This window comes from Rhinoderma darwinii, chromosome 3 (genome assembly GCF_050947455.1).
Source record: "Rhinoderma darwinii isolate aRhiDar2 chromosome 3, aRhiDar2.hap1, whole genome shotgun sequence".
NCBI lineage: Eukaryota > Metazoa > Chordata > Amphibia > Anura > Rhinodermatidae > Rhinoderma > Rhinoderma darwinii.
This window is the reverse complement of record NC_134689.1, coordinates 14,027,166-14,171,344: the sequence shown is the minus strand read 5'-3', so window position 1 is coordinate 14,171,344 and position 144,179 is coordinate 14,027,166. Positions and strand designations below refer to the sequence as shown.

The following is a 144,179-nucleotide window of genomic DNA, read 5'->3' as shown; positions in this document are numbered from 1 at the left end:
AGGGGCACTGTTACAGATTTTGCATTGGGGTCCAGAAGCTTCAAGTTAACCCTCTTAGCTCAGTTAAACTATTAGGGATGTGTCTGCCCTTACAGTATTGACAGAGCCAGGAGAATTTTGAATGCAGCTCTGGAAGTGAATGTTGTATAAAACCAGATCACTTAAGATGTGCACAAAATGAGTAAACCACAGCAGTTTTAAGTTATTAAATATTATAGGTGGCTATACTAGAAGGGTCTTATTACAATACTTGTCACAGTACCAATTTTTTTAATAACTTTTTTTTAAACATATTTTTATTGGAAAGAAAACTTCAATTCTTTTATCTTAAATAAAAACCAAAAAACAAAAAACTGGTGGCAATGAATATGGGGGACCCATTAAGAGGTCGCAGTATAAGGTTTCCAGCTTTATATCAGGGTGTTGAGTCCCTCAGACTTGACATGCAGTAAAAGGGTTATATGGAGGAATTAGTTGATGATCTCTCCAAAGGAAAAAAAAAATCAGTCTTCTGATTGGATTGTGGGCTGTTGTCCGCGCTGGCATTAGTGACGGGGGTCTCAGGTTTGTTTTTTTAAAGATTCCAACTTTTTTGCCTATGGTGCTGTTTAAACTCAGGGTAAACTTTCAGATAATAATAATAATAATAATCTTTATTTATATAGCGCCAACATATTACGCAGCACTTTACAATTTAGAGGGAACATGAAACAAACAATATCAGACATTACATAGTGACAAAGTTCATTTACAATTCAAACCTGGGGAGTAAGGACCCTGCTCGCAAGAGCTTACAATCTATGAGGACATAAGGGAGACACAAAGTGTAATAGTGTTTGTTCTGTACAATGGTCCGGCCATTTTTATACACATGCGGTGGTAACATAAAGCTGCATGAGCCGGTCACCAGCCAGTATCCGTGTATGACGGACATGAAGAGAAGGAGTGTGAGGGAATCTTATTCTGATGACTAATCTAAATGGAGGGCCATGGAAAGGAGTCAGATTAGGGAATGTTATAGGCCTGTCTAAATAGATGTGTTTTCAGGGCACGTTTAAAACTGTGGATATTGGGAATTAATCTGATTGTCTGGGGTAGCACATTCCAGAGGACGGGTGCAGCACGAGAGAAATCCTGGAGACGGTAGTGGGAGGTTCGGATAATGGAGGATTTTAATCTAAGGTCGTTGGCAGAACGTAGAGCCCGAGTAGGGTGGTAGACAGAGATGAGGGAGGAGATGTAAGGAGGTGCAGCACTGTGGAGAGCTTTGTGGGTGAGAGTAATAAGTTTGAATTTTATTCGGAAGGGGATGGGCAACCAGTGCAGTGACTGGCACAGATTAGAGGCGTTGGTGTAGCGGTTGGTCGTAAAGATGAGCCTGGCTGCTGCATTGAGGATAGATTGGAGAGGGGAGAGTTTAGTGAGGGGAAGACCGACTAGTAATGAGTTACAGTAGTCAAGACGAGAGTGAATCAGAGCAACAATGAGAGTTTTGGCAGTTTCCTCCGTAAGAAAAGAGCGGATTCTGGAGATGTTTTTGAGGTGAAAATGACAGGAGCGTGAAAGTGATTGTATGTGAGGAGTAAAGGAAAGATCTGAGTCAAAAATAACCCCGAGACAGCGGGCGTGCTGCTTAGGAGTTATGATAGTGCCACACACAGAGATGGAGACATCAGGTTTAGGGAGGTTAGTAGATGGTGGGAACACAAGGAGCTCAGTTTTAGAAAGATTCAGTTTCAGATAGAGAGAGGACATGATGTTAGAGACAGCGGACAGACAATCACTGGTGTTCTGTATTAGAGCAGGGGTGATGTCACGGGAAGAGGTATATAATTGGGTGTCATCAGCGTAGAGATGGTACTGGAAGCCAAGTCTGCTGATGGTTTGTCCAATAGGAGCTGTGTAGAGAGAAAAGAGGAGCGGACCTAGGACTGATCCCTGAGGAACCCCGATATCAAGGGGAAGAGGAGAAGAAGTGGAACCAGCAAATGACACACTGAATGAGCGGTCAGAGAGATAGGAGGAAAACCAAGAGAGAGCCGCGTCCTTGAGGCCAATAGAGTGGAGCATGTTAAGTAGGAGTTTGTGGTCTACAGTGTCAAAGGCTGCAGAGAGATCCAAAAGAATCAGGAGAGAGGATTTACCGTCCGATTTAGCCGCCAAGAGATCATTTGAGACTTTAGTAAGGGCAGTTTCTGTGGAGTGTAGAGTGCGGAAACCAGATTGTAAGAGGTCAAGAATGGAGTTAGCAGAGAGATAGCGGATAAGGCGAGAGTAGACCAAGCGTTCCAGGAGTTTGGAGATGAAGGGCAGATTAGAGACTGGTCGGTAGTTGGCAGCGCTGGATGGGTCAAGAGTTGGTTTTTTCAATAATGGGTTTATAATGGCATGTTTAAAAGCGGAGGGAAAGATACCAGAGGAAAGAGAGAGGTTAAATATTTTAGTCAGGTGACCAGTGACAGCTGGGGAGAGGGACTGGAGGAGGTGTGAGGGGACAGGATCACTAGGGCAGGTAGTAGGACGAGAAGAAGAGAGGAGCCTCGAGACTTCTTCTTCAGTTATTGGGTGAAATTCTGAGAGTGAAGAAGAGGGAGTGTGGGGGGGAAGGGGATCGATGTTACTAGGGGACTGGGAGATAATATCATGCCGGATGTTGTCAATTTTAACTTTAAAATAATTGGCCAGGTCTTCAGCACTGAGATCTGTGATTGGCGTCTGAACTTTAGGACTAAGGAGGGAGTGAAAAGTATCAAAGAGGCGTTTTGGATTATTAGATAGTGTGGAGATGAGAGAAGTGAAGTAGACTTGTTTGGCGCGGTGAAGGGCAGAGTTGTAAGTTTTGAGCATAAATTTGTAATGGAGGAAATCTGCATTTAAATGCGATTTTCTCCACAGTCGTTCGGCACATCTCAAGCACCGCTGAAGAAAGCGGGATTGAGGCGTGTGCCAGGGTTGTCGTCGTCTTTGTCGGGTGGTTCGGAGTGTAGTGGGGGCTGCTTCATCCAATGCATTTTTGAGAGTGTTATTATAAAGTTTGGCAGCCAGATTGGGACAGGAGAGGGAAGAGATAGTGGACAATGATGACTGTAGACTGTCTACGAGTTTCACAGTGTTAATGGCATGTAGATTTCTGTATGTCTGATACGTAGGGATGACCTGAGGAGGCAGAGAATATTTGATAGTAAAGCAGAGAAGATTGTGGTCAGAAAGCGGGAGAGGAGAGTTAATAAAGTCAGAAACTGAGCAGAGCCGGAAGAAGACCAGGTCAATTGAATGCCCGTCTTCATGTGTAGGAGAGTTAGTAAGTTGTGACAGACCGAGGGACGAGGTTAAAGATAGAAACTGGGAGGCAGATGAGGAGATTGGGTTATCAATGGGGATGTTGAAGTCACCCATGATGAGAGTGGGTGTTTCAGAGGATAGAAATTGTGGAAGCCAGGCAGCAAAATGATCCAGGAATTGGCGGGGTGAGCCCGGTGGGCGGTAGACAACTGCCACTCGGAGGGAAAAAGGGTGAAAGAGTCTGAGGGTGTGGACTTCAAAAGAGGGAAATGTGAGTGAGGGGACCGGGGGAATGACCTGGAAAGTGCAGTGTGGGGAAAGAAGTATACCTACTCCTCCACCCTGCCTGTTCTCAGGTCTGGGGGCATGAGAGAACTGGAGACCACCATAAGATAGAGCAGCAGGGGAAGCAGTGTCAGACAGGTGTAGCCATGTTTCTGTAAGAGCCAGAAGGTTGAGAGAGTTAGAAAGGAATAAGTCATGAATAAAGGTGAGTTTGTTGCACACGGACCGAGAGTTCCAGAGAGCACAGTTAAAAGAGACAGGAGAAGACATACAAGGAATGGTAAGAAGATTTGCAGGGTTACTATGTGTGGCAGGTAAGTGGTTGAGCTTGGCAGAAGAAAAGGGAGGCCCAGGGTTGGGAGAGATGTCCCCTGCAGCTAATAGCAGGAGAATGGAGAGAGACCGCAGATGGTTCTGTGATTTATGAGAGCGTTTTTTATGTTGGGCAGTGGGATGAGATGGGTTAAGTTGACTGAGGAAAGTGAATAGTGAATGGGAGCTGTACATGGGCGAGGCCAGGAGAGAAGGACTGATGTGGACTGTTTTTGAGCAAGTATTAAATGGGCGATAGGATTGAAAACCAAGAGCAGCTATAATGATGAGAGCGGTGGCAAACATGTCTGTTTATAGATAGTTAGAAATCTAATATTGAGAGCGTGGGCTAGTTTGTCTGGTTTGGTAATGCAGCTTACCTGTCACTGACCCTGTGCAACTGCCATGTATAACTGCCAGGACACTTTGACAGTATGACACTTAGACAGAGATGACTTCTGCCGTCGTGCCCCCCTGTGCTTTGATTCATGCACAGATTTAGCTTTGTCCTGTGGATTTGGCCGGGGTCCTTTATCTTGCTGTCTGATCTAATACATAAAAAAGACTCTGTATTTTTGAGATGACTCAGTTTCAGGCCCTAAGTCTCCATTTGCATCAGATTGTGAGAAAACCTGTTGACTACAGATGTTTGACAAAGAGGTTCCAAAATGTTAATTACATAGGAAGCACAGCGCCACGTTCTCTATTTCATAGACATCTGCTATTTGTTTAAAGGGGTTGTCTGGTTTAGAAAATCCTTTTTTAAACACTGTATTAGGTAAAGAGGGGGGGTTCTCTGGTTCAGGATCCTCAATTATTATCATGAATGGAGAAGGTTTCTTGACCTTGGAGGACCCAACTATGTAATACTTAATTACCCCTGTAGTGGTGCTGCAGGGGAAATCAAAACCTGTAGCTGGGTCCCACAGCTGATCATTAGGGGTCCCAGAAGCAGGACACCCTGTGATGAGTATGTTGTCAGGGTACCTCCCTAACAAAAATAGCTGTTTCCACTTGGTGTAGATGATGGCAGGTCCACCTTAAGAGACTAAACATGAAACACCATAACATTCAAAGCAACAAAACGTTATCAGTCTACTGATGATAAACACACTTTAAAATGAAATATTTTTGATAGAAAGCTCACACATCACCTCGGCATTGTCAATAGTTGTATAATGTATCTAAAGAAAAAGCAATCACAGTATCTGTACCTATCTCCTGGAGGCGAAATGCGCTCTTCATCTATCTCAAGGGACTGGTGTCAGAGGCATTAAATATTAAATATAGACGCTAAGTGAGATACAGGAGCAGTAGCCGCGTCGTTTTGTTCCCTCACAAGTCACTTAGATTATATTAGTCACCATAAAAATAGACATGTGAAGTACCTGTCCGAGTGATGAACCGACCTTATCATCCATTTCCAAGTAGAGGAGTTCAAGATACAATGTTCTTGTGTTTTGTCACTTATACTCTTGAAACAGTTCATATTATTCTGTCACCCTGGATAATCCGTAAAGTGTACAGTAAACTAAATAGCAATGCACACTAGCGGTAGTACTAGCAGTAGTAATGGGCTCACTTACCAGTAATAGTAATGGGCTCACATACCAGTAATAGTAATGGGCTCACAGACAAGTAATAGTAATGGGCTCACATACCAGTAATAGTAATGGGCTCACATACCAGTAATAGTAATGGGCTCACATACCAGTAATAGTAATGGGCTCACATACCAGTAATAGTAATGGGCTCACATACCAGTAATAGTAATGGGCTCACAATCCAGTAATAGGCTCACATACCGTAGAAGTAATGGGCTCACATACCAGTAATAGTAATGGGCTCACAATCCAGTAATAGTAATGGGCACACTTACCAGTTGTAGTAATGGGCTCACATACCAGAAATAGTAATGGGCTCACATACCAGTATTCGTAATGGTCTCACTTACCAGTATTAGTAATGGGCTCACATACCAGTAGTAGTAATGGACTCACATACCAGTATTAGTAATGGACTCACTTACCAGTAATAGTAATGGGCTCACATATCAGTAATAGGCTCACATACCAGTAGTAGTAATGGACTCACATACTAGTAATAGTAATGGGCTCACTTACCAGTTGTAGTAATGGGCTCACATACCAGTAATCGTAATGGGCTCACATACCAGTAGTAGTAATGGACTCACTTACCAGTAATAGTAATGGGCTCACATATCAGTAATAGTAATGGGCTCACATACCAGTAATAGTAATGGACTCACATACTAGTAATAGTAATGGGCTCACATATCTGTAATAGTAATGGACTTACTCAACAGCAATAGTAATGGGCTCACATACCAGTAATAGTAATGGGCTCACAATCCAGTAATCGTAATGGGCACACTTACCAGTTGTAGTAATGGGCTCACATACCAGTAATAGTAATGGTCTCACTTGCCAGTTGCAGTAATGGGCTCACATACCAGTAATACTAATGGGCTCACATACCAGTAGTAGTAATGGACTCACAATCCAGTAATAGTAATGGGCACACTTGCCAGTTGTAGTAATGGGCTCACATACCAGTAATAGTAATGGGCTCACTTACCAGTAGTAGTAATGGGCTCACACACCAGTAATAGTAATGGGCTCACACACCAGTAATACTAATGGGCTCACATACCAGTAATACTAATGGGCTCACATACCAGTAATAGTAATGGGCTCACATACCAGTAATAGTAATGGGCTCACATACCAGTAATAGTAATGGGCTCACAATCCAGTAATAGTAATGGGCTCACAATCCAGTAATAGTAATGGTCTCACATACCAGTAATAGTAATGGGCTCACATACCAGTAATAGTAATGGGCTCACATACCAGTAATTGTAATGGGCTCACAGACCAGTAATTGTAATGGGCTCACATACCAGTAATTGTAATGGGCTCACATACCAGTAATAGTAATGGTCTCACATATCAGTAATAGTAATGGGCTCACTTACCAGTAATAGTAATGGGCTCACATATCAGTAATAGTAACGGACTTACTCAACAGCAATAGTAATGGGCTCACATACCAGTAATAGTAATGGGCTCACTTACCAGTAATAGTAATGGGTTCATATACCAGTAATAGTAATGGGCTCACTTATCAGTAATAGTAATGGGCTCACTTACTAGCAATATAATGGAATCACTTACCATCAAGCTACAAATTCCTCCATAACAATGTGCTAATCAAAATCCACTATAGGTTCCAACCACTAATGCCCTGATAACATTAACCCCGAATGTGAGCTCCTAGTGTCAGGAAGCTGCCGCTAAAGCAGATCAAATGCTGACATATAGTGAAGTAATAAATATCTAGATGTATAAGATGAAAATATATATGTTTCTACATTTTATAAAACATTGTTAGACTGCATTTTGCATACAGGCTAACATTTTCTGCATAATACATTGTACATTTATATACAAATCCAAGTCACAATGTTTTCAAGGGTTACAGTGTCAGGCAAAAAAAGGCTTTTGAAGAATAAAAGATGCTTTTTCTTGGGCATAGAGTAGCTTATACATCTTAAGTGCTCACATAATCATCTTAGCCTTCTAAGCGGCATCCTGACATTTAAAGAATTAAACCTCTCCTCCACCTCCTCATCTCTATTCATTTCATTTTTTAATTTGCTCTACTACCTCTTAGGACAATCCTTGTAAATCCTTCCTTTACAGTGCGATCCTCCTTAACACTTTAATGCTTTTCAATCGCATTTTGCTTAAACATATGTATAATTTCTTCTTGATGAGGTCAATGGTCATTTACAAGGCAATGTGTAGATCGCCAGTGATGATGTCATCATGGTAAAAATCTATTCTATCGATCTATCTATCTATCTATCTAGTAACAGTGCAAAATATAATGAACACAATATTTTAAATGAATCATTTTTATTCAATAGAAGTTAAAAAACAATAAAAAACATACATATTTGATATTCTCAAATTCCTATTTTTTGAAAAAGAACGGATGCAAAAGAACTTAGGCCAAAAAGTGGCTGTTCATTCAAAGGGATAGTTGGCAGGTCTATAGCCACCAATCATCACACATATCACAGCAAGCAGGGTCAGGCCGGCCCACCAAAGTACCTTCAGTGGGCCCAGACTCAGACACTATCATGGGCCCCAAAGGTCCAGCAGAAGGCGACTAGAATCTATGTCTTCTGGGATGATCCACAAATAATCTATTAGACCCTAGTGATGATATGTCGTCTGTGTACAATGAGAACAACAATGTTTAAAGTGGACGGTATATGTTCTGTGTAGATGGAGGGTGATCCTCAGGATCAGGACCAAGGAACCTCCGTCCAATGCTGAGATCAAGGCGGGACTGAAGACACAAATGAAAGAGCTGACCTGGCTGCCACTACCCAACCTTTATAATTGAGTTGATATTGGTAATGGCGCTATGCGGGGGGATATGACTCCGTTTCTGAGAAGTAATTTCTTCTACACATGTGACGTTTCCCCCGTTGACTGCCCGTGGAGATCCTGCACCAGCTGCCTGTGAGTTTTAATAAATCTGAGAAAACACTGAGAAGAAGCCGTGGATGTCCTGGATATATTTTTAGTTCTCGACAAGGTAATTCTTCCAGAAGAAACCACCTGCAGCCCCCAGCACCAGTTCCTAATAACACCATACATTACTGTTTCTCCGGCTCCGCTGGTACAATGCGTTCTCATTTCCAATTCCGAGGCTAGATAAAAGGGGGGAGGTGGGAGGCGAAGTAGAACAATAGAAGGTACAGTCGTTGTTGTGAGATCCAGGTGTTCACATATTGAAGGTTCTCACAGCTGTGATCGGGGCTTCACTTTTTTCTTTCCATAGACTGGAGCAGAAAATGTAGGATTACGTTTAAATCAAAGAAGTTATACTATATGCAGAGATAAAATTGTATTTGTTCATAGGGAAATACCAAAAGTAAGGCAGGGCAGGTGATCCATAGGGGAACCGTCAAGCAGGCACTGCTCCCTGAGTCTAGCACTTAAAGGCGTATTCCAACCTTTAGCAATGCTGGATTGGTGGGGTCCGACTGCCGGAACCCCCACAGTATGCCAGAATTGGGGAGCGCTGTGGTCCCCTTAGATTTTGAACAGAGCAGCACGGTGCCTACTTGTCCTTTGCTTCATTCAAACTTCTCCTAGCCACCATCTTGCGACTGGGGGAAACGGTGGATCGGGGGTTCGGTGGGGATCCCAGCGGTCGAACCCCTACCGATCTAGCATTTTTTACCTTAAGGCTCAGCACTTTAGCCTGAAACTTAGCTCATTAGGTTGTGGTTAAGGCAGCATGATCTTGCTGACAGGTTCCCTTTAAGGAGTAATCTACCACTTATTGGAAATTATCATAGAATATTCTTAAAGGGTACGTTTAAAAAAAATGGAATTTAAAGGGATTATCCATTTTGGACAATCCCTACTTGTTAGAAGGGTCTTCTTACAATAAGCAGATCCCAATGTGTTTTCAAGGGATCAGCTGTAATCTATGAGGAAATCTTGGAGTAAGTGTTCAGTTTCCCTGCAGCGCCACCACAGGGGAAATGAAGTATTACACAGTGCCCATTCATATCAATGAATTGTTTGTGTAATGTAGGCCAGGACAGGTCCTCCAGAGACACTTTTGTAACTGCTCTCCGCACTGTCCGAGGGATGAGTGTCCTGAACAGAGGACCCCCCTCTATAAACCCAGAATTCCTTAATAGGGTGTAGGAAAGTGGGTTTCTAAACCGGACACCTTTAAAAAAAAATTCTTTCTGATTTCATTGCTGCAGACTGTGCAGGTGTGAACAGAGTCTAATTCTTCTGAGCATCAACTTGAAATGTGTTCTTATAAGTTGAGGTCACATGACAGGAAGTCCATGTACAGGAGTCTGTTAACGCCTTCATGGCAGCTCCTAAGCAAGAAAACTATTTACATTACTAGCAGTGAGGAGATCAGAGGAGGGGAAAAGCAGCACAAACTTTATACTAGAAAGTGTTGTTATTTTCAAAAAGTTTTTAAAACGTAAAGAACTCCTTTAAATCTCGTTGGGTATCTGTGATATAATATGGCTATGAAATTGCTTGGTACTCTTTCTGGCTAATAAAGGGGGGTCCTACTATCTTCTAAGAACTCCCCTATATGCCCTTATAGAACAACTACTTTATTACATGTCAATAGGATATCCCATAAATGTTCAATCTGTGGGGTTCAACCACTGGGTCACCCACCGATTCTGGGACTAAGGGTTCCGCATCCCCCATTTGAAGAAAATTGGGGACCACTCATTGCAGGAACTCTCCATTATTCTCCATGGTAGGTGAGCACGCTTGACCTCAGACCCCAATGATCAGGTATATACTATCTATAAATGTCAATGGTCTGAAATCTCCTTTGAGTTTGAAAGTTTTTTAAACAAACATTGAAAATTTCGTGAAGTTTTATGGTCCAAGTTTTCTGGACTGAAATTGAATATTGACTTGAGTTTCTCTTGTTAAGCCGCCTATGTACATAATCCCGTTTATTGTCATGTGGTAGAACACAGGTTCCCGCTGGAACAAATTTAATGTTTTTAGTGTCGTCATTTGGTTTATTGTGAGGTGGTCGTCTGGCCGATGCTCCGTAATAATGAACAAGCTGATTGCAGCCTTAATCCATAGTAAATAACGGACCGCGCAGCTTAGAGCCAGTCTATCTATGTAATCATACGTGTAATCACGTCTACACAGCGAGGTTTAGAAGAAAAGCTTATTATTTTGGGAACATTCCAGGTTCTGCTTTGAAGTAGAGTGCAGGCTTAAGAGGTAAAATAATAGAATATGATTAGTATGAATGGAGTTAAGTAATATTAAAAAATTCTACAAATTTATAGAGCTTTTTTTTTTCATGATCAGAACAAGTTAAAGAGAACGAAACCGTAAAAACCATGTCAAACCTTGAATACCAGTTTGTAAAGAGATTCAACAATCTATTCGGAGCTCCATTTTCTGAAACAGAGCTTCAAATGCTCTGCTAAGACATAAAGTTAAAGTTATGGCCACCTTCAGCCACCACTAGAGGGAGCGCAAGAGCTTACTGCATTCTGTTTATACATTGAACTCCATAATAAAACAGTATGTAGTTAGCTCCCCCTAGTGGTTGCTGCATGCAGCCAGAATTTCATAATTTATACCTGTGTTTATAGATTGGTTTGAAGCTCTGTAGAATAAAAACAGAGCTCCGATGTTGAAAAAGATATATTAAGAAATGAATCAGCACAGAATGTTGGACCTAAAAATGACATGGTATTAAAAGGTGGATAATTATTTTAAAGACCAATTACATTCGGATAAGCACATTCACATCCCACAGGGGGCAGTAATGAAGTAAGTTCATTCTTTTTCTATATTATAGTAGTTATATTCTTATACAGATGTAGGAGATGGAACTTTTGTGTTTGGGCTTTAACTTCAGTCCTTAGAAAACCACAGTGAACATATTCAAATGGCAAACTCGGCTCTACTTCATTAGGCTAACTCAGATCTGCTATGCCTGTACTTACCCCACTGTATCACGGAGGCTGACATTTTGATGGAATCCATCACTGTCTTGGTGATAATACAACCTATGATTTCTTAGAACCCACCAGCCTCTCGAAAACTTCCCAAATAGCCAGTTCAGCACGTTGAATTATGACCATCATTTTTGTCTGCTTAAAACCTTCCGCCGCAATGTATCATGTATGCCCTTGAGGCAAGTGAAACTTTTGTGAATCAATCACTTGAAAGGCTTCACAACAGGGTACCATGTATCTACGAGCACGTACAGCAAGACGACTACAAACATTGAGAGTGATAAAAGAAGAAAAGAGAAATGATTACTTCCAAAATGCTCCAATTCCATTTTTTTACGGCTCCCAACCTTGGGGACACGATGCTTTGCAGCAAATATAAGACCCACCCATGTTAGAAATGCTTTACTTCTATGTGGAGAAGGAAATCAGCTTCAATTCGGACTCAACAGAGGTCCGAATTGTTCTTCAAGAGTTTCTCCAGACATATTGAGTTCACTCAAGAACTTTGCTAATATTCATGCTCAGTATTGAACGGTCCTTACTATTTAATATGATAGTCCTCTTAGGACTGTTTCCACCAATTATATTCCCTGTAAAGACAATGTGTGGTCTGTGCTGCCCAATGCAAAATAATACATCTCCTCTACACTCTGTCCTATATGCAAGCATACGAGACGCAGCATCTTATAGTAGGCAGTGCTTCTTCCTTCATACAAATGTTTGCATGGGTTGAACCAAGGGTTTCAGAATGAAAGGGGTTATCCCATGACCAAAAGTCCCGAAATGCTGTTATTAGCTGCTTTTAAGTAATTTGCAGTGTCCTCCTTGGTGCTGCTGCTAATCTGTGCTGCTGAAGAGGGGTACTGAGCAAAATAAGTCTCCTTCCCCCTCTGGCAGTTAGAAATATAGTCCCTTCTTACTTTTCCTGCTGGAGGAGTCTCGTTAGCTATACTGCCATGCTACTACAGAGACTCTGCTCCTTTCCTGACAAGCAGGGCAGAAAGCTATTTCTATTGGCTGCTCTGCAGTTAACAGAGGATCACTCTGCTGAGATCTGGCTATGGGGAGATTGGCATGTGTGTCCAGTAGCACTCGGCTCATTAGGTGGATGTGCACATTATTAGACACTTTGCACACTAGGGGGCGCATTACTATGTAAGTAAATGTCATGACTGTTTACTGGATCATTTTTTTAACAGCATGTAAATGGAAAACATTGTTCATTATTCATGATCTATACAAAAAATATGATGTTTACTGGTGGGACAACCCCTTTTAAACAGTAAAGAGCTGTTTCATGTATAAATAATATCAATGTTCTTCAGTTAATACATTTTGGCTGTATAATGTATTTAAGGAAAATCCTTGACTACAATAGATGTTTTTATTTCTCGTTCTGGTCAAACTGAAACTAAGGCAAACGCTGAATTTTTGAAAGAGGGTTTCCAAACGCATTGATGCCTACAGTGGAAACGGCAGAATTTTACAGACGGTACAGGAATTTAAGTACAACTGGTTCCTTGAATGGGATGATGAAGGAGTTAATGAAAGCAGTCTAGGACAGGTAAAGGTACCTATAATTTAATTTTATTTACTCGACATAGGTCCAAAATTCTTGTTTTTACTGTACAGAGCTTTGAATCGCTACTTCCCTCCATACAGTCATAGTTACATGATAAAATTCTGTCTGCCGGCAACCACCACTAGGGGGAGCTCACTGCATAGAGATTTATACAGTTCTGTTTGACCTCTATGATAAATCCATGTGCAGTGAATTCCCTCTAGTGGTGTCAGAAACATTTTTTTTTCACTTCTCAGTAACAGCTCAGAGGGTTTTTTTACAGGTACTAGAAAATTTTATTTTAACTGCGCTCTTGTAGGTGGCATCTCAACTTTTATTCTGGCATCCGTGATTGCAAGAGGATCTTCCCATGGGCCCAGACACAATAATGGACCACTAATACAACATGGTCCCAAATGTTCAGAAGAAGACAACCATGTTTGGGGCTGACTTTGGGGCCAATCACTTCCCAACAGGGTACTTTTTTGGGGTTGATGCCGAAATAACCCATTACTGATGATATGCCCTGTGTCTACCATGTTAACAGCAAAGTTTCCAATGCAATTAAAAGTACGGCACATGTTCTGTATAGATGGGGGGTGGACCCGGAGAATCCCCGGTCCAGCCCATGGAAACCTAGTGTACTTACACTAATATGAACATAAAGGAGAGAGACTTTATGCCAACAAACAAAAAGTTACCACCGTACCATTGATGGATTGCCCCAACATACCCATATTGGGACAGCATGGGGAAAAGTGTATAGGACCAAACTGAAATGACGCCAACCGACTTCATGGGACTTATGACACCCTTGAAGAACAATACGTAATCTTGACCCTAAAAAGTTGCAAGTCTTGAGAACTGCACCCTACTATTTTATATGTCTCAATCCAACATGGTTCCTTCTTTTTTTCATCATGGGGTCATGATAAGTATCAAAATGAAGAAAAAAAAAATCTCTGCACCGGAACTGTGATAAAAAGGGAAATGTTTAGCGACAAAAACCTCCAAAAAATGTCAAAATGGCCAAAAACAAACCAGTGGCCCTATAAATGTTACCATTCCTAGTATCACACAAGGGAGATATTGCTTTTATTCACACAATGGACAATAATTGTTTTTTGATTAAAACTTTATTTGCGCAATTCCCAGCTGGCAGAGCCTCTGTATGTGGGCTTGGGTCAAGCTTTGGGCTTCATTCCCAGTCTAAGTTTCAGTGCCCACCATTATCCCGAGTAGTTCATGTTCTGAATAGTGGTCTCTTGAGTAAATTCCAGTCTTCCCATTTTTAAGATAATTGCATAAATTGCAAAGATATGGCAGCAAAATAAGAGAGGATTAAAAACACAAGAGAAACCCCAAATCTTGCTCCAAGCTCATCTCTCTATAGATGTATTATAGAAGTACCTCCGAGGTTAGTGTTATACCTACCATAAAGGCAGGGTACACGGTAGGTTTGGGACTAGAGGGAGGGGCAGTGCTGAACGCTTCCTTAAAGAGGCTCTGTCACCACATTATAAGTGCCCTGTCTCCTACATAATCTGATCGGCGCTGTAATGTAGATAACAGCAGTGGTTTTTATTTTGAAAAACGATCATTTTTGAGCAAGTTATGAGCAATTTTAGATTTAGTTTCTTAATGCCCAACTGGGCGTGTTTTTACTTTTGACCAAGTGGGTGTTGTAAAGAAGTGTATGAGGCTGACCAATCGGTGACCAATCAGTGACCTACACTTCTCATTGTTCCAGCCCAGCATGATCCACAGCACAGTGAGATTGTGCAGTGAAAGAAGCTGGGCTGGAACAATGAGAAGTGTATGACACTGATTGGTCACTGATTGGTCGCTGATTGGTCACTGATTAGTCACTGATTGGTCGCTGATTGGTTGCTGATTGGTCAGCCTCATACACTTCTTTACAACACCCACTTGGTCAAAAGTAAAAACACGCCCAGTTGGGCATTAAGAAACTAAATCTAAAATTGCTCATAACTTGCTCAAAAATGATCGTTTTTCAAAATAAAAACCACTGCTGTAATCTACATTCCAGCGCCGATCAGATTATGTAGGAGACAGGGCACTTATAATGTGGTGACAGAGCCTCTTTAAAGAGGCTCTGTCACCAGATTCTCAAATCCCTATCTCCTATTGCATGTGATCGGCGCTGCAATGTAGAGAACAGTAAAGTTTTGTTTTTTTTAAAAACGTTCATTTTTGGCCAAGTTATGAGCTATTTTATATATATGCAAATGAGGTTTGAAATGGACAACTGGGCGTGTTTTTTTTCGTATGTCCAACTGGGCGTGTATTGTGTTTTTAACTGGGCGTGTTTACGTGTATGACGCTGACCAATCAGTGACCAATCAGCATCATGCACTCCTCTCCATTCATTTACACAGCACATAGTGTTCTTACTAGAACGATGTGCAGCCACATACACAAGTGTCCTGATAATGAATACACATGACCTCCAGCCTGGACGTCATGTGTATTCACAATCCTGGCACTTCTGAATCTTTTCTGTGAGATTTCCAGCAAGGGAAACAAAATCTCGTTTACCTCGTAATCTCACGAGATTACGCGTGGCTTGCTGTAATCTCACAGAAAAGATTCAGAAGTGTCAAGTTTCTGAATACACATGACGTCCAGGCTGGAGGTCATGTGTATTCATTATCAGGACACTTGTGTATGTGGCTGCACATCTTTCTAGTAAGAACACTGTGCTGTGTAAATGAATGGAGAGGAGCTGACTGGTCACTGATTGGTCAGCGTCATACACGTAAACACGCCCAGTTGTCCATTTCAAACCTCATTTGCACATATATAAAATAGCTCATAACTTGGCCAAAAATGAAAGTTTTTAAAAAAACAACAAACATTACTGTTCTCTACATTGCAGTGCCGATCACATGCAATAGGAGATAGGGATTTGAGAATCTGATGACAGAGCCTCTTTAACTTGTGGTGACATTTTCATTATAGCTACCTGCAGGCACCACTAGGGGGAGCTCATTGCATTCATACTTGTACAGCTACCACTGAGTTTAGCCCCGTGACACTGCAGCCATTTTTGGGTTTTTCATTTTAGTTTTTTCCTCCCCTAAGCTATAACTTTTTTATTTTTACATCGATATAACCGTATAAGGGCTTGTTTTTTGCGGGACGAGTTGTAGTTTTTCTCGGCACCATTTATTGTACCATATAATGTACATGGAAACTGGAAAAAAATTCTTTGTGGGGTGGATATGGAAAAAAAGAGTGATTCCTCCATTGTTTTTTTGAGCTTTATTTTTATGGGGTGCTCACCGGTAAAAACGATATGTTAACTTTATTCTGCGGGTCAATACGATTACAGCGATACCAAATTTATATTGTTGTTTTTATATTTTACTACCTTTTGTAATGACAAAACTTTTTGTTACAAAAAAAATTGCATTGTGTTTCCATATTCTGGGAGCCATAACTTTTTTTATTTTTTTCCGTTGATTCAGCGGTATGAGGGTTGTGTTTTGCAGGATAAGCTGTAGTTTTTATTGGTACCATTTTGGGGTACATGTGACCTTTTTGATCACTTTTTTCCCATTTTTTTGTCAAAGACCCGGTGTCCAAAAGACAACAACTTTGGCTTTTTTTTAAATGTTTTTTTTACAGCGTTTCTTTGTGCAGGTTGAATGATGTTATGTTGTGATAGTTTGGACTTTTACGGATGCAGCGATACCAGTTGTGTTTATTTTTTTTTAACCTTAACTGTTCATTTACTTTTTTTTTAGTCAATAATCACTTGCATAACTGCACTCGCTTGCATAATATACTGCAATACTTATGTATTGCAGTATATTGTTTTTTTTTTTACTGGCTCTGGTAGTGCTTAATAAGAGCACATAAATGACAGAACAGAACAGAAGATGTCACTATTGACCATGGCATCTAAGTGGTTAAACAGCCGGGATCGGAGTTCCCTCCAAACCCGGCCATTGCAGTGAGCTGTCGGATGTATCATGCAGCCGACACCATCTGAGTATGGAGCCTGTGACGTGTTTCCCCTTTTCGGCTATGACGTAACTATACAAATGGGGTTAATACTACCTGTAAAAAAAAGTCTCTTGATAATTATTTCGGTTCTCTCGAATGGAACGGTATGACGTGAAGTGTCCCAAAAAAATGGCGTCCTGCTCTATTGGAGTTCCATGGGGGGTAGATAGACTTTCCTCCAGTTTGGGCAAAGATACCGTTATCTGCCCTACCGGTGTATCTAAATATGCAGGCCAAGGCTGAGTGGAGGTGTATTGCCGCACCCCTTACACCCAGCACATGTGGCACATGTGGCACAATCCGCCCTTTAGCTACACCCTTGCCATGTTTACGAGGCCTTAATTGGCATAAACTTTCCTTTTGCCTTTTATTATTCCAGCGATCCCCCGCACAGACCCCCGGAGCTCAGCATCCTGCGGGATAGATGTGGTATTAACCCTTTCTCTGCCAGAGAACATTGCAGTCTACAGCAGAACATTTTTTTCCCCCCCCTCAAACCTCACATTTAGCCATAACACGGTGAGAAATTAGCTGTGTTTTGTCTTCCAATAACCCTGTCATTTGAGAAAACTGAAATTCTGCAATACTGAGTGAGCGGAAGAAATATTATTTTCCAAAAATGAAAAAAAAAATTAAGATTTTTAACATATGAATCAGATTCAAAATAAGCAGCCAGACACTCCCAATCGAATCAGTCATTATGTGTTTATTTAATAGGAACACAAAGAAGCCAGACAGGGCCCTTTGATCAGACTCATGGCTCGTCTAATTTTGGGCTGACATTTTTCATAGAATATCTCCATTGCCCTATCACGCGATACATCTGAGGTACAGAACAGAGGAGTGAGGTCATTGAAAGAACAAGGCAGCAGAACAGTCCCAAGTAAATGAGGCTCGTAGCTGACCTGAACATTATATGTACGTATTTGGTTCGGACGGCGGATGAAGTGTTTTAGACATGACACAATTTGTGCCTTTAAAGTACATTTTAGTAGCTACATAAGTGTTTTGTGCTCCCAAAAGTGTATTTTAGGGCCAGTTCACACAGAGTTTTTGGCGCTGATTTTGACGCGGAAACTGCATCGGTATCAGCGCCAAAAAAATTTCTAAAACCGCCTCCCATTGATTTTAATAGGACGATGAGGCGTTTTTTCAGCAACGGCTTTTAGCCACTCGCGGGAAAAAAGCAGCATGTTCTCTCTTGCCTACCCTCAATGGCCGTGGATGACAAATGCAGAAAAAAACGCCACAAAAGCCTCTGCAAGTAAGCGCAGGCAGGTCATAATCTGCGGAGAATTTCTTCTGCCTGAAAAATTCCTCCATGTAAACAGGGCCTTATAGACACAAATAATTTTTTTTTTGTAAATTGCACATTTTGTTGTTTACAAAATACATTTTGTATTTACAAAATACATTTTGTATTTACAAAATACATTTTGTATTTACAAAATACATTTTGTCAAGACGAGATGGTGGCTCATATAGGAAAATCATAAAAACGCTGACTTTTGTAATAGCTGTGCTTTATAAATCCACTATTCGGCCGCTTGTACGGAATCTTGTAGGTAAAGCTGCATAAAATGATGTACAAAACTGGTGCAAACAAAAATATGGTTGTGTTTAGAGAGCGTTCACTCAGTGTCCTATCACTTATGTCATCTCAATAGTCTAGAATGTTATGGTCTTGCACAAATATAGCCACATTTCCGGGCGTAGACTCTTAGTTGGTAAGGTGGCCTAGGATATGCCATCACTTTATAATCAGGGGGGGGTTCAACGTCTGGGATCTGAGAATAAAGGGGCCGTAGCACTGATTTAGTGCTTAAGATTTTTATGCTGTGCAAGGCGAAACAGTGAAGGGGCCACAGTGCTAAAGCCCTAAAGTGCTATGGCCCCTTTATTCTGGTCACGATCTGTGGGTATGTGGACCCACTGGGCCGTACCGCCATAGCGAGATAGCAGCTGGTCAAACAGTGTACCAAGTAAAGTCTATAGTCCGATCAAGGGTACCTGGGGTAGTACAGACAGTAGCGATTACCAGGCTCAGCTGGAACATTGGCAGCAGACACCAGGTGTAACGCAAAACATGACTCCAACTCTATTAAGGCACAGGAACAAGGTAGCACGGGATACAGGAAGAAGGTAGCTGGAACGGGAACACTGGGAACAGGAAAACACTAAGGGACCATTTGCTAGACTGATACACAACAACGCTCAGGCAATGAGTGAAGGGGCAGGGCCCTTCTTATAGTCCAGGGTGATCATGGGTTGATTAGACAATTCTTAACATGTGTGCGCGCCGGCCCTTTAAGTCCGGGACAGAGTTCGCGCGCGCACCCTAGTGGTCACTGCAGGCCAGGACGGCCGCATGTGCTGGCATCTCCGGAGAGGAAGGCGTTGGCAGGATGAGAGGAGACTGTGGTCTGCGACCGCGGACGTTACAATTCTCAGGATCGTGGGGGTCCCCAGAGGTTGGACCCGCACCAATCATAAAGTGATGACATATCCTAGAGATATGAATTTCCTTTATAAGATTGAAATAAGCCTTTAATATAACTGCATTTTAGCACCATTATTATGGCGGCAGCACACGGACCCAGACGTTTCTACTGAACCGAACTTAGGTCAGCATTAGTGTTTTATGCAGGGCTGGATCAAGGTTGGTGGAGGCCCCTGGGTAAAAAAATGTGGTGGTGGTCCCTCCCCAGTAGCAGTATCATATAATGCGTGGCAACAGGATTCCTCGACAATCTAATGTGTATGAGGAAAGCCAACGTCTGTGTTGAGTGAAACAAGGATCGCCATATTGTATTTTTTTCTAATAAGCAATGTAGGCAGATGGGGTTTTAGAGTTCAGACCCATAGTAATACAAGCTGTATAAGAAGCTTATTATATATAGTTATCAACACCCTAATAACCTCTGTGTCTTGCTCCTGAGAGTGTCTGGTAAGAGCTGGAGGGACTGGGTGGTAGAGGCCCCTTCGGTCCACAAAGTGGTGGAGGCCGTGGAACAGATGCCCTTTTGTGCCCTCCCTATAATCCTGCGCTGGTTCTATGTACTCATGGCAATGAACTCAGTGTAAATGAATGGGCCACGTATCATATGTCATCTCCTACATACAAGCAGAAGTCGTCCTAAAGACTTAACCTTACCGGTCAACTACATAGGCTCAAATTTTAATGAATATTACGTCTATATAGCCTAAGCAGAAGATAATACTTAGAGCCATATTTCAACCAGTGAGGCCTTCTTCCGCTTACAAGCTCTTCGCTCTCCTTGCCATTTATCATTTGGCCTCATTTATATGAACCTACCATATTCTCAGTGGTATACATAGAGGCTATGAGGCCCCATAACAAAGATAAAAATTAGGCCCCCTTTCATGGAGCTGCTTGACGCTACCACACTCCTTACCACTTGGCAGGAGGTACTAATTAATACCTTTATCCAATTTTCATAACTCAGTATTTGTTGAGAGCACATGTGCAGGCTCTGACCACTCATTAAAATGGGAACCATATCAACCTGAAATGGACCCACTCTCTCCAGTGGCCCACATGGGCTGCTTCTATGGTACATACGCCCTTGGTTTTAATACAAAATTCTGCCCATGTTTATAGGTTTGTCTTTGACTGTGTAAGAATGTCTGGAAATTTGTTTAAAGAAGTTTACGAGTCAAAGTTTGGAACTTGTTATGACCTTAATATTTCTTTAACTTGGTCTGAACGAGTAACACAGAGCCAAATTTTACGTAAAATTCTAGATTTATTTTTTTTTTACCAGAAAAAAAATTCAAAACAAACATTGAGGTCTGCTACAACGTTTAGTACAAACTCAAAGCCGGTATCATTTTTCTGTTATCTGTCATCCAAGGGATTGACAAAACTTTTTTTTTTTCCCATCTGGAATAATAATCATCCATTCTTTTTATAATGATCACGTTGATTTTGTAGCCAATTTATCTTGCTCTCAACTTTTTTCAAAGACATTTCTAAAAACACGGAACAATTATAAATAAATGGAAAAGTATTAGACTTGAGAGAATGGCACATTTCGTCTTGTTTTATGGTTTCGTAATAAGACACTTGACAAGACCTAGGAAAAACATGGAGATATTTTTGAATTCTGTCTCGTCTTTTTTCTTTTCTCAAGACAAAGAGAACCATTTATCTGTGGTAGCTTTAGATGTATACAGCTGGCAGGGGGAACACATAGGGGGAGAAATTTTTCATGGTGCTGGTTCATTCCAGCAGACACCCTCATCCTTGAATAAGAGGTTTCGACCCTTGCTTGTTTACCTTCTCCCATCCATTGTTGGAAAAATGGTTGAGTGACCCTTGGAGTTGCCCCATCCTTGTTTCCTAGTTATGGCATATATGAAGAAGGGTCACTTTGAGCAGGGTCACACTGCTCACGCATGGAGAAGGGTTGGGGCCAAACTGAAATGTCCCCTTCCCCTTAACCTTCAATATGTCCCTTAACATGTTGCCCCTCTAGTACTTGGACATGGCAAGAAAAATATGACTCAGGGCTCAAGGGAAGACCTATTGTTGACCCAATGATGGAACACTTCTTCTTCTGTGTTTGGACTCATTGTAAGACACTTCAAAAGCTGTAATTTTGGACCGATAGAAATTCTACCACTACAATTTGGCCAATTTAGACCAATTTCAGATAATTAGAAGATGAATTAAAGGAATTTTACTGTATATATGCCTTAAGGGTACTGGACAAACAAGCTTTGAGAATGGAAGATTGTGGTAAAAATTCATACTTTAGTTTTGAAGTGCAAGAACACTCACCTCTAAATGTTCTTGAGTTGACCTCTTCTGTTCAGTCAGTGGTTAGAATTTGATCCAATATCACTTGCCGCTCCCCGCTCCATGGTCCTCTTCACTTCCAAGCACACATCGTCCTGATTCTGGCTGGTGTCAGGACACTATGCACGATGGCACCCAGAAGTGAAGAGGTCCCGCAAGCATGGAATGGTAAATAAATGAAAATGGTAAATTGTCTAGCGCCTGAATAAATGTTTTTTTGGTCTTGTCTAGGGTCCAAATAAATTTTGGTCTTTAGTCTGGATTAATTTACTGGTATGAGTCTGCGGTCTGAATTAACTTTGAAGTCTGATCAGGGGCCTGATATTATTTAGAGGTCTGGTCTGGGGTCTTGTCTGGCAAACACACATCTCTATGGGCAGTGGTGTAACTACCACTGTAGCAGCCATAGCGGCTGCTACGGGGCCCGCGGCATGAGGGCCCCCCATGGCCGGAGACACTGCTAGCAGCTGATATGGCTGCTACAGAGCGATGCCACTGAATGCTATGGCAGTGCAGGGAGGTATCTTCCCGCTCTACCATTAAAGGGGTTGTTCCTACAGAACGCATGTATCCCCTATCCACAGGATAGGGGATACATGTGTGATCGCTGGGGACCCCCAGCAATAAGGAGAACGGGGGACCGAAAGTCCCCCCGAAGTTCTCCATGAGTAACCTCGGACTTCAGGGGTCTGTGTCGGCAGCTCCGTAGAAATGAATGGAGCACCGATCGCACTTGTGCGCATGCGTGACCAGCGCTCCTTTTGTTTTTATTGAGCTGCCGGACGCAGACTCCGGTAGTCCGAGGTTTCTCATGGGGAATTTAGGGGGACTTTTGGTCCCCTGTTCTCCTTATCGCTCGGGGTCCTAGCGATCACACCTATCCCCTATCCTGCGGATAGGGGATACATGTGTGTTTGTGGGACAAACCATAGGCTACAGGCCATTTTTTTTTTGGGGGGGGGAGGGTGGGTGGTTGGGGCTGTATGGAGTTATCTACAGGGGGGGGGGGCTGTATGTTGCTTTATACAGGGGGGCTGTATGATGCTATATACAGGGGGGCTGTATGTTGCTATATACAGGGGGCTGTATGTTGCTATATATAAGGGGGCTGTATGTGCTATATACATGGGGCTGTATGTTGCTATATACAGGGGGGCTGTTTGTTGCCATATACAGGGGGGCTGTATGTTGCTATATACAGAGGAGCTGTATGTTGCTATATACAGGGGGGCTGTTTGTTGCTATATACAGGGGGGCTGTATGTTGCTATATACAGAGGGGCTGTATGGCGCTATATACAGGGGGGTTGTATGTTGCTATATACAGGGGGGCTGTATGGCGCTATATACAGGGGGGCTATATGGCGCTATCTACAGGGGGGTGCTGTGTGGCAGAATCTACAGGCAGGCACTATCTACAAGGGAGGTTTAGTACTAGAAAAAGCAAGGGGGAAATAGGGGGAGGAGGGATCCTCCAGATCACCAGCTCAGCGTCCTACCCTCAGAACTCGCCCGGATCTCCGCGATGGCACGCGGCAAATGGCATGAAGAAAACGAAGAAAGGATCCAGCGACGTGCAGTGAGTAAAGGAAAACGTAGATTCCACTTTATTGAACAGTCCGATACATATGTTACACACCGAAGGAAGAACGCACTGTAGGTGGTCTCTAGAAGGCAAGTGATGGAAGCCTACGCGTTTCGAATACAGGCGGTATTCTTAATCATGGCTGATAACAATGTCATGTCAAAAGTTTGCTATGGGGCCCAGTCTTTCCTAGTTACGCCCCTGTCTATGGGCATGTATAGTATGGCGGCACAGTATATCTATCGGTGCACGTGTATGGCACAGTATAACTCTGGCACACAGTAGTCATGATTATGATCAGTAGAACTTTTTTTTGTACTGAGAATTGGTTGGCAAGTGTGCCCTCAACATAACCTTTAATTGGAGCTGGTAAATGTTAGGGGGGGGGCATTTAAAAATGTTCTATGGAACCCAGCAATTTTTAGTTGTGTCCCTTATCTGCACCCCGCCTATAGCTATGCCCCTGACCAAGACAGCTCTCCCAGCTTCTCTAGAGTCCTGGTTGGCAAAACTAGGTCTAAACAGCAATATGGGACTAAAGAACGTGTCACTGCTCAACTAGGCCAAATTCGCCTTTCAGCAGTCATGAGAGTTGAGTGACAAACATCGGGGTACCTGTCATGGCGGCCATATTAGATGTCACCCAGTTTCCCTAAAACAGATAATACTAAGGACTGTCTGAATCGTATTTTTAACTACTTGACATATGAGGACGACTGAAGGACTATTTTCTCTGCTTAGGACGGAGACAATGCAGTCACGAAGCCTGATATAGAATATTACACACCCGTTATCTGACTATGCTGCCCTCACCTACTGCTGGTATAATCACATGAATGATACCTTTGATTTGTTTCCAGCCTTGCTTTAATGCTTATTGATGTGTTAGGTCTTTGTTTCTGTCAATTCCATTAAGACCGGACTAAGGACTCCGAGGAGAGTCGATAGAGCAGGACGGAGGAGTGATTACCTAGATTTAAGTGACTTCAGAAAGTAAAACAGTTTTCTCTCCTCAGTACCAGATGAACTTGGCGGCTGCTTATTGATCTGACTGAGCTTTTCCAATCCCTCGTAGCGGCCCTGCCAGATGTACTCATTTCTGTTAGACTTCTCTGCGAAATCCGGTTAAGTTAAAAAATCTTATCCAGACACCAACAGTGGCAGCCGAATATCAATATCTGAAGAAATGAACATGTAATGATAAGAACATGAGGCCCATTTGAGCTTTAATAGGTTATTGAGTTAATAAAATCCATTGTCATACACCCTATTAGGGAATTCTGAGCTCATAGAGGGGGTTCCTTTGTACAGGATCCTCAGCTCATGGCTAAAATGGAGAGCGGTTACAAAGAGCGTCTCTGGAGGACCCAGCATGTCCTGCATTACACGGACAACTGATTGATTTGAATGGACACTCTGCAATGCCTGATTTCTCCTGTGGTGGCGCTGCAGGGAAATCGAACACTTACTGCCAGGTTTCCCCACGGATAACAGCTGATCGTCAGGGGGTTAAATGGAGTAAATGTGACTTAGAAGTGACTTTACCTTTAAGTCATAGTCTATAAATTATATATTTAGGATCATTGCCATGTCCTGTAAGATAGAATACACAAATATAGCCGATGCCAGTTTGTTTTTTACAGACCTGTCAATGTTTAGTCTTTCAAGGCTCGGAGTTGTTTGTCCGGTTTAGTATCTTGTGGGGCTTTTTTGTGTTTTTCCTTTCTCAGATGACAAGACTGTGTGATTACATAGCATGTTCCTTTGGCTTTCTTCCCTTCCCACCTATCCACTCATGTCAGTCAGCATGAGCCATCCCTACTGTCACTCCCTACTGCTTCCTATTGAGTCTATCTATCTATCTATCTATCTATCTATCTATCTATCTATCTATCTATCTATCTATCTATCTATCTATCTATCTATCTATCTATCTATCTATCTATCTATCTATCTATCTATCTAAGGGATTGTAGTTCTATGGTGACATCATTCAAGAGGAACATCTGAGGCCCCATGCACACGGCCGTGAAATTTGTCCGTAATTGCGGACTGTAATTATGGTCCGCAAGTATGGACCAATTCACTGCTATTGACCCCGGACACCTTCCCGTATATTTGCGGGAAGGTGTCCGAGCTGATAGGACATGCCCTATTTTTTGCTTTTTACGGACCGTGCTCTCATACTTGCACACGACCGTGATTACGGGCACGGTCGTGTGCAAAGGGCCTTAGCAGGGCAGTACTTCGATTTTTCCTACTACAAAGTTTTCAGAAATCAGAAAAGCTTACAGCCTGGAACAAACCACCTAAAAGACACTGATAGAATGTGTTATATTATGCACTGCCTACAATTATATCATAGACCCTTCTTTAAAACAGTGTTAATGATTTGCATGAAATAATAGATGAACCGTGAATATCCATATCCATATTTCTGTATGTCTTTAATTTACCTTACTATTAGTTGGAAAGTATTTCCATGAAGCTGACTTCCTATAGCCGCCCTAGCAGAGAACCACCTATATATATATATATATATATAATTTTTGACACTTCACTTTCTACACCAAATAATGGCAGAAGGTATCACTTTGCCCGGCATGTCTGCTATCACTATGCAGTTAATCCTGTTTTTCATCCTCTCACATCTGGAATATCTTAAATCTACTACTCGTAGGTTTTCCTGTCTTAAAATTTCTCCTTTGCAGTCCGTCCAAAATAATTTCAATTTCTCAGACAGATGCCGGCACTGGTGAGCCGTCCCTGGCTCCTCATCAGTTTTCTGAACACCTACAGTGTTTTCCTTTTTCCTGGAGAGTTATTTCTACTATAGAATACCATGGACTAAGTTCCAAAATATTCCACAGCAATGTATTGAGAATTTGCCCACATTGGACCCTGTCTTATTTTCCAGCCACATGCACAAAAATATCAGGGACAATTCCATAGGAAACAAAACATAGTGTACATTTTTGTAGTGTGTGAGGAAGCACAAGTGAACTTTAGGAGAACATCCAAACCCCATTGAGATGTTGTCCTGGTCAGGTTTGAGTCAATGACTCCAGTACTTGAAGACTACACTATTAAGGACTTCCATATGATGCAGTCAAAAAGTCCTGCAGAACTCTTCAATGGTAGTTCTACTTCTGGTCCCTGATCATAAGGGTGGACAGGCACTCATTATGGGACTGGAGGACTTTGCTATGTCCACCTACGTCAGATGTAGAAAAACATGCATAGAATTGATTGCCTATGTACAAATATAAAAACCTGCCTGACAGGACATCAATACCACAGCTTAGAATATATTAGATTCTTGTTCCACACCATAATTTTCCATTGGTTCCCCATATGTTGGTCTTACGTGAAGCTCTTTTGGGACCATACCATTGCCAATTATGAAGAATAACCAGATAGAACATTTAACATTTGGGTGGACATTCTATGTACCTTCAAAAAACACTGCTAGATGATCAATTATACACTGTGTTTCTGTGCTAAATATGCGGTACAGAGGGGTGAAGCAAAAAGGAGTGTAACAGGGCTTTAAATATTCTGCCCTGTTTCTTTATTGGCCAGCCCCCACCACCGACCCTACTGCAAGACTCAGGAGAAAAGACGGCGGTGGAGTATGGAAGGGTAAGCATGTTACTGCCCTTTTCTCAAGATCAAGACATGTGTCCACCTCTACAAGAAAACATCAAGGACCTTCTTTGCAGACAATGCCAAGAGATGCCCATGGTGCAACTCTATTTTGGGAGTGTTGACTGGAATGCCACTGGTCCCAGAAGCTCTGGTCTGAGATACGAGGTAGTGTTTCTAGTATCGGGTCCTCAAAATTATGGGCTGCTGTTGCCATTCACCACTTACCATTTGGTGTTGAAAGGGGTGGCCAAATTAGTCATGATGTCTTTGGTACACCTTAGGATCCTTAGCCTTAGACAGGTAGCTTCTGGGTTTTTGGAACCCTTGGAGATGTCGTCCACATCTGTAGTGTGGCTTGTAGATGGGTTAGGACTGAGGGTCCAAAAAGGAGCCTGGAGACTTCATTATAGTTTTGTTTGACTCTGGGGTGCCGAAATAGCAGTCACATCTGGCCCCGGGTGCCCAAGGGCCCTCTGCCACACAAGAAGACACCAGTAATTTAAATGGCACATGGTAGTTGGGTGGCCCGGTTACAGATTTTTGCATTAGGGGCCAGTTATGCCTCTGTTTGACTCGACAAAATTTTTTCAAAATTGTTTAGTAACAAATTTAGGCGTCAGCTTTTTTTTAATTCCTTGTTCTGGAAGAGCGTTGGTTGGAAAATATGTGAAAAGTCTGCACACATTGTCACTTCTGTATAAATAGCTATGAACATATATTAATTCAGAGGGAAACAAGTATGCTTTTTGGACTTATAGCTAAAGTGATAATCTATGAATATGGAACAGCAAATGCAAAAATGTTATCAACTTGTCAAAGATAAAATATCCGTCTGCTCATTAGTTGTCAAAATAATAAAGTAAAAAAAGATTTGGATAAAAATAATTGAGTCTGAGAAAGATAAGAAGGAGAGGGAGAGAGAGAGAGATAGGGAGAGAGAGAGAGAGAGCGAGAGGAAGAGAGAGAGAGAGAGAGAGATAGGGAGAGAGAGAGAGAGAGGGAGAGAGGAAGAGAGTTCAACAAATGCTGATTTGTGAGCCTCTAGATAGACACTTATAGCAATGACTGCCCATATCCCCGACCTGTACATATGAGTATATTGCAGCCCTTTCATTCCTGGATTCCTCTGGATCGTTGTAGTGCAAAGTGTTATTGTTATACTGACTATAGCCAAGAAAATAGAGTTATCTTTGAACTTATGCAGCTCTTGATCTATATTATTCTAACCAGAGAGATTGTTATTTTTGAGGTTGTTCTTCATTTTCACAAATCGGTATCCCCTGCCACTTCAGTGTCTGCACAGAGTTTGCTGTTGTGACTTGAGGTCTGGGAGGTATAGTATTTACATGAGGCAATGTACAGTCTTGTTGTGTATCCAGATAGATAATACAGATAGATATGATAGATAGATAGATAAAATACAGATAGACAAAAAAAAGATAGATATATAGACTGTCACGGTCTGTGGGTATGTGGACCCACTAGGCCACACCGTCGGAGCGGGCAAGCAGCTGGCCGAACAAGAGAGTACCCCAGCAATACAAAGTCCCGCACTAGGGTACCTGAATAGTCAAGAGAGTGGCCGAGGCTTTGGCACGGATGGAAATGACTGCAGCAGATTGCGCCAGACGTGGCGGATCACACTGGACGTGGCAGATGAGGCTGGACGTGGCAGACGATATAGCAGGTGCTGAGGAACACGACTCCAACACTAACAGGCTCAGGAACAAGGACACAGCACGGGATACAGGAAACAGGGCACGGGTAACAACAGGAACAGGATAACACTAAGGGGCCTTTTGCAAGACTGACATGGGAACACTAACAATGCTCAGACAAGGATCAGAAGGGCAGGGCCCTTTTTATAGTCCAGGGAATCATGGGCAGTTGATGATGATTCTATTTGTGCGTGCGCTGGCCCTTCAAGGCCGAGCATGAGCGTGCGCGCGCACCCTAAAGGGCACAGCGGACCGGAGCGGAAGTAAGCGCTGGCGTCTCCTAGGAAGGAGATGCGAGCCAACGCTCACAGATCCATGGCTGCGGCCACCGGGGGGGTGAGTGAATCGGGCGGTCCGCGGCCATGGACGCTACAAGATAGATAATAAATGAGATAGATAGATAGATGATAATAGATAGATAATGTGATATAGATAGATATGTAGATATGAGAAAGATAGATAGATAGATAAGTAGATATGAGATAGATAGATATGAGATAGATAGATAGATAGATAGATAGATAGATAGATATGAGATAGATAGATAAGAGATAGATAGATAGATAGATAGATAGATAAGTAGATATGAGATAGATAGATAGATAGATAGATAGATAGATAGATAAGTAGATATGAGATAGATCTCTGAGCAGCAAGGGTTATATAATTCAATGTAATATAATAATGTAAGGTAATATAATATACGGTATCTGTGATAGTCAGACAACACTAAATGAAATAACATGAAATAAAAACACGGACCACATTTTCCCACTTTCTAAGATTCATTTTCTGATAGATATTAATAATCCAAAACCTTACATTTGTTACAATACACATTTACAATAAGAAAGCATAAAACTGCTCATGTATCGCACACTATTCCCAGCGGGAAAGGTCCCTGACACACAGAGTACAGAACACAGCTCAGTACTTATTAACATGTCTTCATAAGAATCACATTAGGTCAAAGTTTAAGAGGACAAGAGTTACGGATTTGCGTTAAACGGCAACTTTGGCTGTGCGACCGCGCAACCACAATCTTGTTATTCTCCTAATTTAAATTCAGAACATTCATGATACACAACATTTTCCTCCTTGAGTCAGTTCAATAGAGGTAAATAAAGGAAAAGTCGCACAAACTGCCTTGGTTCCCCATTCATTTCTACTGTAGATATATCTTTATATCCGTTGGAGTTCCATTTTTATGATACAGCGCTGCAAATCCCCTGCAAAGACATAGATCTATATGAAAAAATTCTATCTGCCTGTCACCACCACTAGGGGGAGCTTAGGAGCTTACTTCATACTGATTTACTATTAAAGGGGTTGTCCACTACCGGACAACTGATGACCTATCCACCCGACACCCAACACCCGAAACCCGCACCCGATCAGCTGCTCCGGTTGCCTGCTGGCACCGGATGTTATTGCACAGTATGCTATGTACGGAGCCGAAAGCAGTTATCTCCGTACATTGCATAGTGGCCGTGCTGCCGAAATGCAGCTCTGCTCCTATTCACTTGAACAGTACTGCAGCTCGACCGCTATTCCATGACCGGAGCTAACTGCTTCGGCATGGACGTCCGGTGGATAGGTCATCAGTTGTCCGGTCATGGACAACCCTTTTAAGTTCAATGTAACAGTATGCAGTAAGCTCCCCCTAGTGGTGACTGCAGGTAGAAATGAAAATAACATAGCGTTATTCAAGATGGTTGCTCTGAAAGTAGAAGCTGTGAAGGTGTATGAAATCACTCCTTGTAATTTCTATATCAGTATTTAGTACTTATTTAATTCAAGACAAATCTGTAACCAACACATAAAGAAGAGACAACTATTTTGTGGGTTGGAGAGAATTTCAGCTTATCAATTTATAGGGAGCATCTATTGAGCACGTCGGCACGTTAAGACAGGGAGCATGACCGCCGCCATGTATATAGTTATCTATAAAGATATATGGAAGGGGCCACGAAAAAAAGTTTTTGACTCACTCCTAAAGTTTTCTTTGGAATATAGACAACAATAGAGAACGCCTTGAAAAGAAAGAAGATGGCCCAGTGTAGGTTGGCGTAAATTTTAATTTCACATTTGAAGCGAAATGTAAATAAATGTAATTCTTGTAATATTTATGAAAATCTGTATAATCCTGGAAAATAATCCCAAATACTGGACAAATTACAGGTTTAATGAGGCATTACATGACCGTTCTGTAGATAAGTGGATTTAGTCAACATAAAAATACGATGGCGTCCAAGAGCTTCATGGAAACGCGCCATTTCTTCACTTGTATTGCTTCTCCTAAGGAATGTTTGTCAGTATTGCTACAAAATATAGTAATTGTTTTTAAAAATCATATTAAAGAGGTTCTCTTTTGAAGACAACCAGTGCCCATATGCCCTATTAGGGCGTACGGACGTTTATGAGGGTCACCCCTCTATGAGCCAGAGCAGAGAGCCAATAACAAGCAATGGCTCTTGCAGACTCGGGACGTGAATCTAAAAAGTGGCCATATAAGGCCCCATGCACACGATTGTAAAAATTGTCCGTAATTGCGTACCGTAATTACGATCTGCAATTACAGTCCCATTTGTTTCTATTGTCCACGGACACCTTCCCGTTTATTTACGGGAAGGTGTCCGAGCCGTAGAAAGCCGCCGGAAAAGATAGGACATGTCCTATCTTTTTCTTTTCACGGACTGTGCTCCCATATTTTACATGGGAACATGACCCGAAAATGTGGGTGACTGTCTGTGGGCGTCGGTGGCCGGCCGTGGCTGCAGTGGCGGGCCGTGATTACGGGCACAGTCATGTGCAGGGGGCCTTAAACTACATTTCCTGGCTTCCCCAGGCAAAATACACTGGAAGGGGTTATATTGCCGCAGACATGTCTATTGATTATTTTTAGATTGCTCTGTTTTCTTCACTTTTGCCTTTTTTCTCCCGTTTTCCATAGTAATAAGAAAGCCCCGCCCTGTTACACGAGGTAACACCCCTAAATTTTGTTAGAAACGCCCCTTTATTCAGAAAATCTACACACTCTGCCCCTTTTGAGGTCCAGTTTACAGGACAGTCCTATGAAAAACAGAACTGTTGGCAAGTACCTGTATACATAACCCAAACCTAGGAGCTTCTAAAAAATGTTCGATGCATTTATGGGGATCTTTATGCACATAATCAGGGTCGTATATAAATAACTGACTTCTTACTTTAGCTTTAGACATGAATGGTAACCTAAAGAATTTCCAAGTTACCAAACAAGAAAAATTTTCCCACTGAATTAGTAAATCTATAGGATTTTCTGTAGCACTCGAAACAAACATTCTTGTTGAAATTTCGCAGAGAAAATGTGCTAATGTGTTAAGATTCCTTCCTTGTGTCTGGCAGATGGCTGATGAAGGTGGGGCTTCACTAGGAGGCGTGGCTTAACATTACTGGTCTGCTATTGCAGGCAGAGCAGTGGAGGAGGGCTCCTGCAGCAGCCAGTTGCCTTGCAGCCAGAGTCAGGTTTATAAGAAGGAGGAGGGGGTTGGTTGATCGCCTGGGAGATCAAAAAAAGAGGAGGAGATTAAGGGAGCATTTATTTGCGGGTTTTTTCTTTATTTAATGTTCCTTTAAGTAGATTTTAATTGTAGAATGTTGTAATTTATGATTCATAAATTGAGTTTTCCTTTAAGCTATTTAAACGTGTTGTCAGCTTTTGAGAAATATTAGCTGATCACAGGGTGGTTTGCTACTGGGACCCTCAGTGATCAGCAGAGCAACCCAGCCGAAAGTGTTCAATTGCACTGCAGCACCACCACAGGGGAAATGAAGAATTACACAGCACACTTGGGAAATCAATGGACTGCCCAAGTAATGCGTGGACATGCTGGGTCCTTTACAGAGAGGGACTATCTGTAGTCATTCTCTGCTCTGTCTAATTTATGGAGGTCCTAAAAAAAAGACACCCCTAATAACATGGGTTTTCTAAACCAGACAACATCTTTAACAAAAACCATGATCCTTGGGCCAATTCCTCACCCCTTATATGCTAACAATGAAGTTCCTCTGGTTAGGGGAGTCCTGTACTGGTTATCAGTACCCAATATAGCAAATAGAACAACTAGTGCTGGTTCCCCTCTGTCCTAGGGCCTCATAGCAGCCGCATGGTCTGCCACTATGGTATGTACGTCTTTTTAATAGTGTATCCTATTCCCTACCGAGCCATCTGGCTTCTATGCTGCATTGACTCTTAACTCACAAACTATCTCCAACCAATAAAAATATATAAATATTGCTAAAATCCGGCATTTTTGGAAACTCATTTTCCTGGCTCCGGGTCCTGCCTTTGCAGAGCACATGCTGTAATGTTGGATTTGGAATAAAAGAATTTCTCTCCTTTAATGTGGCGCCTGTTGATCACACATAGCAGGCAATAGACGTGTTTTCTCATTATGTAGGTAAGCTTTTTCGAGCTAATATTTTGGGCCAAAAAGAAAACAAAATGACATTGATTAATTCCCTTTTTTTTTTTCATGTGTTCTTTAATTTATCATCAATCAGGTTCTGGCTGGAAGGCCTTTTACTTTTTGATTTGCATGGACAGTAAACTGGAATAAAAATACCTAATATACCCAATGAGCCGTGGCATACATAGCAGAGAGGGGCCCCATAGCAAAAACAAGTGGTTTGCCACCCGGGACAGAAGGTTTTGGTGTCGTCCCCCCCCCTCCTCCAGAACCCTTGGGCCAATTCTTCTCCCTCTTGTTTGCTAACTATACAGTTCCTATGGAGTTCTCTGCCACCCAATAGTAAAGAAAATGGGACCACCCAAGGCTGGGCCCTCTCTCTCCATGGGCCGTATTGTGGCCGCATGGTCTGCCTCTATGGTGTGCATGCCCTTACCAATGGGGATCCTGTTATCATTAACATACTGGTACAGTGTGTAATTGGTGCTTGGATGACCAGGCTCCTTTAAGTTCACCTGTATAAGGCCTCATGTACATGACTTATTATGGATTTACATTGGATGAACCTCGAATACAATGCTATGGGCCCGTTACCTCTGCGTGCCTTCCATTTTATATGGAGTCACACAATTGTGCCATGCTTCAAGGGTAGAATAAAGTGGCTCATGGAGGCGCCATATGACAGTACACCAATTATCTATGGGTGCTTAATATGGGCCCAAAGGGGCTCTGTGTGCACAAGCTCTAACTTTTGCTCATCAGTATTACAATTAAGACTAGTCGACCAGGTTAATAAGTTGAGGGAGTGTTGAGTTCATCCGGCCATAGAAATATAACTATTTTTGAATAAATAATTTTTGGGGACTGACAATTAAAAACCTATGGATGTTTCTAATTTATTGAAAGAAGAAGAGAATCAGCAGTTATTCAGTATTAATAAGTTATTATTATCATCATCATCATTATTATTATTATTAATAATATTAGTAGTAGTAGTAATTGCGGTATTACCAATTAATCTAATTCTATATTATTAAATTAAGTAATACATTTTTGTTCTTACCTATTATTTATATAATGATAGTTTTTAATTATTTAGCAAATATACTTTACTTTAATTCTACCTAGTAACAGAGTATTAGTGATGTTAATTATTATTTTTATTGTATACATAGTGCTTTTTTCTTGTAGTGTCACCATTATTCATTTAGTTTGATTGTAATGCTTAATTTTTCCTGTGGAGGCACTGCAGGAAATGTAAACACTTGCTGCCAGGTTCCCCTCTAGATTACAGCTGCACACTCAGGATCCTAGCAGAAGAAAAAAGTTGATCAGCTTACAGTTGAGGGCCCTTTTTAAAAAAAAAAAAAAGGGATTACACAAAGTGGACAACCCCTTTAAATGTTATTAATTATTTATCAATTAATAAGTATTAATGTTAATAATAATAATTATTATTATTCTTAGTGGTTTAAAGCACCTTATTTTATTCTATCATTAATATTTATATTCCTATTCTATATCCTTTCTCGGCAGTAAGACAGTATATAGTTATGCGTATATTGTGTGAGTCACTTGTCAATCCAATGAACCCCTCTGTTTTTGAGTTTAGCTGAAGTCGTCGGAGACTTGTTCAATTATTCCGTATTTTCCAGCACCAAAATGCAATAAAACATGAGGATATTTTCCAAGCATGTTTCGTGTTTGTAAGTGGTTATAAGTAAACTTGGAATATTGTATTTATTGTTGTTTCCGAATGAAAATAACATCTGGAGATATTTTCAAAAACGAGTGCAAATGTAACAGAGTGGCTTTCCCATGGTAACCAAAAAAGATTACAGATATGAATTTCACTTGTAATATTAAAAAACAAAATAAAATCAGAATTCATCTACTTGGTTGTTGTGGTGAACATAAGTTTTTTTCAATTTTCTTGGATTCTTATTAGATTATGACGTCTCATTGTGCGGGGTCATAATTAAAGGGTAACAAAATGTTCAACAAACTTCTGACATGTCATAGTGACCTGTCAGAAGTTTTGATTGGTGGGGGTCCGAGCGCGGAGACCCCCACCAATCGCTAAAACGAAGTGGCAGAAGCTCTTGTGTGAGCGCTCAGCCGCTTCGTTTCTGTTCGTTTTTTTCCAAAAAGCCGATGTATCGGAGTACGGGCTCACAGAATTTCTATTGAGCCCGTACTCTGATACATTGATTTCCGGAAAAAGCCGAACAGAATCAAAGCGGCTGAGCACTCACACAAGCACTTCTGCTGCTTCGGTTTAGCGATTGGTGGGGGTCTCAGTGATCGGACCCTCACCAATCCAACCTTCTGGCATGTCACTATGACATGTCAGAAGTTTGTTGAACGTTTAGTTACACTTTAAGGTTTACAACAAAGACGGGGCCAAATGATAGAATGCGCCATCTAGGAGTCTCCGATAGCCCATATCTATCACAGGCAATCTACTAGCTTCCTCCCTGGCAGGTGATTTAAATTGATGTCAAGGTGAAGGCTATAGACTCGTTATTTTCTTTCTTTCCAGAAATGAGAGGTGACCACAATTGATCTGACCCTGAGCAAAAGTGTCATGACCAGGGCCCCCATAGTTTTCTCTTGAGTCCAGGGAGTTCCAAAACAGAGAAGCCCCTCTTAATTCACACTAAAATGGCAATTTAAGTGGATTTGGAAATAGCAGAAACCATTACACAAAATAATACCTATATGTCTCTCTTCGTGTTTCAGATATATTACAGAATTAGACCAAATATTACAATTCTACAAAATGGCAACACATATAGATAGATAAGAGAGAGAGAGAGAGAGAGAGAGAGAGAGAGATAGATAGATAAGATAGAGAGAGAGATAGATAGATAGATAGATATGGATAGATAAGATAGAGAGAGAGAGAGATAGATAGATAGAGAGAGAGATAAATAGATAGATATGGATAGATAGATAGATAAGATAGAGAGAGATAGATAGATAAGATAGATAGATAGATATGGATGGATAAGATAGATAGAGAGAGAGAGATAGATAGATAGATCGATAGATAGATAAGATAGAGAGAGAGATAAATAGATAGATATGGATAGATAGATAGATAAGATAGAGAGAGATAGATAAGATAGATAGATAGATAGATAGATATGGATAGATAGATAGATATGGATAGATAGATATGAGATAGATAGACAGATAGATAGATAGATATGAGATAGATAGATAGATAGATAGATATGGATAGATAGATAGATAGATAGATAGATAGCATTTATCTATGATGTTTTTTGTATAGCTGTATTAAATGAATTACGTTTTCTAAGATGCCCACTAAACATTTCACAGTAGATCTTTGAACATTATTATTTTCATAAATATCAGCCAGCAGTAATGGACTATTCAAAATGTAGCTACCAGACACCATAATGTAAATACAATATTATCATCAAATGTCCACTTTTTGAAGAAACACTCTAGTAGTCGACTTTAAGTCCTATTATAATTGTATGACTTTAGGGCACTTGTGGTTTTGTACAGTGTAGAAGAAGCACAGACATAAGAAAATGAGCAGAATTTTGAGTTCAGCGAGGGCCATCCTATGTCTTCCAGTTGTGTTCCACCATACTTTCTGAAGTGGTAAAACCCTGAGGGTGCCTCAAACACTCTCTGATTTTAAAAGTTTTGACCATTGGGAGTTTTTTTGTCCCCTTGTCACACATTTCATTTTCTGCTGCCACACTACTCTGGGTCTCCCATAATGTAGATATGAAACCCCGTATCTGTCAGGAGGAACAAAAATAACATTTTTAAGAGTGCCAAGTTGTCTACTCTGCACTATGGTCCTAGATCTACCACATCCCATGGCATTTGCACAAAAATAAAATAGTATATTGTACAAGAAAGTCTGTAGGATAGGACTATTGAGAAGCCTTTGTCCTAAAAAGACTGAATGACCGCATCGTAATATATGTACCACCTACTTTTGGATCTCTAAAATCCACCTCTGCTCACCGAAACTTCCGCCCAAGTCCACCCAGATGTCTTTGAGGTTTCCCTCAAAACATACCCTGTCCTCTCTGAAGTCCACATTGTAGGGAAGGCCATACAATCACTTGTCATGCTGATCGCCACCATTTATGGGGCTCGTTTGCCTTCAACAATCCTTCAACTCTTGCCTTTCCGCGTTACGTACTGCTTCTATACCATGACGTTGTATTGAACTGAAAGGGAGAATTCTATCCTAATTGATCTTCTGAAACATCTCAGGTGTCTAGAAAATATTTAAACTGCACCAAAATGTTGTTGAAGAGGTCTACAAAGCACCGTAAGCGACACCATCTCCAGGACCTCCCCCGATGTGATCTTCTCGCCTATTTCAGTGTTGAGATGAAATTCCCTAATTTTCCTGGATATTAGACCATATGGCTTTATATGTGGTTGTTTCCTGGACGGAAGGAATCATAAATATATATGTATATACCATTGAATAAACCTAGGTCAAGACTTCCAAAGCTACCTTCGCTCTCCTCAAGGATTTTGGGTATGAGGAACCTTTGTGGATTGTAGGGAAACAACGACTGAAGAACGCAGCCTAGTCATGCTTTGTGTTGTTAACCAAATCCACCAATTAGAAGTCAGATAGTCCATATATATTCAATCCCGATAGTATTTATTGTCATGTGTAACGAAAGTGGAAAAAAATTCTCCTGCAGGACTTCATCTAAACGTAACTAGTTATAATACACAGGTGACGTCAATCTACATTGAACCTCCTGAAAATAATATTGGTATCCACGGCCCGTTGTGATGTCATCATGGATGAGGAGTGATGAGCGCTACTGTACTCATTTGGTACACATGTATTATAAGAAAGGAGAGTCCCTCTATGGTAGATTATAAGGATACGACAAGTGGTCTTAGAAGTATGTGCTCTATTGAACCTTTATAACTTACACTGGGGCTTCTTCATGTTGCCTCATACAAAATACTCTTTTTGGTAATGAACTGTGGCCAGCTCATACCTATTAGCCTGACACTTAGACTAAGTACTCGACAACAAATGAACAAATAAGGCAGACTAACCACTGCCTGCCACCACTATATCAAATGGTGCCCATCGTTTCCCATCTGTTTCACGTATGACCTTGAGGGCAAGCTACATAGTCCATCTACTTCTTGTTGACAGTCCGTTTTAAAAATAATCTTCTCACACTAGAGATAAAAATATTGCTTACAAACAGTTAGAAAGTACATCCCGATGACTGTGAGAGTCTTTTCCGCCAACCCATTATTGTAAAAATCCCATAAATGTCATTCTACTTCAGTCTTGGTTGGCATTCCAGACTCAGGCTTCTAACTGGGTGATAATCTTCTCCCATCTTTAGGCACTATAGTTATTCTGGAAGAAAGATAAAAAAGTTATTAGTCTCGAATCTGATTTCTGGTTATAAGTGTTCAGTTTAGCCTATGCAAGGTTATTGGATGAGGAACAAGTGTCTAATAACCTAAAACGATGAGAGGGAAATATCTAACCCCCCCCTCCCCCCGTGCCAATCTCCATTCGAGATTCAAAAATTCAGGTGGGACTCCATATAACCTCAATATCTATCCCCCCATGTCACATTACAGGAAGCTGAGATATAAGAAGTTGTTTGGTGAGGTCCTCACAATGGATAGATGCATTATCTGGCCCTGCTTGAAGAAAATGTGTGGTCACAAGTGGTTGTTTTTCTTTGACTAACATGGTGGAATTGTGGATATGCGGGGGAATGAAAAAATATTCCCATTTTAACTCCGGTAGATACAATTATGTTGGCTATGGAAATTAATTAATCAGTAACAAGGAGGCACAGGAACAACTCTCAATTCTGAAACCCCCAGCAAAAAGCTCCTCATATCTCAGCACCTCGTTGGACACAAAGGCGAGTGGTATTGGGGTAAACGGAAAGCGTACCACTTTTCGGCCTTTGAGTAGAGTTAGGCTTAAAAGAGTTGAGATATTTTGCAACCATTTTTTTGTATTGCTTCAATGCGTCTATAATAAGGAATAAAGCAAACCCACCGTTTTGTGTATACAGCTCCTATGCGTCACATGGTGTTAGACTACAAACAAACCCGATGTGTAGTAAGATCCGGCAGTCTGGTGTTACTGCACTTCCTTTTTCCCCTCTTCTTGCTAAGCTACAGAGGGCAGATGCAAAGGAGTATCACATGACTTCAGGATCAGACTACACAGGTGTTGTTTGTAGTCTGTAACCACGGAGACACATAGGTCAGCAGAGGAGCTATATACAAAAACCATAGAAAATTTGTAACGTTGTCATTGTTTTGTTTCGCAAGTAAATATCGGATTTTTCGAATACTTTGGTCTCTTTTTATACAAAAATATACGACGATTATCAAAATGATAGAAAACGTCTCCATTAGGTTAGCCGTAGTAGACGTCTTCCATTAGTTCTATTCTGACCTAAATAATTGACCCAAAAATTTCCATGAATGTGATATCCCCTGTATTATGTAACATCTTCTCTCGGTAGTGAATTTTTTTTTCTATTATTCTCCTATTTTATTTACATTTCTCTGACATAAAAGGAGCTGCCTTTTCTCTCCAAAGTCATTTAATATTCTTTTTCATGCTAAGTGAGAGACCGAGTTCAGAATGTGAAAAACATAGAGAAAAAGGATTCATATATTCGGATAAAATGCCATAAAAATACACTTCTGTTTATATTTTTAGCAATGTCCACCTTCATTTTTGTCAATGTTAAACCCTGCCAAAAATATACATTGTATAAGGGTCAATGCACACGATGCGTATTACGTGCGGCTTTGCTGTGCATATTTGCGTGCAGCAAAACCGCAGTGTAATACAGTACAGCATGGTCAATGAGATTTCAGGAAATCTCATGTACACGCTGCAGTATTTTTCTGCATGTAAATTGACCTGCGGTGCGGATTAAATCTGCAGCATGTAAATTTATCGTGCCGCTTGCGAATTGAATATGCCTAATGCTGAGGAAAATTGCACCAATATCCGCAGCATGAAAACGCACTAAAAAACGCATCAAAATGTAAAAACTGCACTGAAAAACGCATCGAAAAACGCACGATTAGATGCGGTATTTACCTGCCAATTTCCTGCTGCAGTTTTGGTGCATATTTTCTGCAATATGTGCATGTAGATTATGGGTCAGTTCACACGTGTAAATACTGCGGTTTTTCCACAACTAAATTCGTTGCGGAAAATCCCCAGCAAATACAGTAGCAGCAAGGTGGATGAGATAAAACAAATCTCCTCCACACGCTGCGTAAATACTGAACGGAAAAAACGCTCATAAATTTACCTGCGGTGCGGAATATTATTTGTATTATATGTATTTGCGTAAATGCTGCTTATCTGTTGTTTTCCCCATTGGGTTTTCCCCATTGCATTTAATAGGGAGGTAAATCCTGCAACAAATAGCAGTTGTTGAGTTTTTTTTGCAGCAGTTGTGCAGCGATTCTGCCGCAAAAAACGTTACTCAGAAAAACATAAATCTCATGTGGCGGATGCAGCCAATCACACGCTGTAGCGGTGATCACATGGGATGAAACATCATCTCATCCCAGGAGGCCGGCCTGGATGACATCAGAGGGCTGGCCTCCTGGGATGATGCTTCATCCTATCCCATGTGACTGCCGCTGCAGCCAATCGCAGGCTGCAGAGGTCTCCTGGGATGAAATGTCATCCCAGGAGGCCGGAATTCCTTGCGGCGCGGCGCACAGGGCGAATACGCTGCTTGCTATTATGCAGCGTATCCGCCTCGTGTGAACATAGACTAAGGGTAGAGACAACAACACATGCCGCCGACTTGGAGTTCTGAGGTGCCTTGACATGTGACCACATACCCTGTCTGGACTTGCTGCACTATTATGGGGGTTCCCAGCAACATTTATTAATTAGCTAGATTTAGGATAAGCCACCAATGCACAATTGTTGGGGGTCTGACTGCTGGACAACATTGAAGGGACCGCAGCACTTTTGCAAGCACCCTCATTCAGTTTTGCATTCAGGTCCCTGGGATTGGACTTTTTTTAATTTTTATCAATAACACATAAGGATAGACCATCAATGCCAAGTCCTCAAAGATCCCTTTCAAATAATTATACTGTGTAATAATGTTCCACATAAAAATCAGATCTATTTGGCTTGCAGTACCATGCCAAACCACATGGTGTACCGTCAAATGAAATAGCAATGTTAGAGGGTACAATGATTTGTTTGTTGGACAATCCCCCAAGGAGTTTGGAGGATTGGTTAGTTTTAAGTATTGCAAAAAAAGTTCAATTATTGTAAAAGAAGTGATGCAAATTTATAATATACTCAGTGTTTTAATTTCTCATCATTTTCAATATCTTTGTTTGCTTCAGTGAATGAAAACGACCTTGCTTACGTTTTAAAGGCTGAAAACCTGTCCTGCTCTTACAGCTGGAGAGCTTGTTATGTTGTATCAGTCTCTGAAGACCTAGAAGGAGGAGATTTGTTCTGCTGCTGTTTATCTCCGTGAATTGTGTACATGTAAATATAATAACTTTTAACCCCTTAACATCCGTCCATACGTGTTTTTACGGCGGCCGTTAAGGGCTTTATTTTGCAGCCCTGTAAAAACACGGCGCTGGAGAAAATCGGCTGCACTTGGAATTGAGCAGCTACAGGTCGGATGCCCGGCTGTCGACGACAGCTGCGCGCCCAATAGAGAAGGAGCAAACTTACGGTTTCTGCCATCTTAAACTGTGTACATACAGCGCTCGATGAACGGTGTACGTACAATAGAGGCAGCGGCAGCTCATTGCATTGTACAAATATGTCAGTCGCCGACTATTTAGTATTTCTAGTCTTTATATTCTGATAACAGATACCATACGGGCAGCATCTGCTTAATTTTTTATTTTTTTTCCAAAAGAATAAAAACATGCCCTAGATAACTCCCTGGCGGCTCTCTCCACTTCTTTGCCAGTTTAATTATTGCAGATCAAATAGGTTTCCTTCCTTGAAGATTTCTTTAGACAAGTTCTTGTATATAATCCATTATTCAGCCCAAACTATTAACACCCTCTACATCTCCCTAGACCTTTACAATGAGATAGGACCAGCGAATGCAGAAATGTGCAGAATGTTATATACGCTCTGTATGCACGCTCCCATCCAAAATATGCTGGTCTTATTATATGCAGTGTAGCAATATAGTGAAGGATGCATAAAATAAGTTGACTAGTTTCTTTGCACTGACTGTGCACAATTTAATAAGCCAATATATTAAAGAGGTTTTCTGGGGTTTTCTGGAAATGAAACAGTCTGAACTCTGGAACCCCAGCCAATTAGCACCTCGGCGGGTCCATGGCACTACTGCGAGTGTCGCGACTCCTTCCTTGTATACAGGGACATTGCGGCTCGTCTGTACAAGCGGCCGTGCCTGGTACTGGTACTGCAGTTTGTCCCATTCACTTCAATGGAATGAGCTGCAGTACCAGGCACCGCCACTTGTACAGATGAGCTTGTGTTATCAATGAAGGGCCCCTTCACTGCGATGATTTGCAGGGTCCTGGAGATCAGACCCCCACCAATCCAATATTGGTGGCCTATCATAAGGAGAACACCTTTAAATTAATAGATTAAAATGTCTAACACCATCTTTTTTTAATTATAATCAATATAATATTACAATTTATTTTCATGGGACGATTAAATAAAATGACATCTCTTACTTCTGTAGTGTCCTGTTGAGCTGTTTTTCAGGAAATTATATGAGGCACGGATGAGTCTAATGGGAATATTTATCTAGTTAATGTATAAGCCATCAATAATACAGTCTCAGAAAACCTCTTTAACCAAATAGATTAGTTTGACCATAAAAACATTAGCCCTGGAGGAGGAGAGGTTAGCAAACTTTTTCAGAATAAGTGAAACACGTCAGAGATTGAGGAGATAGTTTCTCTAAAGACTAATGCACAAGTAAAAACTTTAGGAGTCAACAGTCTTTTAGTTATATTGGTTGCATAGCTTTTAGGATACCCCTAATCCCAAATTTCAACTTTAAAGGAACAGTGTCATCACAAATTTTTTTTTCATATGTTAAAGATGTTAGTGCTTTATTAAAAACGTTTATATTTATTTGTGTGTTTGTGTTTTACTTTTTCTTATTTTTACACTTTTTCTTCCCTATGGGGGCTGCCATTTTTTGTTCCATTTCTGTATGTGTCGATTAACGACACATACAGACATGGAATACGGCAGCCACAGTCCCATAGGGACTGCGAATGGCTTCCGTCCCATCCACTTCTGTGTACGCCGTCTGTGTGGGAACTGCGCATGCGCCGCTCCCACACAGTCCAATTTGAAATTGGCGCCGTTCGGCGCCATTTTCCTGTGGACCGGAAGTCGCGGCCGGACAGTAATATTACTACTTCCGGTCGCGGCTTCCGGACTTGTGCACTTGGACCAGCGGCAGCAGACGGAGCGGACGGGCCGGAGGGAGCCGCGGCGGCAGGAGCAGGTAAGAGATTTCAATGTATGTTCGTGTTTGTGTACGTTTACTACTGTATGTAAACCTACTACACTGTGTGTTAGCTAAAAAAATGGCGACACACAGTGTAGGAGGTTAGACCGTTCAAACCCCTCGTTTATCCCGGCACTAGCCAGGATAAAGGAGGGGGGGATGCTGAGAGCTCACTAGAGCGAGGGCTTTTTACCCAATTTCGCAATGCTGCAATTTTGGGAATAGCTCCATCTAGTGACCAGCAATGGGAAATATTATAAATTAGAATCTAACTTATAATATTTCCTGACTCGTGAAAAAAAACAAAAAACTTTGAACAATGTTTAATCACCTACACACTAAATGTTTAATTAAAAAAAACAAAACATGTTTTTCTGGCAACACATTCCCTTTAACCTTGCCATTGTTCACGCTACAATGCCTTCTGTGGATAGCCCACTAATTGAGCATAATAGAGGTGTAGATGGCAATCAGCTAACATAGACATATAAAGGCGAATGTGGTGTTCAGAGCCGGCCTTAGGTTTTATGATACCTGTGTGGGACCTTTTGTTGACGCCCTCTCTGATGGTGCACTGTTATACAGAGTCCAAATAACCAGACAATATTGTGCAATATAAAATGGTTCCCCAATATTAATCTGTACATTGGGCAAATAACATTTTCATTAATTGTTTTAATTAAAAAAGGTTTACAGTGCTGCCACCACAATACACTGAAAAAATAATATACTATGCAGTGCTTAAATAGCAGGACCACACAATGTCTTGATTGATACCACCATACAGTGCTTAAATAATACCAACGTACACTGACCAAATAATACCACCATACAAGGATCAAATAATACCACCATACAGAGCTCACATAATACCACCATACAGTGCTCAAATAATACCAACATACAGCGCTCCAATAATACCACCATACAAGGACCAAATAATACCACCATACAGTGCTCAAATAATACCACCATACAGTGCTCAAATAATACCAACATACAGTGCTCAAATAATACCACCATACAGTGCTCAAATAATACCACCATACAAGGACCAAATAATACCACCATACAAGGACCAAATAATAGCACCATACAGTGCTCAAATAATACCAACATACACTGACCAAATAATACCACCATACAGTGCTTAAATAATACCACCATACAGTGCTTAAATAATACCACCATACAGTGCTTAAATAATACCACCATGCAGTGCTCAAATAATACCACCATAGATTGGCCAAATCATACCACCATACACTGACCAATTAATACCACCATACAGTGCTCAAATACTACCACCATACAGTGCTAAAATGACACCACCATACAGTGCCCGAATATTACCACCATTCAGTGCTCAAATAATACCAACATACAGTGCTCAAATAATACCACCATACAATGACCAAATAAAACCACTATTCAGTGCTCAAATAATACCAACATACAGTGCTCAAATAATACCACCATACAATGACCAAATAAAACCACCATTCAGTGCTCAAATTATACCAACATACAGTGCTCAAATAATACCACCATACAGTGCTCAAATAATACCACCATACAGTGCCCGATTACTACCATACAGTGCTCTAATAATACCCCCATACAGTGCCCGAATATTACCACCATACAGTGCTCAAATAATAATACCATACAATGACCAAATGAAACCACCATACAGTGCTCAAATATTACCAATAGACAATGCTAAAATCATACCAACATCCATTGCTCAAATAATACCGCCATACAGTGCTCAAATAATACCACCATACAGTGCTTAAATAATACCACCATAGACTAACCAAATCATACCACCATACAGTGCGCAAATAATACCACCATAGAGTGCGCAAATAATACCAACATACATTGACCAAATAATAACAACATACAGTGCCCAAATAATACCACCATACAGTGCTCAAATAATACCATCATACAGTGCGCAAATAATACCACCATACAGTGCGCAAATAATAACACCATACAGTGCTCAAATAATTCCACCATACAGTGCTCAAATAATACCATCATACAGTGCTCAAATAATACCACCATACAGAGCTCAAATAATACCACCATACAGTGACCAAATAACAGCTCCATACATAAACAAATAACAATACTATAGAACGTGCCAGGCGGTTTGTGGTGCCCACTTAAGCAGGGAGCGCTGATGTGCCTAGTGTAACCTCACCAGTCACATACCAATAAAATTGACCCTGGTGGAGTGAACAGAGCCTTAGGATAGTTTCTTACTTATCGTAATCGTAGTCTACAGCAAACATTTCAGAAAGGCATTACATTCTCCGCGGGATATATAATGGGACTTGCAGTTCCACCACAGCTAGTATGATAGAGGTTGCCTTAGTGCTCTTACACACGACCGAGATCGGGCCGTGAAAAACGGTCCGAGTGTCGGCTGATTTTCCCGGCCCGACAGTGGTACAGGTGAATGGGACTCCTGGAATCATAGACATTTTATGATGCTAGGAGTCTCTACCTTCCCGCGGAACTGCTGTTCCGTACTGTATCATTTTGTTCAGTACGGAAGAGCAGTTCCGTGGGAAGGCAGGAACTCCTAGCATCATAAAATGTCTATGATTCCAGGAGTCCCGTTCACCTGTACCGCCGTCGGTTTTATTTGTTCATTGTATGGTGTTATTATTTGCGCACTGTATGTTGGTATTATTTGAGCACTGTATGATGGTATTATTTGAGCACTGTATGATGGTATTATTTGAGCACTGTATGATGGTATTATTTGAGCAGTGTATGATGGTATTATTTGAGCACTATATGGTGGTTTTATTTGGTCATTGTATGGTGGTATTATTTGAGCACTGTATGGTGGTATTATTTGAGCACTGTATGTTGGTATTATTTGAGCACTGAATGGTGATTTTCCTGGCCTGACTGCGGTACAGGTGAACGGGACTCCTAGAATCATAGACGTTTTATGATACTAGGAGTCTCTGCCTTCCCGCGGAACTGCTGTTCCGTACATACTGAACAAAATGATACAGTACAGAACAGCAGTTCTGCGGGAAGGCAGAAACTCCTAGCATCATAAAAGGTCTATGATTCCAGTTGTCCCGTTCACCTATATCCTGTTCGGGCCGGGTAATTCAGCCGACTCTCGGACCGTTTTTCACGGCCCGATCTCGGTCGTGTGTAAGAGAACTTATCCTATTTCTGGCTATATCCTGAGGTTTCCAGTATTTTTCTGCTGTTATCATGTTCAGTAGCTCCAAACCAGTGCCGCTGATCAACATGTGTTCTAATTATAATGACTACCAACAGTGCCATGTAAGCCTATCTGTGACAGTGACAAATCTCTCAGCATGGAGCGGACAGAGCTCTCGGGTCATTGTAGTCTTAATAGTGGGAAAATCTTTTTTCTCATCATTACTTATCTCCTGGGTACACAATTCTATCTGAAGTTTCCTATCAAGTTTCTGTATTTAATTCCTACAAAGCCAGCTCTGCAGACTGCACTTTTGCTTCCGTGAAAAGAAAAAAAATGGAAACCTAGAGAACGGAGACAAACAGAAAGCAGCAGAAACAAAATAATTACCATTGAAATCAATGGTAATTCTAACGGAACCGTTACTTTCTGCTTAATCTTTCGATCCTTTCTTCCTCTGACAGAAGAGAGGTAAATGCATACTAACGCTAGTGTGAAAGAAGCCTAACTGTTTTGTGTATATAGTTTTAATGCAGACCTACAGTGGAGGAAATAAGTATTTGATCCCTTGCTGATTTTGTAAGTTTGCCCGCTGTCAAAGTCATGAACAGTCTAGAATTTTTAGGCTAGGTTAATTTTACCAGTGAGAGATAGATTATATTTAAAAAAAACACAGAAAATCACATTGTCAAAATGATATATATTTATTTGCATTGTGCACAGAGAAATAAGTATTTGATCCCCTACCAACCATTAAGAGTTCAGCCTCCTCCAGACCAGTTACACGCTCCAAATCAACTTGGTGCCTGCATTAAAGACAGCTCTTACATGGTCACCTGTATAAAAGACTCCTGTCCACAGACTCAATGAATCAGTCTGACTCTAACCTCTACAACATGGGCAAGACCAAAGAGCTTTCTAAGGATGTCAGGGACATGATCATAGACCTGCACAAGGCTGGAATGGGCTACAAAACCATAAGTAAGACGCTGGGTGAGAAGGAGACAACTGTTGGTGCAATAGTAAGAAAATGGAAGACATACAAAATGACTGTCAATCGACATCGATCTGGGGCTCCATGCAAAATCTCACCTCGTGGGGTATCCTTGATCTTGAGGAAGGTGAGAGCTCAGCCGAAAACTACACGGGGGGAACTTGTTAATGATCTCAAGGCAGCTGGGACCACAGTCACCAAGAAAACCATTGGTAACACATTACGCCGTAATGGATTAAAATCCTGCAGTGCCCGCAAGGTCCCCCTGCTCAAGAAGGCACATGCACAGGCCCGTCTGAAGTTTGCAAATGAACATCTGGATGATTCTGAGAGTGATTGGGAGAAGGTTCTGTGGTCAGATGAGACTAAAATTGAGCTCTTTGGCATTAACTCAACTCGCCGTTTTTGGAGGAAGAGAAATGCTGCCTATGACCCAAAGAACACCGTCCCCACTGTCAAGCATGGAGGTGGAAACATTATGTTTTGGGGGTGTTTCTCTGCTAAGGGCACAGGACTACTTCACCGCATCAATGGGAGAATGGATGGAGCCATGTACCGTCAAATCCTGAGTGACAACCTCCTTCCCTCCACCAGGACATTAAAAATGGCTCGTGGCTGGGTCTTCCAGCACGACAATGACCCGAAACATACAACCAAGGCAACAAAGGAGTGGCTCAAAAAGAAGCACATTAAGGTCATGGAGTGGTCTATCCAGTCTCCAGACCTTAATCCCATCGAAAACTTATGGATGGAGCTGAAGATCCAAGTTGCCAAGCGACAGCCTCGAAATCTTAATGATTTACAGATGATCTGCAAAGAGGAGTGGGCCAAAATTCCATCTAACATGTGTGCAAACCTCATCATCAACTACAAAAAACGTCTGACTGCTGTGCTTGCCAACAAGGGTTTTGCCACCAAGTATTAAGTCTTGTTTGCCAAAGGGATCAAATACTTATTTCTCTGTGCACAATGCAAATAAATATATATAATTTTGACAATGTGATTTTTTTTTTTTTTTTTTTATATAATCTATCTCTCACTGGTAAAATTAACCTAGCCTAAAAATTCTAGACTGTTCATGTCTTTGACAGTGGGCAAACTTACAAAATCAACAAGGGATCAAATACTTATTTCCTTCACTGTATGTGTTTCCATGGTTACAGACTACAAACAAACCCTTGTGTAGTCTGATCCTGCCTTCATGTGTTACTCTCTTCTCCCTTCCACTCTCTGTATGTTAGCAAGAAGAAGGGACAGATGGAGTGTTGTATTACATGACTGCATGATAACACCCCACACGGTTTGTTTGCAGCTGGCCATGCACTTTAGATACATGTTGGGAGGAACAAAAATTGGGCTTGATCCTTTGTTCTCCAGGGAGATAAGCAATGTTAAAGGTGCCTGGCAACTGCTTATCATGCTTGCTCAGGTAATGTGCACATGTATATTTATGAAGTAGTTGGGGGGTATTGCTAGGGGGAGGGTTTCATTTGGCTGACAGCTATATTTAGTGTTTTTTTTTTTTATACCTTTCAACACCAGGTATAGTTGTTTTTATGTCCACAATTCTGTGCTGATTAGTTTCTTAATGTATCTTTATAATGTTCGGAGGTCCATTTTTCTGATACAGAGCTCCAAATACCCTGCATAAACATAGAATTATATGATAAAATTATTACTACCTGCAGGTACCACTAGAGGGAGCTTAGCAGTTTTACAGAGCTTAATTTATGGACAGTAGGCAGTAAGTTCCTGAGCTCCCTCTAGTGGTGACTGCAGGCATACAGAATTTGATCATTTAACTATATGACTATACTGAAGATTTGGAGCTCATAAAAACAGAGCTCGGAACGCTATAAAGATATATTAAGAGGATAATCAGAAAATAATTTTTGGACCTAAAAATGACATGGTGTTAAAAGGTGGACATTCACTTTAACCCCTTGAAGACCAAGCAATTTTTTCCATTCTTTCATACCAAGAGCCATAAAGTTTTTTATTTTTCTCTCGATGAAACTTTGAGTGCTGACTTTTTGCGGGACAAGTTGTATTTTTCAATGGATCCATTTTGTAGTACATATAAGTTATTGATTTAGCTTTTATTTTATTTTTTTGCGAGGGAAAATTCATAAAAATACCAGTAATTCCACCATTTTTTCTGCGTTTTTTTTCCTTGCTATTTATGGTGCGGTAAAAATTAAAAGTTAACTAAATTCTACAGGTCGTAATATGTATTTTGTTTTGGTAGGCTAATTTTTTTTAAAAATATTTATTTTTAAGGAAAAATTGGTTAATTTTTGGAGACTTCATTTTTTTTGTTAAAGTTTATTGAACTTAGTTTTCATTTTTTTGTTTCCCCCTAAGGGTCTTGAAGCTGTGATCATTCCAAATACATAGTATTCCAAAGTATTATTGCCTGTCAGTGTAACACTGGCCTCTTACATGGCCTAATAGGCTGATGCTTATGCAGACCTGGATTCCACAGTAACCTATCAGTCCTATCAAGGTCAGTTTTGACTACGGCATCTAAAGGGTTAAGCAACATAGATCATAGGTTCCCCATATCTTCGTCTTTAGAGCTGGGCTGCGACTATGTGTTAAAGCCGTAGCCCCGCTCCCGATCGCACGGCACACTTCCTGTGCCCGCAAAATCAACAAGACGAATCTGCTATTCCTATGTCATCAACAGGTTAAGCTCGACTATGTATCAGTATATTTTACTTCCCTTAATAAACTTTACAGTACAATTCAAAAGTCTTGTCCTAGTGAAAAATTCGAATTGGTAAAGGTCATGTTTTTACATCTCAATCCTTACAGACGGGTAAACAAGATCAGAACTGTGCCCACCATGGCAACAATCTCGTCATATTCCAGAGCTGTACTCTGAGTGCTGCTATCATCCCTGCAAGATGCTGTTTTGTTCCATACAGAACCGCGCCGTGTTCAAAATGTTTTATTTTCAATTCAACACAGTTCAAGTGGCGCCATTATGTATAATCCTAGTGTAGAAATGAACATTCCCGTTTTCTTCTCTCTCATGTATTGTCGGGGTGTTAGCTTGCTGGGCTTCTTCTTGACTAAACGTATTACTGTGAAAATTGCTTGACGTGAATGTTAATTTAGTGCCACCAATGAACGCACTAAATTATACTCATAAACTGGAGCTATATGTGTACACAATAGTCGTATGATCCCAACCCCTTTCGTCCAAGTTTTATTGAGTGAAGGTCTATGATGCGGGAGGAGAGACGGCTAATTATGGAGTTTGCTGTTAATCTGATTCTCCATGGAGCAGCTTCTACTGCAGCACCAGAAACAGGGCATGCTGAGAGTTGTAGCTTTGCAACAGCTGGAGAACCAATAATCTACAAGATCATTGGAATTTTGTTGGATGATACAGGCCATGTAATTTTTTCTTTGCCCTCTCAATGTTTAGTACAGTGGTCAACAAAGCAATAAAACTTAAAGGGGTTGTCCACTTTCTACTTGTTAGAAGGGTCCCTTTAAAATAAGCAGATCACAAAGTGTCCTCCTACTGTGACCCCAGCGATCAGCTGTAATCTTTGAGGAAGCCTGGCAGTAAGTGTTCTATTTCCCTGCAGTGCCACCACAGGAGAAATGAAGCATTACATAGTTTCAACTCATATCAGTGGGTTGTCTGGAAAGGTCCTCCAGAGCGAGGAACGCTCTTTTGTAACCGCTCTCTACTCTGCCCAAGAGATGAGGATCCTGAATAGAGGACCCCCCTCTATTAACTCAGTTCCCTAATAGGGTGTATGAAAATGGGTTTAATTAAATAAACAACTGTTTTAAAGTGCATGTCCACTTTTTAAAGGGCTATTTCCATCTTACAATTTTATGGCATATCCACAGGTTATGCCATAAATGTCTAATTGGTGCGGGTCCCGCATGCATGTGAAGAGCGGACTTTCTCTTTAAAGGTGTAAAATCTAGGAGGTAGCTTGCCAAATCTAAACTTTTAGGTTTGGTTGAAGGATCAATATGTCCCACTTAAGCACAGAGATCACCACCACCAATTTCTAAGTTGTGCAAGTCAATGAGCTAACAAACTGAGATTATTTCATATCCATGAAATAAAACTCTCAATGTTGTTCCTTACAGATAATAAACCAGGACCAATAGTCTAACTGTTCAATGTCCTTCCTGCTCTACTCATGTTAATCATGTTCAGATCGGGATATCTCTAAACAACACACAGTAGGGGTTAACGCTGCCTACTAGATCACAGTGAACCATGAAGTCACAAGCTCTATCTGATTGACAAAGGTGTATATACCATAAAGGTAGACCACGGTTGGTTCTTTTCCCCATGCAAATGGGTGGCAAGAAAATGTGCATTAACCCCCTCTTCAAAGAGGATCCGTCACTAGTTTATTAATTCCCTATCTCCTAACTAATCTAATAGGCGATATGATGCTGATAACTACAGTGTGATTTTTTTTCAAAAACGTTTCTTATTTGCAAAGTTATGAGCATGTTTCTAAATATGCTTGTTTGACTATACTTGCCAAATGGGAGGCGGCTCTTTCTTTTCAATCTGGGCGGTGTAATGTTTTCTGTATGACGCTGTCCAATCATCATATACCTTCTCCCCCTTCACTGGCCAGCAATACAGCTTCCATTCCCGACGTGTTTTCAACTGGTGATACCTCCAGTTATTTCACAGCCAGGATATTATAATCTCATCTTTCATATGCCACCAGAACCACTGTTCTAGGTGGTCCACAGCCTGAGATATGGCTATTTAAAGTGCTCCCCCTTCCCTCCAGCCTCAGTCTCTCACACTGTGTGAAGCAGCTTCATGCTGATAGGACGGTGTCCGAGGCTGTGAGGAGGCTCCGCCTCAGGAGAATAGCCGGTGTTGACACTCACTTGTCTAAGATAGGCTCATTTGCATATTTAGAAAAAAGCTCATAAGTGCTAAAATAATAAACTTTTTGGGACACAATTTTCACTAGCATTATCAGTGTGACAACGCCTATCAGATTAGCTAGGAGATTGGGTATTACTAAACTAGTGACAGATCCTCTTTAAAGTTACTTGGCCCAAGGGTCATGGAAAGGAGTTGCAGATGAAAAGAAATACCAGGCACTTCTGTATTGGGTGGCAAACCCAGCACCCTGATTGGGAACCCATTTTAATATTTGCTATGGGGCCCCATATTTTTATGTATGCCACTGTTTATTGAATTGTTTATCAGATCCGTCATCCAACAGTGTGATAGAATACAGAAAAAACGGTTTTAAACTACTTTAAAGTGATAAAAATGGTATGGGTTCCAACAATGTAATTTGGTCCCAATTTTATCATTACCATACAGTAAAGCACACTGAAGCTTCATCTCCCTCCTCCCCTCCTACTCCTCCTCCCAATCTAGTATTTACTGTTTTATACTAGACACATTTCTTGGTCACTCGGGAAGTTTCTGACCTATACATAGAGCCTGAAAGAAGAGGAAGGGGAACAAGGGGCTGCTGGACAGTGAGGTAGATGTGACTTTAACCTAACAAGATATATGACAAAGTTTCATGTATTTTTCTGCAAAAAAAATTATAACAATAGGTTCGCCTTAATAAAACAATATTTATGACTTGCCAATATGATTTTTTTTTTATCCATAGTCTTACCAGGCAGTTGAAGTCTGAAAGGACATCAGTGTTGGACTAACAGTATCCCCTTTTAAAGTGTGTACAGCATGTGACATCTGAGACTGAGTCTGTACGTGGGAAGGCTCCGGTGCTGCTTTATCCCATTGCCGCTGTCCTTGCCTCATCCATTTTGCTTGGATCCCCCACCTTGCAAGGTAGATCTTACAAAAATCGTAGTTCATTGCTGAATAATATAACAGATCTAGAATTAGCAGGATGACCACGAAAAATCCATAGACCCAGACTCCAACCAGTGCACTGTAGTTGCTGTGAAGAATGAGAAAAATAACTTTTACAAAAAGAGATTGTTCAAAGCGGATAATCCCACTAATTCCAGTGACAAACCAATCATTGAAGCAGACCCCACTACTGTTATGGTGATTGGGGATGGGTATTTTATGACCCGGCCCTCATCTTCTCATAACCCCAACAATGTTGGGTATTCCAATGATAGAATTTTTGACATGTAAAAGGTTTCCATAAGTCCCATAGATTTCAGTGAAGATCTGTATAGTATATAGAGTCACCCTTTAAAATCAGTATTGAGACCCCATCACTCTATGCATTAGACCCCCACTGCCAACTTCTCTCTATTGACATTTTAGAAAATCTATCATTGGAATACAATTTAATGCATGTAACAATGTATCAGTGACTGCAAGCAAACTCCGTTCTAGATTTTCTGGGGACTGTGTTACTCATCTGGTTAGGTTTGTGCCTTTAAAGGGAATGTGTCATCAAAATATGTACTGGTTTACATCAAGTTTTTGTGTTAAACATATTTTTTAAGAATTTTTAGGTGATTTATTTATACATTTTCCATGTCATTATCTATATTAAAACATTAATCTGCAGCTGTACTGGACCAACTCAAATTTTGGTGGTCTTCAAACTCGCAGAAGCGATGGGCCTCTATAAAGACAGCGCTATTAGGGGCTCCCTTAATCTCCCTCTTACCCCACCAAACGGTTTCCCATGCATGTCCGAGACCTGAGGTAGCTGGCATTAAAGCGGCAGTTCGTGCATGGTCCTATCTCAACTCGGTAAGGACATCTGACTCTCTGGGGGCCGTGTCGATTTCGGTCCTCCCACTACGACATTTATATACATTTATTCCACAGATAGATCTAGCTGAGTGGGAAAATTTAGGGGTTGGGAAAATTGGAGACCTATATAAAGATGAGAAGCTGGCTACAGAATAAATTCAGTCTTCCAGCGACAGATTTCTATAAGTTTCTTAGGATCAGGCACGCCCTGCGATATGTAGCTATTTCCGCTCTTACTTTTCGTAAGGTTGCTTTTGCTTTTTTCTCATTGTCATTTAGGAGTGTTGGGGGAATATCCACATTTTACAACTCCTTTTTTGAGCACCTTTCATTCGATAAATCTTCTTATATGCTTATCTGGGAAAGAGACTTTGAAGTCCAATTCTCCTTGCCCGATTGGAAGCATGCTCTTTCTTGGGTATGGAGGGTCTCGAACGGTATTAACCACTGGGAGATGGCACAGAAACTTTTCCTGCGTTGGTACTTTACTCCGGTTAGGTTAGCTCAAATGGATAAATCCAACCCGGAGTCCTGTTGGAGGCAATGCAGATCTAAGTGGACTTACCTTCATATGTGGTGGACATGCCCGGTAATTAAACAACTGAGATTTCATTTTTAATTTGATTTATACGGTCACGTCCCATCGGATTCTCCCGGAGCCATCTTTGGCTTTGTGCTTTCTGGGAATGGAATATATCCCAAAAAATCTGGTAGTAGTGGTTGGCCATATTATCCTTGCCATGAGATTAATCATCGCTCGGCATTGGAAACTACCTATTACCCCCTCAAAACGGGAAGTGATTAATGAAGTGACCCATTCCTGTAAGATGGAACAGTTGTACTCTGCCAGATATCCTGGAGGTCGGCTACATACAGCCCTTTGGCCCTATGGTCCCTATATCAGGCTAGTACTCCTATGTAGTGTCTTCTGTCACTCTATGACTTAGAAATAATATATAACATGATTGGACAGCTAGTTTTATCAAGACTTTTACTGTCTTTTAAATGCAACAATTGCTTTCTGCTTAGTAAACGGAAACTGTTACTTGATTGGTATCTGCATATATGTACTCAGGTATTTTTTTTTTCTATCTCTTTTGTGTTATTTATGCATTGTTTATATAGAAGAAAATGAACGCAAAATCCTTTATTGTATGTCTTTGTAAAACTAATAAAAATGAATTAACAAAAAGAGACTGACCCTTCCTGTTCTGTAGAGATCACTTCTCAGCAGTCATCTCATTATCATCACAGGTGGATTACAATGACAGGTAACACATATATATAGATTACACAGCATCCACCATTCATAACTTACTGACCCTTCCTGTTATGTAGAGATCACTTCTCAGCAGTCATCTCATTATCATCACAGGCAAGATTACACTGACAGGTAACACCTATATATGGATAACACACGATCCACCATTCATAATATACTGACCCGTCCTGTTCTGCAGAGATCACTTCTCAGCAGTCATCTCATTATCATCACAGGCAAGATTACATTGACAGGTAACAGCTATATATAGATAACACAGGATCCACCATTCATAATAGACTGACCCTTCCTGTTCTGTAGAGAACACTTCTCAGCAGTCATCTCATTATCATCACAGGCAAGATTACATTGACAGATAACACCTATGAATAGATAACATAGGATCCACCATTCATAATAGACTGACTGTCACGAAGGGTGCGTGGACCCACTGGGCCATACCGCCTTAACGGTATGGCAGCTGGCCAACAGGACACAGGTCAAAGTCTATAGTTCGTATAGGTGTACCTGTGGCAGCTTTAGACAGTAGCAAGACAGGCTCGGAGGGGGACTAGGTAGCAGGCAGGAACCAGGCGTGGTGAAGCAGGACAGGCATGGTACTCAGCGCAGCATGGCTCCAATTCAATACAGCATTTGGACCAGGATAACACGGGATGCAGGTTACAGGTAGCAGGAACGGGGAACACTGGGAACTGGAGACATTTAGGGGACCATTTGCAGAGACAAACTTAGGTAATGACAACAAAGCTCAGGCAATGCAGGGAGGGGCAGAGCCCTTCTTATAGTCCAGAGTGATCTCGGAGCAATCAGCTCAATCTCACACATGTGTGCGCTCTGGCTCCTTAAGGCTGGACTGAGCTCGCGAGCGCATCCTAGTGGTCAGTGCGGAACAGGACGGCCGCATGTGCAGACATCTCTGGAGAGACAGGATGGGAGGAGTTCGTGGTCAGCGACCACGGACGTTACACTGACCCTTCCTGTTATGTATAGATCACTTATCAGCAGTCATCTCATTATCATCATGGGCAGGATTACACTGACACATAACACCTCTATATAGGTAACACAGAATCCACCATTCACAATAGGTGATGGACACAGCTCCCCTCCTACCCCTCCCTGCTCAATGACCACTGCATAGGTCACAGAGCATGCCCACTACACTCTCCCATAAAAGTCATTGGCTTAGTTACAGAATATTGTTTCCTATGATTCATGGGGCTGCTGTAAACATATCTCTAAATGCTGTTAATGGAAGCTCAGACAAGATGGCTTCCCCCATAATCATGAACAGAAAATATAATAAAATAAAATGTACAATCAAAAACTGAAAACGATATAAAAAAAAAAGAATATGTTTTACTATCTGGTTTTAATCAGCAACATAAAAAATATATGTGATATATTCCCCTCAAATGTTTGGTTCACAGATGTGGAAGGGAATCACAAAGCATCTTAACTTCACAAGGTTGGGATATTCCTTCTTTACAGACGTGACTGATGTAAATTCCAGAGGGGTCAATACTAATGTTCATAGCTCAGACATGGAGGATTTCACGAAGAAATGTTTAAAATACCCCTGAGAAAATATTTTCACAGTAGTGTATGATAGTGCAGAATTATCTGATAAAGTGGAACGTCAACTTTGACTGCGGGGATTAGGGAGAAACAAGATGTTATGTTAAGGATGGGGCCAGAGGGTTAAAAAATCTATGCCAAAAATGTACCATGATAACCCATTATTTCTGAATACCATATAATCCATCATATATATAAATATAAAATTCACAGACCACCCTTTCCTTATGCCCTATCAGGACATATGGATGTGATGAAGGGGGACCCCCTTGGGATTTCCTTCTGTGAATCAGATCGGAGAGAAGCTAGGCAAGAATGGCTATCGCCCCAGCGGACTTTAGTATTATACACTGCATATTGTAGGTGGGGACCTTGTTACAGATTTTGCATTGGAGGCCCTCGAGCTTCAAGTTATGCCTCAGGCCGCTTTTTTCATTGGGAGTAGGGCCAAACTTGCTGGGGAATCGTGCTCTGGGTGGTACCTCCAGTGGGCACCACTCTTCCCCATATGGTGTGTAACGTCCGTGGTCACTGACCACGAACGCCTCTCATCCTGTTGACGCCTTTCTCTCCAGAAATGCCAGTACATGCGGCCGTCCTGTCCTGCAGCAACGAGTAGGGTGCGCGCGCGAGCTCAGTCCGGCCTTAAAGTGCCAGAGCGCACACATGTGTGAAATTGAGCTGATTGCTCCGAGATCACCCTGGACTATAAGAAGGGCCCTGCCCCTTCCTTTATTGCCTGAGCGTTGTTTGTACCTACTCGTGTTAGTCTTTGCAAATGGTCCCTTAGTGTTTTCCAGTTCCCAGTGTTCCCGTTCCTGCTACCTGTATCCTGTATCCCGTGCTACCTTGTTTCTGTGCTGTAGAGAGTTGGAGTCGTGATTGTGTCGTATACTACACCTGCTGTATTTCACCGCACCTGGTGTCTGCCTGCTGCCAAGATCTCATCCAAGGCTGCCTTCGCTACTGTCTGCATTGCCACAGGTATCCGTACTTAAACTATTGACTTTGCCTTGGTATCCTGTTTGGCCAGCTGCTAAACCACTACGGCGGTACAGCCCAGTGGGTCCACACACCCATCGTGACTGGTGTACTATTATAGAGTTTACAAATTACCATACCCTACAGTGCTTAATTATAGGCTCCCAAATATCAGTGCCATACAATGGTCGAATGACACTTTCATAGTTACCTCAATAACAATGCTATACAGTGCAAAAGTGATATAGTACACAGTGCCTAAGAAGTTTATCGCACCATACAGTGCTAAAATAATAATGTAAAGTGACTAAATTACAGCTTCTATACAGTGCTATACACCTAATATTAAGATTTGTGGTGGTCATAAACCACCTGTGCCAGGCCCTCTAAAGCCCTCCCTTCTGCACAGGTCACATACCCCTAAGGTCAGCACTAATTCGGTGTATCAAAACTTGACAGTCCATTTTCTGAAACCCTTTGCGGCAGAATAAGAGGGTCCAGGCGGCTACATTTTATAAAGTATCCGCCGACTAAAAAATAAAGTGTAATACGCAGTCAGTAATAGCATCTAGATACTTCATCCCTGACCTGCGCTAGCACTGAGCGTGAAGAAAAAAAAGTATTTTGTAATTATATAATCTGGTGTTGAAGTTCCCAGCCAACTTGCTTATAAAATGTAAAAAGTACTTGAGGGGATCGTGTATCCTCACATAATAAGATTTATGGAGGCAGTGAGAAAAAACATTGAAGCACGCGAAATTCATCTCTGCAAACGTAGAGGAGAGCGATTTCTTCAGAATGGTAATAAATACCAGACATCATAAAGTATCCCCATCAAAAAATGAGAAAGGGAATGGAAGCGTTGGCCAAAAAGATATGAGGTTCACCAAACTTTATATAAGGGGTCTGTATATACAATATTTGTCTAATATACCCCTAGTGACCACAGTACTCCCTTCTGATAATAAGGGGGCAGTTGGGGTTTACCAAATTATCCATCATTGCTGTCTTCTGGCGTCTACACATCATGACACTCAACTATCTCCATACAGGAGAACACAGAAACCCTAACTCTATGGGGCCTGTATCCTCTTGGTGTCCTGACTCTTCTCGCCCCTATTACCCACCCGAGTCATAATGTTAACCATTAGGGTAACTGGAGTAGAAAAGAGAATTGTTCATTTCTAGAATTTAGAAGGTCAATTGACCAACTATCTTTGCCATGTAATTCATGAGGGTCCTTGTATGGTCCACCATTTACTCTCCCTAGCTTGGGTTGTCGAAATAACAAATAGCCAGGACCTCTATATCTGTTTCCACCTTTGAAATTGAAAATTAGTGATAGTCAAACGTGCCTCATTTATTTTTTTAAATGTGTAAGATCTCCATCTAGACCAATTTCATCATAAAATCCTCAACATGAAGGCCTTTTTCACGGGATCTTTTTCACGGGTCATGGTAATCCCTAGCTTTGTTATGGTCATGTTGAATTTGGCTCTTGATAACTCTATGATTATCAGTTATTAAGAATGTTCTTGCCTCTGGTGGGGTCTTCAGGCTTCTCAATGATGTGCTCATTGTTTTTTACTGTATTCATCCATCTCTTTGCTTATCGTCCTTTTCCTCTTTGGCCTTAAACATGCAATAGTATTTTCCAATCATATGGGATTTTACGTAAAATATCCAAAATAAGATAAAGGTCCAACACAGTGGTATACAGGACTGGGGGCCTCATATCAAACATAAATCTTAGGCCTCATTTCAGGAACTGTTTGACATCATCACACTCCTAACCATTCGCGTCAGGATGTCCAGGTGCCCCCATCCCATTTTGAGTACATTGAGTACATTTTCCACTTAGCTAACATGGAAGCACCTGTGAACCCATATCCTTGTGTTGTTTCTAACCACCCATTAAAGTGGGGACAAGACCAAAATAGTATGGGCCCCCCTCTATGCAGCGTCCCAGTACAACTTATGGTATGTACACCCTTGGTTCAGCCTGGTCACTTGCGTATCAAATTGAAGATTTAGTGCAATTTGGTCGAAGAGCCACTTGCTTGTTTTTTCTTCTACAGTATTCTCAAAAGTCTTTTTCAACAACAAAGTTCACCAAGGTGCCAACAGTTGCAAAGTTTCTCCCACCATGGTTCCTTAAAGGGGTTGTGTAATGAAGATAACCCCTTTCCATATGCCCTATTAAGGTCCCCCCACTATGGGCCAGAAGGGAGAGCCACTTACAAGCAACGACTCTTGCTCTGGTGAACTCACTCTGGTGTACTCGCTCAGGTGGACTTAGGCCATTTTTCTGAATAGCCGCCATGTAATACCCCATTTCTCCTGCATTGGCCGCTGGAGGGGACATGCCTGGCTTACCGCAGCTTTCCCAGCAAAATCAACTCTCTGGGGGCTGTCTGTGGTCAGACACAGACTATCCATGTATTAGATGGAGAGCCATTCACCTGAATGGCTGCCATGTAATACTATTTTTCCCCTGCAGTGGCCACTGCAGGGAAAATGTGTGGCTGGTTTAGGGTAATTTCCTACGTGTGTCAGGAACTGATAAGCCGATCGCCGTGTCGGCACCCACTGTACTTTCATGATATGATCTGGGCACCTACAGTATATATATGTCTATAAGGGTTGTCACTTCCCTTCCACCAAACAGGCGTAAATAAGTAACGGAGATCTCCAAGCTCTGGAGGAGGACCTGTCTTTCCAGGATGCTCTTTTCTTGACCTTCTATGATCTACAGAAGAGAATTTTCTAATTGAACATTCGTTTTTTTATCCTTGACCCTCAAAACTATTTCTACAATGCACTGGTGCCAGTTTTGTTAATAATCGCTGTAATATTGTAGATTTACATTTAACATTAGGTTCTTGAATGAGTCATTTATTTTGTTGGTTTCGGTCACATTGAATTTGAAAACCGCCAATTACATCCAGTGCTAAAACAAACAGCGACTTTCAATGAATACAATCTTCAACAATTTATTAATCTCCCAGCCCGTGGCTTTCCCATCTGCTCCTTGTAAATAACATCTGTCTGTCAAACATGAAGCCCCATCACTACAGAACAAGAGGGAGAGGAGGGCACCTACTTATCTTCATTACATTCACTGTTATGACTCCATATTCATCTTCCTTCGGATTTTTCGGGTTTGTATTTTCAAGTACCCTATTAGGAAATCCTTAATGTTAATAGAAGGGGTCCCTTAGGCAATATCCTCATCAGAACAGAGAGCAGCTCCACTGAGCGTCCCTGTAAAGCTGACACATCTGTCCTTTGCATACAAAGTCCATTGATTTAAATTGCCAGTGTAATGCTTTATTTCCCCTGTAGTGGCGCTGCAGGGAAATTGAACACATTCTGTCAGGTTCCTCTGCAGATTACTTTTGATTGCTGGAGGTCCCAGCATCAGAACATCCTGTGATCAGCTTATCATCTGGGGATCCTTCTAAAAAAAAATCATTGTCCAAAGTGGGCAAACCTTTTAAGGCGCAGCCATCAGTTACTATGGAGTAGAGCAAAAGACTAACTTCATTTAAAGGGGTTGTACAAAATTGGAAAACCAATTATTTTTTATTTTTTTTAAGAAACAGTGCCACTCTTGTTTGTGATTAGTATTGCAGCTCAGTCCGATTCAAACGAATGAATGGAGCTCAGGCGCAATACCAGACACAGACATGGACAAGGGTGGCACTGTTTTCTAATCTCGCACAAATCCTACAAATCAGTGTTCTCCAGTCTGTGGCTCTCCAGTTGTTGCAAAACTACAACTTCTAGCATGCCGGGGGTTGTAATTTTGCAACAGCTGGAGAGCAACAGGCTGGGGAACATTGCTTTAAGTAATATTTCTAGGTATATATATGAAGAATTTATTTAGATGCCCTTCCAACTAGCCTTGGCAATGACAACATGTTCTTCTTTTCTGAGACCAATGGGAATGGTGAGGGTCATGATGCATAACCCGCACGTGCTAGCCTTCTTATCCACGCTGGGGCAGTCTAGCAGACCGGCCAATTTATCATTAGTATCCCCTTTCCCCACCTGCTACTTATGACAAATTTCAGTTTCACTGTAGGCTGTAAAATGGCATCCTGGAGTGTAATCTGTAGTGCTGACATCTAGTGGTCAATATGAGAACTTTACAGATATTCATGGCAAAAGAAGGCGAGTGCGGTAGAATGAATGCAGATCACTGGGAGACCGGGGAAAAGAGAAAAACATATAGGGGATGGAAAGGAGGAGCACCATTCCAAGTTTAGCTGTGGGACCCCATGTTTACTTATTACGCCCCTGCCAAATGTGTATAATAAGACCATCTAAAAAAACCCCGATCTATTAAACTTTTATATCTTCCGACCGGAATTTTTTTGCATTCCGAACTACAGCAGGGAAGACGTATGACTGGTTTCGAGCCGTAAAGGGTTATTTCCTGCAGGCGGCAAGATGAAAGTGGAATGACAGCGAACAGCGAGCTTGGGCCCCGTCTTGTGATTCCGTCTTGTTATTTAGGCTCCACATGTTACCATGGCAATAGCCTAATGGATGGATTATGGATTTATTTATAAATGGTATTAATTGGATTCTGGAATTGAAATGGAAATCAGCTTGTGCACGTTCAGGCGGGGTAGGACTTTGCTGCTTCTTCATACGCAGATGAACCAATCTAGTGGCAGCTGAGCAACTGTCTGTCAGATGGATTGTCATGCAGAACAATAGACGAAAGGAGTTGTTTGATCTATAACCTTTTCATCTTCCTTTTTTTCTCTCCATTTAAACCGTTCTTATTGTATGTCTAGAACCTAAGAGCTGCAGAAAACCTTCTTTTTGGAACACCAGGGGGGTATAAATCTACAATATATAAAGTCTATATCCTTTTCTATGCTTTTCTATGACTGTTTGATAATCCAGCATCTATCAGGCCGCATTGATTCAGCATTAAAGATATATTACCATGTACGTGTAGGGAGTGGTCATTAAACACTTTGACATTTTATCACGTAGCGCCATCAATGTAAGATTGGTGGGCATCCCACCCCTGAAACCCCCACGATAAACAGAACAAAGGGGCAGCAGCTCTCCGGCAGCCTCTTTACTGCAGTGCCAACACAATGACCCACATTTCACTACTGTGTCTGGTACTACAACTCAGCCCTGCACCCTTGAATGGACTAAACGGCAGTACCAAACTGTGTTCGTTGCTGCAGTAAAGGCCTTGTTCTGCTGATCAGTGGGGTCCTGGTGGTAGGACCCTCACAATCACACATTGATGGTCTATCCACATTGATGTCAATCCTAAAATATCCCTTAGTGATACTATATGATAATATTCCACATGTAAAGACATTTTGCTTGCAGTACCATGCCTAACCACATGGTGTGCTGTCAAACTAATAGTAGATGGAGCTCACAATACTCTAAGGCGCCAGCTAGTGGCAGAATATGGTATTGTAGTTATTCATATTAAGAAATTGCAATCGAATGGAATTGCACGGAAAAGGGTTCTGGAAAAGCTAGGTGACAATGACAACCCCTATGTTGTTGTGGGTGATATTTATTGGGGAGTAAGTAAGGGTGTTCTTGACCTACTTTTGACTCTTTCCAAACTTTTGACCTGATCTTTAATCTATATGTCCTGCCACAGGTGCTTCCGTACCTTTATGAGAATATGACAACCCTTACGTACCACTACATACCCTATAAAGATATAGAGCAATCTGTGCATGATATTTCCAAGGGAGATCTGGTTGTTTAGTCTGGCTGCACTTAGGGAGTTTGACAAAAATGTACAATCCCTTTAAGGTCAATTACATGCAAAAATATTTTTGAGAGGGATGATAAGGGATTCTGTTACTTACTTATGCATATAGCCATCCGAACCCAACGTGAGATTCATCTGCATGACGTTCTGGAATTCTGTTTCATTACAGCAATATTTGAAGACGGTGTTGTTGTGGTGGCAACATAAGATGTATGATTTGTTGTCTGAAAGGCGCGGACAGTGGAATCCAAAGTGATATCGGCCTTTGTGGTCCGTATACGGCTCGCAAACTCTGAAATGTGCAGAAGAGGCTGTGGGATATAACAGTACATATCAGAATACAGTATACAGCGCTACCATATTTACAACGATGTTTACCATGAATTTATGATGTCATGCACCTTGTGATGACACTATATTTGTCCCACTTCTGTTATATGACAATAATGCAGTACAGATAATATCAATGCTATTTGATCAATATATGTAGACAAATAATTAGTTGACGGTCTGTCGGTCTCAGAATGTTTGAAATTGTCATTGCATTCCAGCAATGACAATGTTTTCCAAAAACAAAATTGACTTATTTCAGTTGCAATTCCATGCCTAACCACTTGGTGTGCTGTCATGGGAACTAGCTATATAACTTAGATGGAGCATAGAGCACTATCCTTGTGAGGCTCTGTTCACATTACTACTTTCCCCCTCCCTTAGGGGTTTCTATATTTTTAACGGCTAGTGTAGACTAGTCCGCAGAGCTATTCTTGCCATAAAAAAATACCGGAATCACGTCAGAAACCTGATTATAAGTATCAGGATTAATCAGGATCCATTTGAAAATGGATCTAACATAGCTAAAAGGAATGGAAGCCATAACGCTAGTGTCGACGGAGCCTAATACAATACTTGAACGCATCAGCTAGTGGCTGTCATACACATGAACCACAATGCATATAAATAAAATTGCACAGAAATGATCAAAATTTATATTGTAGTACATTTTTGAAAGTCAATCCTATATAGAATGATAAGTATTCTAAAAGAAACATATACACATTTTGCTTACAATACCTCACTTGACCACCTGGTGCGCTCTCATTCCAATAGGTATTATGGTATTATACAATGCTCTGTGGCTCCAACTAGTGGTAGAAATATTTAGTGTAGTAACTTTTAAGTTTCCTAAAATTGACTACAATCCAATGAAATTAATATTGCGTCACATATGAGGTGCACTTATGTCGACCACAAGTAACTGTCTGGTAAAAATGGGGCAATTAGTTCTCCCCTTATTTCCAGAATCATTATAACCAAATTTTGCTGTCTGTTGCTTAACAGTGGGCACTTGAGGAAGTGGGTAACACAAATATAACAGTGAGGGGCTGGAGGCTTGCATATTTGATATCTGTTACTAACACTTCTGGTCCTCAGCTGAGAAAGGAAGATGGCTGCAGTACCCCAGATTCTCCTGCACATAGTAGTATGGAAAGTAGATGAATGAAGGAGTAGACTGACCATTTGGACAACAGGGTAGTGGCCGAGGGCCCATGAGATAAATGCTGCACAAAGTCAAACCCAGCTCCAGTGTATTATATTTATGGTGGTTGGTTCTATGACCATTATTACCCAAGGTCCAGGCCATCCCTGGATGAAAGTAATATTTTTGGGTTGAATATTTTTGATAAATAATAATAATAAATAGAATGACCTGTTCAAAGGGACGGAATGGGTGATTTTGGCCCCCTGGCATTAAAGATCATAGGCCCCTTGCCACCCACTATGATACACTTGATTTTGGTTAATAAAATGCCCTTGAGGTGTACTATAACTGACCAAAGGCCTATGGTTCTCCTCTGCACTAAGATTGATAGTCCTTTTGATATTATATAGTGTTTTGCCTCGTCCCTTTCCATCTCTTGTGACCGTCACACTAGTTTTACCTCCCTTGTTTGGTGGTACATGTTGAGAATGCGTAGGTTATAGAAGGGTTAGGTGCACACCACACTTTGGGAAGGAGAATGAGGTTAACCTCAGTTGGGACCTTCATCCATGAACTTCATATAAGCTACAGGACCTGCTCTGATACCTGTAGGCACAGTCTACAAATTGAAATTTTTACATACTCATACGGAACCAAGAAAACTGGCTCAACTGGGCCCTACTTTAATACCCAAATGGTCAGTCTTCCTCTGATTTTTGATTATTTCTTCCAACACCTGTCCATTTTATGCCAATATTTTGCAAAAACGGTATGCCACCCATAAGCATAACTTGGTTAAAAACCCACTAATATTGAAATTCTGAAAATTAAAAAAAAGTAGTCCCCCCAGACTGCTAACAGGCGGCAAGCATGTGTCTGGAGGATTGGCCTGGATCCAGAGTAGCTGTCTGGTCTGAACTCTTCAGTTCGCACATCCTTTCTATTTATGTTTGATGCGGTCACATCAAGGGAACTTTCAGTAACATCTCGGTCACTGACTGGGACAGGAAAGTCTAATATGAGACACGTTTGGAATACGCCAATAAATGAAAAACTGGAATATCAAAAGTTTGGTGGAAACTCCAAATAGATGAACCCAACAGCTGGAACCAGAAGACCTTGTTGTCCAGTTAGGCCAATAGAATAGTCCTGATAGTTGGACCTTAAAAAACTGGGTTGAGAAGGCTTAGCGTAATCCGTATATATGTCAATGCTAACCCATGTGAATGTGTTATGAATTTTTTGCCAATTTAACCAGTTGACGATGGTGAATCTACTGCCGGACAATATTTATTTGACCAAATATGGGGACCTCAAAAGGCAAAAAACTAAGATTGATAGACCTGTTGATCTTATATAGTTGTTTGCTTCGTTCCTTTCCATCTCTCATGACCCTCACACTAGTTCTACCTCCCTTGTTTGGTAAAAAGGTAGTACATGTGTAAAGGATCTGCCAGGCACAGCTTCGGTGTTAACGCCCATAGATAATCAGTCTGCACCTGCTTCTATGTCTGTGAGACTTACTCCATCTTCCACCACTCAGGGTGGCAGGCTTAGGAGTGGGAGAACCTATCACAGCCTGGCCAGACGGAGCTAGCTCCCGCCCTCTGTCTATTTATACCTGCCTTTCCTGTTCCTCCTTTGCTTGTGATTCTTCTCGTTTGGTTTCCTGGCCCTGCTGCAGCTTCTTGTACTATTGTCCTTGCTTCATATTGACCCCGGCTTGCTGACTACTCTCCTGCTCTGCGTTTGGCACCTCGTACTCTCCTGGTTTGACTCGGCTTGCTGACTACTCTCCTGCTCTGCGTTTGGCACCTCGTACTCTCCTGGTTTGACTCGGCTTGTTCACTTCTCTTGTTGCTCACGGTGTTGCCGTGGGCAACTGCCCCTGCTCTGTGTACCCTTGTCTGTTTGTCTGTCGTGCACTTATTGAGCGTAGGGACCGTCGCCCAGTTGTACCCCGTCGCCTAGGGCGGGTCGTTGCAAGTAGGCAGGGACTGAGTGGCGGGTAGATTAGGGCTCACTTGTCTGTCTCCCCACCCCCGTCATTACAACATGTTGAGACGGTGTAGGTTATAGAAGGTTAGGAGCACACCACACTTTGGGAAGGAGAATGAGGTTAACCTGAGTTGGGACCTTCGTCCATGAACTTCTTAGAAGCTACAGGACTCGCTATGATACGTGTAGATACAGTCTATGAATTTACATTTTTACATTCTCACATGGAACCAAGAAAAGTGGCCAGCTTAAGTTAATTGAGACACCTGGACCGTTTTCCCACCACGAGTTGAGAAATATCTTTAAAAATATCCGTAGAAATCTAGAACTTATGTTGCTTATCACTGCATGGAAGTCTTAATTTAGGTTACACCACAGATATATCCAGATATTTTGGATGAGGGTTTGCATGTGCACATGTATTTATGTATGTGTGTGCATCCAAGTATGCATGAGTGATAGTCTATGAACTCCCTCTCGACTCGCACCTATGTGCCTCACGGAGATCCCCCAACCTCGTCACGTCTGGTGAGGTACCGCTGGCCGCCACTTCCAGGATTATAATCAATGGAGAGGTGGCCGAGAATCACTGAAACAGCCAAGCTCAATGTTTCCTCTCAACTGATCGGCCAGCAGCGCCTCACAAGGTGGGATGGTTTCGGATGACCCCGATTCTGCAAGTAGGTGCGTACTCCAGAGGTGGACTTCGCATTTATCAGACATTTTTGGCATTTCCTGTGGATATGCCATAAATGTTTTAGCTGGGAATACTCCTTTAACAGATTCTGTGAATATTTTATTACATGTTAAGTATGGCTTATCAGGTGATCAATCTCAGCACTGTTGATTGGCTGAAAGGACTCTGTAAAAAAAGGGAAACTATTCAAACTTTGCTATAAATGCCTGATAGGAGGGGGTCTCTGCTGAGATCCCACCAATTTGAAGAATGGGGGTCTCATGTTCCCTCTTACTCCTTAGAACCTAGCATCACAAGAGCCGTAAATATGCCTTTAAGTCCATTTAAAGGGGAACTCCACTTTTACTCAACATATTTGCAAAACTGCATAGTTTAAATCTACATAAAATATTGAGTAACTTTCTAAATACTTTTCTTTACTTATGACTTACTGATTTTAAATTGTGTGATAGAACACTAAAATCAAAGTTATGCTGTAACCTGATAGCAGTGCATTGTGGGAGCTCTGATAGTTACAGTTAGAGCTCAGCTGTCACATGACTGGAGTCCAGATGAACTGTGTACAGATTACAGGAAACTGCGATTTATTTTTTTTTACTGTGGGTGGGGAAGATGAAAAAAAAAACAACACCATACAGCTCAAAATCGGTACTAAATAATAAAAGGAAAGTATTTACAACGTTTCTCTACTTTTTATGTAGATTTTAAATGTGCAATGTTGTTCAAAAGTGGAATGTTCCTTTAAGGTCACTGGTATAGCTTTAAATATGGAAATGATGAGCACAGCCACTACTGGTATACCCATAGAATAAAACAGGATCCATTTATCAGATGAGAGCGTGCCGGATTCCTTCACACAAATCGAGTTTGAAGCAGACATTAACATTGTCAATGATATAACCTCTAGCGTGTCTTCTCCGATAGCGGGGGCATCCATGACAATATAATGATAGGATGTCATTTTCTAAAGTAAACCTAGTCGAGTACCTCTTGTGAAAAATGGTCCTCTTTGCCTTAAAGGATTAACCTTTACATTGAAAGCTTTTCAAACCCATTAAACTTGACATTAACATCTCTAGTATGTAGCCTGGGAGAATTGTGGGTGAACAGTTATTTTACAATCTAGGGGAAAAAAAATCTAAAACAGAAGACGATCATGTGGACTTTTTCGAAAAATCCTAAAAATAAAGGATTCAATTTAGACTTAAAGTGACAAAAATTATTAAGGGCGTAGCGTAAATACTGCAGATTTTCCACAACGTTGCGGAAAATCCGCAGCATAATACAGCAACAGGAGAGTGGATGAGATTTGAAGAAATCTCATCCACACGCTGAGTAACAATCCTGCCGAAAAAACATCCTTTAATTGACCTGCGATGCGTTTTTTTAATCCGCAGCATAACTTGACATGGTCAATCGCTGCTCTTTGGTTGCGAGTTTCCCCCATTGAATTCAATGGGGAGGTAAAACCCACAACAAATAGCAGATGTTGCGATTTTTGCGGCGGAAAAGCTGCGATTCTGCCATAAAATTTGCAATTTAGAAAAAAGGTCTATACTTACTCAGATCTCTCTGCTCCTGCGTCCAGCCCGGCTTCCAGGGATGATGTTTGATTCCATGTGACTGCTGCAGCCAATCACAGGCTGCAGAGGTCACATGGGATGAAACGTCATTCCAGGAGGCCGGGCTGCGGTACGTCAGAGGGACGCATCGTCGTGGCTATGGGTAAATATATACTTTGTTTTTTACCTGCTCTTTTCCGCTGAGGACATTATGGTCGAAAAACTGCACCACAGTTTGGTGCGATTTTTTGGCCGCAATTCCCTATGGCGACCCGGGCGGATACGCTGTTCGCCTTTATGCAGTGTATCCGCCTTGTGTGAACATAACCTAATAGATAAAATAGATAAAATAACAGTTGTTAAAAAAATTAGGTGCATTATTTCTTTAAGGGCACCCCCAGAGGCCAACTTGTCATATGCTCCCTGTAGTTGCAGCAATAGTTGTCAATACCCTGTCCCCATACATTGGGGCCAGCCTTACAATGGATGATACCCTGATTGGTATTCTAGCCCCCCAATTAGTATTCAGTCATACAGTGTACAAATACCCAGACCATATAGTGCCATACAGAATAGTGCCCAAATATCGGTGCCAAACGTTGGTCAAAAAACAACTTCATACAGTTGCCTAAATAACAGTGAAATACAATGCTGCTGCCACCATAAAATGCAAAAATTATATACCATACAGTGCCACACAATGCAAATACCACCCATAATAAAGTAATCTAATAACAGTGCTATATAATGTCTACCGAATACTAATGTACAATTAATATTAGCAGGTGTGGTAACTGCCAGGCCAATTGTGGTGCCAGGGGTGAGCATAAAAAGAATGCAAGAAGAGCATAGGGGTGTCTTACTCTCCAATACCTCATCAATGAATACCATGTATATCTAACAATCCACCAATAATTGTGAGCCATTGTCATTAGCTCAGCCACTTACATGCAACCCAAGACAGTACGTCCCATACCTACTGGGACCTGTGCAGCTTGGACAGGTTGCACCATTGGTACAGATGTGTCTTTCGAAACCTATTCTCTTATCTCAACATATCGCGAGATGACCAGCTTTGAAAAAAACAACATGATTTCACGATGTATGTCTGTGTGGCCACGCAGTGTTTAAGATGTGAATTACAGCCTGTCGAGGGTCTTGCTAGCATTTCGCGATATTGAATTGAATTGGTTTCATGAGAAATTGAAGTCCTTAGCCAAAGTGTCCAAAGATAAGGGTGGACACATCTGTATGTGGTGCCCCGTTCAGCAGGGGCGGTTGATGAAGCCCGTGAGTTTGCAGAGGTTGCACACTGTTAAGGCCAGCCCTGAATTGGCCCAAAACACTAAGGAGAAATACACAGTATACTATAGAACTGCTGCTGTGGGTACAGAATAACTTCTCATAGATCACATTATAGCTATCTTGTTTTCTGCTGGACCTTTAGGGCCTTGGCGTTTTAGGGGGCTAATTGTGTCAAGTCATGGTCCGCCTCCGAGGATCTAAGTGGCCCACCAGAGTCCCAAAGGATCCTATATGGGGCCAATCCGACCCTGTGAGGCTGTGTTATGTTGATCGCCAATAAAACAGAACAGATGTTATGTGCATGGGGGCTTTATTTTCTCATTAAAATGGGCGACAATTACATAAAGGGTCTACTTCAAAATAATAACATCAGAAAATAATCAGTTTCTACATGTTCTTTTTTAGGGGAAGCCACAAAGGAACATCATTTTCCCAGACACTGTTAGAACATATTTGCTTTGTTTCTGGAAATTTTCTGACAAGTCTCCTTTTTATCTATTCTACGCCTGTATAATCCAAATGGGAAATGCATGAAGTCTAGCAGACGGTGGTGACTGAATTAATTCTAGCAGTGAGAAAGGGAAATCATTTTTATTTTAATTATGATCGAGCCAATTAAATGGCTCACACTAGAGAACTCAAAAAGATGTGACTCACAAGACATTAACCTACATACGGCCCGGATCGGCTTTATTTTCGTGGAAAGTCTAAGTCAGTAGGCTGCTATTTTGGTCATGAGGTCACCTCTCGTCTCACTTTCTCCTCGAGATCTCTTATGATGGATGTGATACACTATGACTTCATACTACATTAACTTTTAATGTTTTATTCAGCAATTCCAGTTATTTCAGACATTTTGATGAGTTAGGACTCCTGAAAATAATTTATGGCATCAGAGTTTTCCAAGGGATTGGGCAACTCATCAAAAACTTCTCAGATCTAAAAAAATCAAAAACAAAAAGTTCTCCGGGTGCTCTGAAAGGAAAGCAAAGATGTTCTAGGTGAAGGAATTACACTTGAATGCGAAGAGTAGCTCTTCCTTTTAATATTATTCTACAGATTCAATCTATAGGGCTGTAAAAAAGTATTTGCCCCCTCCCAGATGTTCCGTTATTGCATGTTTGTCACACTGTAAGGTTCCCAAAGGTCCCTCTGCCACCTAAGAAGATACCAGTATTTCAAATGGCACATGGTAGGTGGGGACCCTGTTACAGGTTTTGCATTGAGGCCCAGGATCTTTAAGTTACACCACTGATAAAGGCATGACGTCCTTTTACACGGCCGGTAATTTTCTTGGCCGGTAATCAGCACCGATCAACGACAATCACATTGATCTGCGCTTTTTTGTTCCATTTACAAGGAGCAATGACCGTGAGTGTGGGAAAAATCGATTGTTTACCCAATCGTTCATCCCCAAAAAGTTGTCATCTTGTCGGCAACTCATCACCTGTTTTCGGCAGCATAAAAGATGCTGAGTTTACATGGGGCAATGACTGGGAATGAGCATTCGTACACTGCCCGAGTTAAAGGAACTATAATTATCAACAGTGACTACAACTTATGTGCTTTGTCTTTAGTAGTCTGAAATCCACCTCATCAGAAGCTCAAAGTGCAGCTCTTTCCCTCTCATGCTTTAAACTGCAGCTCATCCTGTTCAGATTGACTGCTGTGTATAAGCACAAGCCCACCACAAACTTGCTAAAAGAAGTCAGTGCATGAAGAGCACAGAATATTTATATACTACACCCGTTCCTAGGTCCAACACTTAGGTCCAACTGCTGCACAATCACTTAGGACGTATATATAAGTCCAAATACAAGACAGGGTTAAGGTAATAAATCTTCACGTCATTTTGGTACAAAGGCCTTTACATTTTTGATATGCATTTTATGCTTAATTTAGTTGTACACACAGTAGTTCGCATCATGCACAACAGTTCTTGTGCTCACCGAGTAGTGAATGAATTGATGCTGACATTGTGTGCCGCAGGAAAGGAGCATATTGCATACATACATATACTGAATACGACACTGTGGGTCCTGCAGTTAGCATTGTTCTCCCTGCCCCCGCTCTTACGCCTCTACCTCATTATATCGCATGTGGTTTCAATTCGAACAATTTGTAGTTGCTTAAAAACTATAACAAACTATAAAATGTGAAATATCCAGTTTCCACAAATTGTATTAATATTCAGCCAGGAAGCTGATGGTTAAATAGTGTTGTACTATGGAAACTCCATATAAAAAGCATCAGCATGTTTTATGGTACGCATATCTACACGTTGGTATTGGATTGGTACGGCTAAAAACAGTGGCGTAGCTATAGGGGTGTAAAGATCGCAGCCGCAACTGGGCCATTACACCCAGAGGGGCCCATTGGACCCCATTCTAAATAATATCATGTAAAGTCAAAGGGTCGTACATAGAGCTGAGGGTTTTAAAATTAAAGTATCGACCCTTCTGGTGCTGGTTAACACCACCATGTCTCTAACTATCGGGGACAGGAGGTCCTTGTTGGTAGGACTTGTGTAGAGGGGAATTCTACAGAGGTTCTCATGACCCATCATATGAAGGGATGCCGCCAACCTGGTCTAGGTCACCTCTCTCCAGGGGCCCCATCAGAACTGGATGGTTTGCGTCTATGGTATATATGGCCTTGGTTGAGCCTTATAAAACCCCCCTAATAGTAATAAAATTTCTACTTACATGGCTTACCTTTCGAAGACATGACTAAGAGGACTAAGATGAGACCGTTGAGAAAGCGGTGAGCCCAGCTAGTCATCCTTTTGCTCTCATCTGTCCACTAGAGAATCACCTAAAACGTAAAAAGAGATAGAATCATGAAATATCTACAGAAAACTCCATGTCCTGAGCAAAGTTCTAAATATTGGCTGATTGACTGGATCCTGTCAATGGGTCATTGGGTTAACTTTGGGTTCAGGGGTTATATGTGGCCATGGATAGTCAACATACAGCTGGAGACAAGGGCGTTTGAACAACAGAGACAGCTCATGCGGCTGCTATGGGCTTCTTGGAGAGAGGAGGGCCAGCCCTGGATGGTCCAAACTCTTATCCTTAGAGGACTCCCCAAGGGTTGTAGAAAGGGAAACAAACACCTGGCCCTTCTGTTGTGGGTGGCAAAACGCTAGTTGGGGTCCCAGTTTGAACTTTTATATGGGGCACTATCTATGTACGCCACTGACTTGAGAGATCTAGCAGCTAAAACATTATTATTTTCTATATAAACATATAAACAGTTCTTGAGTTTTACCTTCTTTTTCGACAATATATGAAGATGAAAATGTGTAATTACACACTTCTACCAGCAGAGGTGCTCTCAATCTTGGTCTAAGGGATTATCTATGATACCAGTGGTGCCAGTCTAAACCGAACACAATTGTTAATATATTTACATGCGAATATATATATAGAGAGAGAGAGTAAAAGAGAGAAAGAGTGCGAGGGTATTTATAGAGTCAGTAACTTGAAGCTCTGGGGCCCGATGCAAAATCTGTAACAGACCCCCCACCTATGAAGTTCTATTTCTAATACTTGTGTCTTCTTATGTGGCAGAGGGGTCTTTGGGCCCCCTCAGGCACCAGGGCCCAGACGAGACTGTTACCTCTGCACCTCCTATAGCCACTCTCCTTTATATAATCAGTAACAGAGAATCCCAATCTTTGGAGAATGCACATTATACCCATAGATATACTGCGGGCAATGAGCCTGAGACTTGTGTTAATTTCCAAAATTATACAAAGTTATACAACAGAATGAGTCATTGTTAAGCAACACTGAAAAAAACACAGAAGATTTCCTTAGATTGCAAAACACGCCGACTGCCCTATTATTCTGCGATCATTAACAAAAAAGCGTTAGTACAGATGTAGCCTTTAAGAAGTTTATCTTGACTGATAACTTGCTGCAGCGTGATATCACACAACAAAAGCCATTACAAAGTCATTAAAAAAGTCAAGTTAAAGTTTTTTGGCACTGTGTATTTAATAGGTTGAGAGTCAAGATAAAGATGGCTACATCTGTACATACAGAACTGAATCAGAAAAGATGGACACGACCCACAAGGATCAGGCAGGATGGATTTGAACCCGTCCAGAGATCAGCGGCAATAGTTACGTCTGGCAGGAGCTTATCATGCTTGGCTTTTTTTCCAGCTGTTTTCTTTAGGGCCCGTTGAGATATACACATTTTTAGTCTTACAGTTAACTTATATATATAGGTCTTACCATGTCGACCCCTGACCATATCCCCTATTCGAGCATGTGGACGTCATAGAGGGGGTCCCTCTCTATGTGCCAGAAGGAAGGGCCGCTGTAAGAACGGCACCCGCTCTGGTGGACCCAGCGAGTCCATGCCTTACATAGACAACCATTCATTTGAATGACCGGCATGTAGTGCGGCCGCTGCATTGGAAGTCTGTGGTTACCTATGGCCTTCCCCTGTGATAACCACCCCGCCAGAGGGGGTAGAAAAGCAGGTTTCTTCTTAAAAAGGGGCTGATTTTATCTGAGGGCAACATAAAATGGGGAAAGGGGGGGGGGGGGAGATGCGGCGCTCAGGGAACTATCGTTTTCCGTGATGTCATTTACGAGTTTTTGCAAAAAAAAATGTGAACGTTTTTTTTTTTCCCATTCTAGAAAGTAAATCACATTCTGGTCGCTGGGGGTTCAACTGCCGAAACCCCCACCGATCCTGTGAATGAAAGGGCCACAGCTGATTTAGAGCTCTGGCTCCTACACAATTTTCCCAGCACATTGGCGCACCTGGCCAACCGAAACTGTAGCATGGCCTCATTCAAATGAATTTTTGGGAATTTTAATAAAGCTGTGGCCATTTGACACCAATATGAGAAGCTCTATATTTTTGTTAAGGTTCAGTGGTCCCAAATCTAGAAGTCATAAAAATACACAAAAAATATGCAACCGCCTATCACTCTGCAGTATTACAAGAATGTGAAAACTTTAAAGGATAACTAAACGTTCAACAAACTTCTGACATGTCATAGTGACATGTCAGAAGTTTAGATTGGTGGAGACCCCGACTGATCGCTAAAACGAAGCGGCAGAAGTGCTGATGTGCCGCTTTGTTTCTGTTCGGCTTTTTCCGAAAATCAATGTATCGGAGTTCGGGCTCAATATAAAATCTATGAGCCCGTACTCCGATACATCAGCCGTCTGGAAAAAGCCAAGCAAAAAGAAAGCGGCTGAGCGCTCACACAAGTACTTCTGCCGCTTCGTTTTAGCGATTGGTGGGGGTCTCAGTGCTCGGACCGCCACCAATCAAAATTTCTCACATGTCACTATGACATGTCAGAAGTTTGTTGAACGTATAGTTACCCTTAAAGTAAAGAAAAAGAAATCAAACAAAAGTTACAGACATTTATATTCAGCACACCTTCACAAATGCCGCTCCCCATCTGCCTCAATCTTGATATTTAAGCTTAAATTTCTTATTTCACGCCTCAGAGTTTTTCTTTGTAAAGAGTTTATCTGCGTCACGGTGCGTAGTCTCAGAACAAATTATCTCCCACAACCATTTGTACAAGATTTGTTAGTTTTCCCATACTTTTATGGACTCCAGTAGTGTCTCCTACAGATGAATAAATAGTGAATTATATATAAATATTACGGTGGGTGTTAGGTGAGATCCAGGGTAACATGTTGCAGTATGAAGCCTGGGCGGCCAAATCAGTTTTGGATAATCCCTACTTGTTAGAAGAGTCCCTTGACAATAAGCAGATCACACAGTGTCCTCCTACCGAGACCCCCAATGATTAGCAGTAATCTGTGGAATCCTGGCAGTAAGTGTTCAATTTCCCTGCAGCACCACCACAGGGGAAAGTAATCATGACACTGTGTCCATTCATATCAAAGGGTTGTCTGTGTAATGCAGGACAGGACAGGTCCTCCAGAGCGAGAGACACTTTTTGTAACTGCTTTCCCCTCTGGCCAAGCGATGAGGATCCTGAACAGTATTCTATGATAGGGTATATGACAATGGGTTTTCTAAACTTGGTCCAAAATTTTGTGCTGATTAATTAAATAATTTATCTTTATGGGGGTCAGAATCTTTCTGAAGCAAATCACCTGATTCGCTTCACAAAGTCATAAGAGTTAAAGGAATAGTGTCACAAATTTTTTTTTTTTAACATCAGTTTGATTTTAGTCTTTTATTATAAACTTTTATATTTATTTGTGTGTTTGTGTTTCACTTTTTTCTATTTTTACACTTTTTCTTCCCTATGGGGGCTGCCATTTTTTACTCCATTTCTGTATGTGTCGATTAACGACACATACAGACATGGAATACGGCAGCTCCAGTCCCATAGTGAAATCGAACGGGGCCCGTTCCATCCACTATGGTGTACGCCGTCTGTGTGGGAACGGCGCATGCGCCGCTTCCTCACAGTCCAAGTTGAACTGTGCGCCGTCCGGCGCCATTTTCCTGTAGACCGGAAGTCGCGGCCGGACAGTAAGATTACTACTTCCGGTCACGGCTTCCGGACTTATGCACTTGGAGCGGCGGTAGCAGACGGAGCGGACGGACCGGAGGGAGCGGCGGCGACTGGAGCAGGTAAGTGATTTCTATGTATGTAAGTGTTTTACTGTGTGTTTACTAGTGTATGTAAACCTACTACACTGTGTGTTAGCTCAAAAAATGGCGACACACAGTGTAGGAGGTTTGACTGTTCAATCCCCTCGTTTCTCCCGGCACTAGCCAGGATAAAGGAGGGGGGGATTCTCAGAGCTCACTAGAGCGAGTGAGTTTTTCCCAATTTTGCAGCAAAAAGCAATGTGGTTGCTTTACCACATGCAATGCTGCAATTTTGGGAATTGCTCCATCTAGTGACCAGCACTGGGAAATATTATAAATTAGAATCTAATTTATAATATTTCCTGACTCGTGAAAAAAATAAAAAAAATTAGAACAATGTTTAATCACCCACACACTAATTGTTTAACTAAAAAAAAAAAATACTTGTTTTGCTAGCAACACATTCCCTTTAAATGATAGGATTCTATCTGTCTACAGTCACCACTAGGTGGCGCTTAGGAGCTTTCTAAAGACTTATTTATGATTGAGTTTAATGGGTGATAAATACAAATACACGCACATTGAAACCGCCACAGCCTCCTGGATAAATAATCACAAAATAGATTCTCCCAGTGTATTCTATAGACTGGTAAAACATTGAATAGGTTGAAATAATGAATTAGATGATTTGCCTATCTCTACTTCTGAAGAACAATGGACCATGGCGGAAACTACCCATAGTCCAAGAGGGAAATTACCAGATCAAGGAGGCAGTTCTGATAATAACATTGCATAGTAACGTGAAAGACTGAACCTAATTTAAAATTCAACCCAAAAGCGTAAGTACCGTAGAGTCAGCCCATGCGGCTACTATAGGGGCCCTTGGAGATAGGGTTGGACCCATCTCGTTTGCTATTGGGTGGCAAGCAGGGCCGGCCTTATGGGTGTGTGACTCGTCTGGTTAGCTGGCATCAGCCTGCTTGGCTGACGGGGGCTCCATAGACTTTCTGGCACCTGAGCCTTGCGATCATTATGAATTTTTATAGCCCAGTTAGGCCTTGTTCACACGATGGAAAATGTTTTTGTATACTCTATGACCACATGCCAAGATAAAGTACCACTACGCTTTATTCACCAGGCCCTTCTGTCTTGGGCGACAAAATTCTGCACCTTAAAGAGGGGACCTAGTTTGATCATTACTATGGGGCTCTTCTATGGACACTACGGGTTCAACCCAATACTAAAACCAATGAATTACGCAATTGCTTCAGTCCAAAAAATTTCCGAGTTTTAAAAATCTAAAAAACTCCAAATGCGTTTCATTCCAGATGAACAAAATTATCATCTACAAACTACAAACAGGGGCCATGACGTAAAACCTGTAATCTTATTCAGGAATGTGTTTATTCATTGTTCCCGGTACAGCTTTAAGCCGTCAAATATTGTTGTTTTAAGAAGTTTTTTCAATGCATAAAAATGAAAATTTCCATCCAAATATCAATAATTATTTGAAGGAATGAACCTTGGAGAACAAATTGTGATCTTAGTAACTTCTTCGTCCAACTTCAATTGAATTTCGGTTCATTTTAATGAAAGTTTTTGATTTATTTAACTTACCATTGACCCAATCGCAGCTGGCTGGCGCAAAATTCTGATAGCTACAACACTTGCTGCTGACACTGCATGTCATCTATCCAGCCGTAGTGTTAAAGTCTAAAAGAAATATGTTCCTCATAAAAATTCAACACGGCTCTTTAATGTCTTGCTTCAGTGACTTGCGTACATATGGAATAGGGGCTTACTAACTTATGCCAGCCGGAATCAGATGTATGCTGCCACCTTGAATATGGAGAGAACAGACATCTTTAGAGGTCACCCCCTCCCAAATAAACTTCTTAAAGAAACACTCCAGGCTCTGTTATACGTAGTGCATAGGGGGCGGTGCATGACACAGGTATTTTGTTCTTGAATCGTCGTGTCATGCACCGCCCCCTCAGGTCCTGCACTAGGCATAACAGAGCCTAGAGTGTTCCTTTAAGAAGTATATAAATATTTAGAATATAGATATATTTTTCGGAAGCAAAGCTGTAGATTCAAGCAAATCGGGCTGAGCTGCAATACTAGACACAGCCCACAAACAAGAGTGGCGCTGTTTGCAGAAATACAGCCAGGTTAAACCTTATTCTTTTCCAATAATTGACAGTCTTTTTAATATCTAATAAGAAGCAAAAAGTGTATGGTACAAAATGAAACCATGTGTGTGGACCTCCCCTTTAACCTTACAACTGTATGACGGTAAATGTGAATTACGAGTTCCCGTAATTGTACCTGGCTTTATAAAATACCTGTTTATTTTTCATTATGTCTTACCTTTTTTTTTTTTGCTGTGTCCTTTTTTAGATTTAAAGAGTTTATTTTCTGTGACATTTGCTTCTTTTTTGCTTTAACACTGTCTCCCAGAGCCCCTCCGGGGGAATAAAATGCCAGATGGAAAATGAAGAGACATGTTCTGCCAGAAACTTCCCAAATGCCATAGCAGGATATGTAGAAACACAACTAAAGTTTGTGCCACTAATGATATGTGATTTTTTCAGGTTAACATCCAAAATCAGTGATCCAAAGGGCTTCAATGTTAGTTAGTAAGAAGAAAATCTGCCTACAGAATACCCGCTAGGGGCCTCTGCGTAAAACATTGTGTGGGGTCCCTCACTACTTTTCTTAGAAGAATAAAAAAGAGAATAGTTCAGAAACAACCTAATAGCACTGTCCTCCTGTGCCCAAATAATACGGTTATAAAGTATCTAATAAATAACAGGACCATATAGTGCCAATTTACCCTCGACCGCATCCATGCCATAAGGGCCTGGTGAGGGCCCAGATTTGTAGTAATCTCATACTTGCTTACCTTTGGGAAGATGGGAACAAAAAGCGGCACACGTAAAATGCCACACAACATTTATGACCTGCCCATTGTAAAGGACACTCCCCCAACCTATGGCATTTATATTACGATTAGTACATATGACCCCCTTTAGCACACCCAAAAATTAATACAAACCCCACACCAGACCCTCTAAATAAAGATATATACCCCAGCTGAGCCCAGCCCTTGATACAGACACCAGACCCCCTTTTATACAGACGCTAGACCCCTGTATACACCCCTCCATGTATATAGACCACAGGCCGGACCCCCCTGTTTACAGATCCCAGACTAGACCCCAAACTACCCCTTTTACTGACCTCAGACCAGATGTTTAGCTACTCACCTCTCCCAGTTCCTTAGGTTCTCTCCGCTTCCCGGCGCCACCATGTGTGCCCTGGAGCAGAGGGAAGCACATAATCGGGGAGAGGTGAGTATGCGGGGTACCCGAAGGCTTAGCTGGCTCTTCTGGGAGTCTTCTGGACATTCTGGAAGAGTTGGCAAGTATGAGGAATCAGCTCCAACCTCCAAGACCTTTGAACCCCTGAATCTAGAACTATCAGTTGTCTTCTCAAGACGGAAACATAACTTTCTTTGTTTGACCATGAAAGTCAGTGGTATCTTCTATACTTTTCATTGAAAAAGGATCCGTCAGAGATGGAAGCCTTGATGCAGATAAGAACAGAGCCTTACCGGCCTATTTTGGGCTTTCAGGACTGAGCTAGCCATAACTTTTTTTTTACTTTTCTGTGGACGCAGTCGTATGATAGCTCATTTTTACGGGAGGAGCTGTCGTTTTTATTGCCACCATTTTGAGGTACATATAATTTTAGATTAACTTTTTATTTATTTTTTGAAGGGTTGGGTGGAAAAAAGACACAGCAGGCAAATACCTATGGCAGATTCGGGACATTTATTAGCAATTGCACCTCAGTTTCCTTCCTCTGTTAAGCTCTTTAGATGCTGTGGTCGATACTGACATCTAATGGGTTAACGGCTGGTATCAGAGGTTTTTCTAATCCTATATTTTACAGCCAGAGGCCATAACTTGAAGCTCTTGGCCCCCAATTCAAAATCTGTAACAGGGCCCCCAAATATCACACATTACTCATAGTACTGATTTCCTCATAGGTGGCAAGGGAATATTTTGTGCCCTCTTAGGCTCCAGGGCCCAAGTGCGACCGGATTCTCTGCACCCCCTATAGCTGCGCCCCTGGTTACTGCAGGAGCCTGGCTGTCAATCACCACCAGGCTCCTGCTGTTGATCTCACAGCCACAGCTCCTGTGCCCATGTGGTCACCATATGTACATGTATGTCATGGAGCCTTTAGTTAATGGTGGTTTAAAAGGTTAGAGTGTATGTCCACCCTTAAATAAAATTCTGTCCTGATTCATTTCATAATATATCTTTATATCAGTCATGGTTCTGTACTCCTGATACTAGGCTCCAAATCTCCCGCATAGACAAAAGAGTTAAACAAAAAAAAAATCTGTCTGCCTGCAGCTGCCACTAGGGGGAGCTTAGGATCTTACTGCATACAGAAGAGCAAACACAAGGGTATAGAGACAGGGCAATTAAAAAACTGGGACAAATCTATAATTTTTCTGTCGGAAAGAAGAAAAGTATTGTTTAGAACTACATTTCTCTTCCAGTCGCTGTGGAGGGCACAGTTAACCTGTTTCGAGGTTCGGCTGCTTTTACCGCACCTTTAATGTCAATCTGTCATTCAGTACACAAACGAGGATCCAGATGACTGATGTTCTGTCATTGGTGCATACGGCTTTGTACGGTAATCCGCTTTGACGCTCCGTCATGTGAATGACACCAAGGTCTAACAGCTGACAGCGTATCTAATCATGGATTCCTTCTGGTGTTTACTGTCAAAACTGTAATTGTACGTTTGCTACAGCGTTCCGGCATGCCTCACGGTTGTGATCGAGGATTCAATGTACATATATTAGGCTGGCAGATAATGGCCAGGAGAAATGTCAGTATTTCAGGGTATCCAATACATTGTGAAGATGCCTTGAAGGAATACATTAAGACAGACAGCGGCAGAGGAGAAATAAGTTTAGTTCCACGACTTGCATGGTGGAGGAATAGATATGTTACAGAGGACATTATGGAGGACAAATGCTGAAGTTCTGCACGCGATATCGCCCATGAATCAAACACAGTAGTCCATGGCGTCCTTTACATTTATCCCTGTATCAAACTTTTGTAGGTATACAGCCAGGGGCGTAGCTAGAGGCTCATGGGCCCCGATGCAAAAATTCTTACTGGGCCCCCCCCGCAAACTTCTCATGGCCGACGGTCCGCAGCTTTCAGCTGCATCGCTGGGTCTCCTAAGTGACCCAACAATGCAGCACTAGCAGCCGGGGGCGTCACGAAGGCTGGGTTCACACACACTATTTACGGTCGTAATTCGGGCGTTTTAGCATTGAATTACGTCCGAAAATGCGGCTCAAAAGCGTCGGCAAACATCTGCCCATTCATTTGAATGGGTCTTACGATGTTCTGTGCCGACGGTCATTTTTTTTACGCGCCGCTGTCAAAAGGCGGCGCGTAAAAAAGACGCCCGCGTCAAAAAAGTGCCTGTCACTTCTTCAGACGTAAATAGAGCCGTTTTCCATGGACTCCATGGAAAACCAGCTTCAATTACTTCCGTAATGGAAGCAGCAAAAGACGCCTGCACATGCCATTACGGCTGAAATTACGGTGCTGTTTTCTCCTGAAAACAGCACCGTCATTTCAGCCATAACAGACGCTGCCGTGTGAACATACCCTCAGGGCTTAAAATGTCAGGGAAATAGCTCCAATACATATGTGTCCGCCCCAAAAAAAGTGTGTATATGAGACAGCATAGCATATCTATAGCACTACGACCCTATAAACTATGGATAGGATTAGATACATTGGCTCAGCAGACAGTATCACACATGATAGGATTAGATAGTGGCTCAGAAGGCAGTATCACACATGATAGGATTAGATACAGTGGCCCAGCAGACAGTATCACACATGATAGGATTAGATACAGTGGCTCAGCAGACAGTACCACACATGATAGGATTAGATACAGTGGCTCAGAAGGCAGTATCACACATGATAGGATTAGATACAGTGGCCCAGCAGACAGTATCACACATGATAGGATTAGATACAGTGGCTCAGCAGACAGTACCACACATGATAGGATTAGATACAGTGGCTCAGAAGGCAGTATCACACATGATAGGATTAGATACAGTGGCTCAGCAGACAGTATCACACATGATCGGATTAGATATAGGGCCCAGAAGACAGTATCACACAAGATACGATTAGATACAGGGCCCAGCAGACAGTATCACACATGATTGGATTAGATACACAGCTCAGCAGACTGTATCACACATGATAGTATTAGATACAGGGCCCAGCTCGCTGACATTGCAGCTCCAGCGCTGGACCCAGGAAAGGTAAGAATAATAATTTTGCTTCTTTATGTGTTACTGATTATTTTTGTGGTTTTTTACAGGTTCGGTTGTTGGACTTCGGATACGAGGACTTCAATGACGGCGCTTTTTTTATTCTCAATAAAATGGTTAATGAGGGTTGTTTTTTTATTTCAATAAAATATTTTTTCTATGTGCTTGTATCTTTTTAAACTTTATTATCACCGCCTTCGTAATGGCCGCCGGCTGATTGACAACCTCCATTACTAAGGCGAGGCTTAATGTTAGCCGGTGCAGAGGCTACACTAACCCCCATTATTACCCCGGTACCCACCGCCACCAGGAGTACTGGGAAGAGCCGGGTACGAACCAGTACCCGACCATCTGTAGTGACGGGCAGGCACCGGGGTGGCCGCAGGCTGGTAGTATTAGGCTGGGGAAGGCCAAAAACAGTGGCCCTTCCCACCCTTGTAATGCTTCCTGCTGCTGCTGTGTTGTATCTGGCTGGTTATGAAAATTGGGGGGGACCCGACATCGTTCTTTCCAATTTTTTTTTTTTTTTTAAATGACGTGGGGTCCCCCCCATTTTTCATAACCAGCCAGATACAATAAAGCAGCAGCAGCCTAGCATCACCAGGGTAGTAGGGGCCACTGTATCTGGCCTTTCCCCTCCTGATACCAGCCTGCGACCACCCCAGTGGCCGACCATCACTACAAATGGTCAAGTACTGGATCGTACCCGGCTCTTCCCAGCACCCCTGGGTGCCGGGGTAATAAAGGGGGTTAGTGTTAGCCTCTGCATCGGCTAACACTAAGCCCCGCCTTAGCAATGGATGCGGTCAATCAGCCGGCGGCCATTACTAAGGCGGTGATAATAAAGTTAAAAAAAAACCACAAAGACATAGAAAAAATATTTTATTGAAATAAAAAAATAAAAACACACAACCCTCATTAACCATTTTATTAATAAAAAAAAAAAGCTGTCATCGAAGTAGTCCTGGAATCCGCTGTAGTCCAACGACCGAACCTGTAAGAAAACACACAAAAAATGATTAGTAACACGTGTTAGGGTATGTGCACACACACTAATTACGTCCGGAATTGACGGACGTATTTCGGCCGCAAGTACCGGACCGAACACAGTGCAGGGAGCCGGGCTCCTAGCATCATACTTATGTACGATGCTAGGAGTCCCTGCCTCTCCGTGGAACTACTGTCCCGTACTGAAAACATGATTACACTACGGGACAGTTGTCCTGCAGCGAGGCAGGGACTCCTAGCGTCGTACATAAGTATGATGCTAGGAGCCCAGCTCCCTGCAGTGTGTTCGGTCCGGGACTTGCGGCCGAAATACGTCCGTCAATTACGGACGTAATTAGTGTCTGTGCACATACCCTAAGGCTTAGATACAGGGCCCATGTGTGATACTGTCTGTGGGACCCTGTATCTAAGCCTACCACAAGGTAGGCTTAGATACAGGGTCCAGCAGACAGTAATCTTATACAGTATAAGATTACTGTGTGCTGGGGCCCTGTATCTAAACCTAGTGTGGTAGGCTTAGATACAGGGCCCAGCAGACAGGATCACACATGGGCCATGTATCTAAGCCTACCATGTGATTGGCTTAGATAAAGGGCCCAGCAGACAGGATCACACAATCTGTGATCCTGTCTCATGGGCCCCCTAAGCCTGCTACATCGTAGGCTTAGGGGTTGTGCAGTCCCTAAACATTGATGGCCTATCCACAGGATAGGCCATCAATAGCTGATGTGTCGCCCGGGACCCGCAAATCAGCTGTTTTGAAGGGGACGCAGCACTCGTACGAGAGCTGCTTCCCCTTCATTTCACTACTCGCTCACACTGTGAATCGCCGACACCGATTCACAGTGTGACCGGAATGAAGTGACAGGAATGAAGGGGAGCAGCTCTCGTACGAGTGCTGCGGCCCCTTCAAAACAGCTGATTGGCGGGTCCCGGGAGTCAGACCCCGCCAGTCAGGGCTAAGCTTACCTTCCTCTTCGGCCGCGGCGGGAGTTCTGTAGTCTCGATGCTGTGCGCGGCGGCATAGCGCTGTGACGTCATGCGCTGCGCACAGCGCTTGACGTCAGGACCTCCGCTGCGATCCGGAACCAGGAAGGTAAGTAAAGTATGTTACTATAGTAACAGGGGCCCGCGGCCCGAGTTACTATAGTAACTTTTTATTGATGTGGTGCGGGGGCCGTGGGCCCCCCTGGCTTCGGGGCCCGGTCGCAATTGCGACCGCTGCGACCCCTATAGCGGCCAGTGTATACAGCATATACCATAGACTACGGCCTGCTTAAAGTGGCTGTCCAGTTCAGAAAACCCATTTTCATCTACCCTATTAGAGAATGTTCAGTTAATAAACGGGGGTTCTCTGTTTAGGATCCTCATTTCTCATGTTACAAAGAGTGTCTCTCATTCTGGAGGACTCGTCTCCTGTCCTGCATTAACTAGACAACACATTGATATGAATGGGCACTGTGTAATGCTTAATTTTCCCTGTGGTGGCGCAGCAGGGAAATAGAACACTTACCATCAGGTTTCCACACAGATTACTGCTGATCGCTGAGGTTCCCAGCAGGAGGACATTTTGTGATTAGCTGATTGACAAGGGATCTTTCTAAAAATTTGAGATTTTCCAAAGTGGATAATCCCTTTCAAGTCTACATAATACCCATACATCTCTGTAGTCTGAAAATTGCATAATGACCCTCTTATTTAGATCAGTGACTTATTTACTTACCACAGTAAGACCATTGTTGGGTGTAAAAGCCTATTCAAACTGAATACCGTCCCATATCCAATGCAACAGTCCATACAAACCTCATAAATGGCTGGAAAATAGCCAACATCCATTATATTGTGCAGACCTGTAACTAAATGTCCATTATATGGAGCTCTACGTCCAACCATATACACTATATACAGTCATATCTATACTAAGGCCATGACCATCTGAACCAATTCATGCTCATCATACACAATAGAGGCTATGAGCAGCAGATAATGTTCCTTATCATACACAGTCCAATGATCTTCAGTATAATAGTCCATTGTTCTCCAGAATCCAGTGACCACCAACCATGCATATCACCGTTGTAAATAGATGTGAGGGGTCCAAGCGCAAAGATTGAAATGGGGCCCCCTTCTGGTGTGACTTGACAGTACCACTTGGGACAGGAGGACTTGGTGATGTTTGCCTCACATTCTCTTTCCATGATCCTTGGATTGATTCTCCAAACCCTTGTTTGTAGGACCTTTGTAAAGAGGATCTTGCACAGGTTCTTACTACTTATTAAAGGGGGTTTCCGGGACTTTGCTATTAATGGCCTATCATTAGGATAGACCATCATTTTCCGATCGATGGGGTTCCCCTTCATTGTTTACCAGGCACAGCGCTTTATATTTTGTAGTGGCTGTGCCTGGTATTACAGATCACTGCTGTACAGTCCCATACAAGTAAATAGGACAGAGCTGCAATACCAGGAACAGCCACTAACAAATGTATGGCACTGTACCTGGTAAACAATGAAGGGGACACGGGTCCCCATTAATGCCTAGTGTCAGACCCCCACAGATCCAGAGGTTAGGCCATCAATATTAAAGTCCTGGAAAATAAGGGATGCAGCCAACCTAGTCCCATGTGCTGCGTCCTCTGTAGATAACAAGCTATTTCAGATCTCTTATTAGCACTTCTCGAGTCCGTTTAGGCCAGGGCTCCGCAGTGACAAGATTGCCGTATTATATTGCGTGTAAGACATTCCTATGGAATTGCTTATATATATTTGCTTTTATGCGACGTGATAATGTGATCGCCTAACAATGCGATATTATGCCATTTTACATTTAGTCATGTGATGTCGCAGTGCAATGGTCGGTAATCTTGTGACCATCTCTACTTTTCCTTCTATAGAGAAACATACAGTTTTTGCAATGGTCGAGGTAATGTGTAATTTCACCGTGACCATAAGTCGCCATGGAGTCCTTCATAATGATGTAATATCGGAGATGTGATGGATTTTCGAAGACGTCATAGACACATTATTCTACCCACCGAATGACACCGATGCCCTTCTGTCACAGTCATGATTAAAATGAGCAAACGGTTTAGCCAGAGGGTGGTAAAAAGACATCAAAGGAATCAAATCACCCAGCGCAAAAATTCCTCTTGGGCCCCCCAACTTGTCTTCACGGCCGATGGCCGCAGTCGCCAGCTTTCATCTGCATCATTGGGTCTCTTAAGTGATCCATTAATGCAGAACTAGCAGCCAGGACTCTTGCTAGTGTCTTAAAAGGTTAGGGGCACCAGCCCGAAGACATATATCCCCCCCAAAAAAATATAAATATATATATATATATATATATATATATATATATATATATTTATATATGTAAATGAAGGTCAACCCTTCAATACCTTTTATTCTTTGTTGTTTATGCTGATCAATTCAATAATAAATTTTTATAGCATTTGTAGCTCCATTTTTCTGATACAGAGCTCCAAATCCCCTGCATAGAGTTAAATTATACCATTCTGGCTGCCTGCAGCCACCACTAGGGGGAGCCGAGGAGCTTCCGGCATACTGCATACAGTAAGCTCTTAAGCTCCCCCTACTGGTGGATGCAGGTGATCAGAATTTTATTGTTTAATTCTATGTCTATGCAGGTGGTTTGGAGCTTTGTATCAGGAAAATGAGCTCTTAACCAGCACCAGCATGTTAGACCTAAAAAGGATGTGGTGTTATAACTTGAACATCCACCTTATGGCCTGTTTCACACGGTCGTAACCTTAAGTCCGATACAGTAGAACCACTGGGTGTTATGGCCATAATACGGACCCCAAATGAGTAAAATGAAACTGGCCTTAAAGCGGTTTTCCAGCCCTTCTCTCCCCCTCATTGGGGGTTCAGGTTGGGCAGGGCAGTTACCAAGGCAAACATCCAACACCCAGTAAATACTTATCTCTTGTCCCATTTTAATTAATAGTACATGTGCACGATACTCACTGGGTATCTGATGGTTTCTTTGGCAACTGTCCCGTCCGGCGTGAAGAAGTGTCCCTCCACCGGGCTGGAGATAGGCGGCGGACAACCCCTTTAATCACAGTGTCTGTTGATTAATTTGCATTCTGATTCCTAGTCACTATGGGGACACCGGCCATTAACATACCGTAACGTCAAGTTCTGCCGGAGATCCACAAATGTCCGCCATTAACTGTAACACTTATTTTTAGCGTCACATACGTCAGCGCTAAAGCAGAATCTGCTGCCGCCATCTCTTCTGAGAGCTGTACTTCATTTTGCCTGGATGCCGAGAGACTTTGGAGGGTATTAATGGAAATCTTCCAGGTCAGCGCTATAATTGATTGATTGCTAAAGTATTTAGTGTCGGCATATTAACGATTCTGCTTCCAACTCCCGTACATCTAGGGAGAAGTCATTAGCATGTTATTATATAGCGCTAGCCTTGATTTTATAAATGAGCATGAATACACTACCAGGAATTTATATTCAAGGCTCGTTTTTCTCCTTTTTTATGTTTTCCTAGAGAACTACATAGAACATTATTAATGTCAGACAAGCAAGGACCAGGAGTAAATCTAATTACAATTGAGTTATAAATAATATATTATATGGAGCACACATACGCTATAAATATACTTAAAGGAACACTAAACCTGCAACGGGATGAAAGAAAACTCTGTTTGTAGACATATAGGGGAAAAAACATTTCGTCCTGTCCTCTCAACCCTCAATAGGGGATTGGATGTGGGTTGGGCTTAGATAAGGGGGAGGGATTTAGTCTACCTTTTCTCTATTGCTGACAGAGCAATGGGGGGGAAGCTTTCTGTTGCAGCAATCTGCCGCAACCAGAAACAAAGCAGCCTAAGCCCCGCCTCTTTTTCTACTTATTGCTTCACATGCTTTAGCACTGGAGCAGGAGGACAAATTGTCACCTTATGAGAATGTTTTTTGTACATTTTGGAACCAGTCACTAGAATGAGTTCCCTTTAGAATAGGACATCAGCAAGATGGCCTTCCGTATACTAGATTGCAGATGAGGGACTGCATTCATTTTTCCCATGGCTTTCAGCTACTGATGAATTATAGTACACAGGGGTGTAGCAGATGTAGCAGTTGCACCCAGGCCTTTGTACCTGAGGGGGCAGCCCCTCTACCACATAGGAAGACACTAGTCTTATAAATTGCACATGTTACAGTAGGTGTCAGACTTGTTACACACTTTGCCCAGGCGCTTCAATTAACGCCTCTGACGGGACACTCGGGAAACCGGCCCATAGGTAAGGGAGCCGCTAGAGAAACTTGGGGGAATTGTTTTTTATAAGCCCCGTGCTCCTGGCAAATTCATGGCTTTGAGGTCTATAATTCATACATATATATAAAGCCATGTCTATTTCTTACGACTCCACTTTTACTTCACCCAGTCTAATATTTGGCAATAAATAGTGTAACGGGTCATGCACATGGCCATATTACGGTGCTATATACTTAGTGCCAAGGACAAGAAGGAATGACTTTCCCAAAGAAAGAATTTGGGAAATCTCCCAGGACGGGATCCGATCCTGTCCTTGGCACAAGTATACGCCTAATGCACAATAAGTCATATACTTCTATGCATTATCTTATGACGTAGACTCGATTGTTGCTAATGAATCCACATTGCCGTATCAGCAAATAACAAGAGGACAATCCTGTCCTAGTTTTATTACCAGCAGGCAATATGCGCAGTATCAGAGGGCATTCGTACTATTACGTGACGTCACAAAGTACCAAAATAGGCTGCCGGGCTTCCATTTATAACAGTTCACAGGTGCACAACTAGGTCAGAGTCACAGCTCCCCCTTAATAAGTAGTCAGGGGATGATATGGTTAAACATGTCCTCATTACATTCACTTTTTAACTCTTTAATCCATGGACTGTCCAGGGGAACACTGAATTATAATGACGCTTTCATGGGTTCTATGGAAAAATGAAAATGAAGTTGCCAAAAATTACCTTTTCCGAGGAAATTACAGTGTAACATTTTTAAGAATTGCACTGAAAACTACCTTTATTTTTCAAATATGAACCAAGCGGGCGTGTTAAAGGGTATGATATTTTGCAATATTGGTAAGTCCAGTGCAAAATTCCAGCCATAGATGCCCACATACAGTGCCTCAGGTGCCCCTATATATAGTACCTCAGACTCTCCATACAGTGCCTCAGGTGCCTCTATATATAGTACCTCAGACTCTCCATACAGTGCTTAAGGTGCCCCTATATATAGTACCTCAGACTCTTCATACAAGGCCTCAGGTGCCCCTATATATAGTACCTCAGACTCTTCATACAGTGCCTCAGGTGCCTCTATATATAGTACCCCAGACTCTCCCTACAGTGCTTAAGGTGCCCCTATATATAGTACCTCAGACTCTTCATACAAGGCCTCAGGTGCCCCTATATATAGTACCTCAGACTCTTCATACAAGGCCTCAGGTGCCCCTATATAATGCCTCAGACTCTCCATACAGTGTCTCAGGTGCCCTTACATAGTACCTCAGACTTCATACAGTGCCTCAGGTGCCTATATATATATATATATATATATAGTACCTCAGGCTCTCCATACAGTGCCTCAAGTGCCCCTATATAGTGCCTAAGACTTTTCCATACAGTGTCTCAGGTGCCCCTATACATAGTACCTCAGACTTTCCATACAATGCCTCAGGTGCCCCAATATAGTACCTCAGACCTTCTATATAGTGCCTCAGGTGCCCCTATAGATAGTACCTCAGGCTCTCCATACAGTGCCTTAGGTGCCCCTATATATAGTACATCAGTCTTTCCATACAGTGCCTCAGGTGCCCCTATATATAGTAGCTCAGACTCTTCATACAGATCCCAGGTGGGCCTGCTTCCCAGTATTGCAGCTCGTCTCATTGGAGCCACAGTGAGGCAAAATCCGATAAATGTTACCCTCGCTCGGTCTGGAAGCAAGTGAAGGAAGAAGATTCCCCGTTACATTTGTTTACTCCCCGAGAAGCACGGTCATTACATGCGTTTACTCCGCACTGCCTCATCAACCCTCAAAGACAGGTGCTGTGTCATATGCGAGAGGTCTGCCGAGGACAAGTGATATCATGCCAGGTCGTGTGGAAGAGTCAAGTGCCGCCACCTCTGGAGGTACTCCCGCGTGGTCTCCATACTCAGTTAAGACCACCCTGTAGCACTGAATAGTATATTGTCTGGACTCGCGCTTGTCAAGTTAGGGCTTGTCCACAGGTAGCGGAATTGCTGTGTATTTTCTGTCCGGAATTGCAGACGGAATATACGCAGCAGAATACAGTAGCAGCAAAGAGGTTGAGATTTAACAAATCTCGTCCACACGCTGCGTAAAATTTTCGATCAGAAATTGACTTGCGGTGTGTATTATTCGTACCGCAGCATGTCAATTCCTGCTGCGGACAGTGGACTGAATTGTAGTAAAAAACGCAGGAAATGGTGCGTTTTTTCCGCAGCAGAAAATCTGCTACTTTCTGCGGAATTGCTCATAAACGCTATTAGAGAATTTTGAGTTAATGGGGGTGCCACATTCAGGACCCTCATCTATTATCCAGATCGACTACAAAGAGCGTCTCTCCCTCTGGAGGACCCAGCCTGTCCATACATTACATGAACAGCCTATTGATTTTAATGGGCTCCATGAAATACTTCATACAACCTGTGGTGGCGCTGCAGGGAAAATAAACACTTGCTGCCATGTTCAACCACAAATTACAGATCAATGCTGGAATTCCCATCAGTGGACACCCTATGATCAGCTTATCATCAGGGGACCCTTCTTGCAGAGAGGGATTGTTGAAAGTGGACAACCCCTTAAAACACCATGGCAGACGTAAGAAAGAAAACTGCATTGAAAGTAAAGCATAGAAGGAACCTTCCGGATTTATAATGTGGGGTAAGAAAGCTCCATAGTACAAAGACTAACCAAAGAATGAGGAGGAAAGATGGAGACCGCGGAGTCAGGAGATTAATTATAATGGCACAATGGGAGGAAAGTGCAGATCAGAACAGGACTAAGAAGTCGGATAAGAAAAATACATGTCCTTGCGAAGAGAAATATGAGAATAAATGTGCCCAAGAAATCTTCAAACATTCACTAGATCTGTATCACATGTAGTCACATACTTCATACATTATATTCCACATCCATTTATTATAATGATTATTTGTTCCGTTCTTCTCCTGACATTAAGTTTCCGTCTTTTTACATTTTTAACACAGTTGCTACACAGTTGGACACCTTTATAAAAATGGTGCCCGTTTTTTTTTATTATCTGCTTTTCTTTCTTATCTTTCTTTTCTTTAGAAACAGTGCCACTCTTGTCCATGTGGCTCTTGTTGGTATTGCAGCTCAGCTCCATTCAATACAGCTGCGATACCAGATTCAGCCTGTGGTCAAGAGTGGTGCTGTCTCTGGAGAAGAAAAAACATGCTTTTCTATCTCATATGTGTCTGTCTATCTATCTATCTATCTATCTATCTATCTATCTATCTATCTATCTATCTGTCTGTCTGTCTGTCTGTCTGTCTATCTATCTCATATCTATCTATCTATCTATCTATCTATCTATCTCATATCTATCTATCTATCTATCTATCTATCTATCTATCTATCTATCTATCTATCTATCTATCTATCTATCTGTCTATCTCATATCTATCTATCTATCTATCTATCTATCTATCTATCTATCTATCTATCTATCTATCTATCTATCTAATATCTATCTATCTATCTATCTATCTATCTCATATCTATCTATCTATCTATCTATCTATCTATCTATCTATCTATCTATCTATCTATCTATCTATCTATCTATCTATCTCCTATCTATCATCTATCTATCTATCTATCTATCTATCTATCTATCTATCTATCTATCTATCTATCTATCTATCTATCTATCTATCTATCTATCTATCTATCTATCTATCTATCTATCTATCTCATATCTATCTATCTATCTATCTCATATCTATCTATCTATCTATCTATCTATCTATCTATCTATCTATCTATCTATCTATCTATCTATCTATCTATCTATCTATCTATCTATCTATCTCATATCTATCTATCTATCTATCTATCTATCTATCTATCTATCTATCTATCTATCTATCTATCTATCTATCTATCTATCTATCTATCTATCTCATATCTATCTATCTCATATCTATCTATCTATCTATCTATCTATCTATCTATCTATCTATCTATCTATCTATCTATCTATCTATCTATCTATCTATCTATCTATCTATCTATCTATCTATCATCGTTTCATGCAATGATTTCTTGGCTCTTGCAGTTTATCCTTGCAATCAAGGCCCAAGATCAGGTGCCAAAAATCAAGGCTTCCATGTGTTATTTTGGCGCAGGAAACCAAGTGAGGTGTGTTAACTCCTTCATGACTGCAGGTGTTCAACCATTCAGATTCATCCTTGAGTAATGTATATTAAAGATTTTTCTGTTCTGGCTCATGGATTCTTGGTGACGATAATTAGAATTACACCGCACAAACCTCTGCTTTATCCCCACATGTAGAATTACATTAAATATGTTATGAGTATAACGGAAGAAGGACACAGCTGTAGGAATGGCCAAGCTTTGCCTAAATTCCATATGGGCTGAGCTATATGGTAGGTCAATGAATGGGTAGGTCAATGCCTCCTACAAAATCTGTACTTTTATCTTCTGAAACACTCTGTACTGCTGGGGAGCCTTTGACTTCCACTTGCAGTCTTGATCTCCCAAATGTAACTATTTCATTGTATGATCCTAACACTTTCCCTGTGTCATGTAGCATTGTTCTGGATAATATTACTGAAAAAGACGGTCACTGCCTCCCACAAGATCAGCACATTTCCCTCCTGAAATACTCTGTTGCTGGGGGCCTACTCTTTCCACAATTATACTCCTTATTCCCTCTATTTATTTCCTCCCATCATGACTCTGTCGCTGTCACTTCCAGTCCTATCCACAAGCACATTCTCCTGTGGTTAAACTGGTCACTGTCTCCATAAAGATCAGCACAATCCCTTCTGAAATACTCTGTGTTGCTGGGGAATGTACTCCTTCTATCAGTCTATGATTTTCCACTTAGCACTGGACCTGTCATATCAGTCTTTTCCTTACTGACATCATCCGATAAGTAGACAGGTCACTGCTTCCATGAAGATCAACACACTCCTCTTCTGCTGCTGTAAGTGTTCTTATGATCTGATCGATTATGTTATTTTTTTGTTGTTTTTTTCTTTTAAATCCCTGCCCCAAATTGGATTAAACTTAAGTTCCACTATTATAGTTTTATCTCCAACATAACATATAGGGGGGATACCCAGTCACCTATTGGCTTCTATGTAAGGAGGAGTAGACCGGGATTAGGACTGCTCGTGTCGGGTCCTTGTCATTTTTCTTTAAGGCTTATAATCACAGACCGAAGGAAACCTCTTCATAACCTGGAAATGTATATATTAAGACGTATTTATTTTTCACAAAGAGAAAGCTTGGCGGAGAATTCCATAATGACAGCATCAGCGGAGTATCAAAAACATTTCAAGCCGTAAAATATATGTTCAAGCAGTGGAAAAAAAAAACGTCTGTCTACGTCTATGGAGCTATAAATAGGACTTTGCTTAAATTCATCATTCCTGCTGCGGAACAACAGCAGAAGCGCGTTCAAGAGATGAACGCAGATTAACCCATAGATCCCCGCTCACCAGATATTCCAAAAAATGCCTACTTGGTATAATGATAGAAGCCATTGCACCTCCATAAGGGGTTCTCACCAGGATCGGCCTCTGGGGCAGTCAGCAGAAGGCCCCTGAGCAAGAACAGTATATGGGCCTCTTGCTTTCGATTAGTTCATCATTGGGTGCCCCCTTATGAAACTGCTTTTCGGATGACATTGGGACCCTTTACCTACAGGGCCCATCTGCAAGTCCTCTGGTTGCACATATGGTATGTCTGCCCCTGGGTGTGTGACCTGTGCGATGGCATTGGTCACATTTACTGCCCCTGCTGAAGGGGTGCACCACAGAAGGCCTGGCACCCGAAGCGTGTGACCACCACAAATCTTAATATTTCATTGTATAACAGTATTATGTAGATGTTGTATAGCACTTTTAGCCCCCATGCACATGAACGTGTTTTTGCGGCCGCAATTCCCCCGAAAATCCACGGGAGAATTGCGGCCCCATTCTTTTCTATGGGGCCATGCACACGACCGTAGTTTTTACGGTCCGTGCATGGCCCGGGAACTCGCACAGCAGAAAGAACGGGCATGTCCTATTACGGACATCTTCTGCGGTCCGGGCTCATTGAAAACAATGACGGCGGCCATGTGCATGTCGTACGATTTGCGGGCGGCCCGCGGCTGACAGTCCGCTGACAGTCCGCAGCCGCCCGACCCGAAAATCACGGCCGTGCACACGGCTACGGTCGTGTGCATGAGGCCTTAGGGTAAATTCACATGGGGTAGAAATGTTCCAAATTTTTCCCTGCGGATTTGCGCCAGAAAAATCTGCAGTGGATCACAGTACAAGGCAAGTGGATGAGATCTTAAGAAATCTCATTCACATGCTGTGAATTTTTTGCGCTGCGGTACGGATTAAGCACGGATTTGTTGTAGATTCTCCCCGTTGACTTTACTGGGGAAGTAAAAATCTGCAAATGAATTCGCAAGTAATATATTGTTGCGGACCTGACTGTGGATTAACCACGGGTCCGCTGCAAAATTGCGGATTGGAAATTAATATTTTTTTTCTGCTTCAAAAGAAATCCACCGTTTTCTGCAAATCTGCTACAAAATCTGCACTATTCGGTGTGGAATTGTCTTGCGGATTTCCCTGCAGATTTTTGCCTATTTGCTGCAGAAATTTTCCACAGCAAATCTGACCCCTGTGAACTTACTCAGAGCCCTGCCCCCTCTTGTGCTCCCTCTTCTCTGCTCCTATCTGTGACAATGTTTCTGAACTCACTGTGCAACTCCTTCATGGGTGATGTAGCAGATGGAGGAAGTTATATCTTCCATTAATAAACGCCTACTATGTGACATTATAGTTTTAGCGATTGCATGTGTAGAGGGGGGAAAAAACATGAAAAAAGGTCAAGTTTTTTCTGCATCCTATGTAGTATATATATATATCCAGATATCCAGTGTTTAAATGAAAAGCTAATCAACATTCCAAATATTTTTTCAAAAAATTTTCACCTTATTTTAGATTTCAGCTTGCTTTCAGTGAATGTATCCCGTCCTGGATCCCTGTGAGGCAGTTCTTTGGGGACAGTAACTATGGCCATTCTGGTCTTCATTGCGCTCTTCCCATTGCGCCATGTGACAACGAGCGATGAGGTCATACATATTTTCTGCGTGATGTCATCTGATTCACTGGTACCAGACAAGAAGACTCGACCAGAGCTACAGGGGGAGTGCCCGGAGGATTGAGAGGGCACCCAGTATTCCTCCTTTGCCATAGGTGGTTCCAAAGACTATTTTTACCGGAATCGCCATGAAAACCCTTCTCAACCTAACCTATCCTTAGTCTTATATCGTTCCTAGCCCCTCCCCCTCTCCAGCCAATTCCATGTCTTGAGTTAGCACTTTCCATTAATCCTGCTCTTTCTTCTTGGATGATAATCCAGCTGTGAATTTTCTTATTTTTATCTCCTGCGAGCAGATAAGAGAAGAGCAGGTGCTTGACAATAGATTTGTAGTTAGACTCATAACCCAGCGCAATGGGATTTCGGAACGGAAATATCACAATAATAACATCTTCATTCTCAATTTATGCAAACAAAGTAACAGCAACAGATGAGAAAACGTTAGAAAAGACGCAGCGGACAGAAGGGGAAGACGAAGCCGTCGTACTTGGAATCTCACCAGCTGTCGGCACATACAGTGGCTTATTAAGTAACGTGAAATCTGCAGCATGTGATGTGGGGCTCAGGAATTGCTGCCAGAATCAGTCAAGTGTGTTCCTGTATGTGTCTTCTAAGGGTATGTTCACACGGCGGGGGTCCGTAACGGCTGAAATTACGGGGATGTTTCAGCCTGAAAACATCCCCGTAATTTCAGCCGTACCGGCATGTGCAGGCGCTTGAACGCCGCGTCAATTACGGCCGTAATTAGCGCTGCTATTCATTGGAGTCAATGAATAGCGGCTCCAACTACGGCCAAAGAAGTGACAGGTCACTTCTTTGACGCGGGCGTCTATTTACGCGCCGTCATTTGACAGCGGCGCGTAAATATACGCCTCGTGTGAACAGACAAACGTCTGCCCATTGCTTTCAATGGGCAGATGTTTGTCAGCGCTATTGAGGCGCTATTTTCGGGCGTAATTCGGGGCAAAAACGCCCGAATTACGTCCGTAAATAGGCCGTGTGAACATACCCTAAGGGTATGTTCACACGAGGGCGTCCGTAACGGATGAAATTACGGGGATGTTTCAGCCTGAAAACATCCCCGTAATTTCAGCCGTAACGGCATGTGCAGGCGCTTGAACGCCGCGTCCATTACGGACGTAATTGGCGCTGCTATTCATTGGAGTCAATGAATAACGGCTCCAATTACGGCCAAAGAAGTAACAGGTCACTTCTTTGACGCGGGCGTCTATTTACGCGCCGTCATTTGACAGCGGCGCGTAAATATACGCCTCGTGTGAACAGACAAACGTCTGCCCATTGCTTTCAATGGGCAGATGTTTGTCAGCGCTATTGAGGCGCTATTTTCGGGCGTAATTCGGGGCAAAAACGCCCGATTTACGTCCGTAAATAGGCCGTGTGAACATACCCTTAGTGTTCAAGAGTCCTCCATAGATTACAGACCTCCATAGATTACAGACCTCCAGAGATTACAGACCTCCAGAGATTACAGACCTCCAGAGATTACAGACCTCCAGAGATTACAGACCTCCATAGATTGCAGACCTCCATAGATTGCAGACCTCCATAGATTGCAGACCTCCATAGATTACAGACCTCCATAGATTACAGACCTCCATAGATTACAGACCTCCATAGATCATAGACCTCCATAGATTGCAGGACTCCAGAGATTACAGACCTCCATAGATTACAGTCCTCCATAGATTACAGTCCTCCATGGATTACAGTCCTCTATAGATTACAGGACTCCATAGATTCCGACCTCCATAGATTACAGACCTCCCATAGATTACAGTCCTCCATAGATTACAGTCCTCCATAGATTACAGTCCTCCATAGATTACAGACCTCCATAGATTACAGTCCTCCATAGATTACAGTCCTCTATAGATTACAAGACTCCAATGATTACAGTCCTCCATAGATTACAGTCCTCTATAGATTACAGACCTCCATAGATTACAGACCTCCAGAGATTACAGACCTCCATAGATTGCAGACCTCCATAGATTGCAGACCTCCATAGATTGCAGACCTCCATAGATTACAGACCTCCATAGATTACAGACCTCCATAGATTACAGACCTCCATAGATTGCAGGACTCCAGAGATTACAGACCTTCATAGATTACAAACCTCCATAGATTACAGTCCTCCATAGATTATAGTCCTCCATAGATTACAGTCCTCTATAGATTACCGTCCTCCATAGATTACAGTCCTCTATAGATTACAGTCCTCCATAGATTACAGACCTCCATAGATTACAGTCCTCCATAGATTACAGTCCTCTATAGATTACAGGACTCCAATGATTACAGACCTCCATAGATTACAGTCCTCCATAGATTACAGTCCTCTATAGATTACAGACCTCCAGAGATTACAGACCTCCATAGATTACAGACCTCTATAGATTACAGACCTCCATAGATTGCAGACCTCCATAGATTGCAGACCTCCATAGATTGCAGACCTCCATAGATTACAGACCTCCATAAATTGCAGACCTCCATAGATTACAGACCTCCATAGATTACAGACCTCCATAGATTACAGACCTCCATAGATTGCAGGACTACAGAGATTACAGACCTCCATAGATTACAGTCCTCCATAGATTACAGTCCTCCATAGATTACCGTCCTCCATAGATTACAGTCCTCCATAGATTACAGCAGACAAAAAATGGTGACAGCACACTGCGAACACCAATTCAACCTAAACCACTAAATATAAATAAATATGCATTACTGCTAAATCTACCTATAATAGGGAGGTTCTTAGTGCACATTTTGATCAAAAAGTGTTTGCCCACCTGCCACGACCGACAAGGCGACCTCCATAGGTGGGAATCTACGCTGCACATACACCCAGAACTGGGACTAAGCCTACATATATATCTGGGGATTGTAGGAACCAGTATTAGGCTATGTTCACACGGGGTCTTTTGCCGAGTTTATTGACGCGGAAACCGCGTCGCAAAACTCGGCAGAAACTCCCCGAGAACGCCTCCCATTGATTTCAATGGGAGGCGTCGGCGTCTTTTTCCCGCGAGCAGTAAAACTGCCTCGCGGGAAAAAGAAGCGACATGCCCTATCTTCGGGCGCTTCCGCCTCCGACCTCCCATTGACTTCAATGGGAGGCAGGAGAAAGCGTGTTTTCTGCCCGCGGCGCTCAATGGCCGCGGGCGAAAAACGGCGCGATCATTGCTATTCACACGGAGTATTTTGGGGGAGGAATATCTGCCTCAAAATTCCGTTTGGAGCTTTGAGGCAGATATTCCTCCCCCAAAATACTCCGTGTGAACATAGCCTTAAGCTAATTAAAATCACCCAGGGCAGAATGGGAGGAGTGCAAGATCAAAAAATGGAGGCAGTCACTAACACCTCATAGAGGTCGCCTTGTCGTGGCAGGTGGGCAAACACTTTTTGATCAAAATGTGCACTAAGAACCTCCCTATTATAGGTAGATTTAGCAGTAATGGATATTTATTTATATTTAGTGGTTTAGGTGACATTAGTGTCCGCAGTGTGCTGTCGCCATTTCTTGTCTGCTGTATATTTGCAGTCACAGGTGTTCTTGCACCTCCTGCATACACATTTTATATCATTTTGTTGGAATGTGCTGTTCAAACTTTTGTGTTCTCCATAGATTACCGACCTCCATAGATTACCGACCTCCATAGATTACAGTCCTCCATAGATTACAGACCTCCATAGATTACCGACCTCCATAGATTACAGGACTCCATAGATTACCGACCTCCATAGATTACAGTCCTCCATAGATTACAGTCCTCCATAGATTACAGACCTCCATAGATTACAGACCTCCATAGATTACTGTCCTCCATAGATTACAGTCCTCCATAGATTACCATCCTCTATAGATTACCATCCTCTATAGATTACCATCCTATATAGATTACAGACCTCCATAGATTACCATCCTCCATAGATTACAGTCCTCCATAGATTACAGACCTCCATAGATTACCATCCTCCATAGATTACAGTCTTCCATAGATTACAGACCTACATAGATTACAGTCCTCCATAGATTACAGTCCTCCATAGATTACAGTCTTTCATAGATTACAGACCTCCATAGATTGTAGTCCTCAATAGATTACAGTCCTCCACAGATTACAGGACTACACAGATTACTGTCCTCTGTAGATTACAGTCCTCTGTAGATTACAGTCCTCCGTAGATTACAGTCCTACACAGATTACAGTCTTTCAGAGATTACAGACTTCTATAGATTGCAGTCCTGCATAGATTCCTGTCCTCCATAGGTTGCTGTCCTCCATAGGTTGCTGTCCTCCATAGATTGCTGTCCTCCATAGATTGTAGTCCTCCATAGATTGCAGTCTTGGTCTCGGCTGCAGCATCCCTAATGTTGATTATCGTAATATAAAATATATATATATATCATATATTTGTCTTCCCTGAAAGTTCTCTACCCCTACAAGTGAGCTTTATATAAATTCCTATGTATATCTGATAATCCGGAATAATTGATAATCCGGCACCTATTAAATCCCATTTACTGTATATATTTATTTTACATTTACTCTCTTTTGCTTTGAATGTCATTTCTCTTATGTTCCCCGTTGCCCTTCAGCTGCTACCGTCTCCATACTGATGGATTTTCTATTAGTTATAATAAACCATTTTATTTACTGCTGTGATGTTTTATATGTTTAGACCGAGCAGGATAGTAAATGGTATTTTAATATACAGGTCCTAGAAAATATCGATCTTTTTCCCTTCAGATCAATATCGTGCTGGTATCCGAAGTCCCATGTTATGGAGCATCTCATGGCCTCCGTGTTCAGACATTTCCCACCTATATATAGAAGTGAGGACTTGTTTGTGTAATAGTGCAGCAGTATCCAAGCACCAGACTCGGAATTTAATACACGCGTTGCACTAGATAAGTGGGTCATCTGGACAGCCGGAGGGATTTCCGTACAAAGGAGTCCACAGGAAGAACATGAATAGTGTTCTCATTTTATGTGATGTGCAAATACATGAAAACAGGGGCAGGTTACTCTATCTGGGTGAAATTAAATATTTATTGCCCGTTTAACTCGAAGAACAAAACAAAATTGTACTGGAATATAAACTGGGACCCCCAGTTCTCAGCTGTAATCAGTGACTTAACCTGGCAGTGGTGTTAAATATCCCTGCAGCTCCCCCACAGGGGAAATGAAGCATTACACCGTTCTCATCTAAATCAATTTTCCTCCAGGGACTCCGCTTTACGTTATTTAAATAGTCTGACCTTAAAAATGGGTTTCCTAAACCTGAGACAACCCCTTCCACTGACTTTAAAAAACGAATGTTGAAAAACACCTTAAAGGGGTTCTTCGGTTTCAGTAAATTAATGTTATTTTTAGCATGATAAAAATGTATACAATTTTCCTAGATACTTTTTTGTATAAATTCCTCACGGTTTTCAAGATCTCTGCTTGTTGTTATTTAGTGGGAACATACATTGTTTACTTCCAGTGGGTAAAATTCTGTCCTGGTCATGTGATGGTCACACAGGTGCATTAAAAGGTCATGTGATGGACACAGGTGTATGGCTATTTACAGGGTCATGTAATGGACACACAGGTGTATGGCTATTTACAGGGTCATGTGATGGACACACAGGTGCACGGCTCGTTACAGGGTCATGTAATGGTCACACAGGTGCTGGGATCGTTAGGAGGTCATGTGATGAACACACAGGTGCACATCTCGTTACAGGGTCATGTGATGGTCACACATGTGCTGGGATCGTTACGAGGTCATGTGATGGACACACAGGTGCTGGGATTGTTACAGGGTCATGTGATGGACACACAGGTGCACATCTTGTTACACGGTCATATGATGGACACACAGGTGCTGGGATCGTTAGAAGACACAGCTCTGATACACATACTGTAACGATCCCAGCACCTGTGTGCCCATCACATGACCCTGTAACGAGCCATGCACCTATGTGTCCATCACCTGACCATGAACTGAATTTTATTTACTAAAAGTAAAATATTTGTGTTCATACTAAAAAACAACAAGCAGAGACCTTGAAAACCGTGAAGAATTAATACAGAAAGTATATTGGAAAATTGTATAACTTTTAATTATACCAAAAAAATAACATAAATTTGCTGAAAACGGACAATTCCTTTAAATAAAATTCTGAATGTCCCTCCTATCATGCCTCAGGGTGCATTACAATTTCATTTCCATGTGGGAGGAGCTTTTTCCTGTGCTCATTGTCGCCCCCTGCTGAGTAATGCATTTTGTATAAGCTTCATAAAAGCAGTGGGGGAAGGGAAATGACAACTGATACGAGCACATTTCTGTCTCACACATGTAGTTGTCAATCTCCAAACCCCCTCGTACTGTATAATACTGTGTGGGGGGAAACTATGGCCTGACAAACAGAGCTTAATATCTCAATAACACCTGGAGCTTGTTGATAAGGCTTTGTGAACGTTTTATATCCCAACCCCCCCCCCCAACAGTGATTTTAAAGCAATTACACTTTTTTTTTAAACAGCACAAATCTATCTCCTCTTCTAAATTCCAAAGTAATAGCTCTTACCCTACACTGTAACAAACCCTCAAATGTCTGAGCAGGACTCAGTCAAGAAAAAAAAAAAAAAAAGACTGTTGCATTCACTGACAGCAAGTTTAATAACTTTTTATTATACAATGATTAAGCTATATTTACATAACTCTTTTGGCTTCTGCCGCCAAGATTTACTAACACTGTAATAATGCAATGACATTCTTTCTTAAAAGATATACAGAAATAATAGATGCCAAGGCAATTTTGGCACCTGCCGTCACTTATAATACCTAGAAACTTAATCTGAAAATATCTAAAATTCTGTACTGTTTAGATTTTTAATATATATTTATAGTATCCGTAGCTCCATTTTTTTTACATATACAGAGCCATGTATAGCCATAGGGTTAAATAAAAGAATTCTCTATGCCTATAGTCACCACTAGGGGGAGTTTACTGCATACAAAATTATACAACTCCCATTGAACGCAATAATACATTTGTCTTCAGTGAGCTCCCCCTAGTGGTGGTTGCAGGCAGCCAGAATTTTTGTATCAACTGACATTGTAACTTCTATACATTACAGGCACATACAGCAGGCACCAGCGGACACATTTTCACCAGATATATCAGTATATTCCAGAATTTCTTTACATTTCATAAACAGTCACATTTTTACTTCCTTTTAACAATTGACATATGGACTGCGCCAATTACCAATACCGTAAAGTACTATAATCTCCTAAACCAATCATCTCCTCTCTGCCCCCTGAATACCCTTAGTGCAGGACGGGTGATATTTGCAGATCTGTTCTAGGCATAGATAAAAACAAATATTGTTCTGACGGCCGCATTCATTCTGAGTGACATGTCATTTCGGAATAATGGGACGGGATGGTACAGGATGAATTGTTGGCGCTCGGCTTCTGTCAAGCACAGCTGAAAAGCTGACGTCTTTGGCGCCGGTACAAGATAGAGTCTTTTTAATGGGAATGAATAGATGGAGAAGTGTTTTCTACACCTCTAGATTGCAAACAGAAGAAGGTGCTGAGTAGAATAAAAATAGATGTGGGTGATACGGAGCTGGTGCCAGTTCACGATATAGATGAACGTCCGGCAGTGATGTCGACCATACAGTAATCCTGGAGAAACCCTTTTAAAAACAGTGTTGCAACAATAGACAAAATTGAAAAATTAAAGGGCATCTCCATCTGAAAGTCCTAAAAGGGGTTTTAAATTAGACAGGCCAGAAAAGTATGACAGGTGGGAGTTCGATATCTGGGACCAAGAACGAGCAGCCCCAAGTCCATGTTTCTGGCTGGAGAGTTGACCACGCTTGCTCGCCATAGAAAAGTAAGGGACCATCCAAAACAAAAGACAGTAATCAGAAGTGTGGGAAACATCTGAATATATGTATTCATTTCTAAAGAAAGTGGCTGCACAGGCACGAACAACTCTCCAGCTAAGAAAAGGGACATGGTCTTTCTTATTGTTGGGAACAATGGGGGTCCCAAGAAGTAAGACCCCCAGTTATCTTACTTTGATGACCATTCTAATTGTAGTGGGAGAACCCTTTTAGAGCTCATGAACATGGTCGTGTTCACTATGGGGGCATCATACTGTGTGCAGGCAATATGGGGGTATCATACTGTGTGGGGGCAATGTGGGGGTATCATACTGTGTTGGGGCACTATATGGGAATCATACTGTGTGGGGGCACTATGGGTGTATCATACTGTGTGGGGGCACAATGGGGGTATCATACTGTGTAGGGCACTATGGTGGCATCATACAGTGTGTTATTACTGTGAGGAGGCACCAAGGAGGTATCATCAATGTGAGGGACACTATTACTGTGTGCCCCACAAAGAGGGCACTATGAAAGTGTGTGGGGCACAAAGGGGACTGGGCTTTTATGGAAAGTGATTGGGCGGAGTTAGAGGTGTGGCTTAACGTTAAATAAAATTGCGGCGGCACACTACGCCAGCCACATGAGTTGTCTGACTTTACAGTCTTTAAAAGTTGGGAGGTATGATATCACATATCTCCAGCTTCGACACAGTCATATCATGACTTACATGTTGGTTAATCCACGTAGGGTCTTCTAACTAGTCCTAGTAAATCCACACATAGTCCAAGACCCACATGACCATGTCTGTTCAAATATATACTAGTTCTCCTGCTATGTACTGTGGATGAGTGGCAGAATTGGCCAATATGTGGCTTTGTGAATATTTATGTGGTCCTCATATAGACTTAGGGCTACTCTTGAAGGCCTCATTTGGCAGCTTTGGTCAACCAGCCCTTCCCTTCCACCCTGCTGCTTGACTATTGCGGTTCCTATAATGTTCCTATTGGCAAAACACAATATTTTCAAAATGAAAACCACTTGTGTTATTCTCCATCAAACAATAAAATCCACTAAAAATCAAAAATATGAGTCAACAACTCCCAACCACATAAAGTTTGGACGTAGGAGAGAAAAGGGCAGTGGTGGGGTTCGAGTAACACTTGATTTCTAATTTGAACTTTCTGTAGTTTCTAAAAATTTGGACAATAAATTACATCTGACGCCTTGATTTTTGCTTTAAGCGCTTGGAAAAAAAAACCCATAAGGTTGGCAGCTAGGAAATGAAATATTTGGAATTTAAGGAAATGGACTCCAATTTTTTTTATGCAATTAAAGGAACACTCCAGGCAAAACTGATACTCTGTTTTATGGTTAGAGCAGCGCCCCCCGGGGAGCTGTGCCTGACACAGGGATTCAAAGAAATTAAAGGGAGAGTCACTGTCTCATGCACGCAGAATTACAAGTGCAGCTCTGGATCAGGATGTAATTTAGCATCTGTAATCCAATGTATTTACAAAGAATATACACAAGTATTAAAGGGCATCTGGTTTAGAACACCACTTTTCAATTGCACTATTAATTCTTACTAAAGAAGTCGCCTTACCAGGATCCTCAGCTATTATTCAAAGTGGAGAGCACCTACAAAGAGCGCCTCTCGCTCTGGAGGCCCCTACATGTCCATGCATTACATAGAAAGTCCATTGATTTCAATGGAAACTCTGTAATACTACCTTTCACCTGTGGGGGCACTGCAGGGAAATTGAAACCTTGCTGTCGTATTTCCCCACAGCTGATCACATAGACAGAAAGTTAAAGAAAAAAAAAAACATCCTCAAGTCTGGGAAGATGGACGTTTTTCGCAGCTACAGCAGACACAACTTCGTCCTGCGTATATGAATATAAAATCAATAAGATAACGGAACATCATTTATTTATTAGGATGTCCTCAGGATATTCTGTAATAAGAGCGTTAAGTACCTGCATCTGAAAAACCGAGATGCCACCTATACCCAACCTAACCATTAACACTCAGACAGTCTGTAAAGAGGAACTTCTAACAGTTACATACGGAGGTGTAGCTATGGGGGTGCCGAGGTAGCAGTTGCACCTGCTGCCTGCTGCCTAAGTGGGCCGAAGGTCTTTCTTGCCTCATAAGAAGACACCAGTATTATAGATGGCACATGGTAGGCGGGAGCCCTGTTACAGATTTTGCATTGAGAGTTTCAAGTTACGCATCTGGTCACATATATGGATATAAGTGATCCTGGATGATCTTATTCATACATTTCTAGGAGGAATAACAGAGAAACGGTACAACTCAGAGTTCTAAGAAAAGATGCTCCAGAATTGTTATTTCATAGGGAATACAATTATTTACTAAAACAGACATGTCAGGAGAGGTGACAGGCCCTCTTTAAAACATAACTTACTGACTACCTGCAGCCTCCACTAGGGGGAGCTTAGGAGCATACTGGTGACACATTGAACTCAACAATAAACCAGTATGCAGTAAATTCCCTCTAATGGTAAATACAGGCAGCCAACTTGTTATATTTTAAATCTATGCAGGGGATTTGTAGCTCTGTATCAGAATAACAGAGTTATGTCAAGGAATCAGTACTTGAACAATTCCCCAGAGTGAAAGTTTGTGGAATTACTATACAAGCAATTCCCCAAAGGCAGCTGGAGACTGTCTGGATCAAGCGTACAAGTAAATCAGCTCCCTCAAGTCCCGTCACCACTCTGGTCAGCAGAGTCTAAGGCTACTCTATGGTCTTCACCAGAGCCCGCCGCAAGGCAGGTTGGATTTGGCCGCATAGAACCCAGGTTGCTTTTACAGAATACAGTATTGGACAGGAGGTGCACTTGTAGGCAATACCAAAACGGATAACCAGAAAGACAGAGGGGTAATCCACAAGCAGAGTTCAAACCCGGAGAGACTAAAAGTCTAAATTGCAAGGTCAAAATCAGCTGTGAACAGAATATCCAAATCAGTGAGCAGAGGGAAAATCCAAAGACAAAGCCGAAGTCCAGTTTAAAGAGTCCAAGAAGTCAAGGTGATACAGGGTATAACCAGGAGCTTGATCAGACACATGCATTTACAAGAAAATCACAAGCAACAATGAAAAAACGGAATAGGCTCAAATACTCCACCCTAGGCCCTGATAGGTTGCAGAGAGAGAAAAAAAGATTGGCTCTGCATCTCAAACCAGGCTGGGTTAGTAGTCATGACAACCCCAAAGTGACGGATGTTTCCTAACAAGTTACAGCCGCCATAAAGATATATTAAGAAATTAATCAGCACCAAATTTTGTCTCTAAAAACGACATTATGAAAGGCGGAGATTCACTTAAACCTTTTGCATTCAACATTGCATAAATGTACAGTGAAGGAAATAAGTATTTGATCCCTTGCTGATTTTTTAAGTTTTCCCACTGTCAAAGACATGAACAGTCTAGAATTTTTAGGCTAGGTTAATTTTACCAGTGAGACATAGATTATATTTAAAAAAAAACTGAAAATCACATTGTCAAAATTATATATATTTATTTGCATTGTGCACAGAGAATTAAGTATTTGATCCCCTACCGGTTGGTAGGGGATCAAATACTTAATTCTCTGTGCACAATGCACAATGGTTATTAAGAGTTCAGCCTCCTCCAGACCAGTTACACGCTCCAAATCAACTTGGTGCCTGCATTAAAGACAGCTCTTAAATGGTCACCTGTATAAGGGTATGTGCACACACACTAATTACGTCCGTAATTGACGGACGTATTTCGGCCGGAAGACCCGGACCGAACACACTGCAGGGGGCCGGGCTCCTAGCATCATAATTATGTACGATGCTAGGAGTCCCTGCCTCTCTGCAGGACGACTGTCCCGTACTGAAAACATGATTACAGTACGGGACAGTTGTCCTGCAGCGAGGCAGGGACTCCTAGCATCGTACATAAGTATGATGCTAGGAGCCCGGCTCCCTGCACTGTGTTCGGTCCGGGACTTCCGGCCGAAATACGTCCGTCAATTACGGACGTAATTAGTGTGTGTGCACATACCCTAAAAGACTTCTGTCCACAGACTCAATTAATCAGTCTGACTCTAACCTCTACAACATGGGCAAGACCAAAAAGCTTTCTAAGGATGTCAGGGACAAGATCATAGACCTGCACAAGGCTGGAATGGGCTACAAAACCATAAGTAAGACACTGGGTGAGGAGAGACAACTGTTGGTGCAATAGTAAGAAAATGGAAGACATACAAAATGACTGTCAATCGACATCGATCTGGGGCTCCATGCAAAATCTCACCTCGTGGGGTATCCTTGATCCTGAGGAAGGTGAGAGCTCAGCCGAAAACTACACGGGGGGACTTGTTAATGATCTCAAGGCAGCTGGGACCACAGTCACCAAGAAAACAATTGGTAACACATTACGCCGTAATGGATTAAAATCCTGCAGTGCCCGCAAGGTCCCCCTCAAGAAGGCACATGTACAGGCCCGTCTGAGGTTTGCAAATGAACATCTGGATGATTCTGAGAGTGATTGGGAGAAGGTGCTGTGGTCAGATGAGACTAAAATTGAGCTCTTTGGCATTAACTCAACTCGCCGCGTTTGGAGGAAGAGAAATGCTGCCTATGACCCAAAGAACACTGTCCCCACTGTCAAGCATGGAGGTGGAAACATTATGTTTTGGGGGTGTTTCTCTGCTAAGGGCACAGGACTACTTCACCGCATCAATGGGAGAATGGATGGAGCAATGTACCGTCAAATCCTGAGTGACAACCTCCTTCCCTCCACAGGACATTAAAAATGGCTCGTGTCTGGGTCTTCCAACACGACAATGACCCGAAACATACAGCCAAGGCAACAAAGGAGTGGCTCAAAAAGAAGCACATTAAGGTCATGGAGTGGCCTAGCCAGTTTCCAGACCTTAATCCCATCGAAAACTTATGGAGGGAGCTGAAGATCCGAGTTGCCAAGCGACAGCCTCGAAATCTTAACCCCTTAAGGACGCAGCCTAGTTTTGGCCTTAAGGCTCAGAGCCCATTTTTCAAATCTGACATATTTCACTTTATGTGGTAATAACGTCGGAATGCTGAAACCTACCCAAGCGATTCTGAGATTGTTTTCTCGTGACACATTGGGCTTCATGTTCGTGGTAAAATTTGGTCGATATATTCAGTGTTTATTGGTGAAAAATTGCAAAATTTAGAGAAAATTTTGAAAAAATTGCATTTTTCTGAATTTAAATGCATCTGCTTGTAAAACAGACGGTTGTACCACCCAAAATAGTTACTAGTTCACATTTCCCATATGTCTACTTTGGATTGGCATCGTTTTTTGAACATTCTTTTATTTTTCTTGGACGTTACAAGGTTTAGAACATAAACAGCAATTTCTCATATTTTTAAGAAAATTTCAAATGCCTTTTTTTTAAGGTACCTCTTGAGTTCTGAAGTGGCTTTGTGGGGCCTATGTATTAGAAACCCTGATAAAACACCCCATTTTAAAAACTAGACCCCTCAAAGTATTCAAAACAGCATTTAGAAAGTTTTTTAACCCTTCAGGCATTTCACAGGAATTAAAGCAAAGTGGAGGTGAAATTTGCAAATTTCATTTTTCTTGCTGAATTTCAATTTTATTCATTTTTTTTTCTGTAGCACAGAAGGTTTTACCAGAGAAACACTACTAAATATGTATTGTCCAGATTCTGCAGTTTTTAGAAATGTCCCACATGTGGCCCTACTGCGCTCGTGGACTAAAACACAAGCCCTAGAAGCAAAGAAGCACCTAGTGCATTTTGAGTCCACTTTTTTATTACAATATATTTTAGGCAGCATGCCGGGTTTGGAGAGGTGTTGAGGTGCCAAAACAGTAGGAATCCCCCAATAGTGACCCCATTTTGGAAACTACACCCCTCGAGGAATTCATTTATGGTTGTTGTTACCATTTTGACCGCACAGTTTTTTCACAGCACATATTTGAATTGGGCTGTGAAATGAAAAAAATGTCATTTTTTTCAATAAAATGTCATTTGTGATCAAAATTTCTTATTTTCACAGGGAACAAAATACCCCATTTGGTTGCCCAATTTGTCCTTAGTGTGGCAATACCCCATTTGTGGTGATAAACTGCCGTTTGGGCCCATGGGAGGGCTCAGAAGGAAAGGAGCGCTATATGTTTGTTGGAGTCCAGATTTTGCTGGATTGGTTTTCGGGTGCCATGTCGCATTTGCAGAGCCTCAGGGGTATCAAAGCAATGGAAACCCACCAAAAGTGACCCCATTTTGGAAACTACACCCCTCAAGGAATTCATTTATGGTTGTTGTTAGCATTTTGAGCACACAGTTTTTTCACAGCACCTATTTCAATTGGGCTGTGACATTAAAAAAATAAAAAATTACATCTTATTGGAAAACATTTCATCAAAATTTCTTATTTTCACAGGGAACAAAATGCTCAATTTTGTTGCCCAATTTCTCCTGAGTGCAGCAATACCCCATTTGTGGCAATAAACTGCCGTTTGGGCCCATGGGAGGCCTCAGAAGGGAAGGAGCGCTGTGTGTTCTTTGGAGTACAGATTTTGCTGGTTTGGTTTTCGGGTGCCATGTCGCATTTGCAGAGCCCCAGAGGTATCAAAGCAATGGAAACCCACCAGAAGTGACCCCATTTTGGAAACTACACCCCTCAAGGAAATCATTTATGGGTAATGTGACCATTTAGACCACATAGTTTCTTCACAGAACTTATTTGAATTGGGCTGGGAATTAAAAATATATATATTTTTTCCAATAATATGTCATTTTAGCTCAAAAATTCTTATTTTCACAAGAAATAAAATACTCCATTTTGTTGCCCAATTTGTCCTGAGTGCGGCAATACCCCATTTGTGGTGATAAACTGCCGTTTGGGCCCATGGGAGGGCTCAGAAGGAAAGGACCACCATTTGGCCTACTGGGGATTTTCTAGTGCGAAGTCATGTATGCAGAAGCACCTGAGGTACCAGTACAGTTGAAACTCGCAAGAAGTGACCCCGTTTTAATAACTACACCCTTAAGGCATTCATCTAGAGGTGTAGTGAGCATTTTGACCGGAGACCTACACCCCATAAACTGTAATGTGGGTTCTCCCGGGTATGGCAATACCCTACATGTGGCTGTTATCAGCTGCCTGGGCACACAGCAGGGCTCAGAGGGGAAAGACGAGGGGGGATAAGCTGTGCGGAGTGCATCAGGGTAAGTAAAATTGGGGTAAATTATAAACCAAGGGATGTATGATACATTTTAATACACTCTTTCATACAGAGCTCTGGTTATTCGGGACACGTGTCACATTGATATATTGTGTCATCCCTTATCGCCCTCTTATAGCAGACTTTGCACCTCTATTGACTATTTCCCTTCTTGCCAGTTTGGGGAACTTCTCCTGGAAAGTGTTGCCCTGGTACGATGCGTGTGTCCCCGCTTCCAGAAGTACTGGGTGCCCCCCCTTCTTGGTCCCTAAAGATTAGGTTCTTGATAATCACCTCTTGAAATTCCAGGAAAGTTCCCGTCTGGCCTGCACATCGACGTAGCACGTACGCATTGTACAAAGCCATCTGTATGATGTGCACGGCCAGCTTCTTATACCACACCGCATGGCGCTGTAGGGCTTCAGGATTTGATCTGACAAGTCCATCCCTCCCATGTACCTATTGTAGTCCAGGATGCAGTTTGTTTTGGGGGTGGCCTTTCCTTCATATATCCTAAACCTGTAGGTATACCCTGATGCACTCTCACAGCTTAGACATCTTCACGCCATACCTTGCCCTCTTACCCGGCAGGTACTCGCGGAATTGAACCCTCCCTTTAAAATGTACCAAGGACTCATCAATAGAAATACACTTCTCGGGGGTGTATGCTTGGGAAAACCGGGCACTGGAACGGTCTAATAGGGGTCTCCGTTTATACAAACGGTCAAAACTGGGGTCATCTCGGGGTGGGCACGGCTCATTATCAGTATAATGTGAGAAGTGAAGTATTGCCTCATTTTTTTTTTTTTTTTAGGTTCCAGTTCAGTTCTGAAGTTGCTTTGAGGGGCCCATATATTAGAAACCCCTATCAAACACCCCATTTTAGAAACTAGACCCCTCAAAGTATTCACAACAGCATTTAGAAAGTTTATGAACCCTTTAGGTGTTTCACAGAAATTTAGAGCAAAGTAGAGGTGAAGTTTACATATTTTTTTTTGTCAGAAAATCCTCTTTATACCATTTTTTTTTATATCACAAAAGGATTTCTCAGAGAAACGCAACTTAATACGTATTGCCCAGATTCTGCCGTTTAGAGAAATATCCCACATGTGGCCCTCGGGCGGTAATGGACTGAAGCACCGGCCTCCGAAGCAAAGGAGCACCTAGTGGATTTTGAGGCCTCTTTTTTATTAGGCACCATGTCCGGTTTGAAGAGGTCTGGTGGTGCCAAAACATTGGGAACCCCCCAAAAGTGACCCCAATTTGGAAACTAGACCCCTTAAGGAATGCATTGTAGTTTTCTTGGGGTGCATGCGACTTTTTGATCAGTTTTTATTCTATTTTTAGGTGGCGCGGTGACTAAAAAACAGTCATTCTACTATTGTTTTTGTATACTTTTTTTTCTACAGCGTTCACCGTGCGCTATAAATGACATATTCACTTTATTCTGCGGGGCGATACGATTACGGCGATACCAGATGTTTATAGTTTTTTTTTATGTCTTATGGCGTTTGCACAATAAAATACGTTTTGTAAACAATCATTCACTTTTTGTGTTACCTTATTCTAAGAGCCATAACTGTTTTATTTTTCAATCAATAAAGCCGTGCGAGGACTTATTTTTTGCGTAACGAACTGTAGTTTCGATCAGTACCATTTTTAGGTACATGCGACTTTTTGATCTCTTTTTATTCCATTTTTTGGGAGGTGAAGTGACCAAAGAATTGTGATTCTGGTACGGTTTATTATTATTTTATTTTATGGCGTTCACCGTGCGGGATAAATAATGAAATAATTTTGTAGTTCAGGCCGTTACGGACGCGGCGATACCAATTATGTATAGTTTATTTGTTTGTTTATATATTTTTATTAATAATAAAGGACTGATAAGGGAAAAAGGGGTATTTTTACTTTTAATACTTTTAAATCTTTTATTTTCTTTTTTTTACACATCTTTTTTTAACTTTTTTTTACTTTATTACTTTGTCCCACTAGGGGACATGAGGGCAGGAGGCCCTGATCGCTATTCTAATACACTGCACTACATGCGTAGTGCAGTGTATTAGAACTGTCAGCTACTCACTGACAGCAAGCATAGTGGGTCCTGACGTTGTCAGGACCCACTAGGCTTCCGTCTATGGCATAGCCGGACGCCATTGTTTGGGGTCCGGTTGCCATAGTCACCATCGCCGGCCGCTATCGCGTAGCAGGCCGGCGATGGCAGCTTAACCCCTAAAAAGCCGCGATCTCTATAGAACGCGGCTTTTAAGGGGTTAATCAGCGGGGACACAGCGATCGGTCCCCGCTGTAGGAGCTGTGACAGCTGCTGAACAAGACAGCAGCGTCACAGCTCCTGTATGTGTCGGGAGGACGGCCGAAACGGCCGTTACTCCCGAGACGTACTATTACGGCATGGAGCGCGAACGATACAGCTGCCATGACGTAATAGTACGTCAAGGAGCGGGAAGGGGTTAATGATTTACAGATGATCTGCAAGGAGGAGTGGGCCAAAATTCCATCTAACATGTGTGCAAACCTCATCATCAACTACTAAAAACGTCTGACTGCTGTGCTTGCCAACAAGGGTTTTGCCACCAAGTATTAAGTCTTGTTTGCCAAAGGGATCAAATACTTATTTCTCTGTGCACAATGCAAATAAATATATATAATTTTGACTATGTGATTTTCAGTTTTTTTTAAAATATAATCTATCTCTCACGGGTAAAATTAACCTAGCCTAAAAATTCTAGACTGTTCATGTCTTTGACAGTGGGCAAACTTACAAAATCAGCAAGGGATCAAATACTTATTTCCTTCACTGTATATAGAGCCATACAGTACAAAATAAGCAGAAATGATTCTTTCTGACTTCATAGATAACATTATGTATTCAGCACGGAAAAACAAAGCTTGCTCATCGGAAATCACTCCAGGCTGTAGGACACCAACATACATTTAATGGTATATAAAATAGAAATGACAGCAGATTCCATTATCCTGAACAATGTTCTCCTAAAAGCAAAACATCAATTCTCGGCCTCGTTCCATTAAATGGATGAACGACTATTGGGATTATCTACTTCTCTCACTCAAAGACTAATGGAACCCAAGAATCCATAATATATGTCTTACTATGCGGAAGTGTCTAACCATTGCCAACATGTAATGTCCGCTTCCAACTGGATGTTCTATAAGGGGCTGAGAACTTTCTGAACGTCGTCTCAGAGGCATGAAATGGGATATAATGGTGTTTTTGGCCTTTTATCAAACATGTATAAGAGCACTTATGTTACTTGATATGGCTTACATACATTAGAGGCAATGATGTTCTATCAAATATACTAGGAGACTATCTATCTATCTATCTATCTATCTATCTATCTATCTATCTATCTATCTATCTATCTATCTATCTATCTATCTATCTATCTATCTATCTATCTATCTATCTATCTATCTATCTATCCACCTCATATCTATCTATCTATCTCATATCTATCTATCTATCTATCTATCTATCTATCTATCTATCTATCTATCTATCTATCTATCTATCTATCTATCTATCTATCTATCTATCTATCTATCTATCTATCTATCTATCTATCTCATATCTATCTATCTATCTATCATCTATCTATCTATCTATCTATCTATCTATCTATCTATCTATCTATCTATCTATCTATCTATCTATCTATCTATCTATCCATCTATCCATCCATCCATCCATCCATCCATCCATCCATCCATCCATCCATCCATCTATCTATCTATCTATCTATCTATCTATCTATCTATCTATCTATCTATCTATCTATCTATCTATCTATCTATCTATCTATCTATCTATCTAGCTCATATCTATCTATCATCTATCTATCTATCTATCTATCTATCTATCTATCTATCTATCTATCTATCTATCTATCTATCTATCTATCTATCTATCTATCTATCTATCTATCTATCTAATATCTATCTATCTATCTATCTATCTATCTATCTATCTATCTATCTATCTATCTATCTATCTATCATCTATTTGAATAATAGTAATACAATTGTCACACAAATATGTTACCATTATTTCATATATACTCAGGTCACTTTTTCTGCTCTCCTGTGATATACAGGTGTCCACATCATTATTGCCCAATATCATGAAATAATTTTTTTTCATTTATGAATCTGAAAAGTTTCTGCTTTATATGCAAGATTTGAAGGTTACAGCAGAACGCCACCTCCCAGCGACTGCACACACGTCGTGTCACATTAAACCAGGCGCCTTCAATCAGAGGTGTAACACTGAGACGAGTCATTCAGCTTTCCATTCCATTTGTAACATTTTTGCTGACTGGTACTGAACACGTAAAGTTTCCTTAAGGCACAATTATTTTTCTTAGCTCGTCACAAGCCGCCGTTATTAGGTACTGCCAACGTTATTGTTCTGTAAAGGCTGAAATGATGCTCAGCTGCCATGAAAGACCCATTTTCAATCCTACGAGCATCTTATTAACAAGCACATTTGTAATCGGAGACACCATCTCTTAGCCCTTAGTCACATGACAGGGTTTCCCGGCCGGGTGACGGCCGTTCATAAATCGTCCGTCACCCGGCTGCAGTAGGAACAATAGACCCCTAATGGGGCTATTCACACAACTGATTTGTACAGCAGGTGGAAGTGGGCGCTGCGCTGGCTCCCTTCCCAAATCGCCCTGGCCCTGCGAATCAGCCTCCTTTCCGCCCTCGCGCTTTTTCAGGCGTCGCTACAGCTATAGCAGCCATAGCGGCTGCTAGCGGCGACACCTACCATGGCCGATGGCGCCGCTAGCGGCTGCAGCGGCTGCTACTGCTGTAGCTTCGTCTCTGCTCTATGTGCTAGCCCCAATTTAGCTCCCTGAAGGAGCGGAATCCCCGTGTGTTCGGGGATTCCGCTCCTGGACAGAGCGCTTGATGTCTCTGTCCATATATGGACAGTGACATCAGGGGAAACAACTGAAGCAGAAACCCGAACACTCTGTGACCGAGGATTCCACATCAGGAGAAGCCAGTAACGTTCAGTGTCCATAAATGGACACAGACGACAGGGGCTTTTCCTGAAGTGGAATCACCGGCCACAAGGGGATTCCCCTTCAGGAGTTGCCCCTGATGTCACTGTCCAGATATGCAAAACTAATGCAAACCGGCCGGGAAAAACGGCCGACACTCGGGCTCGGGCGGGACCCTGTCGTCTGAATAAGGCATCATTTAACTTTCTAACCTGTTCCTGCTACAATCATTCAAATGTGGAAAAGCACTGAGATGCAAATTCCTCAAAACTTTAAGATGTTAGATTTTTCTTAAAAAAATAATAATCAGAAATCAGATCATTTTATATTTTCGGCAATTTGAAATTCTTTCAATTTTGTGTCCAACCAGCCAAAACGACCCTGAGATGCAGTTGTCCCTTTCATTCCCCCATACAGTACTGAGATACAGGGGAGTCATTCTAGTTTGGTGGGAAACACTTGTCCTAGTCAGAAGATATTTGAATGCAGCAATGCATCATGGTCCAGAATTCTTGAATTATGAAAAAGGCATTTAAAGGGTGATTTAAAAAAAAAAAGTCAGCTCTTTAATGATGGATTCTGATTGAATTGATATATGAATATTTATTGGTGGAATTTTTCACTGAGCAAACAAATCTGTAATTATCCAGACCAGTCACTAATGCACCAGTCACAAAAGGGGGTTTTACACTGGGCGATTATCGGGCAGACAAGCATTCATACAACGCTTGTTGCCAATAATTGCCCTGTGTAAACAGGGGAACGATCGGCAGATGGACGAGCAAACTTTTAGAAAAGTAAAATGCTATCGTTGTCGGCAGGACATCTTGGTGTGCAAACAGGGAGACGCGCTGCCGACATGATAATAACGTATAGGAACGAGCGATCGGAGTAACGACCGCTCGCACCCATCCATAGCTCCGTGTGACAAGAGCAAACAAGCGCCGATCAATGGTGTCTCGTTGATCGGCGCTCGCTGCACCAGCCGATTATCGGTGGGTGTCAAAGGCCTTAACTTACCATAAGTTCCATGGTGTATAGAAAGTTGTAATCAGGGCCAGATTATCAGGACTAAATACTGTATAGAGTTTTCACTCCTCTTTGCTATATAGTACTCAAATAATACCTACACAGTGCACCAAGAATACCCCTATACAGTTTTCAAGTAATACCACCATACTGTCTAAATAATACCTCCAAACAATACACAAATAATACCACCATACAGAATCTAAATAATACATCCAAACAGAGCACACATAATACAGTGTCTCAATTATACCACCAAATACACAACAAATAATACCACCATACAGTATCTAAATAATACCATCAAACAGTATTCAAGTAATACCATGATACAGTGTCTAAATAATACCACTATACAGTGCTCTGCTAATACCTCCATATAGTATCCAAATAATACCACCATACGGTATCCAAATAATACCTCCATATAGTGTCCAAATAAAACCTCCATATAGTGTCCAAATAATACCACCATATAGTGTCCAAATAATACCTCCATATAGTGTCCAAATAAAACCTCCATATAGTGTCCAAATAATACCTCCATATAGTGTCCAAATAAAACCTCCATATAGTGTCCAAATAATACCTCCATATAGTGTCCAAATAATATCACCATATAGTGTCCAAATAAAACCTCCATATAGTGTCCAAATAATACCTCCATATAGTGTCCAAATAATATCACCATATATTGTCCAAATAAAACCTCCATATAGTGTCCAAATAATACCTCCATATAGTGTCCAAATAATACCACCATATAGTGTCCAAATAATACCTCCATATAGTGTCCAAATAAAACCTCCATATAGTGTCCAAATAAAACCTCCATATAGTGTCCAAACAATACCTCCATATAGTGTCCAAATAATATCACGATATAGTGTCCAAATAAAACCTCCATATAGTGTCCAAATAATACCTCCATATAGTGTCCAAATAAAACCTCCATATAGTGTCCAAATAAAACCTCCATATAGTGTCCAAATAAAACCTCCATATAGTGTCCAAATAATATCACCATATAGTGTCCAAATAATACCACGATACAGGGCTCAACTAATACCCCATATAGTCTCCACATAATACAATCATACACTACAAATGATAAAAAAAATACATTCAGTGCAAAAATAGCAGTGCCATTTAGTGCCTAAGGAATACCATCATACAATAATATGATGAAGAGAAGATGAGAGATGATATTATTATAAATGCTTACAGCGGGCCAGGCTATTGGATTAGGAAGTCTGTCAGCTCCTTATCGGCTAACAATTGTCGTCTTTTGCTGGGCTCGGGTGAGCATGGTTGGTGGAGGCGGGATAGTTGAGGCCCTGGGGCAATTTCCTCCTTTGCCGACGGTTTATTTTGTCCCCAGTTGCAATGTACTGCATAATCCTATGGCGACCATCTGTCCAATCACAACATACCTACAGGATGGATTACTTCATTTATGGAGTAACATAAATGTGGCAAAGTGGTAACATGCGCCTTATCGATAACTATTTTTGGTGCAACCCTTACCTCAAGTGATAACATGAAGAATATTCGACAGATAGCGAAACCTTGGTATCAAGTGCTACTACTCAATAGCTGAACATTTTTTATTTTATTGTCAAATTGACCCCATATTTGCAAATTTTTGACTTCAAGATTTCCAATTCTTTGTAGAAGTTTATAGAAAAAAAGTTTTTTTACATTCTAGTTTTTGGCAGTTGATAAGACTGACAGAATATTTTTGAGTGTTCTAGAAATTGCATGAGATCCAATAACATGAACACATGAACTACATTCTCCACCTGCATCTTTTGCGGAATCGGTTTTTAGATTGTATTTTGCTGATTGGGGTCTTCGGGGGCTCTGAATATAAACACTTTTAACTATTCCTGATGTCAGGAAGCTCATGAAAAGCCAGCAGGGTTGCCGAGGATTATATATAGAACGTGGCTCAAGGTAACGTCTTCACTGCTCCACATCACATCTGTTTTCTTGGCTTCCACTGTCATGCTCTGATTATTTCCCCGCTAGGGTTTACAAAAAAAGTAAAAAAATTTTGTTATATAAAAACATCAGATTCAAAACATTGACCCGTTGCCCAAACATCTGTGACTACATACACGGAAGAGATAATGGGGTAAATTGAGAACAGGTGCAACAGAAAAAATCCTTGGGTGGAGTTGGATGAGAAAATAAAATGGCCAAAAATTCTACGATTTCAATACTCCATGAGTTATACAAGAATGGACACCAAAAAATAAAACCTCTACATGGAGCCATCCATTATTTATCCATTTACAGGTCATATTAAGATCCACTAATGGTAGTGATAGGGGTGAACTGTGGAAACTTTCATGAACAGGAGAGGGGTTGACACAAAAATCCCAAAAATTGCTGTTGTGTAATTGGTTTTGAGGAACAGGAACCTCGGGACCAAATTAAAAAAATGTAAAGTATAAACCAAGATTGTAAGGTTATAGAGGACACATGTAGTCTGGATGGAGTTACTATTTAAAGGGGAATTCCACTAATAAGTGCGATATGTTTTTAGACTTGAGATTCAGAATTAGATTTTTGATATTGGACCATTGTGGATGGCCTTGGATGAGTACATAGAACTATCTTCATACCATATGACAGCTTTATATGCTATTCAGGATCTCGGGAAAGCTACCTGCCAACCTCTATGGGTAGGGTCGTAAACAGAAATCTTATGGCCCCATAATAAAATTTACAATTTGCCGCACCATGAAAAAAGGGTGCGGCCAATGGTTCTACTTTTATATTAAAGTTAATATCCACTGCAATTTCGTAATAAATATTTATAGGGGTTGGAGCTCTGATTCTTACACAAAGGGGGAATTTATTGTCTGCTTTAGGCCACTTTTCTATCGTAAAAAAGGTTTACTGTTTTCCTTCACATAGCAAATGACATAATTCTGGCTTCATGCAGCAGCCACTAGGGGGAGCTCAATGTATATGGATTTATACAGCCAGTAGTAAGCTCAATCAGAGCTGCACAGATCTCTATGCAGTGAACTCTCCCTAGCGGCACTGCAGACAAATACTAGGTGTAACAGCAAGCAAGGGAAGCAGTTTAGTGCCGGGCCCCATCCGATAATGGGCCCTGTGACAGTAGCATGGTCTAGATGGCTGAAGCGAACATGAACTCAAGGGCTTCTGAACATAAAAGGATTTAATAGAATCATATTAATTGGTAATAATACCTTAAAGAAGAACTGGAAATCCCTTTTATAAGGACAGATTAAAAGGTCGTTATTGTGCGAGCCGGAGCGGTGGAGACACATCTGTATCATTAGCTACCAAAACAGGAAAGTTGCCTTGAAAATGAAGAAGCTCTGATCTGACATCACAGCCGGCTCCTGCTAGGACTGCGCTGCTCTTGCAGGAAAACTACAAAGGTAGCAGCAACAATAAAACTGAAGTTTCTCCTGATAATTGGATGTAATACGATTTCATACAGTAAGCATAATATTCCGGGGAAAGGTCTAGATTCATGGATAGGGACATGCGGCAAGTCTAACATATGGCTAAACTTGTTAAACACAAATGGTATTCATTGAGGGCTTTCATTTATAATTAAAGGGATTTTAAAAGATTAGAAAAACACGGCTGGTTTCTTCAATTATCAGTGCCACCCTTGTTCATGGCTGTGTGCGGTATTACATCAAGTTCAGGACCCTCGTGTATTGTAACGTCGGTCGCTTGAAGGACCTGGCACATCCGTGCATTACGCGAACAGCACCTTGGTTTCAGTGAGTACTGTGTGATACTTAATTTCTCCTGAGGTGGCACTGCAGAGAAATTAGACACTTGCTACAGCTCATAGCCGATCACTGAGGGTTCCAGCAGCTTGACACTGTGTGATTAGTTCCCATAAAATGGGATTGTCCAAGGCAGACAAACGCTGCAATCACTGTGTAATAAAAAGCTACACAGCTTTCTGATTTACTCTACTTTCAAGATCCCTGTTTCCTGCCAGTGAATGGAAACAATCATTGTTTACATTTGGAGGCTATACACCCTCCTGACTATGTATTCCAAAACTGATAGATAGTATTAAAACCTATTAGCTCTGTATGGGTTTTCAGTCTCACGATGGAAAAATAACCAACAACAACAACAACAATAATATTGTTTCCATGCACTGACAACAAGCAAAGATCTTGAAATGGTGAGAAAAACAAAGTATAATAAAAATTTGCAGATTTTTTTTATTATACAATAATTACGCTTAATTTATATCAGACTGGAAAACCCATTTAAGTTGGAATAGTCTGCAGTGACCACTTGTCATTAGTGCTCAATATTAAAGGAATTGTACAGGATTAGAAAAACATGGCTGCTTTCTTCCAAAAACCGCACCACACCTGTCCATGGGTTGTATCTTGTATTGCAGCTCATCTCCAATGGCATAACTATATAGAGATAGAAGTCGGAACCAGGCACCATGTCTTTTGTCTTACTGAGCTTTAAATGAATGTCCACTTTTTTAACACCTTATCATTTTTATGTACATCAATCAGTGTTTAATTTCTTAATATATCTTTATAGCGGTCAGAGTTTTGTTCTTGTGATACAGAGCTCCCAATCCCCTACTTAGAGGTAAATGTTAACATTTTGAATTCCTTCAGTCACCACTAGAGGGAGCTTAGGAGCTTACTGCATTCTGTTTTATTATTGAGTTCAATAAATCATATGCACTAAGCTCCCTCTAGTGGTGGCTGCAGGAAGTCAGAATTGTGAATCCAGTGAATTTGGAGCTGTGTATCAGAAAAACGGAGCTCCAGGTGTGATATATTAAGATATAAATTAAGAAATTAAATTGCTAAATATTTTGGACCTATTTAGATTTAAAAAAAATGTTTTGAAGGGTGGACATTCACTTTACATTTTCCCAGCACTGGTAGTTATGAGATTTTCTTTAACAATCTCTTAATTTATTTGCTATATCCAGCAAGTAGGATAGTTGATAATTACAGAAAACAGCGAGGATTACCCACAGTTCATAGAACAGCCCTTGCTTTACTTTATGTTCTTGCTACTTGTTTGATAAAAATATCTCTGCAGCCGGATAATCCCGATTAATTGTAGGAAATAAATTAAATTTTTCTCTGCTCCGCTGTGCAGTAATTAATACATTATAAGTTGTTTTTGGCAGGATGCAAATGGTATTACATTTTCTCACAGATAAAACAGAGACAAATGTATAATAAAAAATAATAATAATTAAAGTTTTTTTTTTTTAAAGGGTTTGTCCAGTTTTTGGGCTGTTTTTAATACTGATAACCTATCTACAGGATAGGTCATCAGTATATGATTGGTGGGGGTCGGACACACGGACCTGGCACTGTTGAGCTGTTCCGGTTTCCTCCGGGCGCTGGAAGCTATGCAGGGGTCGGTGCCGGTCACAGTATAGCGGCCGTGCTGTAGTACACAAGTAATAGCACAATGTAATGTCGAAATAATACCACCATATAGTGCACAATTACCAGTACCGTGCATTGCCAAACACTACCCAAGTAAAGCCACAAAGTAGTAGTATAAGGGTAAATTCACACAGAGCCGATACATGCTGCATAAAGGTACACAGCGTAGCCGCCCTGGCAGCCGCAGGGGATGCCAGCCGAAAAACCACACCAAATTGTGGTGCAATTTTTCAGTTGGATTGTCCGCTGCGGAAAACAGAAAAAAAGACCGACCTCCAGGGATAAGGTTTCATCCCATGTGACCGCTGCAGTCTGTGATTGGCTGTAGCGGTCACATGGGATGAAACGTGGGACGAAGAAGCATAGAATTCTGGGTAAGCATAAAAATTTTTTTTCTGAGTTGCAATTTTTGAGGCAGAATTGCAGCATTTCCGGCACAAAAATCGCAACATTTTCTATTTTTTGCGGGATTTACCTCCCTATTGAATTCAATGGGTAAATCCTGCAAAAAACAGCGATTACGCAAATACAATTGACATGCTGTGGATTAAAAAAACGCACCGCAGGTCAATTTCTGAGCGTTTTTTTCCGCTTATCATTTACGCAGCGTGTGGTGGAGATTTGTTCAAATTTCATCCACTCTGCTGCTACTATATTACGCTTCGGATTGTCCGCAACAAAATCCGCTGCGGAAAATCCGCAGTATTTATGCTATGTGTCAACTTACCCTTAGGGCCAATGCACACGATGCGTATTATGTGCGGCTTGGCCGCCCGTATTTGCGTGCGGCAGAACCGCAGCGTAATACACTACCAGCATAGTCAATGTCTTGCGTTTCCACTTGCGAACACTAAAAAAACGGTGTCTTACAACGCTCATTGAATACCGCCATACAGTGCCAAAATAACCTTTCCATATAGTGCACAGATGACACCACCATACACTGCCTAATGGACTGTGCTCAGCCCGAGATTCTGGGGTCTGTTGATGCCGAAACATCAGAAACTTTTATGTCGCCCGTGTTGTGGAGTGTAGTGTGAGGGTCGGGGAGACCCTTAGAGGGTGGACACGTTGGGGCATCTGCTTCTCTATTTACTAGTACAGTCATCCTATGTACATGGCTATGTGGGTATTTTCCGCTAAGGAGCGCAGCCAGGTGTGACTACATCGTGAGCTTTAATTAGACAGAAAGGTTTACGAGTGTCGCAGACGTGCGGATTGGTATAAGCGCGAAGAGGCAATGTAATAGGGTCGTTGGTTGCGTTGTCATGGAAACAACACTAATCACCTAATCAAGACGTCAGCCGAATTAATAGCGGAGAGAAGCGTAAATATTGGTTCAACATTTTGTTTCCCTGCGGGTTTCAGGTTCACAGGTGTTGGGCGCTAGAAGATGATGTCAGTGATGACGACAAAATAAATACTACGAATACTGTATCACACAATATATGGACTGGTGTTGCTCCTTAAAGGGGCATATCCACAAGATATGCCATAAATGCCCGATAGATGTGGGTCCCACACCTATCTCCAGAACGGGGCCTCCTGACATCCGGCTGACCTTGTTCTGGTTCCGCTGCTCTCCAGCCACTGTATGACAAGGTAATTGGGAGTACGGAGAAAGAGAAATACGGCGAGTTACGCTATTTCCATAGCTCCCATTCAATTTTTTGGGGGCTAGAGAAACAACGTAGCTCAGCTGTTTCCGCACTCCCGACTTCAGTCAGTGTCCGTAGACAAGTGGGAGCAGGACAAGGCGGTAATGGTGTCCGGGGGCCTCATTCCAGAGATAGGTGGGTGTTCCAGAGGTGGGAGCCACATCTATCCTGTGGATATGCCATAAATGTCCAGGATGGGAAAACCCCTTTAATGCTGCCACTGAGATATGTTATCTCTATGGACATATTATTTTTGGGGTGGTTTTGAGATGTTTTCAATGCTGAAGAGAAGGCATTTAGGATTTACTTAGACAACTGTCAACTGTCCTGGAATGCTACACATGTGGCATATGAGCATGGGCACTGTTTTGGTGGTAGAAATTGATTTTCGGGCACCACAGACTCCGCCTATCAAATAGGCCACACCTTAAAAGGGTGATCCCATTTTAGTCATTGATGGCATATCCACAGGATATACTATAAATGTCTGATAGATGCGGGTGCCATCTCTGGGACTCACACGTATCTTTTGAAAGGAGGTCCCCCAACTCCGTTCTGCCTCCTGTGGATATGCTATAAATGTCTAAGATGGGAATACCGCTTTAAGTCATGTATAGATCTCACAACATCTAGCTCCCTTTCTGCAGCCATTCCCTTGTCCTTCCATGGGTGTCCTCCTCTCACTCCCAAAGCACAGTAATAACCTAATTAACATATAAATATGCATAATTTACATATAAATACTGGTGCCCTTCCACCAGGGCTGTCTATAGGTTCAGACCTACTATGTTATAGGTACTACTGTGAATTTGTTGTGCATTGTTCCTCATGGTAAAGTAGTGGCACTGCATGGCGGGTGTATTGTTAACCACAACATGTCCAGAATACCACATCTCTGTCTTTAATCCCAGATGACTGAGGTCCTCGAAGCCACCAAGTCTGACCTAAATCTGCCCACATGACCATTCCATTTTTACTTCCTGCTGATTAACGCCAGCACAGAGGAACCAGCTATGAGACTTAGGTACAACCCAAGAGGTCCTCCACAACTAAATAACTGGAACCCAGCCCGTCAATAAGATATACGGACTGTAGCCAGACCAAATGCCATTGAATAAGTGATTGGGGAGTCCAAAGCTTTATTTGGCTCCCCCCCAAGATCCCAACATATCCATTTCCAAACCAACTTCGAGGACCCCCATCGTTACGGAGTCTCATTTCCTTCATATAAGACAATGGATTTTAAGATAGGAATATTTATTGGAGTATTTTGGCCTTCATTGTCTCATAGGTGGGAAATGAGACTCCACACTAAGAAATCCAAACCAATTTTCAAAAATTTGGCTATTCTTTTCGAATCAGTAGAAAAATCTTCATCTATTTAGATTTTTTTTTCGAATTTTCTGTACACATGAACTACTTGTCGTTATTTGCAAATATTCGCTCCATAGTCATCGCCGGCATTCAGATCGCACTAATGATGGATTATGTAACAGAATAAAAAGAAGGTATTAAAAAAAAATCTGGAACATTTGCCGTTCCGTCTAAGCTAAGACTCAATTTGTATGACAAATTTGGCTTGGGGCTTGTGTTATTAGTCAGCGCAGTGCTGGTCCTGGGCTGTTTGTGTTTACCGAGCTGCTGTAGGCTGAATGCTGGGGAAAATATTTGTGTAGGTTCATAGTGTTAGGCCATTAGCTGTCTATTTTATTCTCTTATGATGCCAAATCCTATCTGCTTGGTGTTAATTCAACATCAGCGTCTCTCGGATCCACGGCGGTGGCAGTAAATGCCGCACACATGGACCGTGGCACAGAGTTCACCACCAGTAGACGAAGCTGCCCTCGCCAAATGGAACAAAGCATTGTCATATGGGAATAAGCTTGCCGGGATTTAAGCAAAATATGTTCATTGGCTCCAAACTTGCTTTTTTTGAATGATTAAAAATGACTCATCATTGTGTAATTAAAAGGAAATATATGTGTGGGATGAAAATAATTGTCTATGTATGTGTCAATAAAAACAGTCACTCTTAAAGGAAATTTTTTTGGTGCTATGATGCCCTTTAAATAAGTTTCTGAATTGCCAATCAGGGACTGGAGGGAAGTGTGTCATGTGACCTCTTTGACTCAGCAGGGGAGGGGCTAACTAATGTGAGGAGCATTTCACAGCCTCTGACTGGCACTTCGGGAGGCTATAGAATTGTTAAATCATGTACAAAACTACTCATCATTGTTTACATGATAGAAAATGTACATTCATAGGCAATTACAACAATAGTGCGTCTATAGAAGTATGCACTCTTAAAAGGAACCGGGCGGGTTTTCTTTGGTGCAATCATGCCCTTGAAAAAGTTCCCTTAAAGTATCAGTTATAGGACAAGAAGAAGTGAACCTCTCTCCCTGATGTCTTACAAACTTGTTTCTTGGAAGTCAGGTCTGCAGGGAAGGGCGTCATGCGAACTTTTATAAAATTTTAGAGCGTTGGCTCAGCAGGGGTGGAGCTGTCTAAGGGGAGGAGCGTTTTATATCCTCTCATTGGCACTTTGGGAGGCCAATTAGTTCGGGAATTTTTTTTTCTTTAGTTATAGTTGTACCTAGACTTTACATCACCCAGGGCAAAGATCTAATTTGCTGAGAGTGGCATGTTGACACTCCTTGGCAGCCATCACCCAGGCACATGCCCCATCAGCCACTCCCCATCCCAGTTACGTCCCTGCTTTTAGTTAATTTGGTTTCCTAAAGTAAAGTGACCAGCCTTCATTACATATAAAATTAAGTCTTGCCTCATATATCATTTACATTTACTAGTAGCCATTGTGGGGCTTTGTATCAGTTAAATAAGCGCAAGTTTCAGCATAACCTGCCTGCATCATTGTATATGGGTAATATCAGGGAATAATCTATAGGGGTGCAGAGGTAGCAGTTGCACCAGGGCCAATATGCCTGAGGGCCCAAAGTCCCCTCTGCTACATAAGAAAGCACCAATATTATAAATGGCACATGGTAGGTGGGGGCCCTGTTACAGACTTTTCATTGGGGTCCAGGAGCTTCAGGGTACTCCTCTGGATACTAATTTGGGTTTTGGATCATTTAAATTCTATATAAAATAAAAACGTATTATTATTTATTGCATTTCGTCCATGTTTTTTCTTGTTTCTACCTAAAAAAAAAAATATGGTATATTCACCGTCATCAATAGTAGAAGTGCTATTCTTATTGAACATATGGTTTGAAAGCTATATACAGGAATGGCCAGCAGAGCGCACCTCTTAGCACATATATTATACGCTGAACGGATCTGCTGAGGAAATCCAGTAGTGATTGGGTTAAAAGTAGTGAAAATGTGCAGAATATGGGGAAAAGGGCCGCTGGGACCCAGGTCACCCTCCAATCACATGTACAGGACAGAAACAGCTCTGCCACCTGCAACAAAGACTGGAAACTTACTGAGGTTATTATAGATGGTGATTGTTCCTTCTGTGGAGTGAAGGATGAAAGGAAACATTTGTCATCAGATCTGAAACAGAACATAGCGTTCAGCTGAGGGAAATCCTTAGAGAAATCAAATGGTCCGATGAATAGTATTTGTCTATAAATGGTAGAAAAGCAGACGGATAATGTTCAGTGGGTGTTCTGTCCATATTAAGAGATGGCTTGATCAATGGTTGACATGTTCTGTAATAAAATACATCTACATTATAAATACAGGATCTATCTATCTATCTATCTATCTATCTATCTATCTATCTATCTATCTATCTATCTATCTATCTATCTATCTATCTATCTATCTATCTATCTATCTATCTATGTATCTATCTATGTATCTATCTATGTATCTATCTATGTATCTATCTATGTATCTATGTATCTATGTATCTATCTATCTATCTATCTATCTATCTATCTATCTATCTATCTATCTATCTATCTATCTATCTATCTATCTATCTATCTCATATCTATCTATCTATCTATCTATCTATCTATCTATCTATCTATCTATCTATCTATCTATCTATCTATCTATCTATCTATCTATCTATCTATCTATCTATCTATCTATCTATCTATCTAATCTATCTCTGTCTCTATCTATCTACTATATATTATATATACAGTATATTTTATATATTGAAGACAATGTAAAACTTCCATAGCAAAGACAATCGTCGATAGATTGCCATCTCTACTGGACACTGATCAGTATTAGATTTCATTATATGCTGTATGCCACGTTCTTTAGAGAATTTGCAGGAATTCCATATTACACACACTGGATGCTCCTCCACCTGTTGTGTACTACAAATTCATTAACTGGATCTTACTTGCTACATACCAGAAGAAGCTTTGGTTGGATGATCTCTGATATTTACACATCTCCTGTCTACAGTTTGGGAACTTCTACTGATCCTTGTACATAGTCAGGACCCATGTGTTCATGGTCAGCCACACAAGAGAAGACATCAGATGAAGAAGGGTTGCACTTGGAGTTGCTGCACCTGTATGCTAGTTTATCCTTCATGTAGGGAAAGGTTCAGTTTGCTGCCCTACTCCTGTATCTAAATGCCCTGGCCAAGGTGGAGTGGTTCTTGCCACCCCCTGGCACACAGCACTTGGGGCACATGCCCCTCCAGCTCCCCTTCCCAGCTACGCCCCTGGCTATATGTATCTGGAGACATGTGGAGCTGACATTGTATCTAGTAGAAGCACAATATAATATACTTTACTTGGTGGTTATTTTGTAGCACCTTATGTATCATCATAATGAAATCCTTTTTGTATGTGAACCACCAAAATAATACATTTTGCAATGCAAATATTGACTAAAATAACAAGTAATAATAATTAAACAAAGGGAGAGAGAAGATCCTTAAGGACCAGAGTTCATACATGAACCAGAAAACGCTATAATCATCTGTGCTGCAAGTTACCCAGATGATGCACAGCAGGATATATGTGACCATAGAAGATGGACAGCTGGGTAGATGTCACCATGGAAGATGGACAGCTGGGTAGATGTCACCATGGAAGATGGACAGCTGGGTAGATGTCACCATGGAAGATGGACAGCAGGGTAGAAGTGACCATAGAATATAGAACGCATGGTAGAGATGACCATAGAATATAGACCGCATGGTAGAGGTGACCATGGAAGATAAACAGCAGGGTAGAGGTGACCATAGAAGATGCACAGCAGGGTAGAGGTGACCATGGAAGATAAACAGCAGGGTAGAGGTGACCATAGAAGATGCACAGCAGGGTAGAGGTGACCATGGAAGATGCACAGCAGGGTAGAGGTGACCATGGAAGATGCACAGCAGGGTAGTGGTGACCATGGAAGATAAACAGCAGGGTATGCGTGACCATAGAAGATAGACAGCGGGGCAGAGGTGACAATAGTAGATAGACTGCATGGTAGAGGTGACCATAGAAGATCCACAGTGGGGTAGAGGTGACCATAGAAGATAGATAGCGGGGCCGAAGAGACCATAGTAGATAGACCGCATGGTAGAGGTGACCATAGAAGATGCTCAGCAGGGTAGAGGTGACAATGGAGACTACCGTGGAAGATGCACAGAAAGGTGTAGGTGGGCACAGGATGGTATAAGTGGCAATGGAAGATGCATAGCAAAGTTTAGGTGCCCATGAGAGATGCACAGAAGAGTATAAGTGACCACAGAAGGGTATAAGTGACCACAGAAGGGTATAAGTGACCACAGAAGGTTATACGTAACCACAGAAGGGTTTAAGTGACCACAGAAGGGTATAAGTGACCACAGAAGGGTACTGGTGACCATGAAAGATGCGCAGCAGGTAATAGGTGACAACAGGGGGTGGAAGATGGCCAGCTGGGTAGAGGTGAACATGGAAGAGATACAACAGGATACAGGTTATTATAGAAGGTGCACATCACAGTATAGGTGACCATGGACCTATGATAAGAACTTACCTTTAAGCTGAGGGGATTTCTCTTCTTAAACCCTGGCTCAGTGTTCAAATGCATCCTAACCCAAATCCTATACTCCAAGGTGTAGAAGTAACTCATAGCATAGAAGACATAGGAGTTAAATCCTCATCATGAGAGCAGTGGGTATCTGAGGGTCTTGGCCAGTGCTGGGGGTGCAGTCATTCCACAAAGGGTTTAGATTGAGCAGGATCCAAGAAGCGCAAGGTTGAGCGCATGGTGTAAAAGTATCTCCGAGACGCAACGTTTTTCCAGATCTCTTGTACTTTTCTGGGAAAGTAACGTCTCTCAGGATGAATGTCCCCTCTGCGCTCTCATTGTCTTCCTCTCACTCCCCCCTGAGCTCTGTGTAACAACTGCCTGTGCTTCTCTCTGCTCCTCAGCTTTACTGGCTTCCATCCAGGAGCTAAATCTGAGAGGTCAAATGGTGCCTGTGCCTGTGCCTGTGCTCCTCTGCAGCGACAGCTCTGATGTGAGGGATCTGGGCAATTACTGAGTCTCTTTAGCTGCCAGGCTCACTCCCCCACCCATATAACACACCCTTATACACTCTACTCCCCCTCTTTTTTTTCAAGCAGGGGGTGGAGGGGGGAGCAGTTTGCATTTTCAACATTGTTTCATCATTTCAGGTGTCAAAATATCCCTGTGCCGCCTTAGTCTCATTATAAGGTTTTGGAATTTGAAGCATTCTTATGCCCATGTGCATCTTAGGTACGTGTGTGCCCTGCAGGGATCTGTGCCCACGTCCAAATTATAGGGTTGTTATGTATGTGCCACAGCTGGCTGTGCTTAACTGGGATTGTATTAAGTAGGCACAGATATGTATGTTACTGTAAAATATATTGGAAAATGGGAAATGGATAGTGGTTATAATAGATAGATAGATAAATAGATTGATTGATTGATCGATCGATCGATAGATATTAGAGATAAAGAAAGATAGATAGATATTAGAGATAGATAGATAGATAGATAGATAGATAGATAGATAGATAGATAGATAGATAGATAGATAGATAGATAGATAGATAGATAGATAGATAGATAGATATTAGACACATAGATAGATAGATAGATAGATAGATAGATAGATAGATAGATAGATAGATAGATAGATATGAGATAGATAGATAGAAAGATAGATAGATAGATAGATAGATAGATAGATAGATAGATAGATAGATAGATAGATATGAGATAGATAGAAAGATAGATAGATAGATAGATAGATAGATAGATAGATAGATAGATAGATAGATAGATAGATAGATAGATAGATAGATAGATAGGAATCCAAAGAATGAGCAGCAACTCCAATATTGAGGGTGAAAAAAGTGGGCACTTTATTTGGGACTTGGTCTGTCCCTCTGAGCTTGCACCCACACGCTGCTAGTGCTGCTGGACTTTGTATATAGATAGATAGATAGATAGATAGATAGATAGATAGATAGATAGATAGATAGATAGATAGATAGATAGATAGATAGATAGATAGATAGATAGATAGATAGATAGATAGATAGATATGAGATGATAGATAGATAGATAGATAGATAGATAGATAGATAGATAGATAGATAGATAGATAGATAGATAGATAGATAGATAGATAGATAGAGATAGATAGATAGATAGATAGATAGATAGATAGATAGATAGATAGATAGATAGATAGATGTTAATTATAGATAGATAAATAAATAAATAGGTATGAGATAGCTAGATAGATAAATAGATATATATATAGAGAGAGAGAGAGAGAGATAGATAGAGATAGATAGATAGATAGAGAGAGAGAGAGAGAGAGAGAGAGATAGATAGATAGATAGATAGAGAGAGAGAGAGAGAGAGAGAGAGATATAGATAGATAGATAGATAGATAGATAGATAGATAGATAGATAGATAGATAGATAGATAGATAGATAGATAGATAGATAGGTAGATAGATAGATTATAGATATAGACATCCACTAAAAATGAGCTGATCTCAGGGTGTCCTGCTGTTGAGAACCCTAGTGATCAGTTGTGATCATCAGGAAACATAATGAAGTGTTGTATTCCCCTGCAGCGCCATCACAAGAGAAATTAAGTATTACATGGTGCCCAGTGAAATCCAGTTAGTGTTGGGTCCTCCAGAGAGAGACAGATGTTTACTGTAGACGTTCTTAGCTCGAGATAATTCATGGAGGTCGCGAAGGAGGATTTCCCCTCTATTAACTCGGAATGCCCTAATAGGGTATAACCAGACGACCCCTTTAAGTGGGTACCAGCCCTATGAAAGATACATAGAAGAATCCGGCTCAGGAATGAAAGCGTTGTTTTGAAATGTGATACAAGACACATGTTGAGAGCCGGGTTGCTTCCTCGCAGTGAATCACGACCATGCGGACAGCGCGCAGCCCTTCATTTCCATACGTTCTTTCTGGCCTGATAAATAAGATCTGTCAGATGTACGGCTAGTTTAACAGCCCGGCCTAATACAGGAGGATAGCGATGTGTCACCGCGTATAATACTGAGCGCATAACTCGTCCTCCGTTCTGTGACTTCCTGCGGTGGGATTCCCAGATCTCACACACTCTCTGGAAAAACACAAGCGTTTTAACTGAACCCAGAACTCTGCGACTTCCTGGAATAGTATATGAGCTCGGGAAATCTTACGCACTAAGTAAATGTTATTTAAAAGACTGTAAGCTGATCTTATAGGGACAAGGATCATTCCCATGATAAAGGTTCTCAAAATAATGGGGGGGGTAATTACAAAAACGAATGCACTGAATACACGTCCGCCCTTATAGAAAGGGTGTACCTACAATACAGGCAGATGATATAGCTGCTATGGTGCCCCTGAAGAGAAAGGCCCATTCCGGGTTGGTCTTGGCACCATTATAATGGGTGGTGAGACCTTACACCAAGATGTGGTCTCCACATGTTCTGCAATATTAGCAAACAAGGAAGTGGAAAATGTAGTTGTCATGAAATTGGGTTGGGGGCAACTAAAGAGCGAGGGACTGAGGGTGCTCTGCCCTGGTTGGTTCCATACCCTTTCCTACTGGGTGGTGAGAACCTATACCGGACTCCCACCACCAGAGGAGCTGCATTGTTAGCATACAAGAGGGTGGGGAATTGGCCCAAGAGGCAATACCAGGCATCATAATAGAGGGTCTATTTTAATCTTTGCTATGGGGCCCCCTGATTTCTATGTACGCCATTGCACCTGTCCTCAGAAGTCAGGAGTTTGGTAGTGTCTAGCCCACTGGAAAAGGGGCTATTTTATCTTTGTTATGGGGGGCCCCGTCCTCTTTGGACATTACTGCCGTGTAGGCAAACTTGAAAATTCACCGGTTGATTGTATTATTTTATATTCTTCAGGAGAATAGCAAAAGCATTATATAATATCAAAAGATCAGGAGACTACAAGACATCTCTAAGGGTCTCACCGCTAGAGTCCATGGAGATATCTCGTACTCTGTATATAATGTGTCGACTACACCCGAGATATCATAAAATATAATACAAAATATGACCAACGTCGGGATCGAGTTTAGACTAGTCCGCCACATGACCAGTGGATTCTTCTGTGGGCCCAGCCAGAACAGGATCCAGCATGGACTTTTTTCTGTAGAGTTGGAGCATGAACTCTCAGATTTGTTTCCTCCGATGTCACCTCAGTCCAACACTATGCCACACTTGATATGTTGGCAGTTACTCTCATCTGTGTTCAACCTTTTCCTACGAGGCCCATTGCGTGGTAGGGTTGGTAGTGACTTGCCCTTTCCACAAGAGCTATTTCCATTTAAAGCGACCCTCCAGTCCAAATTAAGAATTTGACTATACACTTCAAATGTATAGTTAACATACTTGGTGCCCCGCTCCTGCCTCCGTTCCAGAATTCTGGTCTCCTGTTTTCCTCTGTCCAAAATGGCCACCACAGTCTTAGACTTCCATATAGGGAGGGCTTTTTGGAAGTCAGAAACATGCCCTCACCACCTCCACTGCCCGCGCTGATGACGAAGTTTAGGAGGTCTTGTAAGTCTGAGACTGTGGCTGCCATTTTGGAGTGAGGAAAATGGGGACTGGAATACTGGAACGGCGGCAAGATCATAAGGGAAGAGGGCACCCGGTATGTTGACTATATATTTGCAATGTATAGTCAAAGTTTTATTACTGGCTGGAAAGTCGCTTCAAGACTCTTGCAAATTCTGTCTTTGTCCATAACAGTTCTGAGGGGACTGTGTAGTAACTTTGGCAGTATTAGGAGCATAGGAGTGATTTAGTACTAAAATGGAAGGTCCCACTTTTATTCCACCTACCTAAGGCTGGATTCACACGAGCACATTACGTCCATAATGTAATACTGTAATCATGTTTTCAGTACGGGACAGTTGTCCCGCACCGAGGCAGGGACTCCTAGCGTCGTACCTAACTATGATGCTAGAAGCCCGGCTCCCTGCAGTGTGTTCGGTCCGGGATTAGCGGCCGAAATACGTTCCGTCCATTACGGACTTAATGTGCTCATGTGAACCCAGCCTAAGTCTGTAGTTGTCGTGTATGTATATATATATATATATATATATATATATATATATATATATATATATATATATATACATATACAGTGAAGGAAATAAGTATTTGATCCCTTGCTGATTTTGTAAGTTTGCCCACTGTCAAAGACATGAACAGTCTAGAATTTTTAGGCTAGGTTAATTTTACCAGTGAGAGATAGATTATATTTAAAAAAAAACAGAAAATCACATAGTCAAAATTATATATATTTATTTGCATTGTGCACAGAGAAATAAGTATTTGATCCCTTTGCCAAACAGGACTTAATACTTGGTGGCAAAACCCTTGTTGGCAAGCACAGCAGTCAGACGTTTTTTGTAGTTGATGATGAGGTTTGCACACATGTTAGATGGAATTTTGGCCCACTCCTCTTTGCAGATCATCTGTAAATCATTAAGATTTCGAGGCTGTCGCTTGGCTACTCGGATCTTCAGCTCCCTCCATAAGTTTTCGATGGGATTAAGGTCTGGAACTGGCTAGGCCACTCCATGACCTTAATGTGCTTCTTTTTGAGCCACTCCTTTGTTGCCTTGGCTGTATGTTTCGGGTCATTGTCGTGCTGGAAGACCCAGCCACGAGCCATTTTTAATGTCCTGGTGGAGGGAAGGAGGTTGTCACTCAGGATTTGACGGTACATGGCTCCATCCATTCTCCCATTGATGCGGTGAAGTAGTCCTGTGCCCTTAGCAGAGAAACACCCCCAAAACATAATGTTTCCACCTCCATGCTTGACAGTGGGTACGGTGTTCTTTGGGTCATAGGCAGCATTTCTCTTCCTCCAAACACGGCGAGTTGAGTTAATGCCAAAGAGCTCAATTTTAGTCTCATCTGACCACAGCACCTTCTCCCAATCACTCTCAGAATCATCCAGATGTTCATTTGCAAACTTCAGACGGGCCTGTATATGTGCCTTCTTGAGCAGGGGGACCTTGCGGGCACTGCAGGATTTTAATCCATTACGGCGTAATGTGTTACCAATGGTTTTCTTGGTGACTGTGGTCCCAGCTGCCTTGAGATCATTAACAAGTTCCCCCCATGTAGTTTTCGGCTGAGCTCTCACCTTTCTCAGGATCAAGGATACCCCACGAGGTGAGATTTTGCATGGAGCCCCAGATCGATGTCGATTGACAGTCATTTTGTATGTCGTCCATTTTCTTACTATTGCACCAACAGTTGTCTCCTTCTCACCCAGCGTCTTACTTATGGTTTTGTAGCCCATTCCAGCCTTGTGCAGGTCTATGATCTTGTCCCTGACATCCTTAGAAAGCTCTTTGGTCTTGCCCATGTTGTAGAGGTTAGAGTCAGACTGATTCATTGAGTCTGTGGACAGGAGTCTTTTATACTGGTGACCATGTAAGACAGCTGTCTATAATGCAGGCACCAAGTTGATTTGGAGCGTGTAACTGGTCTGGAGGAGGCTGAACTCTTAATGGTTGGTAGGGGATCAAATACTTATTTCTCTGTGCACAATGCAAATAAATATATATCATTTTGACAATGTGATTTTCTGTTTTTTTTTAATATAATCTATCTCTCACTGGTAAAATTAACCTAGCCTAAAAATTCTAGACTGTTCATGTCTTTGACAGTGGGCAAACTTACAAAATCAGCAAGGGATCAAATAATTATTTCCTTCACTGTATGTATATATATATACACATATAACATGTAAGAAGAATGGGGCTGGGAGAGGAGCTTGACGACCCAATTACAGATACCTGGTCGAGTAGCCAACCGGCCCTGCAATCAGAACTGCACATGTGTGGAGTGGATGGTGGCACATAGTATAGATAAAAACACTTGGCATTGGTGGAGAATGCGGGCAACAGGGGACAATTATATGAATGGTCATCCATCCGACAGCTATCATGCTCAACTTCGGTGACCAAGGACGCATTCGAAAAACCTTTTGGGCACCAAGAAAGCTCGTCCTACATGGGAACGAGAATTGTACAGCTTCGTCCAATTTTTGTAAATTTTGGTCAATAAGATGAAAAAAAGGTTGCATAAAGGGTTGTCAGCTGACAACTTAACACTCAAGCCAATTGGCCTGTCAGATTTGTCTTTCTGGTCATTTCTTAAAGGGTAATTCCCTCAGCATTTACATATATAATGACTTTTGCCGAATCCCTAACATTGGGTCTCGGAGCCAATAATTGGAAATGCCTCGAGCAAACTGGAAGGACACGATAGCGGCGTGGTTCTGGATAACGTCCGCCTGCCTTCTCATTTCAAGGTGCTGTCGTTCCAGTCTTTTATCTGTGTTTTCCATCTGCTTATAGAAAGGTCAGTGTAATTAACAAACTAAACAGCCTATTTCTTGCTCAGTCACAATCTGGATAGGAAAGACATAAAAGCAATCATTGCGATTCTAACTATAGTAAAATAAATATTCTCATCTAAAACATAAATTGGGAAGTACTAAATGAACTCTACTTCCCAGGACCGCCAGCAGAAATATATGGGCCCCATACGGGCAAAGGGTCATGTCCTCAGAACTGCCTATCAGGTCCATTAACCTCCATCATGTACCCTAGGGGGTACCTGAGAAGAATGTTTTATTCCTTCTCCATCCAGGACTCTCATCTATTAGCAGAGCGGCTACAAAGAAACTCTGTCACTCTGGTAGACTATTCTTCTATGAGAACCGAAAGATTATATAGAGATCAGCGGCGCCACATATACACTGCTTATCTCTTGCTGCAGAATCAGTCATAGATTACTTTTGTCATAGTTCCTTCTCCTATGCCAACCACTGATTATCTGACATGTAGAGCTCTCCCTCCCTCTCTTTAAGAAGTGGTTCTTGAGCAGTCTGTTTTATACAGTCCAGAGCCCTACCTGCTGTAGAACATTGTAATACACACCTCAGCTGCTGCTTAACATCATAGGACACATCTCAGCTGCTGCAGAACATCATAATACGCACCTCAGCTGCTGCAGAACATCATGAATCACACCTCAGCTGCTGCAGAACATCATAATACACACCTCAGCTGCTGCAGAACATCAGAATACACACCACAGCTGCTGCAGAACATCATAATACACACCTCAGCTGCTGCAGAACATCATAATACACACCTCAGCTGCTGCTTAACATCATAATACACACCTCAGCTGCTGCAGAACATCATAATACACACCTCAGCTGCTGCAGAACATCATAATACACACCTCAGCTGCTGCAGAACATTATAATACACACCTCAGCTGCTGCATAACATTATAATACACACCTCAGCTGCTGCATAACATCATAATACACACCACAGCTGCTGCATAACATTATAATACACACCTCAGCTGCTGCAGAACATCATAATACACACCTCAGCTGCTGCAGAACATCACAATACACACCACAGCTGCTGCAGAACATCATAATACACACCACAGCTGCTGCATAACATTATAATACACACCTCAGCTGTTGCAGAACATCATAATACACACCTCAGCTGCTGCAGAACATCATAATACACACCTCAGCAGCTGCTTCACATTATAATACACACCTCAGCTGCTGCAGAACATCATAATACACACCTCAGCTGCTGCAGAACATCATAATACACACCTCAGCTGCTGCAGAACACCATAATACACACCTCAGCTGCTGCTTCACATTATAATACACACCTCAGCTGCTGCAGAACATCATAATAAACACCACAGCTGCTGCAGAACACCATAATACACTCCTCAGCAGCTGCTTCACATTATAATACACACCTCAGCTGCTGCAGAACATCATAATAAACACCTCAGCTGCTGCAGAACATCATAATACACACCTCAGCTGCTGCTTCACATTATAATACACACCACAGCTGCTGCAGAACATCATAATACACATCTCAGCTGCTGCTTAACATCATAATAAACACCTCAGCAGCTGCAGAACATCATAATACACATCTCAGCTGCTGCAGAACACCATAATACTCACCTCAGCAGCTGCTTCACATTATAATACACACCTCAGCTGCTGCAGAACATCATAATACACATCTCAGCTGCTGCTTAACAGCATAATACTCACCTCAGCTGCTGCAGAACATCGTTATACCCACCTCAGATACTGTAGACTTTCTTTATGAAAAAGATGACGGCGTTTCATATCAATCTAGTCTGTAAAGTAATTTTCCCCTGACTCTTCAAAAAGAGTTTCTGCAGCAGCTGGAGTGTGTATTATTAGTAATAATGCTCCGCCCCTACTATAAATTATAATATCATTAGTAGTCACATCGGGTTTTTTGTGACTTATATAAATGAACTTGCGGTGACTCCTCAGTAACCTCTTATAATCTCATCATTTACAGTCCCATATATAATGTATATTATTTTTCAGCAGCAATATATTATCATTTGATTGTTACCAGGTTCTACGTTCAATTCATTTTCCTTATGAATTCGTTCAGTGCGTTACAACAACTTAGTGTTAATTCTCCCCTTTAATGACGGCTCCTTGGAAACAATAAGATGAAGCCTGTTGACACCATTATCTATTCTAGTAACAGTCCAATCAGTGTGATTCTCCGATGCTGAGAAAAAAAATGGGAATTATATCCGTGCTGTTATTTTTAGCTCATAACGGAGTCATTGATAAAGGATTAGATTCCACTGGCGGGAGGTGAAGGGTTAATAATAGATATCGCAGCGTATTTCGATGGTGTCTTGATCCTGGGACTCTCATTGCTAAACCACGGTACACTAATTGGCAATTGATTAGAACTGCCTGACCTATTAAAGCCAATGGAATATATCATCAGAAGTGGAGATACCCTTTAAGGCCTTATTCACACAACTGTCTACCTAGGATCACTATTTGGCAGGTCCGGAATTTGGAGCTAATGCTAGTCAATGCAGCCGCCCACTTCGGTTGGATGGTGCCCTGTGTAGCAGCTTCTATTGATGCCATCCCTTTATAGTGCACCATATAGTGCCCAATAATACAATGATGCCGTGTACATATAACCATGCCATACAGTGGCCAAATATTACCATACTCTGCTCAAATTATAATGCTTAATAAAATTGCAAAATCCTGGGCAGCTGCCTTTCCACATGTTTGGGCTTCAAGTGTGGCGGGTGATACACCCTGTGATATGACACTTGTTGCACTCCACTAAGCCCTGTGGAGTTTAGTTACAGACTCCAATCTCTCATGGAACCCTTTCAATACAATATCGCGACAAGCTAGCAAAACCCTAAACAGGCTGCAACGCGCATCACAACCACTGGGTGGCCACACAAAGACACATATAGAATCGACATCTCATGATAGAGTGGCGATCTCGTGCCACACATCTCAGTCACTATATGGCCAAACGTTGCAGCCACACCCTTTGCAAACAGGTACATAAAATCAAGCACACAGCCATGCAATCTCCATAGACAAATAGTGGTAGAAGTTTGGGTTGTATTGAACAATGGGAACAAATTCCTACAGACACACTCCAAATCTTGTGGAAAGGCTTCCCAGAAGAGTGGAGATTGTTATAGCCACAAAAGGGGGAAAAACTCCATAGTACCACCCATGGTTTTGTAATGCGATGTCCAACTAGCTTATATATGTGTAATTGTCAGGTGTTCACATACTTTTGCCCAGATAGTGCAGAACTTTTTGCATTAAATCAGGCATAGCTTATAGTAATTAACAAACACAGACCAACAGTAGTATAAAAATGGGTTTGAATTTAATTTCTGACAACTTTGGTAAAATTACTATATATTTGTTTACTAGTAGTTACAGGTTCACTTACCCTTCGATTGCCACAGAAAAAAAATTGTAAAAACAAATTCATATCAGTTTCTTCTACATTTGTAAAGTAATTTCCTAGAACATTCCTGGTATTCTGGATAAAATGACTTTAGTTTAAATAAGATAGGATGGAATCGGTATTTTTATAGGATACTTTTTTAATTAAATGCACAAAAAAAAATCATCATGCAGTACATGGACTCAGCACTAGATGGCGACACTCATTATGTTTGTGAATTGTAACTTTCATCATCAATGTTTATAAGAAATGTTAAAAGCTCAAGCATGGAAAACCATCTGAAAAGCTCAAGTGGCGTACACGGAGCACAATATCTCAGACGCTCTTTTTGTTCGTGGAGAACAATTCATAGGAAGGAAGGTAAAATGCGAGAAATTCAATAGCTGCAGTGGAGATTCAGCCAGCAGCAATGCCTGTAGCACAATGAAGAGCGCAGGTGGTGGTGTCTGCGCTTCATTTCAGTATTGCAAATAGGGTGTTTTGCAAAGATTAACATGATCTGTTTTCTTTCTGTCTAAGCGTTCTCAGAAAAATTCTCAGCACTTAAAGGGGTGGTCCACTTTGGACAATCCATTTTTGTTAGTAGGGTACCCTGACAATAAACTGGTCACATGGTGAACCTCTGCTGAGCACCCCAGCGATCAGCTGTAATCTGTAGTGGAACTCGGCAGTAAGTGTACGACTTCCCTGCAGCTCCCCTACAGGGGTATTTAGGCATTACACAAGATCTCTTGTTTATGAATGTTGCAGTGAGTTTGGGGAGGTTAATAAAAGAAACAAGTTCACCTGTCTTCATCACTGTATGGAAATATAATGTCTTCTTCTCACACTCGATGGTGCCGCACACCTGGCATACCTGCCAACAGTCTCGCTTTTCAGCTAGGTAGCTATACCGTAACTAGGTTGGTTTTCCTTCACCCAGGGCAAAGGTTCAGTGTGCTGCCCCCATCCCTGTGTCTAAATGTTCTAACCAAACCAAAGTGGCTTGTTGGCATCCTCCCTGGCACCTAGCACTTGGGGTAATCCCCATTAGCAAACCACAGCGACACCCCTGTGTTATTTATTAGACTGTCCTGCCCACAAAATACTTTACTTTTGCATAAAAACAGGTGTTTCTAGGCTGTTTTGGTCTCTGTGCTCTCCAGCCAGTGCTTAAAGACCAGGAATTCCATGCTACGCTTTTGATGTCCTCTATGTACTCTCCTATATTAAAGAGGCTCTGTCACCAGATTTTGCAACCCCTATCTCCTATTGCAGCAGATCGGCGCTGCAATGGAGATAAGAGTAACGTTTTTGTTTTTTTTAAAACGAGCATTTTTGGCCAAGTTATGACCATTTTTATATTTATGCAAATGAGGCTTTCTAAAGTACAACTGGGCGTGTTTAAAGTTAAAGTACAACTGGGCGTGTATTATGTGTGTACATCGGGCGTGTTTACTACTTTTACTAGCTGGGCGTTGTGTATAGAAGTGTCATCCACTTCTCTTCAGAACGCCCAGCTTCTGGCAGTGCAGACACAGCGTGTTCTCGAGAGATCACGCTGTGACGTCACTTCCTGCCCCAGGTCCTGCAGTAAAGACTGACATATGGGCACATTCAATTAGAAAGGATAAGCAGGGGCTGGATTATAACTGCGCATAACAATGTAGATTTACAATATATGTCATTCATTGAAAGCTGAGACAACCCAATTGGAATAATTTAATGGCTGCCAGTAGGGGTTGTCATCCAGAAATAAA

The 144,179-nt window shown here is 41.7% G+C and overlaps 1 protein-coding gene across 3 annotated transcripts; it reads right to left on the bottom strand.

Annotated features, from left to right (window-relative positions):
• Nucleotides 1-36,499: 36,499 nt before the first annotated feature.
• On the bottom strand, nt 36,500-132,651 carry SHISAL1 (shisa like 1). 3 transcript variants are annotated; one of them, XM_075859820.1, is made up of 5 exons: nt 132,072-132,642; nt 74,085-74,193; nt 64,435-64,648; nt 53,660-53,947; nt 36,500-38,675 (listed from the first exon to the last, which is right to left on the bottom strand). In XM_075859820.1, coding segments are annotated over exons 2-5 (579 nt in total). In that variant the 5' UTR covers nt 74,161-74,193; nt 132,072-132,642; the 3' UTR covers nt 36,500-38,674. The 3 variants fall into 3 exon arrangements, with proteins under 3 accessions (XP_075715935.1, XP_075715936.1, XP_075715934.1); XM_075859821.1 differs by lacking the exon at nt 36,500-38,675 and having other exon boundaries at nt 53,656-53,947; nt 74,094-74,193; nt 132,072-132,651; XM_075859819.1 differs by lacking the exon at nt 36,500-38,675 and having other exon boundaries at nt 53,656-53,947; nt 132,072-132,648.
• Nucleotides 132,652-144,179: the final 11,528 nt, after the last annotated feature.

What these genes read in the sequence shown, in the direction of transcription:
- SHISAL1 (XM_075859819.1), bottom strand. Translation starts at nt 74,160, where the DNA reads ATGACTAGCTGGGCTCACCGCTTTCTCAACGGTCTCATCTTAGTCCTC. An exon ending in GTCTTCGAAAGGTAAGCCAT is followed by an intron (nt 64,649 to 74,084) that starts GTAAGTAGAAAT and finishes TATATCCCACAG; the next exon opens with CCTCTTCTGCACATTTCAGA. An exon ending in TCGGATGGCTATATGCATAA is followed by an intron (nt 53,948 to 64,434) that starts GTAAGTAACAGA and finishes CATTCTTCACAG; the next exon opens with CAACTACAGTGCACTGGTTG.